The sequence below is a fragment of the Choloepus didactylus genome, chromosome 16, assembly GCF_015220235.1.
Source record: "Choloepus didactylus isolate mChoDid1 chromosome 16, mChoDid1.pri, whole genome shotgun sequence".
NCBI classification, from domain to species: domain Eukaryota; kingdom Metazoa; phylum Chordata; class Mammalia; order Pilosa; family Megalonychidae; genus Choloepus; species Choloepus didactylus.
In genome coordinates this window covers 29,420,516-29,551,569 of record NC_051322.1, presented here as the reverse complement: position 1 = coordinate 29,551,569, position 131,054 = coordinate 29,420,516, and the positions used below count along the sequence as shown (strand labels likewise).

At 38.6% G+C, this 131,054-nt stretch overlaps 2 protein-coding genes and 1 long non-coding RNA gene across 5 annotated transcripts; 1 reads left to right on the top strand and 2 right to left on the bottom strand.

Annotated features, from left to right (window-relative positions):
* Nucleotides 1-24,999: 24,999 nt before the first annotated feature.
* On the top strand, nt 25,000-92,854 carry SMAD4 (SMAD family member 4). 3 transcript variants are annotated; one of them, XR_005212171.1, is made up of 13 exons: nt 25,000-25,402; nt 41,336-41,710; nt 42,336-42,510; nt 42,957-42,986; nt 57,797-58,009; nt 61,086-61,205; nt 61,299-61,415; nt 62,870-62,920; nt 71,005-71,188; nt 72,368-72,536; nt 89,663-89,801; nt 90,327-90,439; nt 91,307-91,445. XR_005212171.1 is itself a non-coding variant. In XM_037805650.1 (12 exons), exons 2-12 carry the CDS (start codon nt 41,462-41,464, stop codon nt 91,516-91,518), a joined length of 1,659 nt encoding a protein of 552 aa, XP_037661578.1. In that variant the 5' UTR covers nt 25,000-25,402; nt 41,336-41,461; the 3' UTR covers nt 91,519-92,854. The 3 variants fall into 3 exon arrangements, 2 of the variants coding, with proteins under 2 accessions (XP_037661578.1, XP_037661579.1); XM_037805650.1 differs by lacking the exon at nt 90,327-90,439 and having other exon boundaries at nt 91,307-92,854; XM_037805651.1 differs by lacking the exon at nt 91,307-91,445 and having other exon boundaries at nt 90,272-90,411.
* Nucleotides 86,144-97,617, bottom strand: LOC119511169. Its single transcript, XR_005212172.1, has 4 exons — nt 96,469-97,617; nt 95,700-95,832; nt 94,124-94,274; nt 86,144-86,359 (listed from the first exon to the last, which is right to left on the bottom strand). It is a non-coding gene; the product is annotated as an uncharacterized LOC119511169 (long non-coding RNA).
* Nucleotides 97,618-123,219: 25,602 nt separating this feature from the next.
* LOC119511733 (zinc finger CCHC domain-containing protein 10) lies at nt 123,220-123,902 on the bottom strand. Its single transcript, XM_037806253.1, has 2 exons — nt 123,860-123,902; nt 123,220-123,699 (listed from the first exon to the last, which is right to left on the bottom strand). Exons 1-2 carry the CDS (start codon nt 123,898-123,900, stop codon nt 123,228-123,230), a joined length of 513 nt encoding a protein of 170 aa, XP_037662181.1. The 5' UTR covers nt 123,901-123,902; the 3' UTR covers nt 123,220-123,227.
* Nucleotides 123,903-131,054: the final 7,152 nt, after the last annotated feature.

The following is a 131,054-nucleotide window of genomic DNA, read 5'->3' as shown; positions in this document are numbered from 1 at the left end:
GATACAGACCTGTAGAGCATCCTAACTGGGGTTGGTAAATTTCTAAAAAATAATAAAGAATATATGTTAAGTATGAATTGAAGCCATAGAGTGTTCTATTCCTTCATTTCTGTCTCTTTTTGGAGTAGCTGTATAGCATGTTGGTAAGGGGTGTGGGCATTGGAATCCTAGCTTTGTCACTAGCCATGTGACCTTGAGCAAAATCACTTAATCTCTGTGAGACTCAGTGTCCTCCTCTGTAAACTGGATAATATCACAATATCTATTTCACAGGATTGTTGTGAAGATTAAATGAATTGATATGAATAAAGCACTTAGACTAGTGCCCAGCACATACTAAGTCCTCAAAAAGTATTAGCAAACAATATTATGTTGAATGTATATAAATTATGGGGCTTGAAAGCAGGAGCCCTTGCATTCTTTGTAGTTTAGCTAACATGTAGAGACCACTCCATATTTTTCTATTTACTTGGCTCTGCAGTATTAATTCATTAGCACATTCAGGCATTGTCTCTCTTGATGGTTTCTCTATCTGCTCTAAATTTAGTACTAAATAAAGTCATTTGTGGGAGTGGAGAAGGTTTTAATGATCTCTGGTCCAAATCCATTGTGTTTTGTTTCATCCAAAAGCTATAATCTAGAGAGAGTTTGGACACATCTGCTGAAGACCATTTATAGTCATGTTTGCAGCAATTTCTAGCAGCTATTTGCAATGTGCACCCATACTTTGAATCTTCAGCAATTTGCATATACAGTAGTAGTACCATAACTAATGTTTCAAATTTGGTGCTACTTTATATTTGGGCCTGTGTAATTCCTACCTAATTATAATATATGAATATTAAATAAATGGATTTATGAGAAGCGAATCACTTTTTCAGTCATGGTAAATAGAATAGTCACAATCCCATAGTCTCAGGTTTGATTAAAGATATCTAGGAATAGGGCATCATAATTATACCTTACATTTGCATAGTAAATTTGTAGTATAGTGTAATAATAATATATCTTCCATTTATATACCTGTTTAATTCTTACAAACACTCTGAGGTAGGCAGGGGAGTATCATGCATTCCATTTTACAGATGAAGAAACTAGAACTAAGAGGTGTTAACTGACTTGCCTAAGTTTAGTAAATGGTAATAAATAGCAGAGCAAAGACTATACTCAGGTTTCCTGACTTCTAGTCCAGTGCTCTCTCCACTCTACTGGCAGAAGGAATTGTTAGGAATTCCCATTTTCTTTCACCAAATTTTACATCCCCAGTGTACTAAGCATCTGATGATACTTGCCAACAGCAGTCTATGTGTGAGCCCTCACCAGAGCATGGTCCTTCTTTGGGGAGTCCCACTTTGTAAATGCTATAGATCAGTTGCCTGACAATATGCAGGTATGAAGCCGATAACAGTGTTTAACTGAAGCTGCTGGAGCTGGGAAACTTTGGAAATGAAAAACAAGGTTATCTGAATAATGGGGAAGAATTTTTTAGTCAACACTCAGCCTCCTCTTTACTCCTCGCTTCAAGCTAATGGTGCCCATAAAACCCCAATAATGTGGCAGCAGAAGATATTTTATAGACAGTACTTTGAAAAAAATCAAGCATAGGCATTTTGCAGTTTGTTTTCACTGGAAGAGAGTCACCCTACCATTGCAGAATTTCTTGACATTAAATAGATGGAGGCAGGAGGAGCAGGAATTAGAAGTATAATGAGTATTAGCTTAAACAGTTGATGGAGACTGATTCTATAGGGTTATGGCAAAAAAAATTTTTTTCTGTAAAGGAGTTAACATGAGCAGTATAGACAGAATGACTAAACTCTATGCAATTAGTACATAAACTCTGATCAGATTAGTATAAACTGGCATAGACAAGTATTATGTATCTGATACTGGACATAGATTTGGGTGACGAGAAAGCCAAACAATATAAAGGATCCATTCCCTAGACCTTCCAGATAGCTCCCCAGTATATTATTTGGGAGTCTTTCTATTCCAAGGGAATGAAAACCAGTTCAATGACTTTGAGCAGTAACAGAATTTATTGATTTCTTATAAGTCAGAAGAACAGGGGTAGCACAAGCATCAAATGCAAGTGGATTTAGAGGATCAAAAGATATCCCCTTCTTCCCCTCTCTCTCTCAACTTTGTTTCCCTCTGCGTATTCTTTATTATCCTCTTTCCTACTGCAGACGGGCTTCCTCCCTGTAGTCAGAGAAGATGACTGCCAGAAATGACAGGCCCATGCCCAATCGTAGCATAGCAATCCCAGAACAAAGAGAGAACACTTTTTTCTTACAGCTTCCATGTATAAATTCCCAGAGAAGTATTCTGATTGGCCAATTTGGGCCACACATTCACCCCCACCCCACACCCCCACCCTGGACCAATCTTAATCCCGAGGGCAATGGAGTACCAACATTGGCCAATCCTTGGTCATTTCCCATACTTTTAGCCAAAGCTGATGGAGTTTGTTACCAGAAAGGTAGTGGTGAAGTTAGCTCAACTTCTACAGTCCACTGCAATGTTTCCCAAATGTACATGAAGATAAAAATCACCTGGCCTAGGTATCATATTAAAACATGATACCTGGGCTCACAACCCCAACCTATGGAATCAGAACTTAAAGGGGAAAGGGCTGGTAATTTGTATATTTAACAAGTGCCTCCGGTGTATTAGTTTTCTATTGCCGTTACAACAAATCATCACAAACTTAGTGGCTTAAAACAATGTGAATTTATTCTTATGGTTTGGGAGCTCAGAAGTCCAAAATCAGTTTCACTGGATTAAAGTCAGTGTATTGGCAGGGCTGGTTCCTTCTGGAGGCTCTGAGGGGAGAATCCGTTGCCTTGCAGTTCAGTCTTTAATGGCTCCCTATATTCCTTGGTTTTGGCCCCTTCCTCTTCAAGCACATCACTCCAGTATCTGCTTCTGTCATCGCACTGACTCTTCCCATGTTCCTCTTTTTTAATTTTTTTTAATTTTTTTGTAGTTATAAATATATAAACTAAAATTTCCCATTTTAACCACTTCCATGTGTACAATTCAATGACATTTATTACATTTACAGTGCTGTGCTACCATTACCATCATCCATTACCAAAACTTTTTCATCACCACAAACAGAAACTCTGTACCCATTAGGTAATAATGCCCCGTTCCCCTCCCTCCAGCCCCTGGTAACGTCTAAGTTACTTTCTGTCTTTATGAATTTGCTTGTGCTCTAGATATTTCATAAAAGTGGAATCATATAATATTTGTCCTTTAGCATCTGGCGTATATTGCTTAGATAAATTTTTCAAAGTTCATCTATGTTGTAAACCAACTTCTTAATTCCATGTGAAAAATTCTGAGAGCCACTTAGAAGTAAGAATTTGCCAAAAAAAGGGGTTGGGGCAAAATAATTAATATTATTTGACTGGTTCTTGAGTGTAACACATTTGATCCTCATGACAACCTTCTGCTTTTTCTGAATATAAACCCAGGAGTAGAATTACTGGGTCTTAGGGATACTTTCCTTTTCACAAAATAGTTCCGTCCACCCTTCTGAAGGGCTTCCCCAGTTCACACTGCCTCTAAGAGTATGTTAAGCTTCCTGTTGCTCCACTCATTGCCATCAGTTAATAGTATCTGATTTTCTTTTTTCCAATCTGGGAGGTGTAAAATGCTATTTAGTTTAAATCTCTATTTCACTGATTACTAATGAGGTTCAACATTGTTAGTCATTCTGGCTTCCCCTTATGTGAATTGCCTCATCATATACTGTGCTCATTTTGTTTTCTGTTCAATTTCCTGTCTTTTTAAAGTTGTCTTGAAGGAGTTTTTGAATATTATAAATCTTTATTCCATGTTGATTTTGAATATTACAAATAACTTTTCCCATTAGATCACCTGTTGATTAGTTCTCTTTATCATGGCCACCACAGGACAGAAATATTTACTTTTGATTTCATCAAATCTATCATTTTTTTTTTCCTTTACAATCTGTATATTTGCAGTCTTTCTAAACAAAATTCGCTCACTCGCAGAGTTCTGGCAATATTTCTACATTTCCTTCTATTTGCTTTACAGTTTTGCTTTTCAAATTTAGTGCTTTAATCCATTTGGAGTTTATTTTTGCATTATGTTGTAAGTATCCAATTTAATTTTTCACATTTCTTTTACATTTCAGAGATTGGTTTTTATTTCAGTTTAATTTTGTTTTATACTCATGTGAAATATTAACATGGTTCTAAAGTAAAATATATAAAACAAGGTATATTTAGAGAATTCTAGCTTCTTTCTCCTTGTCCCTTTCCTTCCTCAAAAGCAATATTTAAAAGTTTTTTATGGTTGCTCTTCCCTTTTTTTCCATCCTTTTTAATATAGGCAAATATGTGTATATGTTCATGTCTGATGACTGACATTTTCTCATTGCCATTTCAAATTATTTAATGGTTATTATTGTATTCAAATTTTGTTTTTCCTTGTACCATTTAGGTATTCCACATTTTTCCATCTATGTATTCCTTTCATCTAGTTGTTCACTTTTATTAGCATTTAGTAGTTCATAATCTTTTTTAAAAGATGCCCATTTTATCTGTAAATTATTTCCTCCTTTTATTCTGTATTCTATTGACTTGTAATCCTCCTGTTTTTTCTTGATCTGTCTTACCAAAGGTTAGTCAATTTCATTAGTCTTTTCAATAAACCATCTTTTGATTTTGTTATTCACATTTATTGCTTTTCTTCCCCCTTCCCCACCAACTCACATCATTAATATTTGCCCTTGTCTTTATTTTTTCTTCCCTACTTATTTCTTTGGGTTATTTTTTGCCCTGGACACTTAGCTCATTTGGTTTTAATATGTCTTGCTTGTTAAAAAAAAACATGTATTTAACACTAAAAAACCCCTCTTAGTCCTTCTTTACACACACTTTGACATATGGTACTTTCATTGCCATCCAGCTGAAAGTATTTTATAATTTCCCTTATCACAATTTATTTATTCCAATAAGTAGTAGAATTTTTTATGCTCCCAGACTTTTAGGAATTTTTTTTAGCTATCCCTTTGTTATTGATTTCTCCAAATTTATTGCATTGTGGTCGGAGAATATGGGATGTGTGATGTTGACACATGGAATTTATTGAGGTACAAGACGGGTACATGACTGATTTTTATGGCTATCCAATGTTTTCTTGAGAATAATGTATATTCTTTATTTGTTGGATATAAAGCTCTTTATAAGACTGAGCTTATTAATTGAGTCATCCAAATCTAATTTATCTCCTCTCTCTGTTTTCTTTCTTTCTTTCTTCTTTTTTTTTTTTTTTAATTGTTTGGTCTATCAGTTTCTAAGGGAATATATTAAAATTTCCAGCTACAGTTGTAGATTTTTCTTTTGGTGTTGCTTTATATATTTGGAAACTATATTGTTAGGTATATATGGTTTATAATCCTATAGCTTCTTGATCTGTACTGTTTATTATGTTGTGTTTTTTTTATCTTCATTTTATTGAGATATATTCACATACCATGCAGTCATACAAAACAAATCGTACTTTCGATTGTTTACAGTACCATTACATAGTTGTACATTCATCACCTAAATCAATCCCTGACACCTTCATTAGCACACACACAAAAATAACAAGAATAATAATTAGAGTGAAAAAGAGCAGTTGAAGTAAAAAAGAACACTGGGTACCTTTGTCTGTTTGTTTCCTTCCCCTATTTTTCTACTCATCCATCCATAAACTAGACAAAGTGGAGTGTGGTCCTTATGGCTTTCCCAATCCCATTGTCACCCCTCATAAGCTACATTTTTATACAACTGTCTTTGAGATTCATGGGTTCTGGGTTGTAGTTTGATAGTTTCAGGTATCCACCACCAGCTACCCCAATTCTTTAGAACCTAAAAAGGGTTGTCTAAAGTGTGTGTAAGAGTGCCCGCCAGAGTGACCTCTCGGCTCCTTTTGGAATCTCTCTGCCACTGAAGCTTATTTCATTTCCTTTCACATCCCCCTTTTGGTCAAGAAGATGTTCTCCGTCCCACGATGCCGGGTCTACATTCCTCCCCGGGAGTCATGTTCCACGTTGCCAGGGAGATTCACTCCCCTGGGTGTCTGATCCCACGTAGGGGGGAGGGCATGTACTGTTTATTATGAAGTCCTCTTTGACTGTTATGATGTTTTTCACCTTAAACACTATTTTGAGTGATATTAAAAATTGGTGAGCTGAGGTTCTTTTGATTCATATTTACCCTGTATATATTTTTCATCTCTTAATATTCAAATAATGATTCACTGAGAACTTTTCTAGGCAATATTTTACAATAGAATGGCATACAACAGAAGGCAGTCAGGTTGCCTGAGTCCAGCTCCTAAGATTGCAATGGAGAGCCTCAGCTGTCTCTGTGATCCTGTCACTGCTCCTTGTCCACTTGCTTATTGTCTTCCTCTCCCACATCTCTCTTGATCATTATTATATCCCTATCTTATAGCACAGTGCCTGATACCTGGTAGATACCCAATAAACATCTGTTCAATGAATGAATGCACTTAAAAAGCCTGCTACTTGTTAGGAAAATAAAAGTAGTTATCATTTACAGAGCACTTACTACATGGTATATTACTTCTCTAAACTCATCTCCTATTTCACTCTCTCTTACCCAGCCCTAAGTATACTGATCTTACTGTTGTTAAATAAATGCACCAAGCTCATTTCTGCTTTAGGATGTTTACACCTGCTGTGCCCCAGATTTTTGCATAGCTCATTCTTTTACACCACTCAGGTTTCTTCTGCTCAAATGTCATCTCAGAGAACCTTTCTTTACCACCCTATCTAACATAGTACTCCATCCCTCCTCACATCTAATTACTCCCTATGTTCTTTTTAAAATAGCAGTTATCACTATTTAATATGCTATTTGTTTGGTTACATGTTTATTGTCTGCATCACCCACTAGAATGGAAGCTCTGTAAGGGCAAGGAAATTGTCTCCTACACTACTGTATCCCCTTCTAGATCATTGCCTCGCAAATAGCAGACAATCAATTTCTGTTGGATAAGAGAATTATCTCATTTAACCCTCAGGGAGAAAACTTTTTTAAAATGAGTATTTTATAGAACCCACTTTTACAGATGAAGAAACTGAAGCTCAGAGAAGTTTGGTAACTTGCCCAGGAACACACAGTATTAGAACTAGTTGAATGCTTGTCTGTTTTGACTCCAAAATGTGTCCATAATCTTATCCTCTACTCCACTGTCTCCTAATGAAGAAGAATGTAAATATACAAGACAGTATAAAATCAAGTGCTGTCAGGGCAGATTACGGTTGTTCAAATGAGGGGATCCAGAGGGATGGAGTCACTGACAGGAGGAAAGCTGCCCTCCTGGGTGAATGAGATTTGGAAGATGAAGGGAGGGGCAAACTTCCTGCGGGGGCCTGTGATTGATTGCCCAAGATGGCTTTTCCTTGGCCAAAGAATCTCAGTTCTGATTTTCCCCTCGGGTGATCCGTGCCGTGGAGGGCCCACATTCCTGGCCTTCGTGTCAAACACTCCAACAAAGGACCTTTTGCAAGAGCTTTTGTGGACTGTGGTTAGGCAGGGAGTCAGGACCAGCATTCTAAGTAACCGGTATGGCCTCAGTCAAGTTCAGACGAACTTCACAGCTCTCGGGCAGTAATCTCTGCCAATTTTCCGTGTCCAGGAGAAAGCAGCAGTGGGCGCCCAGGCTGGAGAGGGGTTTTGCGCCAAGGCGTCTTTCTTAAAGGATGGGGTTATCGTTGAACAAGGTGGGAGCTGACGTGGGAACCAGCCTCCCTGCCAAGGAGGAGGGACGGGAACAGCCACACCGGTGGCCTCGGGGGACTGGGAGTCTGTGGGCGTTGTGTTCTCATTTCCTTCCTGATTAAAGACGTTGTGTGAATGCCCAGGTACAGAGCACCGGCGGCTCTCCTTGATCGTGCGGTGCTCCTTTGCAGGGGCAAGGCGGCAGAACAGACAGGGCGAGCCAGAGCCAGGGCACAGGCGGGGGAGGCAGCGCCGAGCGAAGGAAGTGCGGGACAGCGGGCAGGGGCCCGCCCGGGAGAGCCAAAGGCAGCAGCTGGGTGAAGCTGGTCAGAAGGGCCAGGGAAGTGAAAGTCAGCCGGGGAAAAGGAAAGGGGAAGAAGCAAATGCAGAGAGCAGCAGCGGCCACAGGGAGAAAGGGAAAGAAAATCTCAGCGGTTAAACGTGCAGCCTCAGAGAGGGAGGGTTCCTTTTGTGGAATGTTGGCGGTGGGTGGGAGAGGGTGGGACTGAAAGCCTAGGTTGAGTTTTCTAATTTGCACTTATAATGTCTTGCCTTCAAACCACATCCTGTCCTTCACAGAGCTCAGTCCTGAGGAGTAGATGTGAGGTGTGTGGTGTTCAAATGCTCACATCATTCTCTCTTCAAACACCTGTTTCCTAGGCCTAATTTCCACCTCTAAAGGTGACCCTTGATTATTCCCAAATCTTTAAAATACAATTGTAACTATGATTTGGTCCAAGATAGTGTTAATTTTTTTCCTTAAGGTTTTCTGCCCATCAGCATTAAAAAAGTGCATTAAAAGAAAAGAATTTGGTGTTGCTTAGGTAGGATACTTTCCCCCTCAGAGCTGAAAGCTTAAAAAGCCTTAATGCAAATATTCATTATAAGATTATTTTGTCATTAAAATGATGCAACAGCACAGGTGCCAACTTTTTTTAAGTTGTTTTTTTGCTTTTGATGAAATCATCATCTCCAGCATTCCCTGCCTGCAATGTTCTCTCTTATGACTGTGACACTTAGTGAGACTGTGAGATGCCACGTGCACTTGTTGAACTAAAAACTGTCTAGTTTTTAGGCTGATTTGGAGTCTTCTGGGGGAAGGGAAAGAGTGGGTAAACTATAACTGTTTCAGGTAATATGTGTATCACCATCCAATTATGCACTCTGAAATATGGCCTCCAGTGGGCTTGGCATGCGTGTTTATTGAATGAAAGGATTTTTGAAAAAAGAAAGCTCAGCTTGTCATCGAAAAACATTTTTTTAGTGCACAAAATTATGAGCATGGACTATTTCCTAAATCATTTACTGTGCCTTTCCATTATTCCCCTCCCTGATGAATTTTGAATTTCAGGCCCTAAGGGTATAGTCCCTGGGGCTTTACCTCTGGAATTCTGGTCCCGGGACCAGCAACATTGGTCTCACCAGGGAGCTGGTTAGAAAAGCCTACTCTCAGGTCCTGCCTGGATCCAGAATCAGAATATGCGTTTTTAACAAGATCCCCAGTGATTTGGGTGCCTGTTCCAGTTTAAGAAGCACTGCTCTGAGGCACCCAGTCAACAGGCCTTCCCAGGCCCTGTGGAGTGACACATGGAGCACATTGTGTCAGGGCTGGAGGCTACAGAGGGTTCATATTCCAGTCTTCCTACGAAAGGAACTTCGCTACATGGACAAGTGATTTAAATTTTAAAAACTGAAAAGAATTTCAAACTTACAGGAAAGTTGCAAGAATAGTACAAAGAGTTTTTGTGTACCCTTTACCCATATTCACCATCTATTAACATTTTGCCACATATGCTTTTCTCTTTCCTCCGATATTATTATTATTACTTCTGAACTTTTGGAGAGTTAGTTGCATACATCAGTACTCCTTTTATCTTAATACTTGAATGTGTACTTCCCTTATATATAAATAACCACAATACAAGGGTCAGAACCAGGGAGAAGCAAGGCCTGACAGTACCTCTTTAAATCTTGCACAGTTGGAGCCTTGCTTGCTTCACCCTGTTCCTGGGCCTGCACACTACAGTTAACCAAGATCAGGAAATCTAACACTGATTCAATACTTATCCAATCTATAGTCCAAATTCCAATTTTCTCAATTGTCCCAGTCATGTCCTTTATAACAATTGTTGTCTTCTAGATCCAATTTGGGATCATTCATGGCATTTAGTTGTCATGCCTCTTTAGTCTCCTTTAATCTGGCTTTTCTTTGTCTTTCATAACATTGACATTTTTTAAAAATATAGACTTTTTTTTTATAGAATGACCCTCAATATGGGGACAGGTTAGTCTCTTGGTGGATCAGTTTCCTCACCTGCAGATTGAGAATAGTCCCTGTTTTATGCTGATTCAAATAAATTAAGGACTGGCAATAGGTTTGACAAATGGTAGGTGTTGGTGGATTGAACACATAACTAATATTGATTAGGTACTTTTCAGGACCATGCTAAGGGTCTTACATGCTTTATCTCATTTAGTCCTCACTACTAGCCCTATGAGGCAGTCTCTCTTTTTAACCCCATTTCACAGATAAGGAAACAGACTTAGAAGGAATAACTTGCCCAAGGTCTCACAGCTACTTAGGGGTGAAGTGGAGATCTGAACCCAAGCATTTTGATTCCAAAGACTATTTGCTTAGTAACTATGGTAGTGAGGCTTATTTAAAATGTAATTTCTTAGATAAAATTTGCATATCATAAACTTCACCATTTTAAACATTTTAAACTGTACAATTCAGTGGTTTTTAGTATATTCACAATGTTGTGCAACCACCACCACTATCTAATACCCGAACCTTTCCATCACCCCCAAAAGAAAGTTCATATTTCCCAATTCCCCACCTTCCTCATCCTCTGGCACTCACTAACACACTTTTCTGTTTCTATGAATTTGCTTATTCTGGACAATTCACATAAATGGAATCATACAATATATTGTCTTTTGTGACTGGCTTCTTTTACTTAGCAAGGTGTTTTCAAGGATCTTCTGTGTTATAACATGTATCAGTACTTCGTTGTTTGTGGCTGAATAATATTCCATTGTATGTATATAGCAGTATTTTGTTTATCCATTAATCAGTTGATGGACATTTGGGTTGCTTCTACTTTTTGGCTATTATGAATAATGCTGCTATGAATTTTCATGCACATGTTTTTGTGTGAACATATGTCTTCAATTCAATTCTCTTGGGTATATACCTAGGAGTAGAATTACAGGATCATATGGTAACTCTATGTTTAACTTCTTGAGGAACTACCAAACTATTTTTCTCAGTGGCTGCACCATTTTACATTCCCACCAACTATGTATGAAGTTTCAAATTTCTCCATATCCTTGACAACACTTATTTCCCTTTTTTAAAAATTATGGCCGTCGTAGAGGGTGTAACGTGGTATCTCACTGTGGTTTTGATTTGATTTGCATTTCCCTAATGACTAATGAAGTTGAGCATCTTTTCATGTGCTTATTGGCCATTTGTCTAAATTCTTTGGAGAAATGTCAATGCAAATCCTTTGTCCATTTTTAAATTGGTTGTTTGTCATTTTATTGTTGAATTTGTAACAGTTCTTTATATATTCAGGATAGTAGACCTTTATCAGATACATGATTCAAAAATATTTTTCCCACTCTATATGAATTGTCTTTTCACTTTCTTGATAATGTCCTTTGACACAAGGGAGGTTTTACTTTTGATGTTTAACTTATCTATTTTTTGTTGTTTGTGCTTTGGTTGTCATGTTTCAGAAACTGTTGCTTAAACCAAAGTCATGAAGATTTATACCTCTGTTTCCTCCCAAGAGTTGTATAGTTTTAGCTGTCATATTTAGGTCTTTGATCCATTTTGAGTTAGTTTTTATATATGGTATGAGGGGGAATTCCATATCCATTCTGTTGCATGTGGATATGCGGTTGTCCCAGCCTCATTTGTTGAAAAGACTGTTCTTTTGCCATTGAATGGTCTTGACACCCTTGCCAAAAATCACTTGACTATAAATGTATGGATTTATTTCTGGAGTCTTAATTTTATTCCATTGATCTATATATGTCTTTCCTTAGGCCAATACCACACTGTCTTGATTACTGTAAGTTTTGAAATAGCAAGTGTGAGTCCTCCAACTTTGTTCTTTTTCAAGATGGTTTTGGCTAATCAAGAGTCCCTTGCATTTCCATATGAATTTTAGGGTTATCTTGTGCGTTTATGCCAAAAAAGGCTGTTGGAATTTTATAGGGATTGCATTGAATTTGTAGATTGATTTGGGGAATATTGCCATCTTAATAATATTAAGTCTTCCAATCTATGAATGTTTTCCCATTTATTTAGATTTTCTTTAATTTCTTTCAAAAATATTTTGTAGATTTCACTGTATACAAGTCTTGTACTTCCTTGTTTAAATTTATTCTTAAGTATTTTATTCTTTTTGATGCTATTATAAATGAAATTGTTTTCCTAATTTCATTTTTGGATTGTAAATTGCTAGTGTATAGAAATACAACTGATTTTTCTGTTTTGATCTTATACTTGCAACATTGCTGAACTCATTAATTAGTTCAAGTTTCTGTGAATTGTTTAGGGCTTTCTATATATGAAATCTTGTCATCGATGAATATAAGTAGTTTTACTTCTTCCTTTCCAACCTGGATGCCTTTTATTTCTTTTTCTTATCTAATTGCTATGGCTAGAACTTCTATTACAGTGCTGAATAGAAGTGGCAACAGCAGACATCCTTGTCTTGTTCCTGATCAATGGGGAAAAGTTTTCAGTCTTTTCCGTTAAGTATGATGGTAGCTGTGCATTTTCACAAATGTGTTTTATCAGTTTGAGGAACTTTCCTTTTATTCCTAGTTTATTGAATGTGTTTTGTCATGAGAATGTATTGGATTTTGTCAAATGCCTTTTCTGTATCTATTGAGTTGATCATGTGGTTGAAAAATGTAAATGTTAATTACCTTTTCCCTATCTTATTTGTAAACTGCATCACTGCAATATTGTTAATAACTTCAGGCTGTGAGGTAGACCAAGCTTATTGTTCTTGTTTAATAAAGATGTTTGCCTTATTTGTTTGTTTTAATGACAAAATATATCAGGAGTCAGAAGGATAGAACTCGCAATGTACAGATCTGTAATTTGACCTCAATACTGGCTGAATGGGCTTTCTGTTTTAGGCTCTATGGGCAACTCTTCTTTCTTCCAGCTTTATTCTTCATTCTTGATTTATAAAAATGGACAGTCACAAAACACATGAACTCTGTCTGAAAACAGAACAGGAAGCATTACTTTCCAACTCGTGTTATGAGACCCATAATACCTTGATTCCAAAGCCAGACACAAAGACATCTCAAGAAAATAAAAATACAAACCAATCTCCCTCCTGAAAATAGAAGTAAAATTCTTAACAAAATATTAGCCAATCAAACTCAATAATATATATAAAGGATAATATACCACGACCAAGTGAGGTTTATAATAGGAATGCATAGATGGCTTGATATTTGAAAAACAATCAATTCACCAAAGTATCAGAAAGTACTTAGGGATAAATTTAACAAAAGATATGCAAGGCCTGAAAACTGAAAACTACAAAACATTGCTGAGAGAAATTAAAGAAGACCTAAATAAATATAGAGGTATACCATGTTCATCGATTGGAAGACTCAGTATGTTAATATGTCAACTTTCCTCAAATTGATTTATAGATTAAATGCAATTCCAATAAAATTCCTATAGGTTTTAAAAATAGAAATTAGCAAGCTGATTTTAAAGTTTAAATAGAAATGCAAAGAATCTGGAATAGTCAAGATAAATTTTAAAAAGAACAAAGTCAGAGAACTTATACTTCCTGATTTTAAGACTCATTATAAAGCTATGATGATCAAACAGTATGGTATTGGGATAAGGATGGACACTTACATCACCAGAATAGAGAGTCCAGAAATATACCCACACTTATATGGTTAACTGCCAAGGCAATTCAATGCAGATTGAATAGATTTTATTTCATTAAATGATGCTGGAAATCTTTTCTTTTTTTATATTTTTTTCCCAATTCAGTTTTATTGAGATATATTCAGATACCCTACAATCACCCACGGTGTAAAATTAATTGTTCACAGTATGATCATATAGTTGTGCACTCATCACCAAAATCAATTTTTAAACATTTCCATTACTCCAGAAATAAATAAAAATAAGAATAAAAATACAAGTAAAGAACACCCAAATCATCCCATTCCCCCAACCCCCTATTATTCATTTAATTTTTGTTCCCATTTTTCTACTCTTCTATCCATACACTGGATAAAGGGAGTGTGAGCCACAAGGTTTTCACAATCATACAGTCTCACCATGTAAGCTACATAGTTACACAATTGTCTTCAGGAATCAAGGCTGCTGGGTTGCAGTTCAACAGTTTGAAGTATTTCCTTCTCACTATTCCAAGTCGCTAAAAACTAAAAATGGATATCTATATAAACGCATAAGAATAACTCCAGAATAACCTCTCGACTCCATTTGAAATTTCTCAGACACTGAAACTTCATTTTGTTTCATTTTGCTTCCCATTTTTGGTCAATCCCATGATGCCAGGTCCAGGCTCATTCCTGGGAGTCATGTCCCATGTTGCCAGGAAGATTTACACCCCTGGGAGTCATGTTCCATGTAGGGGATAGGGCAGTGAGTTTACCTGCCAAATGGGCTTAGAGAGAGAAAGAGGCCACACCTGAGCAAAAGAGAGGTTCTCTGGGGGTGACTCTTAGGCACAATCATAAGTAAGGTTAGGCTCTCCTTTGCAGTAACAAGCTTCAAAAGGGCAAGCCCCAAGATCAAGGGCTTGGCCTTCTAAATTCGTAGTCCCCAGTGCTTGTGAGAATATCAGTAATTCCCCAGGTGGGGAAGTTTAATATTTCCACATTTTTCCCCAGTCCCTCAGGTGTGCTTTGCAAATACATTTTTATTCTCTGCCCAAATTACTTTGGGATGTATGTGGGTTTCACACTAGCCTGTAAAAACCAACTAGATCTCAATCCCTATTCAAGTGCAATGTAATTATGATGTTTGAATAAACTGACTGTACAAGTTAAATTATTTAGTGTGCTACAGAAAATATAGATTTTGCACCAAATAAACATCTCTTCCTTTGGTCTCACAAAGAAGTTGAAGTTTTAAAACAGTCAATAGGATCCTTTACCCTTTAGTCTGATTTGCCTTAGTCCTAACCAGATCTGCTTCATTCATATCTCTAATTGAAGTTTAAACTCTTTTTCAGCTTTTTCAATATTTGCTGTATGGGGTAATACTGACATTCATAGCTGCTGAACTCTAGCCCTGAGTCTTAGGTGTCACACAGGTACTTGAAGTTCCAGAGACCGACCAGGTTATACATGAGCTCAGCATCTCAGAATTAGAGATAACCATTACAACTCAGGAATAGATGGGACTACTGTAAGAGCTTATGAGCTAGGGACCTTTACAACAAAACTTCTCCTGATAACCTGTGCTCTAAGATTCAATTCTCAGAGTTTTCACATTATAGTTAGTCCATATTAGTGAGGTGTTATAATGTTAGTCTTTTTGTTTCTGGCTTATTTCACTCAAAATGCTGTCTTCAAGATCCATTCACCTAGTTGCATGCCTCATGATGCTGGAAATCTTGATATCCATATGGAATAAAGTGAATTTTAACTCTTTCCTCACACCACATACACAAAACAATTCAAAGTGGATCATATACCTAAATGTTAGGAATAAAATTACAAAAACTTCTAACAGAAATCATAGGAGAAAATCTTTGTGACCTTGAGTTAAGGAAAGATGTCTTAGATAGGTCACATAAAGCATAAATTATAAACAACAAAAAAAGATTAATTGGAGTTCATAAAAATAAAAATCTTTGTTTTTCAAAAGACATTGTTAACAAAATAAATAGGCAAGCCACAGATTAGGAAGAAAATATATTTGAAAAATATGTATATGACAAAGCACTTGTATATAAAGAACTCTTACAATACAATAATATGGCAGCAAAAGATTTGAAAAGACACTTCATCAAAGAAGATACACAAATGGCCAACACGTCATTAAGGAAATGCAAATTAAAACCACAATGAGATATCACTACAAACCTACTAGAACAGCTAAAATTCAAAAGACTATCATTACCAAGAGTTGGAGGGATGTGGAGCAATAGGAACTCTCACACACTGTTAGTGGGAAATGGAAATGGTAAAACCAGTTTGAAAAACAGTTTGGAGTTTCTTAAAAAGTTAAATACACACTTACCAAACCATTCAGTGATTCCACAACTCGATATCTACCTAATAGAAAGGTGAACATATATCCACACAAAGACTTGTTCATTTATGGTCATATCAGCAGTGTTCATAACCAAAAAATAGAAACAACTCAGATATCCATCATCGGGTGAATGGATTAAATAAAATGTGATACATATACATACAATGGAATACTACTTAGAATTAAAAGGAACTAACTACTGATAAACACAAAATCATTTTGGATCTCAAAAACATCATGCTGAACGAAAGAAGCCAGATACAAAAGACTGCATGTGTTTGTTCCATTTAAATGAAATTCTAGAAAACCCAAACCTTAGCAAAAGGAACAAATAAGAGTGGTTCCTGCAATGTGGCACAAAGGAACTTTTTGGAATTATGGAAGGTGTGCCAGTTTGAATGTATTATGTCCCCCAAAATGCTATTATCTTTGATGCAATCTTGTGTGGGCAGATGCATTAGTGTTGATTAGATTGTAATTCTTTTGAGTGTTTCCATGGAGATGCGACCCACACAACTGTGGGTGATGACTTTGACTGGATAGTTTCCATAGAGGTGTGGCTCTGCCCATTCAGCATGGGACCTGATTAGTTTACTAGAGCACTGTATAAGCTCAGACAGAAGGAGTGAGCTTGCTACAGTCAAGAGGGACACTTTGAAGAATGCACAGGAGCTGAGAAAGGAGCTGCAGATGAGAGACAGTTTGAAGATGGCTGTTTAAAGCAGACTTTTGTTCCAGAGAAACTAAGAGAGGAAAAGAACACCCTAAGAGCAACATTTTGGAGAACGCCATTTTGAATCGCAACCTGGGAGCAAGCAGATGCCAACCACGTGCCTTCCCAGCTAACAGAGGTTTTCCAGATGCCATTGGCCATCTTCCAGTGAAGGTACCTGATTGTTGATGCATTACCTTGGACACTTTATGGCCTTAAGACTGTAACCGGGTAACCAAATAAACCCCCTTTTATAAAAGCCAAACCATTTCTGGTGTTTTGCATCCCAGCAGCATTAGCAAACTGGAATAGAATGGTTCTAAACTTTTATTTTGGTGATGGTTGCATGATTGCATATATTTACCCAAACTCATCAAGCTGCATATTTAAAAGTGTGAAGTTTATAATATGTAAATTATACCTCAATAAAATTGTAAAGAACAAAACAAAACAAAAAACTATGCCTGGCCCCAAATGGAGTTCAATTCATCTGCATGTCTTCCTTCATAGTCTGGCCCCGAATCTATCTTTCCAGCCTCATCTCCTGCCCGTCTCCTCCATACATTCATTCAACATTCTCGGACACTTGCGGTGTACAAGGCCCAAGTGTTAAGTGTTCGGAGAAAGTGAGGAAAGAGAACCTCTATCCTCAAGGATCTCACAGCCTAGTCTGGGAGCAGAAAGAAAGGTACCCAAATCTGACAATCATTGGGGAATGTTCCTGGAGGAGAACCATGGTTCTTAAAGGAGAATGAGGGTATGTGTTCCACACAGAGCCTAAGTTTCAGTCACTTGGAATTTCAGGTTTTAATTAAGTTGCAGCTTAATTTTTTGAGTAGATAATACATTAACATGGTTCAAAAGTAAAAGAAATCACACAACAAAAAATTTCCTTCCACTCCTATCCCCTACCTGCTCAGTTTCCACTCCTCACCAATGTAGCTGTAGTTGTAAGTGTCTGGTACATTCTTACAGAGTTTCCTTATGCATATACAAGCAATTATAAATATATTATTTTCCTCCTTTTAAACACAAAAGATAGCATAATATACACACTGAGTCTTTTATAACCTTTTATAAGTGATGTTTTTGTTTTATTTTGTTTTTGTTTTGTTTGTTCATGGACAAGTATACCTATGGCTACATATTGAACTGTTTTTTTAACCATTCCACAAGACACCAACCATCTTCATATCTCTAGGACATTTCCTCTGCCTCAATCCTACTTAGTTCTTTTTTTTTTTCATTTATATATTTAATAATTTCTTTGTAAGCACTCCAATTGGCCCACTTAAACAAAACCTTTCCAAGTTTTAAAATAACATTAGTAAACATTATAAATCAAATGTATAAATATAGTTAGTCTTAAGGTCACTAAATGTTTTAATACCATTTACAAACTTAGTAATATTTCAGCGTTAAATCACAAATATATACCATTTATTCAATTACATATTTTAACTTGAATTACAAAGCTAACCTGTAGATACCCTAACATGATAGCTCCAACCTTAAAACTTACCAAGTATGCACAGATAATTCCTTAACATGGTGATATTGAGAATATGCTACTCAATCCTTTTTGCTGCCAAACTCCTTTTTTCCTCAGGATCCAGCTGAAATATCACCTCCTCTCTGAAGCCTTCTGAACTCCCTTAGGCAAGATTTAACTGCTCCTTCTCTTTCTCTCCCAGAATTCCATTCTCACATTGTCAGAATTGTCTATTAACACTTCACTCTTCCCTCACTGGACTGGGAGTTATTCAAGGGCATGTGCTGTAATAAATGTATCTCTGAATCTCTTAGTACTTGGCACCTGTTAACTATTCAATAAAACATTCATTGCATGAATGAGGTGGTCAGGACTGATAAAGGGGTGTTGTACAGCTGCCTCCCAAGCTCTGTTAATACTTAGAGAATGGCTGCCAGACATAGGTGGGCTGTGATTTCCCTTTCCCTCCCACCTAATTCCTTCCTTCCTGCCTCCACCCCTTTCCCCGCTTGGGATTTTCTGGAATGGATAGCAGATACTACAGCTTTTGGGGGTGGGTAGGGGTTGGAAGGGAGAAGGAGGAGCATTAGTTCCACCCATTTTGTCTCTTCCTCAACAAGCCTTTGCCCTCCTCTAAAACTAAGGGAACAAATAAATACCTTGATAGTCATATGCCCATCAAGGTCACCTTCAAGCATAACATCCTATACTTTAAAGCCAAAGGAGATGACGGAGTTTTCTATAGTGCTTTTAGGAATGTGGAAAACATTTATAGTTTTCAGGTTAATCAATGTTAAGTGACTTTCAAGGCAACTTGGTTTATATTTCTAAATATTAGGTTAACTCTAAAATGTCACGATGCTCACATGTGCCTGGAGCTGTCAATTGCTAGGTCATTTCCAACTTAATGTTATATTCCTTTCTGGGTGGGCAATGATGGAGAGCTATCTGTCTTCACCCCGGGGATGAAATGGTTAAAGGTCTGTATTCTCCCCTGTGGGAAGCTCATAATCTTAGGAGATGGAACCATTAAAGTAAACAAAAGAATTAGAAAGTGCTCAAGAATTTGCCTCTGTAAGGTTAGAGAAAGATGTGGGAATTGAGATATTTCACCTGGAGAAGTTTCAGGGAAAGGTGATAGCTTAGTTCCCTTTGAGTGCTTTGGGGCTGTGGTCTTCAAAATTTCTTCCTAGCTTACCTTCCAAAAGGATTTGACAGACTATGTTTCTTCTTGTACTTTTTAAGGTCATATCTAAAATGTTTCACAAGAAGTTTAAATAATGACAAGCTTTGTTATTTCTGGCATATTATAAGTATTGGCATTTTAAAATGAGATTGTTACAACCTTCTTTAAGTGTATCCAAGGGAATCTAAATATCATAATGCACACATCATCTATTTTAAAAATACATGAACAAGCTTTTCTGTAAAAGAAATGTTACATCACTCTTTTTCTCCTTATCTTGTATTTCCATTCAATTTGCCCTGAGCATTTTAATATAATATTTTATGCTAGGGAGTCTTTTATTGATCAACCTATCATATTTCCCTAAAACAAAATTAAAAAAAATTGTGACCAGGAATATCCAAGTTAAAAAAATCATGATTGTATTATTAATATAATTTTTTAAAACAAATTGTTCTAAACATCACAAATTTTAATAAACAAAATTAAAGGGTAAAACTTATTGCTGAAATAAAATAGGGTTCAGCACCAACTCTATTCCTAGTTTTCATTTTTATGGATAAAAGCAAGAGACATCTTGTTCATTCATTTAACAAATATTTATTTGAGCAGTCTCTATGTACCAATAGCTATTCTAGGCACTTTGGATACATGAGAAAAATCCCTGCCCTCATGGAGTTTACATTCTATGGGGGAGAGGGGAAGAGAGACAATTAATAATAAACATAACACATAAATAAATAATAAGATGTTAGAAGATAAATGCTATTGGGAAAAAATAGAGGAAGGTAAGAGTGATCTGGAGCACAGAGTGAGGAAAAAAGTGGGTTGCAATTTTAAATAGGTTGGGATGGGAATCAATGAGAAGGTACTATTTGACCAAATGAGGTGAGGGAGGTAGCCATACAGATACTTGGGAGAAATGTGTACCAGGCAGAGGGAACAGCCAGTGCAAAGGTTCTAAGTTGGGAATATGGCTAGCATCTTTAGGACCAACAAAGGAAGTCAGTAAGGCTGGACAGAGCAATCCTGGAGAATAACAGATGAATGAGAGAGGTAATAACATCTATGGGGGAGCAGATCTTCTAGGACTTTGTTGACTATTGTAAGGACTGAGTGAAATGAGGAGCCATTGCAGGGATTTAAGCAGAGGAATGACATGGCTTGACTTATGTTTTAAAGAGGATCACTGTGGCTGTTCTGTTGAAAATAGTTTCTAAGGAGCAAGCTTGAGTGCAGGGAGAGCTTTTAGTCGACTATTTGCTCTAATCCCAGTCCGAGATGATGGTGGCTCAGCTCAGGAGTAGCAGTGGAGGTGGTGAGAGATGCTCTGACTCTGGACTGGACATGAGGTTGAAGAGTCCAGCATGGCCCCAGCGCTTTTGGACTGAGAAACTACAAGGAGGAGTTGCCAGGTATGGGAACAGGTTTGAGGGAGAATATTATTCAGGTTGTGGCATAAGTCTGAGATGTCCAGTAGTCTGCAGATATCAGTTCAAGTGTGAGGTCAGGCTGGAGATAGAAATTTGGAAGTTGTCATCATCTACAATGATATCATATATCTTACATGGTGTTGAAAGCCAGGAGACTGGATGAGATCACCAATAATGAGCCCTGGGCCACTGTAAGGTTAAGAGATGTAGGAGAAGAGATGGAACCAGCAAAGAAGACAGAGATGGGAGGGACTAGTGATGGAGGAAAACCTAGAGTGTGGTTTAAAAAAAGTGAATCAAGTGATTAGCTGTATCAGTTGTTATAGACAGGTCTATTAAGATGAAAAGTGAGACTAGATCATTGAATATAGCTACATGAAGTTCATTGCTGATCTTGGCAAGAGTCGTTTTGGTAGAGGGGTGTGGGTGAAAGCCCAAATGGAGAGGGCTTAAGAGAGGTAGGAGACCTACCACTCTGCTGAAGACCTAACACATGCCACACATATAACCCCATGTGTGTGGTTATGATTTTACTACATATGCATGCAGTTTTAACATACATATAGTGCTTGGCATTGTTTTGAACCTTATATAAATGCTATCATATGGTATGTGTCCTCTGGAAGAAGAAAAAGAGAAGAGGAGAAGGACTGGAGACAGAAAGTATAGAAAACTCTTTTAGAAGTTTTGTTACAAAGAAAGCAGAGAAATGGGGAGGTACCTGACAGTGAAAGCAGGTCAAAGAGAAGACTTTTTAGGATTGGAGAAATACAGTTGCTTGTGTGCTTACAGCAATGATCCAGTAGGGAGGGAAACATTGATAATATGGAAGAGGGAGGATAATTGCTGGAGCGATGGTGATGGTCTTGTTTAGGCAAGAGAGGATTGGGATCTATTGCCTAAGTGAAGGGACTGACTTTAGTTAGGATCATGGAAAATTCAACTATGGTGATGGAGGGCAAGGCAGGGAAGAAGGCACAGATGCTGGTATATGGGTAGATGTGATGGTGGAAGTTTTCTTCTGATTGCTTCAATTATTTCAGTGAAAGAGAAAGCAAGTTTACTAACTGAGAATGCTGATGGGTGGGGAGGAGGTGTAAGTTAGAGGACAGAGATGTATGGAATAGTCATCCAGAAGAATGGAGAAGGGAAGTTGGATTGCTAGGCAGCACTAAAGGCCCACTGGTTCCTGGTGATGAAATTAAAGTGAAATTAGTTAATGTAACTGTGTTTTATTTCCTAGCCACTTTTAGATGTGTGAGTGCCAGCGTGGAGGTGGGAGCTGGCTTTTATCAAGGTGGTAGGAGGGGCAAATAGGTTGAGGATGTGCACAAGGGAGTGATTATAACGATTGGCCAGGGGTTTAAGCTGAGTAAGGATGGGAGATAGGATATGAGAGTTAAAGAACAGGAGTTAGGAGTACTACAGGGAGTGACCTGGAAATATGAGGTGTTTCTCTGAGTGTGAGAAATTTGAAATTTTGATATGTGAATAGGAAGGCATTGTGGAGTTTGATAATAAAGGCTAGTGTATGACCATGGGAGTGAGTGGTTGAATTAGGATGGGGGACAAGATCCTTGAAGGAGGAGAATTCAAAGAACTGAGAGGCCAGGGTTATTGGGAAGATCATCTAAGTATATATTATAACCATCTATGATTAAGACAGATGTGACATGGGAGAAACTGACAGGAGCAAATCCGGAAAAAAAAAAGAAGGGGAACGAGAGTAATAACAAGGGACCCTGGTTGACAAGATTTAATGCTGGAGTGAGGTTTATAGAGAGCATGGTCTGGGAGCAATGACAAGGAGCAAGGACACCTACTCGGGGTCCAGGCCCACTCTATGAGGTTTATGGTTGAAAATACAGTCACCAAGACTTGTGAGAGGAAAGAGGAAGCAGTGCCCTCAGGGGAAAGTTGGGTTGCCCTTGAGCAAGAAAGTGAAGGGAACTTTAGGAGAAATAAGAGGCTGAGTTTAGAGGAAACCTTATTTGCATAAATAGATGGTGGAGTAGACAGACTCTAAGATGGCCCCTAGGATCCCTGTCTCCTGGTGTTCATGCCCTGGTATTCCCCTCCATTCGGATATAGTTGGGTCCTGTGATTTGCTTCCGACCAATAGAGATGCCAAAGGTGACAGGATGTTTGTGATAATGTTTACGTAATTATGTTACATAAAACTGTAAACTCTTTCCTTTGCTGGCTTTAAACAAGCAAGCTGGGAGCCTCCCTATGGAGAGGGCCACATGGTAAGGAACTGAGGGGGCCTCCAGCAGACAGCCAGCAAGGGACTGAGGTCCTCTATCCTGCAGCCCTTAAGGGACTGAATACTGTCAACATGTCTGTAACCTTGGAAGTGCATCCTTTCCCTGTGGAGCCTCAGATAAACACACAGTCCTGGTTGACACCTTGACCACCTTGCAAAGGACCTGGCTATGCTGTTCCTGGTCTCCTGACCCACAGAATCTGTGAGACAATAAATGTGTGCTGTTTTAAGTTGTTAAATTTGTGGTAATATTGTTATACAGCAAAAGATAACTAATATAGATGGGAATGAAAGAAATTCAGTTATAGAAATGTTTCTCAATTCTCTGATCTCCTTCTGAAGTGTATGTCTAAGAATCACATATTGATCTATTACCAAATCATTTTTAATGATCGATCAGCTGACAATTTAGTTAGGTGTTCCTTCAATTTTGCCAACAGCAAAGAATTGGAAACCACCTGACTTGCAAAGGCATTTAATACCAAGTCATTAGGGTCATTCACTTTCTCAGCATAGACACTAATTTTTGAATCTCCCTTTGAATTACTCTGGAAACTTTTACATCTTGGGTCAAACACCTCAGTAATGGGTGAGAGATTTGACTTTCTTTTGTAAGGTGGGAGCAGTTTTGAAAGGGAATGCTATGTCCTCAGGTGCCTTCTAGGGCTGAACAATTTTAGAAAAGAGTACGTATGGTATTGGGAGATCTGGAAGTGAATTCCCTTAAAACTAGCCTTGGGAAATCTTCATGAACCCCCAGGGGTATGAGAATGCCAGTTTGAAGAAGTCTGTTTTAGGGGCTTTCTAGTAGAAGAGGGAAGAACCTGCATTTTGATGAAGAGGAGGACAGAATGGGGCCAGGAGTGGTGTGAATGTTAGGTGGAGGAGTGAAGCTTCTGAGAGCCAAGGCTCAAGAAAAGACTTCAGAAATTTATAATTATTAGTTTTGGTGGGACCTCCAATGGGAAGTGTTTCCAGGTTGGTGAAAAAAAATGTATATGCATATAGTGTGCTGAAACTTTTTAAATTACAAAAGAAATATATGCCTCTTGTAAAAATTCAAATAAAAGTATAGAGTCAAGAGCAGAGTTTGTCTTTCCCCACCCAACAGGTAACCCAGTTAGGTATGTTGTATGACATCGAAGGTCCCTTCCAACTCTGAGATTCCGCCAAAACTCTTCCAATAAAAATCGCTCACATTTCACAACTCCTGGCAAGACTCTCAAATGCGATTCCTTGATTAATGTTATGTGCGTGTCCTTAACCCAAGGGTGTGTCTCAGGAATTTAAATATCTTTGGATCTCGTGATCCAAGGCGAGAAGGAAGGTGCGGTCACCGTCAGTCTCTTCCTAAAGTAAATCACTATGACCACTTTTTCCCCTGAGCTGGCATTTGGATTTTAAAGTCTAATTTTTGTATCCATATGGGTCCTAAAAAACCAAAACAAAACACACAAACAAAACAAAACAAAACCTTCACTGACTGCTATTCATAAACACCTATTAGAATTAGTCGCCAACTATTAAGCCGATTCTGTAGGAGTGCAGCCCCTTCTTCCCGGTTGCTTGGGTACTTTTTGGAAAGGGATGCCAACTTCTTTCATGACCACCCTCTCCAGGCAGCCTTTCCTCCTACGATGGTGGAGAAGCGCTCTCCACCGGGACCCATACCCAGGCCGGGACTCCCAGCGGTCTGTCGACCGCGCTGCACCGTAGGCGCCTGCGCAGAGCGATCCTCCCCGTCACACGGGGCAGGAGGCGGGGGCAGCGGGGAGAAAAGAAAGCTGAGGGGGAAAAGGGCCAAACCCTGAAATTACCCGGATGTGGTCTCAGCGCGCGCATGCTCAGTGTCCGTTCGACAAGTTGGCAGCAACAACACGGCCCTGGTCGTCGTCGCCGCTGCGGTAACGGAGCGGCTTGGGTGGAGGAGCCCACGTTCGTGCCTGCCAGCTCTCCTCGGAAGGCTCTTCTCGCCCTCCCCTCGGTTTCCCGGCCGTCCGGAGGGCGGGAGTGGGTGAGGGGAGCTGGGAGCCCTGCGATAGAGGCCCCCAGCCGCGGGGCGGCCCGGGAGCTCGAGCCAGCCCGGCCCGCGCGGGCAGCGGTGCGGTGTGGAGAAGGGGGCGACCTGGCCGGGACGCCTGGAGGCGGGGGTTGAGGAGTGGTCTGTACCGCCGGGGTAGCTACGAGCCCCGAGCTTCCGCGGAGGAGCAGCGGTGGAGAGCGGACTTCCCTCGCCACCACCCGAGCCCAGGTAACCGCGCCATGTCCCCTCCCCTTCCCCCGGCCAGGCCCGCGCGCCCCGCCCGCGGCTTCTCCGCCCCGCGGCGGTCTCCCGGCGGCAGTGGCTGCGCGGAGCGCGCGGGAGGTTGTCGGGTCCGCTGGGAGAGCGAGCGCGGCCGCCTGAGGAGCTCGGTCGGGTTGGCGGCTCCTCCTGGGTCGGGCTGGGCGCGGTGCCTCCAGTCCCTCGAGCGCCCGCCGGAGTCGGTCCTCCGGTCCCGTACTCTCCTCGCAGTTTGGACGGGAATCAAGTTAAACTCGGATGGGGAGGACTCCTGCTGCGGCCGCTCTTCCTCTTTGTTGTTCTTGAGTAGTTTCACTGTGTGCCCCGGCAGAGCGCGTTGGGTAGGTTGGAGTGTGGACGGGGAGGAACCTTCTCTCGAAATAAAAGTTGTAGATAGCTTTTATTTTTTGTCAAGCATATTTTATTTTTCTCCTCACTCCTTTCTCTTCCGTATTGTGTCATTCTAGTTTACGTTTCTAGTTTTGCTTTGTTTACTTTTTGAGTACTGTGGGTGATGGCAGTATGCAGGAAACATTTTTAGCACCTCATTGAATCGCCACCCCCTCTCTCGCACCCAATAAAAAATGTTTCCCAAAAGTTGTAAATAGTTTTTCTTTGTTTTTTGTTAAGCACACTTTAATTTTCTCCTCACCCCTTTCTCGTCCTTATTGTGTCATTCTGGTTCACGTTTCTGGCTTTGCTTTGTTTACTTTTTGCGTACTGTGGGTGATAGCAGTATGCAGGAAACATTTTTAGCACCCAGTTGAACCGCCATTCCCTCTCCCGCCCCCAATAAAAAATGTTTCCGATAAAAGACATAGTTTATCTTATTGCTAGGACTAAGTGTACTGAGGGTGACATTGGTGTAGCGTGGAGGGCTTTGACTTCATCACAGGCCCCAAACTGCTGTTCTGAGTTTCCAAGCTAGAATTTTGAAAGAAACTGATGTATTTAGTTAATTTGAAGGCTTCTTTGCGAATATAGAGAGATTTTTAAAAAATCCTGTTGAAAATTGGTAGCTTTTTTCCCTCTAAAAACCCTAGTAAACTTTTTTTTTAAATAATATGAAAACATTTATCTTTACCGTATTTTCGAATTAGTTTCTTAATTCTTTTAGGTTTTGCACTATAGTTTAAGCTGAAATTGCCAGTTATTTAGTGATTATAATACAAGATATGGGTAATCATAGCCTGTATTGACTCTAAAGGCATGTGGTGTTGGCTGATTTTTGTCAACCTTTGACTTTTTTGAGAGTTAGCATCCTTTTAGTCTCAGCAGCTTGAATATTCAGTTAAGAAGTAGTTTCAGTATTTTTTGCAGACAGAATCCATTTAGAGTCTTAATAGGAAAGGCAGAAATGCATACTTTTATAAAGTAATTAAATTTAGAACATTGCATTTGAGTAAATTACCTTTGCCATACCGGGACTAAATATATTTTAGTTGAAATATAGCATATGAAGTTCTAAAGTGTAATTTTTTTTTTTTTACTAATGATTTATTTTCTCTATATTGAAAAGTTCTTTTATGATTAGTACATGGCATTCTAAGTTGTAACTGATGGACATAATTAACATTTTAAAATATGGTTTCTCATTAATGTTTCTTCCATAATGTGTCATGATTTTATTTCCTTAAATGGGTTTGTTACAGAACAAATGTTACAGAGGGAGGTCAAGCATTTATGACTTGAAGCAACTAGAAGTGGCTTTTTTGTTGCTTTCTAGGTTTTTGGGTGAATTTGCTTTCAAGAGATACTGCATTTTAATTTTTTATTTTTGAATTGGGAATGTCTAAATAGAAACTTGGTTTAGCTAAGTGATTTCAGTGTAAATTCTTGAACTTAGAGAAAAACTGCAAATCTGTTTCAGACTGAACGAAAATTTGTGCTGAGAGAGTCTGAATAAGTTTTATGTGGATCATTGACCTTTTATGATGGCTTTCCTCCTTCAAGCAAGTCTACTTATGTACTAAGAAGCAGCAGATCTCAAAATCTATGCTTTAGTTACTTAAGCTAGGTTGCTAGTTGAGCTAGTTCTCCATTTGAGTGTGAATTTTTTTCTCTGCATTCCCTTTCAGATTCCCCCCCCCCCCCCAAATTAAAGAGCAAGTATTAAACTAATTTATGCTAGCAGTTACATTTCAGCTCTTTGGCTCTGAAGCTACTTTTTCTCATTGAGCCAGTGCAGAGGTTAATTAACATCATTAGACACCATTGTCATTGGGTTGTGAATTGCCCAGGCCTCTACTAACACAGTTAACCCTACAGGATCTGCCTAGTCCATTAAATTTAAAATGCATGTTTAGTCTTGCGTAATATTTTGCCTGTATTGGTGATAACATGAATTATTTTTCTTGTGTTTAAACTTTATTTCAGTTCTATTTTGTCTCCCTCCTAGCTACCTTTTTTTCCCCGTTTCTCGTTCAGAAGACGATGGTTTTTTAAGCATCTTATATTACCCATTTCATTGCTCATTGTACAGCATGTTTGGGATTTCCTTCTTGTTCTAGTAGATTGTATAGTTAGGCAGAATTTTTTGTTTAAACAGTGGTAATAGGTGATTCTGAGGTGATGCATGTATAAAACTAACTTGACTAAATAGATTTCATGGTTTTCTGCACTAACTGAAAGTTAGAAACTGGGCTAGAATAATACACCATTTAATATAAATAAATATAATTATTAAATTTTAGACTTTTTGCTGAACAGTTTAAGACTTGATTGTTTTAAAAAGAGAAATTCAAGCAATTGACACATATGCTCAGATATTTGTTTTAGCCACTTTCAGTATGATGCTGTTCGTATCATCATATTTAAGCATGTGCTTGATAATGAGTCAGATTTAGATTTTTTGGATTGTTTTTCTCAGTGTAAAATGTGTAATGTTGGTGATGAGAAATTTGGCCAAATTCCATTTACTCCGGTACAAGGTATTTCAGGTTTTGTCACCTTGACACTATTACATGGTGTGATTCTTATAGAGGAAAGTTTGTTTTAGCTATGAGAGAATGAAAACCAGGGTAGTACTAAATATGTAAAACTAAAATGATAAGTGGTCAGATTCTTACAAGAATTTAAATCTTGATTACTTGCTACTGCAAATTAGATCAGGTAGATAGCTGAGAGACCATTAAAAGTGTCTGTTGATACATCTTAATTTAAAATTGGTGATAATTATAAATACCTTCCAGCTCAAGGACTATATTTCATTATTTAAATTTTAAATGAGATATTTTTGCATTTTTGGGAAACTTGCATCTGTGTGGGGTCATCATATTAATGGTTTTTTACTTAAGGTTTAGGGCAGTCGTTCTCAATCTTGGCTGATGACTGGATCCCACCCCGCAGAAAGTATAATTCAGTTAGCCTGGGGTTTAAGTACCCAGGTCAGAGCTCTGAGGTAGTTGAGCCATTAAGGTCCCCTAACTTTTTCTTTTGAACTGTTTCATGTGTTAGTTTTACATTTTTAGCACAGTGATATATACATGCTGCACAATATGATCATCTCTTATCTAACTTAATGGGTCTTTTGAAGGTACTGCTACATTTGTTTTGCTTCCAAGTTTGTAGGGCATTCTTTCTCTTTCTTCATTTCCAGTTCATTTGAACTGTCTAGTAGCAAGTTGTAGGAAGCTGTGTTTCCCATGGTGAGAAGTTGGTCTGTCATCACTATTCTAAATTGGAAGTTGGTTTTCTTTTAAAGTATTCTATAATGCTTACTTGTGCTCCTTTTAGGGACTAAGGATTTTGCCTAAATTAGCCTCTAAACTCCCAGTGGAATTTGGTTTTAGGAGGGTAATCTGCTTGGAAACCATAAAATGTTCCAGCCAGCAATTAACTGGTCAGTTCACTGGTTCCTGATAGGGCAGGTTGTCTTGATTTAGCTTTTGCTTTCTGGGGTTAATTTACATGCTGAGACAGTTGCTCAACAAGTTAAACTAGTTAGCAGTTCTGTTAGATCTAATAGATCATGTAGGAGGAATGTTCAGTTCTCCATTTATATCATCTGAAGTGATTCCCAAATGCTGGTCTGCAGATACAGTTGATTCTTAGTAAGAGCTTGTTAAAACACATGCGCACACACACACACACACCCACCCACCCACACACACACACACACACACACACACCCACCCACACACACACACACACACACAAAATATTCTTTGCCACCCACCCTCCTCCCCAGCACACTAATTCAGAATGGGAATGGAGTGGGAGGAGGCATGGAAATCTGTTTTATTAAAAAAAAATACTTCTTGATTTTTAAAGGCTTTGGTTAATTTAGCTTTGTTGTCCTTATTGCTTCATTTGTTTTTAAAATAGTACAGGCTTTACTTTGTGATCGTTTGGGCACTGGAGTAATTCAGGATTTTACTTAAAATTTATCAAACTTGACTGTACATGTTTTAAATGCACTTCCTAGTTATGATTTAAAGTGTATTCCCGGGTATGAGCCTGGCCCTGGCATCGTGGGATTGAGAATGCCATCTTGACCAAAAGGGGAAAAGAAATGAAACAAAGCTTCAGTGGCTGAGAGATCTCAAATCGAGTTGAGAGGTCAATCTGGAGGTTATTCTTATGCATTATATAGGTATTCCTTTTTAGTTTGTAGTTTATTAGAATAACTACAAGGAAATACCTGAATCCGTTGAATGGTAATCCAGTAGACTTCATTCTTGATGATAATTGTATCACTATATAGCTTTTATTGTTGACCACGTGGTAGTGAAAATCTGGTGACTGACACTCCCTTTAACCAGTGTATGGGCAGATGAGTAAGAAAGTAATGATAAAAAATATGTAAATAATAGGGAGGGATAAGGGGTGTGGGATGTATGGGATGGTTTGGATATTCTTTTTTACTTTTTTAATTTTTTTTAAATTTTTTTTTATTTTGGAGTAATGAAAATGTTTGTAAATTGTGGCAATGAATGCACTACTATATGATGATACTGTGAGCCATTGATTGTATACTTTGGATAGATTATATGGTGTTTAAGTATATCTCAATAAACTTGCATTTAAAAAAATTAGTGTTAATGAGTCAACCCTGAAATTATTTTCCCCAGAAACCTTTTTCGTTTTAATTAAATATATGTAACTCCTATGTTTTTGATAGATTAAGCTTAAAAATAATTTATTTTTAATCAGGCATTTAATTTACTTCATCTTGAAGGTCAGAAAACTTTGCATTGAAAATTTCACATCAAAATGTTTGTGACTTTTTAGGTGACGTTCTAGTTTGCTAATGCTGCCAGAATGCAAAACACCAGAAATGGATTGGCTTTTATAAAAGGGGGTTTATTTGGTTACACAGGTACAGTCTTAAGGCCATAAAGTGTCCAAGGTAACACATCAGCAACTGGGTACCTTCAGTGGAGGATGGCCAGTGGTGTCCAGAAAACCTCTGTTAGCTGGGAAGGCACGTGGCTGGCGTCTGCTCCAAAATTCTGTTCATAATGGCTTTCTCCCAGGACGTTCCTCTCTAGGCTGCAGTTCCTCAAAAATGTCACTCTTAGTTGCACTTGGGGTATTTGTCCTCTCTTAGCTTCTCCGGAGCAAGAGTCTGCTTTCAACAACTGTCTTCAAAATGTCTCTCATCTGCAGCTCCTGTGCTTTCTTCAAAGTGTCTCTCTTGGCTGTAGCAGCTTGCTCCTTCTGTCAGCCCATTTATATGGCTCCACTGATCAAGGCCCATCCTGAATGGGTGGGGCCACACCTCCATGGAAATTATCTCATCAGAGTCATCACCCACAGCTGAGTGGGGCACATTCCATGGAAACACTCAAAGAATTACAATCTAATCAACACCGATAGGTCCACCCACACAAGATTACATCAAAGAAAATGATAGGTCCACCCACACAAGATTACATCAAAGAAAATGGCGTTTGGGGGACATAATACATTCAAACCGGCACAGGTGATAAATTCAACCTGAAAACTATAGAGAAATTTAAAGGGGATTTTTAAACTTTTAGTAATATCAAAGGAAATGAAATGATTACCAACATTATGTTTTGTTATGTTTTCATAAAAAGTTGATTTTTAAAAATTTCTATCATGCCACATCCTCCCAAATTACTGGCAAGTCAACAAATAAAGCAAGTTTCTTAGTCAAAAAAAAAAGGACTGTTACTGAATGTTTGTCTTTGTAGTAAGTTATGATTTCTGTGTTTTAATGTGAATGGATGTATGCAATATAGGTCTTCAAGTCATTTCTTCAAGTATTTCTAAATGTAAAACTCAATTAAGGATATATTTCCTTCGTATTCATTAATGAGTTCTAGAGCATTTGATATCAATCATAATAATTGAGTCATCTGTTGAACAGTTAGAAGTTAATACTTTATGGGGCAAGATAAGCCAGGAATTATTGTAATTAGATACACTAGCTGCATCTATGTCATAGATGTCCCCTACTTTTCTGTTTAAATGTTGAAATAAAGTGACTTGCTAATTGTAAAGAAAATGACACAATTTCTGTGTAATTAGTCTTTTAATCAGTTGCCTGTGTTCATGATATTATAATTTGTTTCACTGCTTTTTTTGGTAAATAATAAAGTACGTAGACTAAATTAGTGCTTTGTAACCTGGTAGCACCTGCTAGAGTTCTTTTTAAAGGTAGGGCCCCTTCCTTGATATCTATTAATAGGAATGGGCTAATCTACAGGGGCTTTTGATAACAGCCTTTTTTGAAAGAATAAGCTAAATGATTTGATAGTCTCCTCCATTTAAAGTTTTATGAAATCTGTTTTTCAGTTGTCAGTTCTTAAAATTCAACTTAGTTTCCAATCTTTTAAAACAGCGGCTCTCAAAGTATAGTCCACAGATTCCTGGTGATCACCAAGACCCTTTTCTTTTAGGGGATTTATGAGGTCAAAATTATTTTAATAAAACTGAGACATTATTTGCCCTTTAACCATGTTGACATTTGCACTGATGGTGAAGAAGCAGTGGTGAGTAAACTGTTGGCACCTTAGCGTGAATCAAGGCAGTGACACCAAACTGTGTGAGTTAACTGTTCTTCACAGCCAAACACTTGTGTTAAGCATTTGAGAAAATGTCAGTTTCACTTAATGTCCTTTGTAAAGCAGTAAAAAGTTTTAATTTTAAAAATCTGTTCTTGAGTGCATGTCTTTTTTATGTTCATTGCAATTAAATAGGAAGTGTACATAAAGCACATTGAAGTATAATGTTCATCTTTAGGAAAACCACTTGTGTGGTTGAACTAAGAGCTAAGCTAAATTAGCTGCTTTTTTAATGGAACACTATTTTTATTTTTACTTAAAAGAATGACTGATAGATAAACTATAGTTATTCAGAGTTGGGTGTTTGGCAGGCATTTTTTTTTTGAAAATGAATAAAGTGAGCCTGCAACTTCAAGGAAATCAACTGTTTTTTGCCAATGATAAAATCTGAGCTTTCAAGTGAAAATCAGATTTTTAGAAACATATCTCTGCCGCAGTAAGCTTGCCAGCTTCTAAATACTTAACAACTTTTCTGAGGAGATTGGTGGAAATATTAAGTAATGTGATATTTTAGTATATTTTATAAGGAAATGTTTCACTATTTGGAAGATCTACATAAACAGAGCGAAAGGTTCATTGATGTTTCAGATTGCACATTGCAACTAACCTTTAAGAATTGTCACTTGTTGAGTTTTGGTGTTGAATCAAGAAATATCACAACAGATTGAATGCAGAAGCAGCTATGAGACTCAGACTATCTTCTATTAAGCTAGACATTAAAGAAATTTGCAAAAATGTTAAACAGTGCTGTTACACTAAATTTTTTGCTTGTTTTGGGAAACAATTTTTCATAAAATGTATTGTTAACACATGGGTGTATTAATATTTTAAATGCATTAATAAAAATATTTGAAACTTTCTTAGCTTTAATATTTAATATGATAAATATCAATAGATATAACCCACATAAAAGTTATTTGGGATCCTCAATAATTAAGAGTGTAAGGGGGTCCTGAGACCAGAGAGTTTGACAACTGCTATTTTAAAGAAACTAGTTCTCTGTATTATTGACTACATTATTGATTGATTCTATTGTTTATGTGGTTTATATTATATCACAGCTGTTTCTGAGAATGTTATTAGTTTAATTTTTGTCCAATTATTAATTAGGAAACGCTTAGCAGTCAAACTTGAGTGAAAAGGGGAGTTTCTTGGTTTGGTCTAGAGATAAAGTTGGCCTCAGACTGCTGGATCTTTGGTCTCAATTTGTATCATCAAGGCTATCTTGTTCCTTTCTCTTATTTTACATCTTAGGTATGCTCCAGGTTAACCACTCCCAGCTTCAAGTTCAGCAGAAAGAGAACTTTTTTTCTCTGCTCTTCCAAGAAGTCCTTACATTGGCCTGGCTTGGGTTCTCTCCCATGTCTTAACCTGTGTGACCAGGGGTGACTCTGATCAATCAGGCTGGGAATTGCCCATCCACTCAGATAGGGAGAGTCTCTGGAAAATCAGCATTACCCTAGTTTATGCTGGCAGACAAAACATGTCAACTCTAGTACTTTGTGGATTCTTTTTTAAATAAGCCTAATTTATTAATTCAGAAAATGTTAATTTTTAACTAAGATTATTTTAAGTGAAGCTGGTATACCAATATGTGAAATACATTCAAATCTAAGACCCATGGGTAAACAAGAAGTATACCTACAAATTTGTCCTTTGTGGTGCATCTTAAAAGTCAGCTCAAAAATATTTTTTGTTTCTTTGATTGTATTACTCTCTCACATTTCCGTAATCATTTATACCTGTGCTTTGTGGTCTTGAAAATTCCTCTCTAACTGCCCTCAGTTTGACAAAGTTCAACTCTCAGAGGTTTCTCCATTTAGAATTTTGGCTATACCATGTGCTGCAGGCAGTTGAAGTAAGCCTGGACATCTTTTTTTCTTGCTTGCAAACTTGTGCTGAGTATCTCTTCCTAGTGATATTTCATCAGCCCTGCCTTTTTTCCTCCTCGTTAAACTTATGAGAGTATTTGAGAACTTATTTTTATTGATCATGATCAAAACGTCTTTATAACTTCAAGAAAATATGTTTGACATATATAATGCAGTGAATAATTCAAAAGTAAGCAAACATCTTCAAAATAAAAAGTCAACATTCATTACCTAAAATTTATGAACTTACATGGAGAGCCTCTCAGGCCAGCCATCAGCTTGTTTAATTTTCAAGAGTATCTTAATTAGCTTGGTTATCTGACTTTGTAGTCCATAGATTTGCTATTGTCATCAACATCAGTTTATAGGTTGTGATTAGTAGCAGGACAAAACACACAATAGGACACAAGAACAAATAGGATACAAATAGGAAACAATAGGATACAAGCACAAAGAGTATCTTTCACTTCTCTGCCTCTTTTCCTGACTTTCCTACCTCTGTATCATCCCTATCACCTTGAGGTGGTTGGTTCTGTTACCTTGACTTCACCTAATACCTTTTTCTGTTAGTGACCTTCAAATAGCTCTAACTTCTCTCATAAGCTCTTCAAACTCAGTATATCTAAATTTGAATTTGTTACTTACCCTCATTTAATTTTTATTCTTCATTATTTAGTTTAGCTTAACTAAATGGAATGGAAGTGGACAGTTTTTTTGAATATCCCTTTCTTTTTCAGCCCTCATATCCAGTTGGTTAAGAAGGCCAGTCTGTTCTATCTAAAAATATCTCATTGGCTCCCTCCTTTGTTTCCATTGCCCATTCCCCTGATTTAGGCCCATATTATTTTTCTGATCATTGTCTTCTAACTGGCTTCTATTTATCTCTAAAGCTATCGTCCATGTTCTTACTGCTGTTTTTTTTCTAATACAAATCAAATGCTGCTATTCCTCCCCTCTTTCCTACCATGAACGTACTCTAGATAAAACATCTGCACTCTTTTGCTTCTCTGCTTTTTTCTAGGATTTTCCTTCAGCCTGGCAAATTCTTAACTACATGTGGTACTATTTCCCCAATATTCTTACGACTCTCCACTGGCACATGGTAGTATTGTACTTCCCTGTCTCTCCCATTCTTTTGAAATTAGGCGTGGCTGACAGTGGCTCAACCTTGGCAGTATTGATGTTTTAGGATCGATAATTCTTTGTTGTGGAGGGCTGTCCTGTGCATCACAGGATGTTTAACAGCATCTCTGTCTGGCCTCTACCCTCTAGATGCCCAGTAGTATTCTCTCCCGCCCCACATTGTGACAGTCTGAAGTGTTCCCTACAGGACAAAATTAATCCCAGGCTTGAGAACCACTGGAATGGCCATATAACTTTGGCCAATCAAATGTGAGCAGAAGTGATAGTCAGCCTTTAAGAGAGTGCATGAATTGCCCTCTCCCTTACTTTGCCATTTAAGGGCATATGTAGAGAATAGTGCTTTTATCATTCTAATCTCTGAAACATGACAGTTAGCGGTGCCCCCAGTTGATCTGCAGTGGACATGTAGCGTAAGGAGAAAATAAATCTTTGTTTTAAGCTAGTGAGCATTTTGAGTTTGTCATCACAACATAGCCTATCCTATCTTGTATGATACATCATGTCAGGGCTTAGTTTATCTGTGGATTTTCCATGCTCCTTCATTTACAGTTACAGGTCACGTTAATATCTACCTCTTTTAGTGTTTCTTACTTAGCATAATAATATGTCTGGGTCTTTTAGATCAGTGGTTCTCAATGGAGTAAGTATGGCTCCTTGAGGGTGTTGTGGAAACTTGTGGGAAGAGGTTTAGAGGGTAGGGCCCAGGAATGCTATTCTGCAATGTGATGTACAATGAAGAATTATCTTACATCCCACAAGACTTCAAATGCCACAGAAATTCATGTAGGAGGATAACCTATAATTAGCCTAGAACCTAACTCCTTAATATATACTCAATTTTCCAGGAATTCACTTTCTCTGTCAATTGAAGTTGTTTTGTTTGGAACTTTATCAAGAGTTCACCGTTTCGAAAAATCTTTGTCACCAACTGCAATGCCATTGTGATACTTGAGTAGTCAATACAACACACCTTTCTTAGAAGATCTGAATTTTTAGATGTCATATTTATGGTGGTTCTACATATAATGCAAGCATCTAACTTTTTTATTTGGTATGCTGAGCTTTTACATATAGAAATACACAATTTATTTTCTGTTACTCTTTTTCTCCTTTATGTTACAATTAGGACATTGTTAAATTTTTGAAAATATTTGTACCCAGGTTAGATTTTTATTTTGGAATAATTTAAGGGGTGATAGAAATTTTGTTATAAAAATGGGCTGTTGGTCTGGATAAAATTGAGAACCACTTTCAGATTATGTGCTACTTGTCTGTATCTAGTGCTTTGCATGTGGTAGATACAGTGTTTGCCGACTTGGTCAGTTTCTGGTTCTCATTGCTTTTATGTACATTGTTGCATTTGGTAACTGTAGTTAAGTCTGTAAAGTTGACAAGGCAGATACTGTTTCCATTTTATGGATAAGAGAATTGAAAGAGCTGTTAACTTTCCCAATCATGCTGCTAGAGCTTCAATTAGAATGTAAAATTTTATGAATACCGGCCTAGCACCCTTAACTACTATATTTCCATATCACTCTTTAGTGTAGGATTAAATCTGTATATTCCTGCTGGTGTTATTTTTTATACAGGGAACTTTTGATTATGTTTCAAGCACTTTTGGTCATAGGAATAGAACAAATCAAAAATAAAAATGTGAAAAAGCAGAGTTTAAGAATCAAGGTTGTTTTCATTAATGTTCAGTTAACCTTTGAGATACCATTGGGGCCACAAAAATAGCTTAAACTTTAGAAATAACATCTAATGGTAAGATTGTGGTTACCCCCAAACCCTTTAATTACATTATGATTTCTATAAATCTTTTGGAATGCAATATTGGAAAATGAATTCAACAACAAAAATATTTGCATTTCTCAAGATTTATGTAAGGAAATTCCACAGCATAAAAGAGCTAATAGTCAGAAGTGAAAGCAGGGATTTGAACAGATACCTGTATACTGAATGTTCATAGCAGCATTATTCAAAATATCGAAAAGGTGGAAACAACCCAAGTCTATCAACAGATAAATGGATAAACAAAAGGTGGTATATCCGTACAATGGAATGTTACTCAGCCATAAACAGGAATGAAATTCTGATATATTCTACCAAATGGATGAGCCTTGCAAACATTATGTTAAGTGAAATAAACCAGATGTGGAATAACAACTATTGTATGTTGCTACTTATGCAAAACATCTAGAACAAGCAAGTTCGTAGACACAGAAAATAGAGTAGAATTTACCAGGGTCTGGGGGAGAGGAGAAAGGGGAGTTAATGCTCAGTGGGTACAGAGTTTCTGTTTGTGGTGATGAAAAAATTTTGGAAAATGGATGCTGGTGATGGTAGCACAACATTGTAAATATAATTAATGCCACTGAATTTTACACTTAAAAATGGTTAAAATGGCAAATTTTATGTTATATATAAGTTGCCACAATAAAAAATAATTTAATTCTTAAAGTATAATCAGTTTACAAACACTTGCCTAGTATATGCCAGGAACTGTGCGTGATGTGGAAATTTCTGAGATGAGAGAGCATTGCTGTTTTTTTGAACTTTCAAATTTATGGCAAGAGAGTGTGAGACACATACATAATCAAATAACTATAATATAATGTGTTTAGTTATTCCAGGGGTATGTTTTAAATTTGGGAGAGTGAGTCAAAAAACACACCAGGGAACACACAGGAAACATACCAAGGAAGTAATTCTCTTCCAGAATTGAGGGGAGAGGAGACAGTGTGTTAGGGAAAACTCGTGGAGAAATTGAGACATTTAAGCTGCACTTAGAGGAATTGCAAGGATTTTGCCATGTGGGTAAGATGGGACTGGATGGTTTAGGCAAAAAGAGAAAGTGTGGGCATGAATCTGAAAGCACAGGCAGAAATTTGTTCATTTGACAACCTGGAATACTAACATGTCCTAGGGATTGGGCATATGATAATGAATAAGACTTGTACACCCTTGTCTCTGAGAGTTTTCACTCTAGAAATTAAAATTGTGAGATTGGCATTCAGAGAATTCAAACTAGTAGTTCTCTTGGGCCACATTTCGGTTCAAGATGTTCTTACTCTCTGGTCTTCCTAGTGATTTCTCTCTCTCTCTCTCTCTCTCTCTCTCTCTCTCTGCTTTCCCCATGAATAAGTTGCTAATATTTAAAAATGAGATTTCACATACAAATGGACATTTTGTAGCTTCTCTTTAAATTGAAGATCTGGCAACAGCCAGCTAGCATTCTCAAATGCCAGTAATAAACTGGAAGAGAATAGTGGCTGCCTGCTTTTGATGGGCATGTACTTATTTTTCTTTACCTCTGGCATACTGTATTCATTTATATAATTTGCTTGGCTCTTTTTTTTTTAAACGCATTTTCTGTTGTGAACTTTAACATATGTACATAACAGTGATAACTTTTAAAATACAATTTAACAAGTAGAGAGCAAATTTCAAAACATTTTATGGGTTGCAGTTCCACAATTTCATTTACTTCCATTATTGTAAAATACATACAGAAAGATGTTAACTTTCAAGATACAGCTCAAAAAGAAGTTACATAGGTAATTTCAAAAAATGTTATGGGTTACAGTTCCACAGTTGTACAATTTCAGTTATTTCCTTATTGTGAAATATAGGATACATACAGAAAGGTGCTAGCCTTTCAAAGCACAATTCAGCAAATAGCTATAGAACAAATTTCAAAGAATGTTATAGGTTACTGTTCCATCATTTCAGTTATTTCCTTCTAGCTATTCTGATACCCTAGCATCAACATATGTATATATATTTATAAAGTTTAAGTATTCTTAATCCTTTATTATAACCTATCTTTTCCTCTTGTTTAATCACTTTCTTGATCTTTAGGGGTTTCTAGGCAGTGCCCACCCTAACTTGTTCATATTGAAAGGGGGTGTCAACACTAGGGGAAGGGAGCTGCAACTAATTGTTGTTCTTAAAGAGGCTGTTGCCTCTGGGTTTTGGGACCTGTCTGGCATAGGAATGCTCTGGTGGGTTTAAGTTTCTGAGAGATAAAACTTAGTGAGGGAATCTTTTATAGAATCTCAAATAGGGACCTAAGTATTAGGGTAGAACTACTAGCTAGAGCTTGCATGAAAGAAACCTCCAGGATTGCCTCTCGAGTCTATTTGAGATCTCTTAGCCACTGTAACCTTACTTTGTTACCTTTCTTTTCCCCCTTTTAGTCAAGTGGGAATTTTCAATCCCTCCACGCCAGGGCCAGGGTCATTCCTGGGAGTTGTGTCCCATGTCGCCAGGGAGATTCATTCCTCTGGGAGTCATGTCCCATGTGGGAGGGGAGGTTATTGAATTTATTTGCTGAGTTGGGCTTAGAGAGAGAAAGGCCACATCTGAGAAACAAAAGAGGTTGCTCTGGAGGTGACTCTTAGGCATAAATATAGGAAGGTTTATGCCTCCCATTTACAACCCTAAGTTCCATAAGAGCACGTACATGTTGAATGGATTTTCCATTTATCATTTTCTGTTATTTTTATTTCTTTTGAAAATAATTTACCCTGTTGCTTTTACAGGTAAAAACCTTTTGAGGAATTCAGCAGCCTCTTTTTTATAACAGCTTTATTAAAATATAATTCATATACCATAAAATTGACCCTTTTAAAGCATATAAAATGCAGCCATCACCACTATCAATTGTAGGACATTTTCATCACCCCCAAAAGAAACCTGAATGCCTCTTAACAGCATCCCCATTCTCTCTTTTCCCTAGCCTCTAGAAACCACTACTAATCTTCCTGTTTCTATAGATTTGCCTATTCTGGACATTTCATGTAAATGGACTCATATAATATGTAATCTTTTGTGACTAGCTTTTTTCACTTAGCATAATGTTTTCAAAGTTCAGCTAGTCGTCGTATCAATATGTATTCCTTTTTATGTCTGAATAATATTTCATTGTATGAATATTCCCATTTTATTTATACATTGGTGAGTTGGACTTTTTGGCTGTTTCTAGTTTTGACTTTTATAAATAATGCTGCCTATAAAATAAACTGCTATTGGACATAGGTTTTCAGTTCTTTTAGGTATTTATCTAAGTGTGGATTTGCTGGGTCATATGGTAACTACTCTGTATTTAACATTTTGAGGAACTCTCAGACCGTTTTCCACACAGCTGCGCCATTTTGCAATCCCCTCAGCAATGTATGAGGGTTCCACTTTCCCCACATACTCGCCAATACTTGTTACTGGTTTTTTTTTTTTTTTTTTTTTTAGTTCTCCTATTAGGTTGAAGTATTAAATTGTGAATTTTGAATTACGTTTCCCTAATTACTAATGATAATCACCATCTTTTCATATGCTTATTGGCTATTCTTCTTTGGAGAAATGTCTGTTAAAATCCTTTGTCCAGTTTTAAATTGGGTTATTTATCTTATTGTTAATCTCAGGTCTCTTAACAAAGATGGTGTTGTTAACCAGTAAACAGCTTTTGGTACTTAGTGATGTTGAGTTTTTTATATGTATTATTAGTGATAGGTTTTTAGGTTTAACAACTAGTTGTTGGTAAAGTAAGTTTTTAAAAAGGCTAGTCTTCCTAAGTAAACCTTTAAAAAAATGTTATTTAGATTTTACCTTAGTGTGACTATAGCAGTCAACAAGATTTGATTGAGTATGCCTCTGCAATAATGAGAAGGCCTAACTTTAAACTTTTTGAAATAGCAAAAACAGCAGCATCTTAATTAAGTCATTTTAAACTCCAAGCACCAAATTTTAATGATGTTCATTAAGTCTTTGATTCAATTAGAGCAATTCATTTTTTCTCAAGTAATTGAATCTATTTTGTGAAATATGTTCTAAAATTTGTGTCTCTTTATTTTTTTTAGGTTATCCTGAATATCACATGTTTATTTTCCTTTCAACATTAGCCATTGTTTTTCACTGCCTCCAAACGATCCAAATTGCTCTGGAAATTGGAGACACATTTGATTTTAAAGAAATAACTTTAACAAATGGACAATATGTCTATTACAAATACACCAACAAGTAACGATGCCTGTCTGAGCATTGTACATAGTTTGATGTGCCATAGACAAGGTGGAGAGAGTGAAACATTTGCAAAAAGAGCAATTGAAAGTTTGGTAAAGAAGCTGAAGGAGAAAAAGGATGAATTGGATTCTTTAATAACAGCTATAACTACAAATGGAGCTCATCCCAGCAAATGTGTTACCATACAGAGAACACTGGATGGAAGGCTTCAGGTTTGTCTTATGCTGCAGTTTTTCTATGTCTTCTGTGGTGACAGATTTTTTAAGTTAATATAGGATAATTTAATGCTTGCTCCATGTCTTCAGATGCTGTGCATCCTGTACCAATAGGCCTTTTGGGACTATATGGAAGAAAATGTCTTCCATATACTAAAAATTTATCTTGAAATATATCTTAAAGGTTTAATGTTCTGTCACCCCCTGCCCCCCAAATGTTTAATGTAGAAAATTTAGAAAATAAAAATACAAAGCAGAAGAAAATCCATACTCTGAGAGACCTACTTAACACATTCGTATTTGTCCTTGTAGCTTTTTTCTTTTTGATACTTTATGCATGTTAAAAAAAAAACCATAATTATGCTAAATATGCAGTGTCTGTCTGATTATCTCAACTACTTGGTTCTTTTATAATTTAGAAATCTGATGTCATATGTTTGGTACTTATAATATTATTATATGAAAAACAATCTAGAAGAGCTCAAGCATATCTTCAAAACTCAAGGAGTAAAGAGCCTGCATGTTACAATTTTTCTCTGGTGTCATTTTTAATGTAAAGTGCCTTGTATAATGCTGACACATAACTGATACTCAGTAAATGGTTTATTTTTTTTTTTAATAGGTGGCTGGTCGGAAAGGATTTCCTCATGTAATCTACGCCCGTCTCTGGAGGTGGCCTGATCTTCACAAAAATGAATTAAAACATGTTAAATATTGTCAGTATGCGTTTGACTTAAAATGTGATAGTGTCTGTGTGAATCCATATCACTATGAACGTGTTGTATCACCTGGAATTGGTAAGTAGAATTTTATCTTATCCTTAGAAATATAAAGAGAAGAAAAGCTCCCAATAATGTTTCAAGTTTTCTGAGATAAATTACGATTTGGAGATAGCCTGGGACTTAAAATATGGTTAAAGTGTTAGACATTTTAAATAAAATATATTTAAATTTGAACTTGGAAACCAACTTGTATTTTGACTGCTAAAACTAGTGTGTATATTTATATAGAGAGTTGGTATTTTGCCCATTTATAGCATTGTTTTTGGAAAATAAGATGAAAAGCATTATAGAATTGAATACTTAATTTAAGTATTTAATGTTTATTGTTAGATGGCATTCGTACTACTCTTGAATTTTTGTAATCTTGGTTTAATTTTACCTTCTATAACTTTAAAAACAATAGAAAAATATTTTCATGATAATGATTAACTTCTCATTTTTCCCCCCTTTAAAAATTTAAGATCTCTCAGGATTAACACTGCAGAGTAATGGTAAGTAATCGGTTTTTGCAACATTCTGTTTTCTTTTATCCCCTGCCTTCCATTTTTTGGTTGACCTAGAATTAGTTTCTGTGCTAGTAATATTAACAAGAAAAAAACTTACCTGCTTTGGAAATGTAAATTTTGGGGGAGGTCGGGGACATTTTTCAACATCTAAAACTGGATTTAAATTGGCTTTTGGCTGTTTGGATTTGAACTGCTATCTAAGCACTAAAAATATGATAGAGCCATGTACCAAAAACAAAGGAGGCATAGTTTTTTTTTCCCCCTATTTAATCTTTTTTTTTTTATTGTGAAATGTAACATATACATAGAAGTGACAGTTTTTTCAAGTGCAATTTAACAAATAATTATAGAGCAAATTTCAAAGAATGTTATGGGTTGCAGTTCCACAGTTTCAGTTATTTCCTTATTGTGAAATATAACATATATACAAAAAGGTGATAACTTTCAGATGACGATTTAACAAGTAGCTATAGAGCAGATTTCAAAGAATTCTATGCGTTGCAGTTCCACCATTTCATTTCTTTCCTTCTAGCTATTCAAATACCACAGCAGCTAAGAAAAAGAAAATTATATAGGGATTCAGTATTCATAATCCTTTGTTAAATTCCATCTTGTTTGTTGCTACCCCTTCTTCTAGTTTAATTACTTTCCCAATCTTCAGGGATGTCTAGGCAGTGACCACTCTCACTAGTTGATGTTGAAAAGGGGTGTCGACTTTATGGGAAAAGGGTGTACATCTGGTTGATGTTCTTGAAGAGGCTATTGCCTTTGGGTTTTAGTACTTAGCTGGCATAGGAGCTCTCTGGAGGATTTAAGTTTCTGAAGAATAAACTTAGTCAGTGAAACTTACAGAGTCTTAGATAGGGATCTGGTTATTCTTTAGGGTTTTCTGGAACACTGTTGACTTGGTCATATCATACTGTGGCCATTTGGCATATGTAGCTGAAGCTTGCATAAGAGTAACCTCCAGGACAGCCTCTTGACTCTATTTGAAATCTTTTAGCCTCTGAAACCTTATTTTGTTGCCTTTCTTTTCCCGCTTTTGGTCAAAAAGGCATTTTTAACCCCTCAATACCAGGGTCAGGCTCATTCCTGGAATCCGTGTCCCATGTTGTTGCCAGGGAGACTCATTCACCTGGGCGGTTCCTGCCCCACACTGGGGGGAAGGGTGATGAATTTGTTTACAGAGTTGGCCTTGGAGAGAGAAGGTCCATATTTGAGCAACAAAATTTTGACTTTCTCTGAAGGTGATTCCTAGACATAATTATAGGTGGGCTTACCCTCCCCTTTACAACCGTAAATTTCATAAGATTAAGCTTCAATATCTTGGGCTTGACTTATAAAGGTAGGGGGTTCCTAAGTTCACAGAGTTTATGTTCTGTCCATGATAATCCATCCCTATCTCACATTGTCATCATTTAGGTATACATTCCTCATCACTTATTTGTCCCTAGTATTGGTGTGGTACTAGTAACGTATTCCTATTAATTATAGCCCCTAGTATGCAATAGGTAGATTTTTCCCATATGCCATTCTGTTATCAACTCTCTGTACCCGTGTCATACCGTAGAAGTGTATCATGCAAGCAGGAGGCATAGTTTTTGAATTGATTAAAAACTGATTATTTTGAAAGAAAATCTCACAGGGCCAGTTTGAGAGGGCTAAGGACCCATATGGTTTTGTAATTTGGAATCATATATAACATTCGTTAAAAATACCAATATTCTAGTTTTTCTTTATTTCAGCATAACTTCTTTTTATGAATGATAGATAATGTTGAGAATGATTTAAAATATGTGTTTATATTTCTCAGTCTTGTTACATTTTGAGTGTATAAAACCGTTAATAAAACAAGACTGCTTTAATGTAATGCTGAGCTAATCTTTTTTTAAGTGTTTTGAAGTGAGGAAATGAAACACAAATGTGCGAGAGTATGTGTGTGTGTGTTATGTTTTTCAGTGTAATATTTGAGCAAAAAGTTCTTTTAAATTTTTATTCCATTACTGAGAAGCTATTATTGAAATAAAATTGCTGTAAGAATTAGTTAATTTGCAGAGAAACTTTGTAAAGAGCCATTACCATCTTAGAAAGTTGTGCCTTTGTTCTGGAGGGAAATTAATGACTTGGCACCTGTTGTAGTAGAATCTTAGAGATGGTTATGAAGGCAGGTCAGAAATACCATCTGACCTTAACAAATTTTAGGAAGGGCATGCAAATCTGCTTGTTTTTATTTTCCACTTTTCTTCCACTTCACTAATAATAGAAGAGATTCTAGTGGTTTTTGGTTAGTAGATTTCTGAGAAATGTGGGTGGGTGATATGAGCTATTACAGTGGTCTGGAAAAGGTAGCTCTAAGATGAGTTAAAGTCTTGCCTCTTTACCACATAGACACTGATATCATGTCATGCTTTGTTTCTTTGAAAGTAAAACTGTTCAGATCTTTGCTGTTCTCTATCCCTATTTTTGGAGAATTGAAGCATTTAGCTCAGTGGCTGTTAGGGGTAGGGGGACCACAGTGATGACTATCAGAATCTCCCTGAGGTGAATGGATATGAGGAGTTCCGTATTATGAAGGCTCATCACTCTCTTCCGCTACACTAAAACGACTGCTGTTGGATCTATTATGGGATTGTGTGGATTGTGATAGCCTTTTAGTGATTCTAGGGCTGTATTCTGCTTTGTGATTCCCCCTGCATATGGTGAAGCCCGTCTTCAATGGCTTATTTCCTCAGAAAACATATTTCTCACAGCTCCTTTTCGATTTGGACAAAGAAATAATACAAGGCCAGGCTACTAAGAGTTAAGAAATTGGGATAAGTCCTTCACTTTTGAGTTGGGGTCTTGGTGATAATCATTTCCATGAAAACTTCATCTTTCATGAAACTTTTCCTGACCATATCAACCTGTGTATTCATTTTATAAATATTTAACAAGTATATATTTTCTGGTACTGTTAGGTTCCAGGGATTCTAAGATAAAAAAGGTATGTTTTCTCCACTCTTGGGGGCTCATAGTTGAGTGGAGGAAAAAAACAAGTAAATAGGACAGTGACAGTACCATCTGAGAAGTGCTATGGCCTAACTGCTGGTGGAGAGAAAGAGCACAGACCTAGGGTGACCTAGTGACTTCAGCTTTATTGTAGCCTAAAGAAAGTGTGTTCTTTACCCCTCAGAATATTTTATAGCATGATATATATGTCTCACAGTGGTTAAATAATAATAGCTGATACTTAACTAAATACTCATTTTGTGTCAGGTACTGAGCTACATGATTTAAAAATCCTGTGTCATCATTCTCATAATACCCCTGCATGATAGGTAGGATTATCCACATTTTACCAGGTGAACAGACTGATGCCTGGAGAAATCAAGGCGTTTGCCTGAAAGCAGGCAGCTAGGAGGAGTTGGGGTAATGTGTCCTGGCTATTAAATCTTTAAACAATAGAAAAATTTTACAAAAGAATGTAAGGTCCATGAGGGCAGGGATCTTTTTTTTATTTATTTACGTATCCCAAGTGCTAGAACAGTCCTGGAACATAGGTGCTCAAGTGTTTTTTTTTTTTCAATGAATGAATTTGTTAATGGTCCATTGAGAGAAATACTTAACAGTTTGGTGTCTGTTCTTCTGGACTTTAAAAATATATACTACATGTTTTGTTTTGTTTTTTGTTTTTTATTTTTTATTTTTTTTGAATAGGCAATACATGGTCCATAAATCAAAATACTGTAAAAGGTATACAGTAAAAAGAAGTGCTTCCACCCCTGTCCCCATTCCCCCCTGCCTCAGGTAATCACTTTTATTAGTTTCTGGTGTTTCCTTCCAGGGTTTCTTTATGCAAAAATACATCCATTACTTTCCTCTTTTTTTTACACAAAAAGCATACTGTACACCCAGTTCCGGACCTTCTTTTTTACCTATGGTATATGATTTTTAAAACATGTATGTGATTACAGTGCACAATAGCATTTTGTAACTTGCTTTTTTTCTCTTGGCAAAAATATATTGCAGGCATCAATCCTTGTCAATACTTTTGGTTCTACCTAAGAGCATACATTTTAGTTTATTTGATTAGAGAAATAATCAATGTTCTAAGGCAAGAAAAAAGATAAGAGGCATATCTAAAAGCAGCTTGCAGTTGGAATTTGGAGATACGATGATTGCCCATTAAATCCAAGTGTCAGCTGAGAAGCAGAAACAATGAATATCAAATTGACCGGTTATATTGTCAGGTGAATAGCTTTCTTCTTACATACTAGTAATAGCAATACATTGGGGATAAAAAGATCCCGATCATTGTAACAGCAGAAAAGCTGGAATGTCCAAGAATTAAATAGAGATGTTAGGATCTATATGAAGGAAATCACAGAACTTTGTTGAAGAGTGTGATAGAAGACTGAACAAATATACACTTGCCCACTTAATGCCAAAAATGATTTTTTCTTTGTTTTATTTTTATGATTTGGTCAAGAATAGTAATGAATGGTTGGGTCCAGTTTTGGACATATGTGTATGTATATGTGTGTGGTGTGTATAACATGATGTGGTAAATATCCTTTTGGCTATTTTTGTTGCCATAGCATTTTCTAAAGACAAACACTTTGGAGTAGAATTTATGGGTCTTGAAAGTAACAGTAGCTTCATGACTTTTGATGCCTGCCATTATAATGCTCTTTTTAAGAGGTTGTATATAGAATTTGAAGAGTGAATTATTCTTGCAGTTTTGAAAATTCTCAATTTAATAAAAAATTGCCATGAAACTAATTGGTGTTTACATGTAACAGATATTTTTCAGATTGACATAGGGAGAATTAAGGAGAGCCATAGAGTTGGTTCTTAAGGAAAATGAAAATGACTGCTCTAAGAAGGGAACCTTTACCACCAGTGGATTTTAAAATTCTGGAGTAGGGTTAGCACAGCATACCTATTTGAAGCAGTAAAGGATTGTTTATTAAAGATAAAAAGCAAACCTCAAACAATAGCTGAGGAACAAATGGGGAGGTTCTGGGCAGAGAATAGTTGACTATAAGAATGCAGTTCATTTGTGTCCGGCGCCGCCCCGCTCGACCCCTGGCTGGAAGTCACGACTCGAGCCACACGGTGGTTGCGAGAGCAAATCTTTTACTGAAGCTAGACAAGCATTCTCTGTTACAGATTTCCACGCGCGGCAGAGTGCCTCGCGGGAGAGCAGCCTCGATGCGGCCGTCAGGTACGGCTCCTAGTGGGCTGTCTCCCCGAGGCTAACCCGGGTGTTCTCTTATATACAATGATCACAACCAACAAATTGGCACCACGTAAGCGTGTACAATAGGCTAGCAGCAACCGCTGCCTCTTGCGCCATAATGCGGAAGCAGGATGCGAGCGCCATCTTGGCTCACTCGATGGGAGGGGTGTACTCTAGGAGCAGGCTGCAGAGTGTCCACTAGGCCTTAACCCGGAAAAACGGCTAAAACGGCTCTCCACATCTCCCCCTTTTTTATTTACTTCAACCCAGTGTCTCCATTGATGAGTGTACTCCCGTGGGCCTGAATGACCCACTACATGTTTTGGTGCTTTGGGGATTCTGGACTAGGCCCCAGCCATTTTTTGGCGGAACCTCTGGCACCGACCAGAATGCTTACCTCATATAGAGACCGGAGAGCCCGTAAGCTGGAAGCAACGTGACTCCCCCTACAGAGCTTTGCCTTGTAACTGGGGAAAGACAGTTGGGGCAGGAGAGTGGCAACCAGCGTCAAAAGCGTCACTAGGCGTCTCTGTGCAATGGCCAGAGTCCAGTCCGGCCGTAACTGGGACTCCGCCCGAGAGACTCACCTGAGACAAAAATTCTGGTTGCAGGAGCATAATTTATATCCGGGAAACGGCCATGGACCTTGCCGCGAACCCGGCCCCAGAGTGTCCCACCCTGAGTGGCCGGGACGGGGACCGATCAGTGTAGAAGCTACTATCGGGGAGTATTACAGATTAGAAAACATAGCCCTCATAATGGCAACGCGCAGTTGCTGTTGTGCTCGAAACAGGCGTTCAAACAGGCATATGATAGTCACTAGACCCCAGAGTCAAAGAGGCTGGAGCGTGATGCTGGTGTGGCGCCCAGGCGCTCGAGAAGGGCCTCGCTGCTTGCGGGATGGACGGGAATGGCGGCGTTGTGGACGGTCAACTTCTTCAGTGGTGGCGAGTGGCTGGTACTGGACTTGCACGTACGAGGCAAAAATAGCATCCGTTTGTTTCCTTACAAGCTGGACAATTCTGCGGATAATGCAGGGCCCTAAAGTGAAAGCTAAAATAATTATTAGTAGGGGGCCGAGGAGAGGGAGGAGGTAAGGAAGGATGGAGGTAAAGATGCGGGACCAATAGTTGGTGGCTTCACGGTCTCTTTTGCGTTGTTCCAGTCCCTCTCGGACCTTCTTTAGGCTGTCCTCGACGAGACCTGTGGAATTGGCATATACACAGCACTCTTCTCCTAGGGCGGCGCAAAGGCCTCCTTCCTTGAGGAGGAGAAGGTCAAGACCTCGGCGGTTTTGGAGCACGACTTCAGAGAGGGAATTGACAGAATTTTTAAGATGGGAAATAGCATTTTGTAGGTGTTGGATGTCCTCATCAACAGCCGCCCGAAGGTGAGCTAGGGTGGAACCTTGACTGGCCAAAGCGGCGATTCCGGTACCCGCACCTGCAAGGCCTAAGATGGAGGCAATTGTGAGGGCGGTGATGGGTTCTCGCTTTTGCAGAGTGGCAGGAGCTGCAGTTCTTTCTAGGCGGAGGAAGAAGTCTTCCTCACTGTGGTATAGGACCCTAGGGATAAGGACAATTAGGAGGCAAGTTTCATGAGTTGTATTGAGGGTCTGCACGTTAAGGCAGGGGGTAAGTCCTGTAGAGGAGCAGAGCCATTGGGAGGAGTTGTGGGGAATAAGAAACTTGGCAGAGCTGCTGGGAGATGAGTAGTTGGCACAAGTTGTGAGGTTGGGAGAGTTGTATGAGAGAGGGCGGATGCACTTTCCTGTGGAGGAAACCGAATGAAAGGTTAGGGGGACGGCAGAAGTATTCCAATTGCATTCCGAGGGGCTATTCTCTGTACTTTCCGAAAAAGAGAGGTTGGAGGCGACGGGCTCATACAGTGAGGAAGAGGTGGAGAGGCAAAGCCAACAAGAGGAGGTAAGATTGGGGTAGGAGACATTTAGTGAGGTGAAGGTTGCTTGGATAAGGCTGAAGAGGGGAGAGGAGTAATGAGAGGGGGGTGGAAAAGGTTGGGGTGGCGGGGTTGGTGATGCGTTGTTTGCAGCTGAGGTGCGGCTGGTTGAAGCTAAGGTGCGGCTGGAGGGCTGTGGAAAAAGGGGGTTAATGACTTTATTGGGGCCAATGCCCGAAGATGAATGTTGAGCTGCTTCCTTTTTTATGAGAATGAGGGATCCCGGATCGGACCCCGCTAGATGAATTCGGAAGCCCCAGGTTCGACCCAGGAGCCAAGACGTATCGGTAGGGTTTTGTACGGTGAGCATTAGCCTTTTAGGACAAAGGTACCTGTCGAAATAGCGATTGCCTGGGTTTAGGCAAGTATAGGGGATTACTGTAAGATTTAGAAATTTGTCAGGGACAGAAGGCTTCCAGCCAGTGGCTAATGTTTCACACCCCCAGTATGCACAGTAGTACTCATAGGGGGAATTGCAGTATGATTTTCCAGGATTTGAAGATGGACACATATAATAATTTTGTATATTTAGGCTGCCTGGATAACCAATAGGTTTTGGATTAGGAGGGGGGAACAGATCAATGGCATTAAAAACAAAGGAGGGGGGTCCTGCTGTGGTATTGTAAAGAATTATTTTGGAGTCTTCCCAACGCGCAAGGGTCCACTTCCAAGGCTGGTGGGGGTTGGCCTGGGTAGAAGAGGCGAGGGCCAACATGGCTATTAGAAGAAAAGCTATGCTTGGGTGAGGGTTTGGATTACCGATCCTCCCCCTGGGTGACGGGGAGGCGGGCAAGATCATTCTCATCATCTTGCTGGTCATCTTGCTGATCATCACCAGCGTTGGGGGTTGGATCTTCTGCGTCATGTTGGGGGTTCCCCAATTGGTCAGGCTGCAACTTCTCAGCGCTCTCGTGCGTTGATACGGTTCTCACCAATCTCTCCGGAACCCACACCGGTTGACGTCCTGGTTCCTGTGGGAAAACACAAACAGAGCCTCTGGCCCAGCTGAGCACAGGGTCAGGGCCTTGCCACTGTCCTGTCAGGACATCCTTCCATCGGACCAGACCTCTATGTGGAGGACTCGGGGTGGTGTGCTGAAGGGCAGGTGTCATGCCCTGTGAATTTTCATTTAAGAAATTATACGTGAATAAGGCTACAGACAGTCGAGCCTTTGGGGATAGGCCGTGACCTATCCCCTCTTTCTGTTTTCCGAGCAAATCTTTCAGAGATCTATGTGCTCTCTCAATGATACCTTGTCCTTGAGGGTTGTAAGGGATTCCATGCTTCAGTTGTACTCCCATATCATCACAAAATTTTTGGAAAGTTTTACTGGTATAAGCAGGTCCGTTATCGGTCTTTAACATTTTTGGCTTGCCCCACGCTGCCCAAGCGGCAAGGCAGTGTGCGATAACTTGGTGGACCTTTTCTCCCGTCTCCGCAGAGGCAAATAATATTTGAGAACATGTGTCTACTGACACGTGCAGGTATTTGATTTTCCCGTACTCCGAATGATGAGTGACATCCATCTGCCAAATGTCTCCTGGGATGAGACCTCTAGGGTTAACTCCCACAGATGGGATATGCTGCTGAGTAACACAATTTCCACAAGCTCGGACTATGTCTCTAGCGGCCGCTCGCGGTATACCAAACCGCTTTGCCAGGGTACCTGCATTGATATGAAATTTTGCGTGGAACTCCCGGGCTTGCTGATATGGTGTCAGCACAGGGAAAACGTGTGGCTGTCGAGTGGCCACATCTACTATGTGATTTCCTTGGGCCATGGGGCCAGGCAAACCTGTGTGGGCCCTGATATGAGTTATGTAAAAGGGGTGTCGCCTGGCCCATATAACTTCCTGCAACTTAATAAAGAATGTCCTTACTGTAGATGAATGCCTAATAGTGCCCACTGCCTCTAGTATCCGTACAGAGTTTACAACATAAGCAGAGTCCGAGACAATATTCAAAGGTTCAGAGAGGCTTTTCAGAACAGTGATGATAACCTGTAGCTCTACCCATTGAGGCCTTTGAGGATGGAAGAGTACTGTTTTTGGAGTGTCCCCCTCGACACAATACGCCCCTGTGCCGGAGCTGGAGCCGTCTGTGTACACAGTGGGGGCATCCGCTAGCGGCTTAGGCGAGGTCACCTTAGGAAAAATCACTGGGTGCCGAGCGACAAACTGCAAGAGGGGAGCTTTAGGGAATTGATTGTTAATGCTTCCGAGAAATGTACACCGGAGGACGGCCCACTGATCGATACATCCAGTAAGTATCTCAAGCTGTTGGGAGGAATAAGGCACTCGGAGATTTCTGGGTTGCTGGCTAAAATGCTGTACCGCTCTTTTAATACACTCCAGGGCTAACTCTGCAACCGCTGTAGGATAATGCTCTAGGACCTTCCGGGGGGAAACCCCAGGGTGGATCCAGAGCAGCGGTCCTTGCTGCCACAGCACTGCAGTGGGCTGTGATTCTGTTGGCAACACGCACGCCTCAAAAGGCTCATTGGGGTTTATTCTTTTCAGAGCGGCGCGACTGAGCGCTTGCTCTACCCGGTACAATGCTTGCCTCGCCTCGGGGGTAAGGTGTCGGGGCGAAGTTATGTTTGAATCTCCTCTCAACAAATCAAATAGGGGCACCAACTCAGCGTTGGGTAATTTCAAATACGGGCGGATCCAATTTATATCTCCCAAGAGCCTTTGCAGATCATTCAGAGTACGTATATTGTCTAATCTGAGAGATACCTTCTGGGGGGAGACATGGGTAGGCGTGAGTTTTGCTCCCAGGAAAGTGGAAATGTCAGTCATTTGGATTTTCTCAGGGGCTACTTCCAGGTTAGCTTTTCTGAGGTCACAGACCAAGTGTGACAATACAGTCTCAAGGATTGCAGCATCCTTATGGGCCAGCAGAATGTCATCCATATAATGAATAATTTTCACATGAGGGAACTGTTGCCGGGCGCCAACTAACTTGGTGGCAACATACAGCTGACACATGGTAGGACTATTAGCCATACCCTGGGGCAGGACCGTCCATTCAAAGCGATAGCAGGGCTCCTCTTGGTTACGAGAGGGCACAGTGAAGGCAAACTTAGGGGTGTCTTCGGGGTGGAGTGGAATAGAAAAGAAGCAATCCCTAAGATCTAGGATGACAACCGACCAGTGCTCTGGCAACGCTGAGAGGAGGGGCAGTCCCACCTGAACTGGTCCTAAAGGCTCCATGCAATTATTGATAGCCCTTAAATCGTGCAGCAGTCTCCATTTTCCAGATTTCTTTTTGATTACGAATATAGGGGTGTTCCACGGCGACGTGGAGGGGGCGATGTGGCCCTTTTCCAATTGTTCTGATACTAAGACGTGTAACGCTGCAAGTTTTTCCTGTGGCAAGGGCCACTGAGGCACCCACACCGGAGCCTCGGTTTTCCATTTTAGTTTTATAGGTGTGGGTGGGAATCTCTCCTCAGTGGCCCCTATGAAAAACCCAAGCCTCGTCTGTCAGACTTGGGGGCAGCTTGTATAGGCTCCGCACGTCCGTGCAGTGAAACTCCCAAACCCCTGCCGGGGGTATACCCCATTTCTTTTAGCAGTCGCTTAGAGGTTGGGGAGTAGCCGCTAATCAAAGTAACGTCCATTTGGGTCAGGATGTCTCTTCCCCACAAAGACACAGGCAGGGCTAATACATAGGGCTGGAAACTGCCTTGGTGTCCTTCCTCATCGGCCCACTGAAGGGCAGCTGCACTGAGCATGGGCGCTGAAATTTGGCCTATTCCTCTAATGATATCTTCCGCCTTGCACGTCGGCCAGGTGGGGGGCCATTCTTGTTGTCTTATGATAGACCGATCGGCCCCTGTATCAAGCAGGCCCAAGAAAGATCTGCCTTGCACCTTAATGGTTAGCATAGGCCGAGATTCCAGGGACATATGGAGTCCCTCAAAAATCGCTCCACTGGATCCGATCCCTTTTTTCCCTCTCTGTCTGATTCTGCTTGGAAAGCCTGCATGTAAGCTGGGTAAGAGCAGGAGCTGCGCCAACTTATCACCTTCTGCAATGACTAAGGTGCCCCGCTGAGATTGAACCATAACTCGGGCACAGCCTGTGAAATCTGAATCTACAAGTCCTGGTATAACTGTTAATCCTCTCAGGGCCGTGGATGCTCTCCCCAATATGAGCCCTACAGTACCAGCCGGTAAGGGCCCCTTGAAGGAGGTCCCTACTAACTGGACACCCATGGAGGGGGTTAGTACGAGTCTGGAGGTGGCACAGAGGTCCAGTCCTGCTGAGCCAGGGGACGCACGAATTTGATCGGATCCTGTGTTGTCGAATGGCATGCAAGGGGGTCCGTCGAAAGGGCGGACCCCCTCTTCCCGTTTTTTGGAATCTGCTCGGGGCGGCCAGAGAGGCGTCTACCCTGCGCATCGAAAACCGATTTACAATCTTCTGCGCGGTGGGGGCCTTTGTGGCAACGGCCACACGGCCTGGTTACTGCACCTGGCTCGCCAAACCGTTGAGTGGCAGGGGGCTGACGTCTATTGGGACAATCTCTCTTAAAGTGCCCTGACTGGCCACAGCCATAGCACCCGTTAGACTTTGCCCCTAAGGCTCTCGGGCTTTTTGTAGCCACCTGTAGGGAGCTAGCTAGCATGGTAGCTAGACCTGCATTAGTTAACGGGCTGCCAGCATCTCTGCAAAGCCGAACCCAGTCCGTCAGCTGTTTTCCTTTATTTTGTGCTAAAATAACTTTACACTCTTTATTACACTGCTCAAATATCATTTGTTTAACTACAGTCTCTGCCACCCCTGGATCTGAGAAAATTCTCTCGGCTGCAGTTTGCATTTTGGCTACAAAATCCACAAAAGGTTCTGTGGGGCCCTGATGAATATTACTGAGCGAGGCTTGAGCCTCTCCCTCACCTGTCAGCTTTTTCCAAGCTCCCACGAAACAACGGAAGATTTGGGCATAGACCTCTTGAGGGAACCGCGTTTGATTTTGGGCATGGGCTCCCCTCCCCAACAGCATGTCTGTATTCCACGCGCCATGTCTTCCCGCTGCGTTCCTAGCCGCTTGTTCCTCAGCTAACTCTTCAAACCACGCTTTCCAATCTATAAATCGGCCTGGTGGCAAACAAGCACGGGCTAACTGAACGATATCTGCGGGCGTATGATTTAGGGCGGAGAGGTTTTCAACCATGTTCAGGGTATAAGGGGCATTGGGGCCGTACTGATGGACGGCCTGCCTTAGCTCTTTCAAAAGTTTGTAATCATATGCTTCATGTTGGTTGTTGCCTTGGTGGTTAATAATAACCGGGAACATCTCTGGGGATGGTTCTGACTTAAGTGGTTGGTACCCACCTAGTACACCAAAAGGCCTAAAGGAGAAGGAAGGGACCCATTTCCAGAAGTGCCTCTTTCCGCATTCTGATGAAATGGGGTCTAGGGGACTTGAGTACTCAGGTGGGGGAAACGGCTGTGGAAACCCCTCCCCCGGCCCGCCCATCAGGGTTTCCGGGTCTGGCAACAAAGGATAATTACATCTACTGGGCATGGCCACTAGAGGGAGCTCTCGGCGAGGTCCCTTGGTGGGACCGCCCAAGGCGTCAGTTGGGGGCAGGGGTGCAGCGGTAGACATGGGCGGGGCGGAAGGCCTCACGGGTGTGGCGGGAGGCTCCTCCCAATCAATCAGCGGACGCTCTTCCGCTTTCTCGTCGGTATCGCTATCCGACTCTGAGTCAGAGTCACCGGACTCCGGCGGCTTGCCCTTATAGGAGCCGTCCGCTGATGAAACTGACTGGGTCTCTTGGAGCGCGCACCGCGCTTCTTGCAAGGCGGAGGACGGGCTTAGGCCGGCAGCCGATTCTAGTTCAAGGACCGCACGGACGGTCTCCCATATGGGTACTAGAATCGGGTCCACACACACGCCCGTCTGGCGCGCTCGATCTATGTCGCGACCGAGCTTCTTCCAAGAAGGCAGAGTGATGCTGCCGGTGGAGGGAAACCAAGGGGCAAAAGTCTCAACATCATCGAGAAACTTCTGTAGGGAACTTTTCTTAACTGAGATACCCCTCTGTTTCAAAAGGTTCTTTAAAGGAGCTAAGAGAGGCGAACTTCCGGACTGCCCCATGATTGCAGTCGGCACTGTACTTCAGTCACTCGGAGAGCTCTTCCGAGTCCCCCGGGGTCACCTGAAAACCCACGGGCCCTAACTCTCAAGTAATAAGACGCACTCACCTTCTCGCGTTGATCAGGCGCGGGAAGTCCGCCGTAAGCTCGATGCGCAGCGCTGCTCTCCTCACGGAGGGACCGTCGAGAGCGAGGCAGGAGGAGGAGCGTGTTCCCCGTACGGTTAGCTCAGTTGGTTAGAGCTTGGTGCTGATAACGCCAAGGTCGCGGGTTCGATTCCCCGTACGGGCCACCACTTGTCCGGCGCCGCCCCGCTCGACCCCTGGCTGGAAGTCACGACTCGAGCCACACGGTGGTTGCGAGAGCAAATCTTTTACTGAAGCTAGACAAGCATTCTCTGTTACAGATTTCCACGCGCGGCAGAGTGCCTCGCGGGAGAGCAGCCTCGATGCGGCCGTCAGGTACGGCTCCTAGTGGGCTGTCTCCCCGAGGCTAACCCGGGTGTTCTCTTATATACAATGATCACAACCAACAAATTGGCACCACGTAAGCGTGTACAATAGGCTAGCAGCAACCGCTGCCTCTTGCGCCATAATGCGGAAGCAGGATGCGAGCGCCATCTTGGCTCACTCGATGGGAGGGGTGTACTCTAGGAGCAGGCTGCAGAGTGTCCACTAGGCCTTAACCCGGAAAAACGGCTAAAACGGCTCTCCACACATTTGCATCTTATTAACTGGTTTTCTCTTTTTTTCCTTCTCACAACAAAGCAATCTATTCTTTAGTTTGTTCAAGAAAAGGTGTTATGCTGTATCAGCTAGAGTCTAGCTTTGCTAATTAAGGTATGACCACTTAGGTGAAAGAGGTTGATTATTGAGTTTTTTCACACCACATATTAAGCATTAATGTGTGGTTGGGCTTCTAGAAGGAAATTTCAGTTTGACATTTAGGATTTTTCTGTCTGCTTCTAACCCTTTGGGTGACCTTCAGTGCATTTCACTTTCAAAGAAAATGTTGCGTAACAGTAATTCTAGATCCTGGAATTGGATAGCTGTCAGATCCCACTCATATCTTTACAGTGTGAAATTAGCAAAAAGAGGTAGTTAAGGACTTAATCTCAGTTTGGATTGGATAATTGGTCATCTTAGCTAGATAAACATTTTACCCAATCATTTGGTTTTTGCCTAGCTTTTATTATGTATTTAAGGTGATGATTATTTCTAGGCTGATCAAGAAACTGAAGAATACCTCTTCAGGTCCTTTGCTGGTGGCTGTTGGAATATGGTCTAGCTTCAGACTTCAAGGATTGGTTGATAAAATATATCTGTTGCCACCACCTCTGCACAAATGACTGATGAAATCATATGCTTTTAAAATTATTTTTTAAAATTCTGAATTAGAATTATTTTCACTATAGTTGATTTTAGGTTTTATTGCTTGTCTGTGATTTTTTTTTTCTGAGAATAGACGCTTATAAGATTTTAAAATATATTTAATTTTCTATACAGCTCCACCAAGTATGTTGGTGAAGGACGAATATGTTCATGACTTTGAGGGACAGCCATCGTTATCCACTGAAGGACATTCAATTCAAACCATCCAGCATCCACCAAGTAATCGTGCCTCAACAGAGACATACAGCACCCCAACTTTGTTAGCCCCATCTGATTCTAATGCTACCAGCACCACCAACTTTCCCAACATTCCCGTGGCTTCCACAAGTGAGTTGTAGAATATGATGTAGTCAGCAAGTTGAATATTCCTAACCATTGAATACTTAAATATAGTCACTTTGGAGAAAAACTCCAAATAAGTAAAAATTAAAAGTGCTGTTGTATCCTTCATATGCAAGCAAGTATTAAATAGGTGTTTGGGTTGGTCCTGGGAAAAGTGGTGTTTGTAATTTACTTACTTGAAGAATCTCATATTGACATATAGACATTTGGAACTTAAGTTAAAAAGTAGTTTTGAACCAAGATGTTTATAAAGATATGTATTAATGGAATTGCAAGTATTCCTTTAATCCAGTGTTCTTCTTTTACTTTATCTGGGAGAATATCACTTTATAATAGTTATCTCAGTTTCTCATTTTGCAGACTTAGAAAAAGGGATCTTGACAAACTTGTTTACAACTTACATCCCTCAAGTTAGACATTAAGTATTTAAGTGAATTTGGATATAAAGCTAAATTCATCTACTCTGTTTTTTACTTTTCTTTTTATTTTAATGGGAAGTGTTTCTGGAGGTTACAGGGACTAAGAGGAAGGGAAAATGGGGAGTTACTGCTTAATGGGTAAAGTGTTTCTATTTTGGTAATGAAAAGTTTATGTAATGGAAGGTGGTGATGGTAGCACAACATTGTAGATGTGGTAATGCCACTGAATTGCACACTTAAAATGACAACTTTTATGTATGCATTATTACAATTAAAAAAAGGGGGCAGTTCTTCTCATGATAGAAGAATCGCCGCCTCTGCCATGTCATAGAAGGTAGAGAGCTATTAGGTTCAACTTTTGATGGGGACGGATCAAGGCAACAGTGAACTGGTTCTGTTAGTAATGCTGTTTATTTTCAGTCACCAAAGATTGGACTAGTGGTAAAAAGCAGTCTGCTGGTCAACAAGTGGAGAAGGTTTTTTTGATCGCAGAGCAATGTCTTAGCCTGTATATAGTGTTATTTGTACTTGGTCACTAAGGGCATTGTGTCTAAACCCATGTAAGTAATAGATTGTTGATAAATGTGGACGGATTTGTTAGCTAATACCAAAGGTAGCATCATTCTATTTATTTTAATATCAGATCAGATTGAACATAGAAATTTTGTTCTTTGGAATTAGTTCTTTGGGCCATTGATTTCTGTAATTGTGAATTTTCAAGTGAAGTACACCAAATTTTCCCCTTTGTAAGTCATTCCACCACTTCAAAGTGTTGTATTTTTGGTTTGCTATGTAAGAGATGACAAATTACCATGGACAGCCAATTATAAATGGACAATATAGGTTAAGCACATAGTTTAGAACCTGGCAGAACTTTATTTATTTACCAGTTTGGGAGTATAGTGGACAGTGTGGGTAGTGATGGAGGATAAAAGAAGGTAGTATACAGCAATGTGACTGTAGACTAGTGCTACAGAAGAGCCACATACCTCTGTTTATATATCTGGTGATTATTCAGTTTTGCTGTGCCTTTGTTGATGCTTCCTAAAGTGACTTTATTTTGGATTTTCTGTTCCCTGGGGCTGAATCCTATTTGAAGATAGGACTGAAATACAGCTAATTTTGTCTTGGTATTTTTTGGGTAGATATTCACATTGAATAGTAAATACATAGGTTTTAGAACTTGTGGTGCAATGTCCTCTTAGACGTTAAAAAGTATATTGATGGAATTAAAAGAAAGAAAAGAAGTTGTACTAAAATTTGGGTATTGAAGGCTATTTTTCCATATGCTGATTTAGTTGTATTGTGTAACTTCATCTTATATACTTGAAATTGTGTGTTGGAAACATTGAGTACAGATAACTGAGCAGTGGGCTAATTTTTAAAGTTTGTGTTCCTTTGGCAGCTAAATATTTTTAATGTTTCTCTATAAATATCTAAAATCATGTAATTTCTCCTGTGTAAGTTTTTAACTTAGCTAATAGTATGTAGCATGTACAATTGTTAAAAACAAAAGTGTAGCTAAGTTTTAAAGACCACTTGTAAAATTTGGGGAGATAAGTTGGAAGGGAGGTTGCTAAAAACATCTTTAGAAGTAAATAATTTGGGCATATTGAAATATTCTATAGCTTTTGATTTTACAGTCTTAGCCTTAAGGAACTGTCATCTGTAGAGAGGAGAAAAATGCTCCTTCTCCTTGAACTTTGAGCAGTGGTGTTACTTACTCTTTCATCTGATTACCCTCCCATTTAGATGGGAAAAGAATGAGGTGATGCCAGTGACAAATAACAGTTATGAAATTTCAGTGCTTTCCAAGTGAGAGGAACAATTGACTTAAATGCCTGCTGTAAGAAATCAGGCCTTTTCCATTAAAAAAAAAAAAAAAAAGCCTTAAATAAATGTAGGTCAGTAAGAAATAGCATAGATGGTTTTGGAATAGAATAGAAAGAAGCCAGAGGAAGGTGTTAGTCCTTCTGGCATTGTTACATCTGGAGAGGGCAACTAATCTGTAAATCCATGAATATGAAGGTATTCTTGAAAAGAGGTGATTCTTTTGGTTTTTAAAAGTATATGAAAAAAATTTTTTAATAGATTGATGATTTTTTTTTTTTACTAGCAGATGATGTATTGATAGAATAGTGGAGCTAGACCTTGAATTTCTCTTGCCTTCTACATCACATCCTGTTTAAAATATTTGCCTGCTCTGCTTTTCTTTTCCCAAACGTTACCATTATCATTGCTGATTATTATTAACTTTCCAGCTTTGAACATTTTCTTGAGCCTGGACTTTCGGAGTCCTAATTGAAAGATCCAGAGAGAGCTGATTCAGTGGCCAGGGTTGAGTAGATGTGCTTCTGGTGAAGTAGGATTTTGTTGGCATTTAAAGAATATTTGTGTAGAAATTGGCCACTAAAATTAGCTGGACATTACTTAAAAGATAGAGTAATTTTGAACTTCTTCAAGTTAGAGTTTGACTTTGTAGATGACTTTAGGTTTTTTTATTCTGTAAGCAATGGATGAGTTCTTATTATTGCCCATATTTATAGTTGTGATTATCAGATATATTGGTCCTTCATTTACTATATAAAACCATAGGATTGCATCTATAAATGTGCCATCTTAATGTTTTCTTGTTCCTCTAGGTCAGCCAGCCAGTATACTGGCAGGCAGCCATAGTGAAGGACTGTTGCAGATAGCTTCAGGGCCTCAACCAGGACAGCAGCAGAATGGATTTGCTGGTCAGCCAGCTACTTACCACCATAGTATGTATATGTTTTTTAAAATCTTTTAAATAGATGAGAAGAATAGGCAGCTTTTGTAAAAGCAAATTAATCCATGTGGGCCTTAATTTTTAGACAGCACTACCACCTGGACTGGAAGTAGAACTGCACCATACACACCTAATTTGCCTCACCACCAAAACGGCCATCTTCAGCACCACCCGCCTATGCAGCCCCATCCCGGACATTACTGTAAGCTCTTGTTTTTGTTGTAAGGGCTTTTTCTTTTTGAGGACATTATTTTCTTTCTTTTTTTAAAAAATATTTTTACATTTTTTGTTCATTCTATAATTTAGTTTCACCAAATGATTGGTGCTTTCCATTATTTTTTACAAATAGTATTATTTATTTTTCATAGTTATGCCTTGTTTTAGAGGAGTAATATTTATTAAATACATATTTCTCTGTTGCTAATGTTTCATTAACATCACATTGATTTCCATTCATTTGTTTGTTTTGTATATGTTCTTGTATCTCATGTGTATCTTGTGTATCCATCCTTGGTGGATTGAAACCCCTTGAGGGCCAACATCTCAAGATTTCCTTCATCATAGCATTCAGCATATAGTAGACACGCAGGTGTTGAATCTATCAGTAGCCTGTGCAGGCCCAGTAGGGAAGAATACCCTGCTGATACCACATCCTGTAGTTTCAGGTAAAATAGGAATACTATTCATTTGGCTTAGAAAATCAAGAGTATAAATTTTTCATGTATATTAAATCCCTTTCCCTCATTATAAGACTAATATTATCAAAGAAAACTTGGAAAGTACCGAAAGGTGTAAATAATAAAAGTTACCCTGAATCTTACCACCCAGAGACAACAACTGTTAATGTTTTGGCATATTTTCCTTCCAGTCATATAAATGGATATACATAAATTGGGAGTGGGAGGGATCATATTGTGTGTGTGTATGTGTGTGTGTGTGTGTGTATATATATATATATATATATAGTTGTAACTTCCTTTTTTTTCCATTATGTTACTATTATTCCATGTCTTAAGAGAATAGAATTTTTAATGGTTGGGCCAGCATAGTGGTCAAGGATGCTGGATTTGGACCCATAAATAGCTGGGTGATAGCCTTCTAAGCCTTAAGGGTAATAGTAGTATCTACCTCAAGGGATAATGTGAGAAATAAATGTAATAATTCACATGCAGTGTTCAGCACAATGTCTTAACACATAGTAAGCTCTCATATGTTAGTTACTATTCAGTTATGTTCGTTACTGTTCAATTACGTAAGTGTCCTTAATTTAATAGAACATAAACACTTGTTTTTAGATGGGCCTAACAGTTTGAATTATTATACATTGCATTATAAATTGCACGGTACTATATGTTACATGTAATCCGCATTAAATCTTGGGTGTAAAACTGTTTGTCAGTTTTACCAGTGTCTGGTACACAGGACTCAAATGTTAGCTTTTTTAAATTAAGTATCTACAAAAGTAATACAAGAGTATTTGCTTATTATACTAATCATAAAATAATCTAAACTAAGCTTTAAATTCTTAGGCATTTCATAAGCTTGATCTAACAACTCCTAAGTTAGGATAGTTATATTTTAATAAGGTTTATTAAAAGTTTTGGCATTGGAAACTTTTAATAAATAAAAATGGGATTTTTATTGTCTTTTCTTTAGGGCCAGTTCACAATGAGCTTGCATTCCAGCCTCCCATTTCCAATCATCCTGGTAAGTGTATTTCTAAAATTGATTCCCTGAGTTTAGGTTTTCTTTATGGTAATTGAAACAGGCATATATACACAGGTATTAATGTAATACAGGGTAACATAACTTTTCAAATAAGTACATGACATGAGTTTATCAACAGTTTAAGAGTAGCCGACGTCATATATAAACTGTTTATATTTAATTCATTTTAACAGCCTGAAAAAAAAAAAAAGACAAGAATTGTGTTTTTGAGCTAAAATATAAAGTATTAAAATTGTAGTTTCAGAATTGAATGCATAAATGTGTGCAGCAAAAGAAAATTAGTTTTCAAAATAGAATAGCTGTTAAAATTGTAGCTTATAAAACAAAGGAAGAAACTTAAGATGATAAAAAGAAAAATAATTCTCTGTATATGTCTTAGAAGATAGATTCAGGAATCCTGCAGGTTAACTGGAATTTAGAAACTTTGATTAAATAATGTTTGAAAGAGTAAATAGCGAAGTAGCTTTCCTTAATTCAAAGTTTGTGTATAATTTTTTTAATTATAAAAGTAATAAAACAGAAAGTTTGGAAATAGGAAAAAAAATAACGTATATAACACTGAGAATTTTTTTTCTTCCCTCTACTTCTTCATATGTTTTTCTCAGCTGAAAAAGATGCAAATATATTGTTTCAGCTAATCACCTTGATTTTTCTGTAACCGCAAACTCATTTTCCCTCTCATTAAAAAAAGCACTTTATTATGAAGAATTTCAAACATATACCAATACCAGAATAGTATAAGAAATCGCCTGTGCACTCATCTTGCAATTTCAGCTATTTCCAACCTATGGCCAATTTCATTTCATTTATACTGTCACCTACTTTCCTTCTGCTGTATTATTTTGAAGCAAATCCAATACACATTGTTTTATATGTAAATATTTCCATATATGTTCCTAATATATATTTAAAAATATAACTACAGGACCCAACGTGATTAATTTAAAGAATAACCTACAGCTCCTCAAATAGAGCTCACAGTTTCTTAACCATTTGAGAAAATTTCTTAAGCAAGTTTTCTTCTGTTGTTGGTTCCAGTTTTTCTTCTGGCTGTTTAAAAAAAAAACCTTGAGGGGAAGTTCTTTGTGCTTATATCCTTTTTCATACTTCAGTTTGGGATTTACAGAATTTCTGGATCAGAAGACCAAATTGCTTTACAGTGACAACATCAGGATATGAGAACCACTTTTACCACACTCATTAGTAGTAGATTTGATAGTTCAGTACATTTTTTGCCAATTCAGGAGGCAAGATAATAGGTTTTGTTTAGGAGAAAAATGTACTGTTGAGGCAGAAACATTTACTTAACCATATATATTTGCCAGTAATATGTATTATTTGCGTATTTATTGTGATTTTAAACATTTTTCTTGGGTCGAGGGCTTGCCTTTTTGTAAACATTTTTATTGAGAAATGTAAATATAGAAAAGTACATAAATCAAGTATGTAGTCTAATGAATAACTTTGAAGTCAACACTGGTATGACCGCCACCCAGATTGAGAACTAAAACATTTCTGCACCCCTGAAACCTTCCTACTGCATGTATTTTGTCTCAAAACCTTTTCCTCTCCTTTCTCCCAGAGGTTATCATTATCCCTCATTTTATGGATATAATTTCTTTACTCTTTTAAAGTGATGAATGCATCCCCAAACAATCTAGTTTAGTAGTTTGGTTTTGCTTGTTTTTGAAATCATATGAGTAGGATAATTATATCAGGATCTTTATGTATATGTGAATAAATATATTGTGGTAAGTGGAGAAAATCTAGAGAGGCGAGAATGACAATTTTCGCTTGCACTAAGGCAGCATCAACGAGTGTCTGTAGGGGCGCCTGGTAACTTGGAGGTCTTAGAGTTCCTACGGCGTAGTTGGAGATGGTCTACAGGAGGAAGGGTAATCAGGACTTAAGAAGGACCTGCCCTTGATGGAGTGGTGGTGGTGGCATTTAGCTAGTCAGTTGGTCTCCATTTTGGTTTATTGATAGCTTTATTTCATTCTTTTCATGGTAGAACTGATGTTGAGGTCTACTAGCTTCTCATGGTTAGAGAATAGCATTAATTAGTTATGAGGATATGCATTTGTGGCAGCCTGCATTGGCATTAAACCCTCTGTCTTTGAATAGGAGAATAGGAAGTGACTTTTAGTGATGAGAATGATCCTTTTCAGGAAGGTCTCTATCTAAATAGTTGCTGGAGGGGATTAGCTCTTTGTGAATAGCTTTAATTCATTCAGCCGTTTAGAACTGAGATGGTCTTTGTTGTGAAGGCTAAGGGGCCCCAGAGGAGTTTTGCCACAAAACTGTTCTTCATTTCTCCTCTTGTACTGTTGCAAGACTATTAGAATTGGTCTTCCTATTAGGAGAGCTTCCATTCCCAGTACCTTTCTCTTCCCTTCCTCATTAACTAATCTCTTCTGCTACCCAAGAGTATTTCATCTAAAATTTAAATCTGGTTATGTTATTTCTCTGCTCAAGATCTTGAGACGATTCCCCCCACCCCCCACTTCCATTGCTTGGCCATAGGATAAAATGCCAATTCAGGGCAAATTCTGATCTTGGTCCCCACCTACTTCTCTAGCCTCATATCTTCTTCTTTCTTTCTTTTCTTTTCTTTCTTTTTTTTTTCTTCCTTTCTTTTCTTTTTGGCACATGCTGTTCTTTGCCAGATATATCTTATAACCTATTAGTTATCAGTTGCTGGGCAATAGATAACCATACAACTTAGTGAGTGGGTTACCACAACAATAATGATATATTATCTCAGTTTCTGTGGGTCAGGGATCGGGAAGTGGCTTGGCAGGGTGGTTTTTGTTGAGGATCCCTCAAGAGGTTGCATGTCAGCTTGGGGTGCCATCTTCTGAAGGCTTTACTGGGGCTGGAGGATTCACTTTAAGAGTAGTTCACATACATATCTGGCAAGTTAGTGTTAATACTGGCAGGAAGCTTTAGTTTCTCTCAGCATGGACCTCTTCGTAGTGCTGCTTTTGAGTGTCTTCACAGTGTGGCAGCTAGCTTCCCCTAGAGTGTGTTATCTAGGAGAGAGCAGGACAGAAGCCTCAGTGTCTTTTTTTTTAATCATATTTTTTATTGTAGAATATAACTATATATACATAGAAGTGATAACTTTCCAAGTGCAGTTTAACAAGTAGTTAGCAAATTTTAAAGAATGTTATGGGTTACACTTCCATAGTTTCAGTTATTTCCTTATTGTGAAATGTAACATATATAAAAAAAGATAGTCTTTCAAAGTATGATTTAACAAGTAGTTATATAGGAAATTTCCAAAAATGTTGAGTTACAGCACCATAGTTGCAGTTATTTCCTCATTGTGAGATATACCATATATAGAAAAAGGTGGTAACTTTCAACTTACAATTTAACAAGTAGCTATAGAAAAAATTTCAAAGGATGCTTTGGGTTATAGTTCCACCATTTCCATTCTTTCCTGCTACCTATTCTAATACCCTAGCAACTAAGAAAAAGAAAATTATATAAATATTCAATATTCATAATCCTTTGTTAAATTCCATCTTGTCTGTTGCTACCATTCCTCTAGTTTAATCACTTTCCTGATCTTCAGGGATGTCTAGGCAGTGACCACCCTAACCCATGTTGAAAAGGGGTGTCAACTTTATGAGCAAAGGTAACACATCTGGTTGATGTTCTTGAAGAGGCTATTGCCTCTGGGTTTGGGGACTTAGCTGACATAGGAGCACTCTGAAGGATTTAAGTTTCTGAAGAATAAACTTAGTGAATGAAATTTTTATGGAGTCTCAGATAGGGATCTGGGTATTCTTTACAGTTTTTGGAACTGTTGACTTGGGCTTATCATACTGTGGTCATTTGGCATATCTGGGTGAAGCTTGCATAGGAGTAACCTCCAGGACAACCTCTTGACTATTTGAAATCCCTTAGCCACTGAAACCTTCTTTTGTTGCCTTTCTTTCTGCCCTTTTGGTCAAAAAGGCATTTTCAGTCCCTCAATGCCAGGGTCCAGCTCATTCCCTGAGTTTGTGTCTCACATTTGCCTGGGGTTGGGGGGGGGGGTCCTGCCCCACGTCAGGGGGAGGGTAATAAATTTATTTGCAGAGTAAGGCCTTGGTGCCTTTTAAGACCTAATTATAGCATCATTTCTGCAGTGTCTTATTCTGTGTGGGAGGGACTACACAAGGACATGACTATTAGGAGGAGAACTTCTGGATTCTGGCTACCATGCACCCTACCCTCCTAAATGTGGCAAATTCTTTGAGGATTCCACCACTGTTGGGAAGTCTTTCTTAACCTCTTTTGTCACCCACTGTCTCTTTCTAGTTACACTCAGTTACAATTACTGCTTTACATGTCTGTTTTCCTATGTAATGAACGAATAAAAAAGAAATCAAAGTGGCAAAAAAATTGGATTAGGTATACAGTTAATTTAGCCATTTAAGGATTAATTTAAAAATTCTAAAATATTCTACAGAGACATGGAGCCATTTAGACAGGAAATAAGCATATATGCCTCTGATATATAAAAATCATCAGTAATATGTAGTGAAATAGATTTTGAGAAAAATTTTGAAGATAGTTGAAAAAATGTTTTAGGAAATAGAGGTAGTATAAATTGTAGAACAGGAAAATAATTAGTATTGGTCATTACCTTGGTGTTAAATATTCTAGACATGCACTAGGTGATTTCCTAGTTCATATTGTGTTCTAGCACTTTGGAGCTATCCAGCAGTCAAGAGAGTATTTTCATGTGTTCAAAAACAGTTCTCTCAGGGCATCTCATTCAGGTCTGAAAAATAAAAGTAATAATTTATACTGATTCTTTTATATGCTTTAACCAAAATTTTAACTTTTCCAAGTATGACTTTTTATTTCAGAAATTGAAGATGATGCTTTGGAGACATTTTCCATTATAATTGGATGACATTTATTTGATAGAAATGTGCCTTATAATACGTTTTCCCGCTATAAAAATATTTAGTCATATTCTTATATTGTAAAAATAAATTCATATTATTAACTCAGTTAACAATTGACCAGTGATGAGCAGCCCATAGGCTTTATGAGATTTCACTAATTTTAGGAACAGGAAGCTAAAAATGTCAAAGTCAGCAGTTTGCTCCCTCTCAAATGAGTTTGGACATTCAGAAACCCTCTCTGAACTGAGTTAAGTTCAGCCTGCTGCTTTTGATGCTAGTTTTGAGAAGCTGCAGGATTGTCACTTCCATGGCATTTGGTCCTTGGCACAAAAGAGCAGAGAGATCCAGAAAGGCTTAATGGGTGTCTCCTATTAGCTTCTCCTGATGTTAAAATAAGAATGTTCCCCTCTTACTGTTCAGCAAATTGAAAGTAGAGTTGGAAAGTTTTTCATATAGTATTTTGTGTCCCAACATCACCAAATTCTCTGGGACCCACTTAGATTACCTCTAGCTCTTTCTGTCTCCTCAGATAGTAACCCTTTCTCCTGTTTTCTTAGACCTTAAAAATCTCTTAATGGAGAGTCTTTTTTTTTCATCCCTGGTCTGTGTTGCAATTCTCATGCCAGTTCTTTTTATCCTCAAGCCTCTTAAAAATTTTCTTCCCAATACTAGCTGGTCAACTCATATAAAATATATTCAGAGATGCAGCTTTATCTAACTGTGCTTGTTGTATGGCTTCTGAGATATTAGGCAAACAACAAATCCCTTTGGTGACTGGGAAATAATAAAATAAAGTTTAAGTACAGTTACAGATGTTGTAATTTGTGATGATAAAGTATAATTTTCTTGTTTAAACAGGGAGTTTATAAAACTTCTTTCCCCACCTTGAGTCACATGGAAAAAAGATTGTTCACTATTGAACTTTAATTCTGGATAGTATCCTTCAGTGTGAACTAGGAAAGGCCTGCATTTTGGATCGCATCTTTTTTACCAGGATTGTAAACATTCGTGATTTCAGTGCATTCATTGTTTGTAATGAAATTTACCATTTGGACAAACTATTTAAAGAAGTCCTTTAAATACCATTGTATTACTTTTTGCTTCCAAAACACTGAGTAATTCTTTGTCTGAGACAGTCTCCTTAGTTTTATCTTCAAGCCAGTATACCCACCAGTTATGTTTGCTGAAGTTTCTTACATATGTGATATCTTTTATAAAGAATTTTATTATTAAAAATTAACTTTATAAATATTTCAAAACTGGCTTTTTAAGGCATTTGAGTATAACACCAGTTTTTTTGTGTTCTAATTATAATCAAATATATTTAGAGGACTGTATGTATTTGGGATTAGTTGGTTTGACCTGCATGGGAAGCATTTGGATTTTTAAGATTTTGAATCATCCAATCCATATGAAAATTTCTATTTTTATAGAAAAATAAAACTTTTATTTCAAAATAATTTCAAATTTGCAGGACAGTTAACCAAAATAATATAAAACCCATATAGAAAACTCTGACATACCCCTCCATCCAGATACCAGCTCCCCACCAGCTTTTAACATTTGCTAAATTTGTTGTATCATTCTATCTGTCCATCTATTTTTCCTGTTTTATTAGTTCTTCATTGGAAAGTACTTTCTTCATTGAAATTTTGAAAAGCAATTAGGTGTATTATTTTCATGCTATGCTTTTTTTAAAATACATTTTAAACTTTAATCATACTTCATTTTAAGATTTTTTGGTTTGACGAGATCTATTTTTTTTAATTTTGTCATTCTGAGAATCTTTTCATATTTTGAAAGTTTTATTGCTTCACATTTTAGTTAAAAGTTCATCAAGAGCACATTGAGATGTGCAGATAAAGTGTTGGTTTATCTGCAGCCAAAACTATGCCACTACTAAACAAAACTATACCATTCACTTCTGAATAAATGGCACTGGCCTTTTTTCTTTTTCTTAAATATATCAAACCCATTTCCACCCTAGGGCTTTGGCATTTCTTTCCTCTCCGAAATGTTCTTTCCATAGTACTCACATAGAGCAAGATGATGCTTTGAATCTATCCTTCAGTTCTCACCTTTTCAGAGACTGTCTTCTCAATCCAGTCTGAAGTATCCTTCCAGTCAACTTCTGTCCCATACCGTTTTAGTTTCCTTGTTGTGCTTATTACCTGCATTTGTCTTGTTCGTTTGCTTATTTGTCTGCCCCCCCACATCCATGAGAATAGAAACCATAGCTGTCTTGTTTACTGCTGTGTTTGTAGTGCCTAGAATGATTTCTAGATACTCTGTAAATATCTGCTAAATGAGTTAATGACTGAAAACTATAAATATTTCCTTTTTCACGCCTAAGGGTTCTATGTAATAATTGTTATATCCAAGAAAAAAATAGAAATATTTGATTATCTTTGCAAACCAAATCAAGAAGTGCCTTCTTTTCCCCCAATCTTTTAAAATTATCTCAAGTCATTTATTGTTGTTCAAATGAGTACACTAAATACATCTTCAGAATTAAAATTCTGGTAAACTTGAATAGACTTTACTAAAAATATCTCTTGCTATGGCACATATACAGATGGGAAAAATGACCTTTCACCCAAGAGAATAGTTTGAGAGTCCCTGTGTATACCAGCTGTGTAGTTAGAGTGTAATTAACTTTGACTCAGGGCTGGATTTACTTACTTGTGGTGTCCTTTCTCTCAAAATATGCCATGGATTGGTGTTATTCAAGAATACTTCCTTGGAATATGTCTGAAGGGTCAGTGTGTTTATTAGAAAAAAAAGTTGAGACTACATAGAAAATGTTGCATGCGGACAAATGAAACATCATGGTAAAATAAACTATTTTAGATTCTGATTACTTCTGGTTCTTTAAATTCTCAGTTTGACCTGGTCCTTTAAGGTAAGAAACAAATTCCAGATTCTTTTTATTGACTTTAGTGTTTCAAAAGCAGGGCTAGGTACTAAGCTAGAAAATAGATGACATGGAAATTCTTACTTTTTTAATGCATTGCATCATTTTAATCCAATTCCTTTGAGTGTTTTTGAATATTCCCTTTACTTCCCTTTACCTTTTCTTTTAGGAAAAGATTTGTCTTGTGGAAAGAAATGTCTTTCTCACACTGGTGGATGTTCTCTCCCATATATCTCCTATAGCTCCTGAGTATTGGTGTTCCATTGCTTACTTTGAAATGGATGTTCAGGTAGGAGAGACATTCAAGGTTCCTTCAAGCTGCCCTATTGTTACTGTTGATGGATATGTGGACCCTTCTGGAGGAGATCGTTTTTGCTTGGGTCAACTCTCCAATGTCCACAGAACAGAAGCCATAGAGAGAGCAAGGTATTGATTGTATAATTAGATGGTTATTTTAAGAATTAAGCATAGTATATTGTCTTTAATTCAAGGCATATTTTTCAAAATAGGTAAAAGACTTCTTGAATATAAATAGAGGACTAAAGGTCATCCCCAAAATTCTGAATTTATGAGCATTCCATTTTTTAATTAGAGGTGTTTGTTATTTAAAATATAGTGTTAAAAAAATGGCTTTTTTTCCCTGAGGTTTCTATGTTTTGAAAAGTAGCTAGATTTTTTGGAATCCAGTTTGGAAACTTAATTATTATTTCCTTTGATCATATATTATGTCTACCAATCTATTGAAAGGAAATAATATAAAATGAGGATAGATGTATGTACAAACATGTTTCTGAGAGTGTTCTTTGGAATGTTGAAAAATCAGTAATAAAAGGAAAATGGTTATGTAAATTATAGTAGGCTAAATGTAAAGAACATAAGCTCTTTAAGAAATGTGGATAGTGGCTCTTGCACTAGCCGTTGAGTTAGGCAAATTACTTAATCTCTCAACTGTTCTAAATAACTTTTATGTGATGTACAAAATAGTTTATATCTATGTTGTCCAGTACGGTAGCCACTAGCCACATGTAGCTACTGAGCAGTTGAAATATGGCTCATATAATTGAGGAACTGTAATTTTAATTTACTTTTAGTTAATTTAAAGTAGCCATATGTGGCTAATAGTCACCCACTTGTACAGCATAGCTTTAAGCCTTAGTTTCCTCATCTGTAAAAAGGGAATGATATTATTTACGTTATTGAATTGTTGTGAAAGCTATGTAAGAATTCATGTTATATGCTCCTGGTACATAGAAAGCACTACTGTATGCTCATCATTATTATATATGAATAGAAAACAAGAGAAAGAGGTGTATCAAAATGTTAACAATGCCTATCTTTTGATTTTGGTATTGTGTGATGTACTTTCTTTAGTCTTTTTAATTTTAGGGGCATGTTATATAATCTGAACTAAACTTTATTTCTGATACTTATAAAATTGAAATGTGGTACCATGCTAATTCAAGGGTTTAATAATAGGGTGTATATGGGAACTCTGTATTTTATGCATGATTTTTCTGTAAACCTACAACTTCTCTAATTTAAAAAAAAAAAATCACAGAAAAAACAAAACAAAAAATTGAAATGTAATTCCTTTTTCCTCCTAAGGTTGCACATAGGCAAAGGTGTGCAGTTGGAATGTAAAGGTGAAGGTGATGTTTGGGTCAGGTGCCTTAGCGACCATGCAGTCTTTGTTCAGAGTTACTACCTAGACAGAGAAGCTGGGCGTGCACCTGGAGATGCTGTTCATAAGATCTACCCAAGTGCATATATAAAGGTTAGTTGCAATTTTACTTGAATATTTTATACTTTGAAAGCTCTATCTGCTGTTTAAAGAATTAGAGTGGAGGTGGGAGGAGTAGAAAAATGTTCATTATTTATTATATAATCAGAAATTGAGTACAGAACACCATTCCTGGGGAAATTTATTGATTTCATCAGTTATCTAGTTTTGTAGTTGCATTAATTCCCTAGTATTTTATTAACAAATTAAAATTTTTAAGAGTAATACATAGACCCTTGAAGAAAATATTTATTCAGTGAAGCCTCCAAACTTGGATTCCTTTGATATGAAATTTGCAAAAATCAGACTCAAGAATTTCATTGGAGCCAGTGTTTAGGATTTTATGGATCAGAATTAGAAAATTAATAACTTTTCAAATTAAGGACTCAAGTGAAAAATTCTTCAACACTAGGTTGTTTTTTTAAATTCAGTTTTATTGAGATATATTCACATACCATGCAGTTATCCAGTGTTCAATCAGTTGTTCACAGTACCATCGTATGGTTGTTCATTCATCACCACAATCAATTTCTAAACATTTTAATTGCACCAAGAAAAAGGATAAAAATAAGAATAAAAATAAAAGTGTAAAAGAACACCCAAAACATTCCATCCCAGTCTGTTTTTCATTTAATTTTTCTCCCCATTTTTCTACTCATCTGTCTTTACATTGGATAAAGGGAATGTGAGCCACAAGATTTTCAAAATCACACAGTCATACCATGTAAGATACATAGTTATACAATCATATTCAAGAATCAAGGCTACTGGGTTACAGTTCGACAGTTTCAGGTATTTCGTTCTAGCTATTCCAATATGCTGAAAACTACAAAGGAGTATCTATATAGTGCATAAGAATACCCTCCAGAATGACTTCCCGACTCCATTTGAAATCTCTCAGCCACTGAAATTTGTTTCATTTCTCTTCTCCCTTTCGGTCAAGAAAACGTTCTCATTCCCATGGTGTCGGGTCCAGGCTCATCCCCAGGAGTCATGTCCTGCGTTGCCAGGGAGATTTACACTCCTGGGAGTTGTGTCCCACATAGTAGGGAGGACAGTGAGTTTACCTGCCACGTGGGCTTAGGGAGAGAGAGGCTACATATGAGCAACAAAAGTTGTTCTCTGGGGGAGACTTCTAGGCACAATTATAAGTAGGCTTGGCCTCTCCTTTGCAGTATCAAGCTTCATAAGGGCAAGCCCCATGATTGAGGGCTTGGCCTACTGAATTGGTAGAGTGAGAATATCAGTAATTCCCCAGGTGGAGAAGTTTAATATTTCCACATTCTTCCCCAGTTCCTCAGGGGGGCTCCACAAATACATTTTTATTTCTTGCCCAAATTACTTTGGGATGTATTAGGGTTTTGCACTAACCTGTACAAACCTGCCAGATCTTACTTACTATTCTAAGTTCCATGTAATTATGGTGTTTAAATAACCTGACCGTTCAAGTGAAATTATTTAGTGTGCCACAGAAAATTTAGATCCTGCACCAAATAAACATCTCTTCCTTTGGTCTCACACAGAAGTTGAGGTCTTAAAACACAGTCAGTGTTGTCTTTTACCCTTTGGCCTGATTTGCCTTAGTCCTATCACGTCTGCTTTATTCATCTCTGTAATTGAAGTCTGAACTTTTCAGCTTTTTTAACAGTTGCTGTATGAGGTAATACTGACATTCATAGCTGCCAAACTCTAACTCTGAGTCTCAGGTGTCACACAAATATCAAAGTTCCAGAGACAACCAGTTTATACACAAAGAGCTCAGCATCTCAGAATTTAGAGATAACCATTACAACTGAGGAATCGATGTGACTGCTCCAAGAGCTTACAATCTAGGGATCTTTACAATAAGCGTTCCCCTGATAACCTGTGCTCTAAGATTCAGTTCTCAGGGTTTACATATTATGGTTAGTCCATTTTAGTGAGGCACTAATAATGTTTGCCTTTTCATTTCTGGTGCATTTCACTAAAAATGCTGTCCTCAAGATCCATTCACCTAGTTGCATATCTTGCAACTTCATTCCTTCTTCAGCCACTCAACATTCTATTCTATGTATACACCACGGTTCACCATTCTGTTCATGGATGATGTACCCTTAGGCCACCTCTGTCCATTGCAAATGGTGACTCCTGCCGCCATAAACACCAGTGTGCAAATGTGCATTCATGTCCCTGCTCTCAATTCTTCCAAGTATATACCCAGTAATGAGGTTGCAGGACCTTATGGCACCTACATACTTAGCTTCTTGTGGAACCAACACACTGCCTTCCAGATGGGCTGCACCATTCTATTTCTCCACCAACGATGAATAGGTACATCCCTCTCTCCACATTTTCTCCAACACTTGTATCCTTCTGTTTATTTTCCCCCCTGCAACCTTATAGAGATACATTCACACACCATATAGTCTTCCATGATGTGTAATCAGTTTTTCATAGTATCATCATATAGTTGTGCATTCATCACCACAGTCAGCACTTGAACATATTCATTACTCCAAAAAAATTTTTTAATTAATAAAAAAGATAAAAGAAAAAATAAAAATAAAATAAAATACAATAATATGATCTGACAAACTACTGCCACCAAGAATCCCATACCCCTCCTTTATATCCCCCTCCTGTAGACATTTTAGCTTTGGTATATTGACTTTGTTACATTTAATGGATGCATATTACAGTGTTACTATTAACTGTAGACTGTAGTTTGCATTGATTGTATTTTTTTCCCCAATACCATCCCTTTTTCATTTCTTCTCCTACATATAAAAACATTTTTATATTTGAACATTTAGTCACCATCATTCACAACTCTAGGTTTCACTAAGTTATGCAGTCTCAGTCTTTAACGATTATCTTTCCTACTGGTGTCATACATGCCCCTAGCCTTCCTCTCCTAAATGTTTTGTTTTGTTTTGGTTTGTTTTTTCTGCACTGTTTTGTAAAGTTTATTTCAAGGATAGGATTTGTTGCATTTCTTATTTTATCTTATTCAAAGACCACTGCCCCACCTCCTCTCCTTCCCAATTAAAATAAATCTCGAGCAGGGGTGTTGGGCTTCTTCACCCGGATGATTGCTGATGTTCTCACAAACATTGAGGACTGGCGGTTTGATGTGCCTAACCCTCTGTCACGGGGCTTGCCCTTAAGAAGCCTGTTACTGCAGAGGAGAGGCTAGGCCTGCTTGTAATTGTGCCTAAGAGTCTCCACCTGAATCCCTCTTCGTTGCTCAGATGTGGCTCCCTCTCTCTAGCTAACCCAACTTGGCGGATGAAATCACTGCCCTCCCCCCTGGATCTGACACCCAAGGGTGAAAATATCCCAGGCAATGTGAAATATGACTCCTGGAGAGGAATCTGGACCCAGCATCATGGGATGGAGAACATTTTCTTGAACAAAAGGGGGACGTGAAATGAAATGAAAAAATTTCAGTGGCTGAGAAATTCCAAATGGAGTCGAGAGGTCACTCTGGTGTGCACTCTTATGCACAATCTAGATAACTCTTTTTAGGTTTTAATGAATTGGAATAGCTAGTAGTAAATACCTGGAACTATCAGGCTACAACCCAGTAGCCTTGAAGCTTGGGGATGATTGTGTAGCAGTGTAGCTTACAAGGGGTGACAGTGTGATTGTGAAAGCCTTGTGGATCGCACCCCCCTTTGTTCAGTGTATGGATGGATGAGTGGAAAAATGAGGGCAAAAAACTAAAGGAATAATAAGGCGGGGGGGGATGATCTGGGTATACTATTTTACTCTTGTATTTTTATTCTTATTTTCACTTTTTCTGGTATGAGGAAGATGTTCAAAGAATAGATAGGGGTGATGAAAGAACAACTGTATGATGGTAATGTGAACAGTTGTATACTTTGGATGATTGTATGATGTGTAAATAAATCTTAATAAAAAAATACAAATGGCTCTAAGATGTATGAGATGTTCAGTATCATGTACAAATTAAAAATATACTGAGAAATCAATATTTACTTATAAGTTTAGCAAGGATGAAGATGCTTTAGAGCTTAATGATTTCTGTAGGTAGGGGGTGGAAGACACACATTCTTACACATTATTGAGATGTAAATTTGTATAACATCTAGGGTGAACAATTTTACCATTTTTTTAATTGCATTTTTTTAAATTCAGTTTTATTGAGATACATTCACATACCATACAATCATCCATGGTATACAATCAACTGTTCACAGTATGATCATATACTGAACATTTTCCTTACATCAGAAAGAATCAGAATAAGAATAAGAGAAAATAAAAGTAAAAAAAGAACACCCAAACCATCCCCCCATCCCACCCTATTTGTCATTTAGTTTTTGTCCCCACTTTTCTACCCATCCATCCACACACTAGACAAAGGGAGTGTGATCCACAAGGCCTTCACAATCACACTGTCACCCCTTGTAATCTACATTATTATACAGTCGTCTTCAGGATCTACTGGGTTGGAGTTTGGTAGTTTCAGGTATTTACTTCTAGCTATTCCAATACATTAAAACCTAAGAGGTGTTACCTATATAGTGCGTAAGAATGTCCACCAGAGTGACCTCTTGACTCCACTTGAAATCTCTCAGCCACTAAAAGTATTTCGTCTCATTTTGCATCCCCCTTTTGGTCAAGAAGATATTCTCAATCCCACAATGCTGGGTCCAGATTCATCCCCAGGAGTCATATCCTGCGTTGCCAGGGAGATTTACACCCCTGGGAGTCAGGTCCCATGCAGGGGGGGAGGGCAGTGAGTTTACCTGCCGAGGTGGCTCAGTTAGAGAGAGAGGGTCACATCTGAGCAACAAAGAGGTACTGGGGGGGGGGGGGGACTCTTTAGGCACAATTATATGCAAGTTTAGCTTCTCCTTTGCCGTAACGAGCCCCACAAGGGCAAGTCCCATGATAGAGGGCTCGGCACATCAAACCACCAGTCCCAATGTTTGTGACAACATCAACACCAGTTCAGGTGAGGAAGTCCAACACTTCTGTACCTTCCCCCAGCTCCTTGGGGTGGGGGTGGGGAGGCTGTAAATATACTTTTTATTCTCTGCCCAATTACTTTGGGATGTGTCACTATTTCACTCTAACCTATACCAACCCACCGTATCTCACTTCCTATTCAAAGCTCCATGCAATCGTGGTGTTTGAACAAACCGACTGTAGAGTTATGCTGTTTAGAAAACATAGATCCTGTACCAAACAGACATCTCTTCCCTTGGTCTCACATGAAAGTTGAAGTTTTAAAACACAGTCAGTTTTGACCTTTACCCTGTGGCCCGGTTTGCCCTAGTCTTGACCAGATCTGCTTCATTCATATCACTAATTGAAGTCTGGGCTCTTTTTCAGCTTTTTTTTTTAAATAGTTGCTGTATGCACTAATACTGACATTCATATCTGCCGAGCTTTAGCTCTGAGTTACAGGTGTCTCAGAGATATGCATTGTTCCAGAGACTAATCAGGTCATACACTAAGGGATCAGCATCTCAAAATTTAGAGATAAACATTATGATTCAGGAATAGAGTTGACTGCTGTAAGAGCTTACAATCTAGGGATCATTACAATAATCAAGTCCATGTTAGGCTATGTTCTAAGATTCAATTCTGAGTTTACACATTGTAGTTAGTCCATATTGGTGAGGCGTACTTCACTCAAATACTGTGTACGGGATCCATTCACCTCGTTTTGTGTCTCACAGCTTCACTCCTTCTCCTAGTTGCTCAATATTCCATTGTATGCATACGCCACAGTTCACCATTCTATTCCTCAGTCTGTGTACCCTTAGGTCACCTCCACCTACTGCAAATCATGATTGCTGCTTCCATGAACACCAGTTTGCAAATGTCCATTCATGTCTCTGCTCTCAGATCTTCAAATGATTTTTTAAAAATTCTCCTTTGGCCTAGTGATAAAACTTCTGGAGATGTCATTACAGATATATTTACTGTAATATATGAAATCTCTATATAAACTAATATTTATTGCAATGTGCATTGTTGTCCAAAGCAATCATTTTGAAACAAGCAAACCGTATATCCATGGAAAATTTAGTAAGGAAATCATAATGCATGTTTCTGATGGAATAGTGTATATTAGTGAGATAAATGCAATCAGCTCTATATGTATTATATGGAGCAACTTTAAGATACATTATTAAATAAAAGGGAAAGATGGGGACTTATATTTCTAAGGATTGAAAATTAGTTAATTCCTATTGACATTTAATCTGAAGGCAAAGGGAAAATTAGATGAAACATAATGTAATCTGCATAGAAGTTTTACAGCTTAATATGCTGAGTAATTACCAACCCAGTATCTTGGAGAAGAAGATGGAAATCAAAAAAAAAAGATAATTTGTGACTAGCCAGAAAGAGGGCACTGAGAAGCAAGCTGAGAGTTATTTTTGAAATCCTTTTGGGAAGTCTCAGAAGGAGAGGAAAGAACACAGTGTTGCAGAAGCAGTATTTGAAGAGATAATTTCTGATAATCTTTCAGAATTGATGAAAAACATTTATAATACATTAACAAATTTCAGTGCACAACAGAAAGGATTTAATAAATTTTACCCCCAAAATACATAGAAAGTGAGGAGGAATATGATGGTTACTGCAAGACAAGAGGCAATGTTGGCTGCAGCTATATGAATAAATAAAGTGATCTGCATTTCACTTCTCACAAGTCACAGAAGCATTTCCTGAGTGAATATAGGTCTGAATATAAAAATAAATTCATAATAGTTCTAGGATAAAACTTAGGCAAGCATCTTCATTACACAAGGATATATATATCCAAGTAATTTTCTTTGAAAAAATTGAGGAAAAGGATGCTCCTGCAAACTCTTCCAGAAATCATCTATTTCTCATCCATCCCCAAGTGAAATGTGAAAAAGCCACCTTCCAGGTGCTTCACATATTATTTTTAATTTTATTATGATTTGAAGCATTGTATATAACACACTTAACTTCTAATAAATTCTGCTTTTATTTTTCCAAAAAAAAAAAAAAATCTCAAGAGTTAAGGGAATAGTTCCTTTTTTACTGTTGAACAATGCCAGCGATGTAACCCACATCTTCTTTTTTTTTAAATTAAATCCAGTTTTATTGAGATATATTCACATATCATACAGTAATCCATGGTGTATAATTGGCTGTTCACAGTACCATCTTATAGTTATACATTCATGACCCCAGTCTATTTTTGAACATTTTCCTTACACCAGAAAGAATCAGAATCAGAATGAAAAATAAAAATAAAACGGAACACCCAAATCATCCCCCCCATCCCACCCTATTTTTCGTTTAGTTTTTGTCTCCATTTTTCTGCCCATCCATCCATACACTGGATAAAAGGAGTGGGATCCATAAGATTTTCACAATCACACTGTCAACCCTTGTACGCTACATTGTTATACAGTCGTCTTCAAGAGTCAGGGCTACTGGGTTGGAGTTTGATAGTTTCAGGTATTTACTTCTAGCTATTCCAATACATTAAAACGTAAAAAGCGTTATCTACATAGTGCGTAAGAATGTCCACCAGAGTGACCTCTAGACTCCATTTGAAATCTCTCAGCCACTGAATCTTTATTTCATTTCATTTCACATCCCCCTTTTGGTCAAGAAGATGTTCTCAATCCCATGATGCTGGGTCCAGATTCATCCCCGGGAGTCATATCCTGCATTGCTAGGGAGATTTACACCCCTGGGAGTCAGGCCCCATGTAGAGGGGAGGGCAGTGAGATCACTTGCCAAGTTGGCTTAGTTAGAGAGAGCGAGCCACATCTGAGCAACAGAGGAGCTCAGGAGGAGACTCTTAGGCACAAGTGTAAGCAGGTTTAGCCTCTCCTTTGAAGTAACGTGCGTCATAAGGGCAAGCCCCAAGATAGAGGGCCTGGCATAGCAAGCCTTCAGTCCTCAATGTTTGTGAAAAATCAGCAACAGTCCAGGTGAGGAAGTCCAACATTCCACATTTCCTCCCAGCTCCTCAGGGGTCCCTGCATATGTATTTTTATTCTCCGCCCAGATTACTTTGGGATGTGTCACTATTTCACTCTAACGTATACAAACCTACCATATCTTACTTCCTATTCAAAGTTCCATGTAAGTGTGGTGTTTGAACAAACTGTAGAAGTTATATTGTTCAGAAAATATAGATCCTGCACCAAATAAACATCTCTTCCCTTGGTCTCACATGGAAGTTGAAGTTTTAACACACAGTTGTTTCAGCCTTTACCCTTTGGCCCTATTTGCCCTAGTCTTAACCAGATCGGCTCCATTCTTATCTCTTATTGAAGTCTGGGCTTTTTTTTCAGCTTTTTTTTTAAACAGTTGCTGTATGCACTAATACTGACATTCATATCTGCCAAGCTTTAGCTCTGAGTTTCAGGTGTTATACAGATATCCAATGTTCCAGAGACCAATCAGGTTATACACAAACGGATCAGCATCTGAGTTTGGAGACAGCCATTACAATTCAGGAATATATTTGACCGCTGTAAGAGCTTATAATCTAGGGACCATTGCAATCATCATTCCCTGTTAGGCTGTGCCCTAAGATGTAATTCTCAGTTTACACATTGTAGTTAGTCCAAATTGGTGAGGCCTTATAGTGTTTGCCTTTGTTTCTGGCGTACTTCACTCAAAATGCTGTCTGAAGCATCCATTCACCTCACTGCCTGTCTCACAGCTTCACTCCTCTTAGTTGCTCAGTATTCCATTGTATGCATACACCACAGTTCACCATTCTGTTCCTCAGTCGATACACCCTTAGGCCACCTCCACCCATTGCAAATCATGAATACTGCCTCCGTAAACACCAGTGTGCAAATGTCCATTCATGTCTCTGCTCTCAGATTTTCCAAGTACAAACCCCATAATGAGGTTACAGGACCTTGTGGCTCCCACATACTTAGCTTCTTGTGGAACCAACACACTGACCTCCAGAAAGGCTATACCATTCTGCTTCCTCATCAACAGTAAATAGGTACATCCCTCTCCTTGTTTCCTCTAGCACTTTTACCCCTATTTATATTTTTTCCTATAATTTTATAGAGATATATTCAAATACCATACAGTTATCCACAGTGTATAGTCAGTTGTTCACAGTATCATCATATAGTTGTACATTTATCACCACAGTCAGCACTTGAACATATTGATTACTACGAAGAAAAAAAAAATTTTAGCAAATAATAACAAAGATAATAAAAAGAAAAATAAAATGTCATACAATAGTAAGGACAGAAAACACCGTCACTACCAAGAATCCCCTATCCCTCCCTTATATTTCCCTCTCATACACATTTAACTTTGGTATATTGCCTTTGTTACGTTTAATGGAAGCATATTACAATGTTACTGTTGACCATAGACTCCAGTTTGCTTTGATTATGTTTTTTCCCAAATACCATCTCTTTTTCAACACTCTGCATGGTTGACATTCATTTGTTCTCCCACACATAAAAACATTTTTGTGTGTTTACATTCAGTAACAGTCACTGGCCACTCCAGTTTTTGCCAAGTTATACAGTCCTAGTCTTTATCATCTATCTTTACCTCTGGTGTCATACCTTCCCTTGTCCCACCTCCTTCAGCTTTACTCACAGACATCTTTGTTCAGTGTACTTAAAATATTGTGCTTCCATCACACAGTATTATGCTATCTGTTTCTGGACCTATACAATCAATCCTGTTGAACATTCTTTAGTCCTTCAGCATCAAATGCCAGATCTCTACCCTCTTTCTATTTCCTGATAGCCTGTGTTATCAACTTTTAACTCTCAAAGTTTGCTCATTAGTGTTGGTTCATATTAATGAGACCATACAGTATTTGTTTATCCACTCATCTGTTGAAGGATATTTCAGCTGTTGCTATCTCTTGGCAATTGTGAATAATGCTGCAGTAAACATCAGTTTACAAATGTCCGCTTGTGTCTTAACTTTCAGTTCCTCTTAGTATATACCTAGCAGTGGAATAGCTGGGTCATATGGCAGATTTATACTTAGCTTCCTGAGGAACCTCCACACTGTCTTCCAGACTGGTTGCACCATTCTGCATTCCCACCAGCAATGAATAAGTGTGCCTCTTTTTCCACATCCTCTCCAGCACTTGTAATGTTCTGTTTTTTTTTGGCTAATGGCCATTCTGGTAGGTGGGAGATGATATCTCATTGTGGTTTTGATTTGCATTTCCCTAATAGCCAATGAAGTTGAGCATTTTTTCATATGTTTTTGAGCCATTTGTATTTCCTCTTCAGAAAAGTGTCTGTCCGTGTCTTTTGCCCATTTTTTAATTGGATAGTTTGTCTTTCTGTTGTTGAGTTGTAGGATCCCTTTATATATTTGGGGTATTAAACCCTTATCTGATAATGTGGTTTCCAAATATCTCCCATTGTGTAGGCTACCTTTTAACTTTTCTGACAAAGTCCTTTGATGTACAAAAGTGTTTAATTTTGAGGAGATCCCATTTGTTTATTTGTTCTTTGGTTGCTCGCACCTTGGATGTGAGGTCTTGAAACCACCTCTTACCACAATGTCTTTAAGATATTGCCCTCATTTTCTTCTAAGAGTCTTATGGTCTTAGTGTTAATGTTTAAGTCTGTGATCCCTTTCGAGTTAATTTTTGTATAAGGTGTGAGATAGGAGTCCCCTTCATTCTTTTGGAAATGGATATCCAGTTCTCCAAACACCATTTATTGAAGAGGCTGCTCTGTCCTAGTTGATTTGGCTTGACTGCCTTATCAAAGATCAGTTGTCTGTAGATGCGAGGGTCTATTTCTGAACACTCAGTTCGATTCCATTGGTCGGTATATCTGTCCTTATGCCAGTACCATGTAATATGTTTCAAAGTCAGGTAGTGTGAGACCTCCCACTTCTTTCCTCTTTCTCAAGATATTTTTGGCTATTCAGGGCACCTTGCCCTTCCAAATAAATTTTGTTATTGGTTTTTCTATTGCTGCAAAGTAAGTTGTTGGGATTTTAATTGGTATTGCATTGAATTTATAAATCAGTTTAGGTAAAATTGCTGTCTTAACTACATTTAGTCTTCCAATCCATGAACATGGTATGTTCTTCCATTTTTTAAAGTCCTGTTCAATTTCTTTTAGCAGTTTCTTGTAGTTTTCTGTGTAAAGGTCTTTTGTGGCGTTGGTTAAGTTTATTCCTAAGAACTTGATTCTTTTGGGTGCTATTGTAAATGGAATTTTGTTCTTGATTTCCTCCTCTTGTTGCACATTACTTGTGTATAGGAACACTACAAATTTTGCATGTTGATCTTACAACCTGCCACTTTGCTGTATTCATTGACTAGTTCTAGTAGCTTTGCTATAGATTTTCTACATGTAGAATCATGTCATTTGCAAACAGTAGAAGTTTTACTTCCTCTCCAAGTTGGTTGCCTTTTATTTCTTTTTCTTGCCTAATTGCTCTAGCTGGAACTTCCAGCACAATGTTGAATAACAGTGGTGATAGTGGGGTGGGCATCCCTATCTCGTTCCTGATCTTAGTGGGAAAGCTTTCAGTCTTTCCCCACCAAGTATGATGTTAGCTGTGGGTTTTTCATAATATTGCCTTTATCATATTGAGAAAGTTCCCTTCTGTTCCTATCCTTTGAAGTGTTTTCATCAAGAAAGGATGTTGAATTTTGTCAAATGCCTTTTCTGCATTGATTGAGTTGATTATGTGGTTCTTCCACTTTGATTTATTAATGTGGTATATTACATTAATTGATTTTCTTTTGTTAACCAGCCTTGCTTACGTGGAATAAACCCCACTTGGTCGTAGTGTATAATTCTTTTAATGTGCTTCTGGATTCGATTTGTGAGTATTTTGTTGAGATTTTTGCATCTTTATTCATTAAAGAGATTTGGTCTATAATTTTCTTTTTTTGTAGTATCTTTATCTGATTTGCTATTAGGGTGATGCTGGCTTCATAGAATGAATTAGATAGCTTTCCTTCAATTTTTTTGAAGAGTTTGAGCAGGATTGATGCTAATTCTTTCTTCCTAAATGTATTTTTAATTTCAATTTTTTTTACAGTCATCTTAAATATCTTCATTGTCAGGTGCCTCATCATCACTTATTCCCAGGAAATTTCTTTAGATACAAGTAGTGGAGTCAAGTGGTGTCTAGAAAAATGGAATTATTTGATAACTTCAGAGCAGCAAACCCAATATCTCATTTTCAGTCACTGCAGTTCAATTAAAGGATTTGGGGATCTTTTTATTAATGGAAACTTTCAAATATACCAACTCTAGAGAAAATAACCCCCATGTCCCCATTGTCCAGCTTCAGCAATTATCAGCATTTTACCAATCCTGCTTAACATGCTTCTCCCCCTGCCTTTTTTTCCCTGGAGTAATTTAAGTGAATTCCAAACATTGTATTAGTTTACTCATAAAATACTCCAGTATTAATCAATAATCAATAAAGACTTCTAAAAAACACGACCACAATGCTTTTATCACACTGAAAAATATCAGTAATTTCTTTAAAAGTTTTTATAATAGATGGTGAGTTTTAGTATTGGTTTGTTAGAACAATAGAAGGGAAAATTAAATTATATTTATTGATAGGATATTCATTGTATAGAAAAGTTGGTTAATAAACAATACATGTAGTATGTTTCCATTTTTCTTAAATAATGTCACTGATATTATATTTGTTTATATATACACAGAAGTCTAGAATGGTCTGTACACTGTATAGTGTCTTACCAGAAATTGACTCTGGTGTAGGGAGGGTATCTTTATTTGTATTTCCCAATTTTTTGTGAGGAATTTTTCTATTTGGTTATTCGTGCTTTGTAATTTTCATTATTTTTAATGGCATCGGGTTTCCTCATATACTTTTAATACATTTTATATTTGTTGGCAAGCTTATCTTGAGAGTTTTAATATGTTTTACTTTCATTTTCTCCTCCCTGTCATCACTTACCCTGTAGGGCAGTTTTGTTTTAGCTTGGCACCCTGGAATCTACATCTCAAAAACAATTTTTATTTTTAGATGGTGGGAGGACTTCATTCTTTGAGAGAATTGAGTTCTAATGCCCCAGTATGCCTAGGGCCTATTTCCTTAGTCGTAGGTTTCTCTTACTTCTTCCATGAGTAAGCGTTTTGTTCCGAGATGCACTTCTGAATTCTCTGTCAAAATATTTTAGTAGCACTTGAATCATGAATAAGCGCACAGTTGTAGCCCCCAGAAAGCCTTGGCAGTTAGACCCTGCCCTCCTCTGTGAGTTTTTGTTCAGTAGTTTTTCCTCTCTGTTTTTTTGATGTAGAAATTTACCTTGTTTTTTGAGGGTATCTATTTTTTAAACATCTTTTTTGAGATATAATTAATATGCCACAAAATTCATCAAGTATATAATTAAGTAGTTTTAATATATTTTCAGTGTTTTGTAACCATCACCACCATCAATTTTAGAACATTTTCATTGCCCCCCAAAACAAACTCTATACCCTTTAGCTATCATCCCCCAGGCTCCCCATTTCCCCTAGCCCTAGGTACAAATCTACTTTTTGTCTCTATAAATTTGCCTTTTCTGGACATTTCATATAAATGAAATCTTACAATTGTGGTCTTTTGTGACTGAATTTATTTTAACTTAGCATAGTATTTTCAGGGTTCATCCATGTTGTAGCTTGTATTAGCATTTTCCGTTCTTTTTTATGGCTTACTGATACTCCATTGTATAGATATACTCCATTCATCAGGTGATGGTCATTTGGGATGTTTTCACTTTTTGGCCATTATGAATAACGGTGCTGTGAACATTCATGTACAAATATTTGTGTGAACATATGTTTTCAGGTCTCTTGAGGATATACCTAGGAATGGAATTGGATCATAAGGTAACTCTGTGTTTAACTTTTTGAGGGACTGCCACACTATTTTCCAAAGTGGTTTGTACCATTTTGCATCCCCACCAGCAGTGTAGAGGGTTCTGATTTCTCTACATCCTCATCAACATTTGTTATCTGTCTTTTTGATTCTAGCCATCCTAATGGGTATGAAGTGATATCTCATTGTGGTTTTGATCCGCATTTCCCTTATGACTAGGGTTGAATCAGGATTGTTTTTGAACAGATACATGTTAGAGAAGTGGGCATGGGGTGATTGTAAATCTTAGCCAGGTAGGCTATGTTAAAAGTTATGATCTCCACTTAAATTTATTTTAGATCACCACATATATTGCAATTATTGTGTCTAGTTCAGGTAACTTTGGAAGTCCTTGATGCAATCTTATTTCCAGGTGCTTCATATACTGTCAACACTATCAGCTTCTCTTTCTGGATTACTGTTTCCCGGTGTTTATTCTGACTGATCTAGTTTTGCATTTAAGCCTTGTGAAAGAAAAATGCCAAAATTTGACTCCTGATTTGAAAGACTATCTTGAAGTTGTTGACAGTGGTGGTTTTAAGACACTCACCTGTGTTAAATAATAGGCTTGTAATAGATTTGTAATAAGCTTATGTGAAAGTAACCACAGGAAACATGGTTAAATAAATGAAAGCAGAATTAAATTGTTGAGTTATTTGTTCAGGTATGGTGGGCAGAAATATTTGTTGGACCTGAGCCAAAAAGCATATTTAACACATTTGGTTATGTTGAATTGCTTCAGTCAGATTCTGAAAGGAACCCAGTGGCATTTCAGTGATATCCTTAATTTTACCATCCAGTATAACAGATGAAATCTATATAGATACCATGGATCTGTCATAGTGTGAAAGTTTCAGTTAGCCAATAATTATGTCTTCTGGTTTGGTACTATAATTATATAAATTATCCACTGTGGAAGGAAGGTTTGCTGAGGTGCTTAATGAATCATTTTTACTATACTGGCAGATAAAAGTCATGATGTTTCTGTTTCATCTTTGTGATTACCTATAATATGTGCTGTATCTGTTAACATAATTGCAATTGTTTCCAACATTGTGGAGAAGTCATGTGAGAGGACCTCTTGGTTATTTTTAATATTGGGGGTGGTGGTGGTGGAGAATCTTAATGTTGAATGCATATTCGAAGGGATTTATAAGTAAGTTTTAATCAGGTATTAAAATTACATATGTACAATACTTTTGTTAGTGGTGGGTTAAAAAAAAAGTGGTTTAAGAGTTGTTCAGCTTTTTAAATATTTTTGAGTACCTGCTTTGTGTTTTGTGAGGTAATGCCTTTAAGAGCTCTCAGCCCTGTGGAAAAGTTCAGAATCTAATGGACTGTTTGGAAATCACGAGAAAGTGTGGTTGCTATTCTGGGCATTGTGGGATCTCTGATTTCTAAAACCTGCCTTTGTCATACTATCTGTCCTGAAGTCTTTTCATACTCAATAGTTTGGCCAGATCAGACATACATGCATATATATTTGACATTCATACCTCTTCAGAGAATGAGTTAGTCTAAGTTTTATCTTTAATTGATACCAATCAGGAAAGACTTTGAGGATATAGGTATTGAGTAGAGAAGTAAGTAAGTAGGAATGTGATTTGTTTGCTATTTGGAAAGTTTTGTTTTTTTGTTGTTTGTATGCCCTTAATGGTTCATGTAAATACCATGATAAACACAGTTTTTACAAGGATCTGAAAGTTAACACTTTAGATTCTAAACCTGTTGTTTATCTGACAAAGTAGTAAGTTACATATTCTTTGATTTATATTCAAGAATAATTATGCTTACTTACATTAATTTACTTTCTGAATAGGGTATATAGTCACATGGTTCAGAAATTTTAAAAAAATATTTACATTGAGCAGCCTTGCTTCTACACTATCCTTGTTCTCCTTTCCCACAATATGTATAGGTGACCACTGACCACTCTTTTTGTGTAATCTTGCATTGCTTTTATTAAAATGCATATATAAGCAGATATATTATTTTTAGGATGATGGTTTTAGAAATTTTTCTGAGGTATTTATTTTAGATTTGACAATGGCTATTAATGTTCCCTCTTATTTTTCTAGTGTTATCTTGTGGAAAGATAATATGATTTAACAGGAAAAATCTTAATTTGTTGCTTATTGAAAAAACATTTTAATACTTTTATGAAGATAAGTGTAGAAGTAGCAATCCCTTCCTTACTATTCCAGTCCTTGACTTGGTTGATAAAGAACACTGAAATTAATTACGAGCTCCACCTTATCTCCAGTAAACGTAAATGGCTACAGGGGAGCCAAAAACAAAATAGTGACATTTATTACAGTTTATTGTATACTTTTCTAAGGTTACAGCAGCCCTATAAAAGTATGTACACTTAACATTTTATAGATAAGAAATTTGAGGCACCAGAGAAGTTAAGAAACTCCACACAATTAGCAAGTATCAGTGATGGGGTTCAAAGCTAGGCTTTTCTTTTTCTTTTTCTTTTTCTTTTTTTTTTTTTCTTTTTTTTTTTTGTGGGGGGAGGTTGAATTTTGAACATTTTCAAACATACAGAATGAAAAAAGAGAAAATAGTTCAATGAATCCTATATACCCATCTAGATTCAGTAGTTATGATTTCACATTTGCTTTATCTCTTTTTTCTTTGTTTGTTCTCTTAAGTATTTTTTCAACAAACCCTAAATATGTTGTTTTGGTACATGTACTTTAGTATGTATCTCTGAAAAATGTAGACGTTTTCTTACATACTGATAATGTCATTTATCATTATTTCTTACCTGTCATTATTTAGTGATGATGTCATTTATCACTCCTGCAAATAGCGAGAATGATACAGGATGATAAAGAAAAGAAGTTGGTCATGTGACCAAAGCCATTAACTCCAGCATGAAGAAAACTCAATAATTTACTTTATTAAAGGCTGGGGGTGATTTCTTAACCATTCATTGTGCACAGATGGGTGGCTTTTCACAAGTAGAATAAAACTGACCTGTACTTAACTAGATAATGGATACAGAGTCATATGGACCAATACCACCCTGAGAGTGATGTCTCGTGGTGAGCTCCAAGCCACCTTTCCTACCTAATTTTATACCAATTATAATCTGCATAAAAATTTAAAAATTTTAATTAATTATTTTCTTGTGATAGCTAAATGAAGCTATGAGTTTTAAATAAATTATGCATTGATTTTGATGTATAGGGTCTTTTGTGATGGACTCATAACACTAAATTTATACTTTATTTCTTTTAAAGGTCTTTGATTTGCGCCAGTGTCATCGTCAGATGCAACAGCAAGCAGCCACTGCACAAGCCGCAGCTGCCGCCCAGGCAGCAGCCGTTGCAGGAAACATCCCTGGCCCAGGATCAGTAGGTGGAATAGCTCCAGCTATCAGTAAGTATGCTTCTGATTTTTTTAAAAAGTGTAATAGTTGGTGTTTTATCTTGAGTCATTCAGTTGATCAGTTACTTTAAGCAATAGTAGAAATTGAACTGCTTTTAACTGGGATGATGTTAATTTTGAATTTGTAAAATCTGTTCTTCTGCAATAGTTCCCTTTTGTCCCTAAGCCCTGTTTTCATTCTTTTGGAATGAAAGGTAGTATGGGATAAAGAAGAAAGGGGGTTATTGTTATTACATTGATCCACCTCCCCTTTTTTGTTGATGCTTATGATTCCTACCTCACCAGCCAGGGTGGGTTGTAATCACTGAAGTGCTTGGCTTTATTCTAGTAAGGATAGCATATTTCAATTTCAGAATTGGGCACCTCTCCACTTAAAAAAAAGTATTTGGCTAACTAAGCATGGAGAAAAAACTAAGTGAGGGTGGTATTTTGATAACTTGTAGACTTTTTTTTAATTTTAGGGTAAAATTGAACTGTGTGCCAGGTTTCACACTGATGGGGAATTTTTTACTGCAGAGTTAAACTCCTGACTATAGACTTTTATGATGGAAACACGTGGCACCCATCTTCCACGTCTGAAGGCATAACTAGTGATTCATTCAACCCCTGTTCTTAACCTCTTCAGTGTGGTAAGCAAATCACACTGGCTAAGAAAACTGCAGTGGCCCTGCAGGTTTCTCTACAGTACATGCAAATTCCTCCCATTAGTTTCATTGTAATATTGATGAATGCACATTGACTATATGACTGTATGTTCTGACTGGAAAATTAGATGCAGAGTCTCCATTGTAATTATGTTCAGGAGTTTACAATTTAGAGGTAGATAAGACATATTTGTTTAGAGAATTTGGTTTTTAAAACTCTGGGTATTTAAACCATTAATTCCTAGTTTTGATGTTATGAATAGCTTTTACTAAAGAATCCAGAAGTATTATTAAGTTTCTCATTTTCATCTACTACCCCCATTGAATAATATGAATGCATTATTTCTGTTACACTGCAAAATTTAGAGACATCACCTGTGTCATCCAAGAAGTTTTAGTGGAACTGGGAATATTAACTATCTTATTGACAGTCGTGTCTCACAGAACTAGGCTACTTTGATAGTATGGTTCTTATAACCAACTTCCAGACATGCATTACCTCTTTAAAACAAATTGTTTCTTAACCCTTCACCTCTTACTTCTAAAGAGAGAAATAGGTGGGGTGTTTGTGGATTGTGGTAATTTGTGTTGTAATTGGTGGTAGCTAGAAAACACATGTGAAATGTAAACTGCCTTAACCAAAAGTTTTCAGTCCCTGTTGATAAAGTTTAGATCTGCAGTTACTTCTTGACACTTTTACAGAGAAGTTGTATGCTGAGGAGAATGAATTAAAGAAAGCTGGTCACTTTATTAATATAAGAATGTAGGGAGAAAAAAAAAAAAAAAGAATGTAGGGAGGATGGGGAGGAGATCAGCCTATCTATCTGATGTCTTCCAAATCTTTTCTGTTAGGTTTGTCAGCTGCTGCTGGAATTGGTGTTGATGACCTTCGTCGCTTATGCATACTCAGGATGAGTTTTGTGAAAGGCTGGGGACCGGATTACCCAAGACAGAGTATCAAAGAAACACCTTGCTGGATTGAGATTCACTTACACCGGGCCCTCCAACTCCTAGATGAAGTACTTCACACCATGCCTATTGCAGACCCACAGCCTTTAGACTGAGGTCTTTTCCTGTTGGGCCCTTAACATATCAGGATGGTGGACTATAAAATACAATCCTGTTTATAATCTGAAGATATACTTCACTTTTGTTCTGCTTTATCTTTTCATAAAGGGTTGAAAAATGTGTTTGCTGCCTTGCTCCTAGCAGACAGAAACTGGATTAAAACAAATTTTTTTTTTCTATTTAGAACTTTTCAGGCATGGCTCCAGAGCTTTGAAGATTAGGAAAAACACATTCTTATTACTTCTTCACCAGTTATATATGAAGGAATCATTCCAATGCTGGAAAATTTAGCCCTTTAAAATGTCTTAGAACTTTTTATATGCAGAACATAGATATGTGTGTTATTCTACAGAATAAGTTCAATATTTCTGATTTTAAAGGCAGAGAAGTTCTCAAAGTTAATTCACCTATATTACTGTGTGTACAAGTTGTTATTGTTAACATACTTTATTCCAAATTATTGTGCCATGTGGGTGAGTTAATTTTACCAAGAGCAACTTTACTCTGTTTAAAAAGTAAGATAGTAATGTATTATAACCTTTTATCCAAAATACTTTTTTTTGCAAGTTAAAACTAGTGAAGATTATTTTAATTCAGATTGTCCTGCACTTCAGTTTTATTTTTGCCAAGGCAAAACACTAATCTGTTTGTTTATTGAAAATTCCTTACAATTACCTGGCAAAGAAGTATCATTTAAAATTTGTTATCCCCATTGGATAACTGTTTTATCAAGAAGTGTACTTTTCCCCTGTTAAACAGTAGATGTATTCTATATTTGTAGTCATAAGTTTGGTTACTAAGAAGCCTAGAAGACAAGTTTCTTTCCTTCGTTAATTCATAGGGAAAAGTTTTGTATTTAAAAAAAAAAAAAAAACACTAAAAGCAGTGTCACTCTACCTAATATCTTACTGTTCTGCAAAGGTGGCAATGCTTAAACTAAATAATGAGTATTTTGGAAACTGCTAAATTCTACATTAAATATTGTGCAGAATAATGGAACATTGCAGTTCATAATAGGTAGTTTGGATATTTTTGTACTTGATTTGATGTGTGATTTTTTTTCATATACTGTTTAAATCATGTATGTTAAACATTGTTTAAAATTCAGTTTTTTTTTTGTTTGTTTTTTATCTTGGGGCAAGACTGCAAACTTTTTTATACCTTTTGGTTATTCTAAGCCCTGTGCCATCAATGACCATATCAATTGGCAGTGACTTTGTATAGAGAATTTAAGTAGAAAAGTTGCAGATGTATTGACTGTATACCGCAGACACAGTATGTATGCTTTTTACCTACCTAGTAGCATAAATAAAACTGAATCTCAACATACAAGGTTGAATTCTAGGTTTGATTTTTAAGTTGTTGTTTTTTTTTTTCTTTTTGCACTTTTGAGTCCAATCTCAGTGGTGAGACACCTTCTACTAAATGACAGGTAACAAACAGCCAGTACTATTGGGCAGCTTTGGTTTTTTTCCTCACACTCTACCAGGATTTCCCCATGGATGTTATGTATCATGTGTAGAGTTGATTATTTTTTTTTAATTTATTTTTTACTATAGCAAAAATAGGACATTATCTACAAGATAAATAGGTTGTCTGCAGGATAAATAGTGTGACATAAAATCAAGAATTATCTTTCAGAAGCTTCTACTTTTTACTTGGAGGGCCTTTGTAAACTTAAGATTTTTAAAGGTGTATTATATGTTTGAGATATAACACTTATGCATGATAGCCATCCTTATATCAGCTTAAATGAACAAGTCTTCTACTTCCTTGCTCAGAAGACTTTAAGACCATCTTAGAACCCACTGAATTTGCTTATTGCAGTGATTAAAACTTAGATCTTAATTCAAGCTACATGTATTTTGTTTAGTAAATAACTTCTTTACCAATTCATTTGTACTCTAAAGAATACTTACAGATACTTTGGCTAAAGACAGTTTTAACCCATGAAAATTTGATGATTTAAGTTTTATTGGCAAATTTTTTAAAAAAGTCTTTGTTCTCTAGGAATTACTGACTTTAGGTTTGTTTTACTATGAATGAAGAATAAAAGTGAGGGGAGAGAGTTTTAGAATAGCAGATTATTTTTTTAATTGAGATTATTTGATTAGAACCTTAAGTATGCTGTGGTGTAATCTGTTGCCTCTTTTTCTACTTTAAGGAAGATTTTTATATTTAGTCACCTGGAGAAAGTTATGTGGAGACTATTTGCTAACAAGTCTCTTTTCAGGGCCAAGTCACCTGTCTTGTTCCTACCAACAGCCATAGTTATTAATTGCTTTGTATTTGTAGATTCAGTTACATCCTTTGAGAACACATCTAGTATGCTACAGTCAGTTATTCCAGGAAGCTTTGTCATTAAACTGTATTTCTATTTCTTAGAGGTGATCATCTTTGATGAGTAAGACTGGGGAATACTAGTTTTTAAATTTTATGTCTATTTTAAGGGTAAAATAATTTCTGCTTTTCTCAGAATTTGGTTATTTTGAGGACATGGTTCTGGGTGGTTTTCTCTAGCTAATTCATATCTCAAAGACTTTCAAAATGTTGGGTTTCAGTGAAAACTGACAGTGAGGGATGAACCAAGCAAGTACTTACCTTTAAAATCCAGTATGAGGCCCATTCAACTTTTGTCCAGTGCCTTTCAGTGCATTATCAAAGGGAATCCTTAATGATGTTGCCTTCATTTTCCAAGAAGTAGATGACTTTCTTTTGTGGGATATAGTGTGTGTTTTTTAGTGCACTGCCCCTGGGTACACAAAGTTAATGATAATAAATCACTGCCATATAACTTTGTTTTTCAGAAAACATGGCTCAGTTTGTATTTGGCTTAATCACTAAATAGTTTGTTTAACACATTCCTGATGTAAACAGTATAGGTTTACTGTTTGGACAGTATGGCTTAGGGATAACTATACTTGAAACATCCAAGTAAAGTGAACACGTATCAATTAGCTGTGTTGTATATCAAGGTTAGGAGTCAATTTTTGTGGAGATGAGTTTGGTGCAAAGGAGGGTATTTTTAATAGATACTTTGAGGGCAAAATAAAATGTCCCAATCTCCAGATGATAAATATCTTATTATTCAAAAATTTTATTGCTAATTATAGGAAGATGAGTTGCAGCCATCTTTTTGGCAAAACCCTTCTGGGGAAGGGAGAATTTACCTTTTCTCATACTGTTCCGTAAGGATCTGTGGAAGTTGAAGAATTTAAGTTTCTACTCATGGTTTGGTGTGGTAATTGGTTAATAGTTACTAGCTGTTACATGCAAAGTCAAATTAGTTCAGATCCTTTTTGAGAGCCTTTGGAAGAAGTAGTTTTATTCTCTGAGTAGGGCAGAATCCTTTTTGTTGATAGTTTCTATAGTTTGCTCCCTTCATGAAGTTACTTTACTTAATGATAGCAAATGGGGAAAATGGAGAATTTAGATTACTGGGGTAAATGATTATGTGAAAGCAATTACTGTAAAGTCAGTTAAAAACTTTTGTTGGTGGGGCTTGGATGAAAAGTAATAGATAAAACTCAGCTTGAAAAAAGGCTTTTTGTTGTTGTTGTCCTAAAGGCAGAATCCATCTTGTTGCAGATAGCTAGGTATCTATAAATAATCTCCTAAACCTATCCTTGCAAGATTATAGAGAATAGGCTATGAGAGTCTTTTGTGTAAGCCTTTCCATCTTTTTCTGACAACTAGGTAGTTTCTTCCCTCTTAAGATACCAGGAAGGACATAAAAAATTAGTGGCCCAATCTTGTCCCTCATTCTTGTCCCAGCACTGCTAGGTTGTTTATGTTGTTTATCTGGTGCCACTGTGGAATGAGATTTTCCACACAACCCAAACTTGCCCAATTTAAGCACAAAGTCTTATTTATTTTAGCCAATTTTGATGGAGTTATTTAATATGTGTATCGGAGGATATACCAGAAATAAGTTCCTTTTTGTAATTAGCTGTCTTTGTGGACCTCAAGAGATGCTAGAACAGGCAGCACTATTTCATCTTTACTAAATGGTCCCAGACTACTATGGTTTTGGATATCTAGTTTCTTTGTCCCCCTTCCTAGTCTTTTCCCTTTGTGACAGCTACCTCTTAGGTGTGACTATTAATGTTCCTCCCCTTAGTATTTTCCCATTCCATTTCAGTCTGCTTGGGCAAAGAAACCAGATAACCAAACTTACTAGAATTTTCTTTGAAACCGAAGTGTAAACTCTGGCATTGGACCCAAGAAACTTTGCTGTAAACTGTTGAAAAGGACTCAGCACATTGGCATTTGACATCAGTTTGACTGCTGAGAGTGCTTCCTGGTTGTGGCTGGGTTTTAGGTAGGTAAGATAGAGAGAAGTGAGTCATAGTCATATTTTCTGTTTTGAAAGGTTTCATTGCTTCCACTTGAAGCTGCTCATACAAAAACTGGGGTATCAGAGTTACCAAATTAGTGTCTTTTAAACCCTTTCTCTGCCTTCCTCACCTCTGCAGATATTTTTGACCTATCGGTGCCTTTTTGAGAATTGAGAATCTGATATTCCACCCCAAGGAGTAGCTAAAATAATTGCTGATGCTTTCAGGGATTAAAACATCAGACTTGAATAATGAGTGGTGTTTTTTTTTTTGTTTTTTTTTTTTTTTAAGATATAGAAAAGACTGAGGAGAAAAGTCTGGTGAAGACAATCATTTCTCTCTATTGATGTAGATACTTCACACACATTTTATTGAAGATAATAGGTCTCAGTAGGTTTTAGAGCCAGTGTTCTTGTACAGCCTGAAACTAATGGCTCTGAGCTAGGGCTAGATGGTTACACGCTCTACTTTAAGCTCTGCCGTTAATTTGCTGTGTGACCTTGGGCAAGTCATTTACTTTCTCTTTGCCTCAGTTGCCTCATCTGTAAAATGAGGGAGTTGGACTAGCTTAGTTCTTCCAGCTCTGAGATTCCAAGTGACCTTGCCTACCTTGCAGCAGTATTTGATTTCTTCCTTTTCTTTGCTCTGCTGTTTGAGGAGGCTTTTTACTTATTTCCATGTTGTTCCAGTGAGACTAGGCTTGATTTTATTAGTATTCCCCTATGGACAGAAGTTACATAGAATGTCCTTAAGACTTAATTTTAACTAAAGGCCTAGCACCACCTTGGAGGCTGCAATAAATTCTTTTTTTTAAAAAAGTAGGGGAGGGGAGCCTTCATTTTAATTTTTCCATCGTCTCTCTTAGATGATTAAGGCTTTGTTTGAGCCATCACATTCTGGCTTTTGGGTTGGTATTTATGTGACACAATCCTAAGTGCTACGTGCTGGTAAATTTTTTCCAACTAAAATGGATTGAAAACCTCTTGTTCATGCCCACTGATATTATAGGTCATTACTTTGCGTCTTAGTTTTTTAACTCTCCTATGCTCAAAACAGGGAAATTTTTCTGAGTTGCATCAGTTAAAAAGGTTTATATGACTCAAGAAAACAATAACAGAGGATAATTACTTTATTCTTGGCTCTTTTTAGGTCCATTTTGATTAGAAGACTTTTGGCTAGAGCATTTGTTTCAGAGTTCTTGTCCAGCCTAGCATGGCCTGGACAAGCAAAATTAATGAAACTTTGCTTTTTTGAGGACCTGGGGAGCCTTTCTTGGGGAGTGGGTAGGTTTAGAGGGTTGGGGAGTCCTGGTAGAGGCCAGCTCTGTGGTAGCAGTAGAGGAAGGGATGAAATCAGCTGCTCTTGCCCTGGCTGCTGTCATTGATAGAAGGTCTCATGGATTTGGATTGGTTAAAAGGCTAAACATGGAGGTGGCAAACTTCCTCCAAGTATTAGGCTCTGTCAATGCCTTAGACGTGTGATTTAAGGGAAGAGTATGAATCTGGTGGGCTGCAGAGCCCAGTTTGAAAGAGGTGACTTCGGGTTTGGAGACAGCATTTGTGGCAGTATTTCCCAACCCTGTCTCCTCCCCCAGCGTCAGAGGAATTCAGCTATGCTAAAGCCCAAAGAAGAGCCCCACTTAGCTTCTGCTTTTGGGAAGACTGGTCAGCTGAAGCGTCGGTAGTTCCTTTATGGCTTTCCATATACTTTTGCCTGGTTGAAGTCTGTGGCTAAAAAAGAGTTGAACCTCTGTTGAGAACTCTGTAACAAAATATGTTTTTGATTAAAAGAGAAAGGCAAATTAAATCATTATGTGCTCATTCTTTTTCTTAAGCTTGTGGATGTCCTGGCTCTGGAGTTTCTAATCACTTAGAATAGTCTCAAACTTGAGGTCAGTGTTCTATTTCATTCCTTTGTGGCCATTGAAATGGAAATACGGCATTTCAAGTATGACCCTGGAGGAACAGTACCCATTCTTTGCTCATTTCCAAAAGGAGAGGGTGAGTGGGGGGGGTAGTTGGAGAAGAGGTAGATGCTAGGGCATTAGGAGAACCAGTTCACTTAAAGGGGAGGCAGAAATAGGAAATTGGATACACTGCCATTACCCATCTAAGGATTAAGGAAAATATTTTCCTCTCAGCTGCCTCCTCTGTGAAATGGGAGGAGGAGTGGGGGGAGGGGACAGGTGAGGTTCTTCTATGGCAATGGCTTTTAAATGGCACGACCAAATCAATATTTTCTTTTTGATCTTGCTGACAGTAGTGCCACAGACATTTGTCAAGCCGAGAGACTTGCTAAAAGTTTCCATTATTCTAGGCTGGAACTTGGAGGGAGTAGTAGATTGACATTCAATTTGGGGAAAAAACATTAGTTTGTGGAGCACTTCAAGAGATTGGGCAGTTGTGTGTATTCTTCATCTCTTGCTGCCCTCTGCTCTTTACCTTTGATTTTTAAATGCCAGCTTCAAAAGTTAGGGAGTCCCCAACTCCTCTTCAAGCTTTTCCTATCTCTATCTTCTCACTCTGATAAATTGCAATGCCCTTTCCCCTCAGGCCTTTCTGTTTTTTGTTTTTTGTTTTTTGTTTTTTGTTTTTTTCCATTTTTGTTGAGATTGTTCAGATACCATACAATTATCCAAAGATCCAAAGTGTACAATCACTTGCCCCTGGGTACCCTCATACAGCTGTGCATCCATCACACTTAATTTTTGTTCAATTTTTAGAAACTTTTCATTACTCCAGACAAGAAACAAAGTGAAAGATGAAAAAAGAAAAAAAGAAAAGGAAACTCTAAACCTCCCCTATCCCTAACCAACCCCCCTCAATTGTTGACACCTAGTATTGATACAGTACGTTTGTTACTGTTTATGAAAAAATGTTGAAATACTACTAACTGTAGTATATAGTTTGTAATAGGTATATAGTTCTTCCCTATATGCCCCTCTATTATTAACTTCTAATTGTATTGTCATACATTTGTTCTGGTTCATGAAGTGATTTCTAGTATTTGTACAGTTGATCATGGACATTGCCCACCATAGGATTCAGTTTTATACATTTCCATCTTTTGACCTCCAACTTTCCTTCTGGTGACATATATGACTCTGAGCTTCCCCTTTCCACCTCATTCACACACCATTCGGCGCTGTTAGTTATTCTCACATCTTGCTGCCAACACCCCTGTTCATTTCCAAACATTTAAGTTCATCCTAATTGAACATTCTGCTCATACTAAGCAAGAGCATCTACATTTCTTCCACAAGGCAGGAGGGAGAGTCAAAGAAGGTAGAGAGGCAAAAGAAAGAGGAAACAAAAAAAATGACAGCTAGGAAGCAGCAAAAGGAGAAATAACCTTAAATCAAAGTAGAATAAAGAATCAGACAATACCACCAATGTCAAGTGTCTAACATGCCTCCCCTATCCCCCCCTCTTATCTGCATTCACCTTGGTATATCACCTTTGTTACATTAAAGGAAGCATAATACAATGATTCTATTAGTTACAGTCTCTAGTTTATGGTGATTGCATCCCTCCCCCAATGCCTCCCCATTTTTAACACCTTGCAAGGTTGACATTTGCTTGTTCTCCCTTGTAAAAGAACATATTTGTACATTTTATCACAATTGTTGAATACTCTAGATTTCACCAAGTTACACAGTCCCAGTCGTTATCTTTCCTCCTTTCTTGTGGTGTCTCACATGCTCCCCATCTTTCTCTCTCAACCGTATTCATAGTTACCTTTGTTCAGTGTACTTACATTGTTGTGCTACCATCTCCCAAAATTATGTTCCAAACCACACACTCCTGTCTTCTATCACCCTGTAGTGCTCCCTTTAGTATTTCCTGTAGGGCAGGTGTCTTGTTCACAAAGTCTCTCATTGTCTGTTTGTCAGAAAATATTTTGAGCTCTCCCTCATATTTGAAGGACAGCTTTGCTGGATACAGGATTCTTGGTTGGTGGTTTTTCTCTTTCAGTATCTGAAATATATCACACCACTTCCCTGTTGCCTCCATGGTTTCTGCTGAGAGATCCGCACATAGTCTTATTAAGCTTCCTTTGTATGTAATGGATTGCTTTTCTCTTGCTGCTTTCAGGATTCTCTCTTTGTCTTTGACATTTGATAATCTGATTATTAAGTGTCTTGGCGTAGGCCTATTCATATCTCTTCTGTTTGGAGTACGCTGCACTTCTTGGATCTGTAATTTTATGTCTTTCATAAGAGATGGGAAATTTTCATTAATTATTTCCTCTATTATTGCTTCTGCCCCCTTTCCCTTCTCTTCTCCTTCTGGGACACCAATGATACATACATTATTGTACTTTGTTTCATCCTTGAGTTCCCGGAGACGTTGCTCATATTTTTTCATTCTTTTCTCCATCTGCTCCTTTGCGTGTAGGCTTTCAGGTGTTTTGTTCTCCAGTTCCTGAGTGTTTTCTTCTGCCTCTTGAGATCTGCTGTTGTATGTTTCCATTGTGTCTTTCATCTCTTGTGTTGTGCCTTTCATTTCCATAGATTCTACTAGTAGGTTTTTTTGAACTTTTGATTTCTGCCGTATACATGTCCAGTTCTTCCTTTACAGCCTCTATCTCTTTTGCAATATCTTCTCTAAACTCTTTGAATTGATTTAGCATTAGTTGTTTAAATTCCTGTATCTCAGTTGAAGTGTACGTTTGTTCCTTTGACTGGGCCATAACTTTGTTTTTCTTAGTGTAGGTTGTAATTTTCTGTTGTCTAGGCATGGTTTCCTTGGTTATCCAAATCGAGTTTTCTCAGACCAGAACAGGCTCAGGTCCCAGAGGGAAGAAATATTCAGTATCTGGTTTCCCTGAGGGTGTGTCTTAGAAAATTGCTCCACCCTTTGATGCCTCGGGTCACTGTGTTTTTCTGCCCAGCAGGTGACGCCTGTTAGCCTATAATTCTTGACTGGTGTGAGGAGGTATGGCCATGTTCCCCCAGGCTCTGGGGTCTGGTTCTCAATGGAAAGGGCCCCACCCCTTTCCTCCTAGAGAAGACAGACCCCTCAGGTGGAGGTCATTAGCATTTCAGTGGTCTCGCTCTCTGCTTGTGCTGTCTCCACCCTTCCCAGAGTCACAGCCCTGGAAACTGGAAATGACTGGGGCTTTCTCCACTGAGCCGAAAAAGAAACAGATAGTCCCCTTCAGACCCAGTCCAAGGCAACCCTCTGGCTCTCCCAGGTCAGTCGTCACCCAAAGCCTCTGTCTGTTTTTTGGGGCTGCGTACCTGTAGTGAGCAGTTCACACTCGCTACTTAAAACCCCAGTTGGAGCTCAGCTGAGCTGTATTCGCTTGCTGGGAGGGAGCTTCTCTGTGGCACCACGTGGCTCCGCAGCTTGGGCTATGGGGGAGGGGGTCTCCTGACCTGGTTCCGCAGGTTTTACTTACAGATTTTATGCTGTGTTCTCGGGCATTCCTCCCAATTCAGGTTGGTGTATGATGAGTGGGTGGTCTCGTTTGTCCCCCCACAGTTATTCTGGATTATTTACTAGTTGTTTCTGGTTTTTTGTAGTTGTTCCAGGGGGACTACTTAGCTTCCACTCCTCTCTATGCTGCCATCTTGCCCAACTCAGGCCTTTCTGTTTTAAAAGAGTAATTCTATTAGTTCTGGCCCTACTTTTGGGGGTAGCATCAGCCTTTGTATTTTTAGCCAACACCTGGTTTCAGACAGATGGACAGGATGGATTCAGGGATACTTTCTGAAATGGCAGTTCCATAGATAGTAAGCTCCAATGTGCTGGGTGCTATGGAGCCTAGTTAGGTACTTTAAATTGCACTGTATTTTACTTGGGAAGGAAGGGAGCAGGGATCTCGGCTCATCCTTAGATGGCAGATAAGCTAACGTATCAGACATCTGATCCGGGCCTAAGAGTGGGTAATTCCTTAGTATGGCAGAAAGATAGCTTTGGAGGAGGGCAGGGAGCTGCCTTAGCATTGCTGTCCCAAAATTCCTTCTAGCTATAGCAGGAAACATGGTTCAGGTCCTAGCTTCATAGCTGACGCTGAATGCAGGTCTGATGAACTTTGGTGGGCCAAATGGGTCCTTGTTTAACCATCAAACCAATGCTTGTTGGTTGCTCTGTGAATATCCCAGTCCCTCCTGCATATAGGCCATCAACCAAATGATATTGGAAGATCCATTTATCATTTCATTATCTGGCTCAAACTTCTCATATCCTACCTGTTAGCTTACAAATTTCACTACTTCTCAGCCTTTTACAGTCTGGTTCTGTTCTGAAAGACTGTTTTTCTTTTTTTGCCATTTATTATTTTGGTATACATATATATTAAACTGCCATAATGGAAGTCTGCTTTTAATATTTATCGAGTAAAATTATGTATGCACTTGTATTTTTTATCAAGCAAAACATTTTATACATACACACACAAACAAGTATACACACATACTTTTAAAATTCACTACTGTGGACTTTTGCTTCTGGAAGGATGGAGTAGATGTACTTACCTCTATTATTCCCCCTAAGTACATCTGAAAATCCTGGGCGTTATATATATAAAACTCACATAAGAAGACTGAAATGTGGGGAGAAGTAGGCAGACTGGCTAAGACCTCATGACCTGAGGAATGTCACGCTGATGAATTCACTTGAGTATTTTTTCCCTCTCATATATCTTGATTTGTAGCTGAAGAAGCCTGCAACTTGGAAATGCTGACGGGTGCAGGCAAAGAAAGCCCCAACAAAAGCCTGCTGTCTTTAACCAAAATACATGAAATGGGCAGCCTACGAAAACAGAAATTAAAAGTTTTGACAACAGCCCTACACCAGCCAGACACCACAGAAAAACCTGTGCCCCTACCTCCTCCCACACCAACAATGACTGAGTGGGGAACCCCAATTTCCAACTGGGGTGGTGTTAGAGGGAGCCAGGACTTTCATCCCCATAGGGCAGTAACAAGCCACTCTGTCCTTGGGTGTCGGTAAAGGGTTGGTGGAGAACCTGGACTACTTCCCCTACCTGGCAGTGGGAGATGGCACCACCACCCCCACTTGCTCTGCCAGAGTGGTGTCAGAGGAAGCCAGGTAAAACAAGGTTTAAATAAGATGCAGAGTCTCAGCCACATAAATAGGCACAGGTTTCAATTGAATGTGACTCATCATACCAAGAACCTGGGCAATCGCAAAGTAGATGAAAAAAGAATAAATGTCAATACCATGATGAAATAGGTGTTAGAATTACCTGACAAATATTTTAAAGCAGCCGTAATAAAATTGTTTCAATGAGAAATTACAAAATTGCTTGAAGCAAATGAAAAATATAGAAAATATCAGCAAAGAAATAGAAAGCCTCATCAAAGAAATAGAAGATATACAGATCCAAATGGAAATTTTTTGAACTGAAGAAAACACAACTGAAATGAACTCAATGGATTGGCTAACAGCAGAATGAAGGGAACAAAGGAAAGAATCAGTGAACTTGGGGATAGAACAGAACTTACCCAATCTCAACAATAGAAAATAGACCTATCGGGAGAAGAAAACAAAGCCTGAGAAACCTCTGGGACGATAATAAAAGGTCTAATGTTTGTGTCACTGAAATTTTCAAAGGGAGAAAGGTGGGCTGAAAGAGTGCTTGAAATAATGGCTAAAAACTTCCTGAATTGCAGAGACAAACCGACAGAATTTAAATGTCGAGTCAACTCCAAACAGGATAAATACAAATCCACACTAAGATATATAATGAAACTTCTGGAAACTAAAAGAAAAATTTGAAATGGTGAGAGAGAAATGAGACTTTATATATAGGGGGAAAACAATTCAAGTGACAGCAGATATCAAAATCTACAGAAGCCAAAGGGAGGTGGTACAATGTTTTTCAAGTGCTGAAAAAGAACTGTCCATCCAGACAGCTCAGGAATGAACGGGAAACCAAGACATTTCTCAGGCGAAGAACTAAGAGAATTTTTGCCAGCACCTACCCAAAAAGAATGGCTAAAGAAAGTCCTCTAAACAGAAAGGAAATGATAAAAGAAGGAAACTTGAAACATCAGGAAGAAAAAAGTTGGTGTGCTGGTTTGGATGTATTGTGTCCCCCAAAACGCCATGTTCTTTGATGCAATCTTCTGGGGACAGTTGTATTTAGTGTTGATTAGATTGGAATCGTTTGATTGAGTGTTTCCATGAAAATGTGACTCAAGCAACTGCGAGTGAAACATTTGATTGGGTAATTTCCATGGAGGTGTTACCCCTCCCATTCAGGGTGGGTGTTAATTGGATCACTGGCATACTTTAAAAAGAGCCACACAGGCCCACACTCTTGCTACAGCGAAGAGGGACACTTTGAAGAATGCATAGGAGCTGAGAGAGGAGTTGCATCTTACAGAGACATTTTGAAGACAGCCGTTGAAAGCAGAGTTTTACTGATGTTTTGGAGGTACTAGCCCAGAATTTGCCCTGAGAAGCTGACAAAGAGACATTCTTGGAGAATGCCATTTTGAAATGCAACCTGGGAGCAAGCAGACGCCAGCCACATGCCTTCCCAGCTAACAAAGGTTTTCCAGATGCCAATGGCCTTTCTTCAGTGAAGGTACCTTACTGTTGATGGACACTTGATGGCCTTAGGACTGTAACTGTGTAACCAAACAAACCCCCTTTATAAAAGCCAATCCATTTCTGGTGTTTTGCAAAATGGCAGCATTAGCAAATCGGAACAGGTGGTAAGCAAAAATATGGGTAAATACAATTGGCTTTCTTTCTCTTGAGTATTCTGAATTATGTTTGAAGCAAAAATTATAACCCTGTCTAATGTGGTTTTTTTATGTACAGAGAAAATATTTGCGACAATTATAAACAGGGAAGGATAAAGAGATGTATAGGGAGATAAGATTTCTGTACTCCACTCATACTGGTAAAATGATGGCAAGTAGAATGATGAGTTATGTATATAGAACAACTATATACATACATTTATTGAATAGGACAGCTATTGAAGAGGCTACATTAGGAGATACATTAAAAAAACACTATAATTAAGTCAAAATGGAATTCTAAAAAATGTTCAAGTAACCTACAAAAAGGAAAACAAGAACAGAGAAACAACAGAAAACTCAAAAAAGCAGACCTATGACTAACATACAAATGAGTATATTAAATGTAAATGGTCTAAATACACCAAAGTAAAGACATATTGGCAGAGTGGATTAAAAAAAATGCAACCCACCACAAAGTAGATTTCAGAGCAAAAAATTACCAGAGAGAGGGCCATTACATAATGAAGGTCAATCCACCAAGAAGACATAGCAATCCTAAATGTTTGCATCAAATAACAGCTATAAAATATGTGAAGCAAAAACTTATAGGAGACAAACCACAGTTATATGATTATATTTGGAGAGACTGTAACACCCCTCTCTCCATAGTTAGTAGAGCAACTGTACAGAAAACTAACAAAGATGTAGAAGAACTCAACACCATCAATCAACAAGGATTAATTGACGTAGAACAAGCCATCCAACAACAGCAAAATACACATTTTTCAAATGTTATCATAACATATACCAAGATAAACCATATCCTGGACCATAAAACAAATCAGATAACAGGAAAATTTCCAAACACTTGGAAACTAAATAACACACTTCTAAATAATCCATGGGTCAAAAGAGGAAGTCTCAAGGGAAATAAGAAAATACATTGAACTGAGTAAAAATGAAAATGAAACATCAAAATGTGTGGGCTATAAAAGTGCTGAAAAGGAAATTTATAGCACTACATGCATATATATCAGGAAAGAGGAAAAGTCGTAATAATCTAAGCTCCCATCTCAAGAATCTAGAAAAAGGAGCAAAATAAACCCAAAGCAAGCAGAAGGAAGGAAATAAAAAGACGAGCAGAAGTCAATGAAATTGAAAACATAAAAGAAATAGAGAAAATCGATGAAATAAAGAATTGCTGCTTTGGAAAGATAAAATAATTGACAAACTACTAGCAAGACTAGTTAAAAAAAAAAATAGAAGACACAAATTACCAGTATGAGAAATGTAATGGGATATCATTACAGACCCTGCAGACATCCAAAGAATAATAAAGAAGTTCTACGAACAACTCTACACACACAAATTTGACAACTTTGATGAAATGGACCAATTTCTTGAAAAACACAATTCACTGCAACTCCTCCAATATGAAATAGATCATTTGAATAGCCCTATAACTCAGAAGGAAATTAAAACCATAATTTTAAAACTCCCAAAAAAGAAATCTCCAGACCCGGATGGTTTCATTGGAGAATTCTACCAATGTGAGTAAAGAAGTAACACCAATTCTACATAATCATTTCCAGAAAGTAGAAGAGAAGGGAACACTCCAATTCATTTTATGAAGCTAGTATTACCTTGATACCCAAACTAGACAAATACACACAAAAAACTACAGAACAATGTCCCTCATGAATATAGATGCAAAAATCCATAACAGAATATTAGCAAATAGTAGTTAGCAATATATAGAAAGAATTATATACTGTACCAAGTGAGGTTTATTTCAGGAATTTCAGGCTGATTCAATATTTGAAAAATAGTCAATGAAACCCATTGCATTAACAAGAAGAAAAATCTCATGAGCATATCAATTGATAAAGGCAAAATATGTGACAAAATTTAAACTCCATTCATGATAAAAACTCAAAAAAGTAGGAATAGAGGAAACTTCTTCAGCTTGATAAAGAGCATCTGCAAAAAATCTTCAACTAACATACTTAATTGTGAAATAGCGGTTTCCAACTGAAATCAGGAACAAGGCAAGAATGTCTATTCTCACCATTTTTATTCACAGTGTTGAAAGACATAGCTGATACAGTAAGACAAGAAAAGGAAATAAAAGGCATACAGATTGAAAAGGAAGAAATAAAGTGGTCCCTATTTGCAGACAATATGATTGCCTACACAGAAAATTCCAATAAATGTATTTTTAAAACTCCTAGAACTAATAAGCAATGTCAGTAAGGTTGCAGGAAACAAGATCAATATACAAAAACCTGTTATAGTTCTTTATACTAGTAGGAACATATGAACACAAATTAAAAAAATACAATACCATTTACAATCACTAAAAAAGAAAAATAAACAAGCAAAAAAAGTACTTAGGTATAAATATAACCAGACATGTATAGGGCTTTTATGTTGAGAACTACACAATGCTGATGAAACAAATCAAAGATGTAAGTAAATGGAGAGACATAGTGTGTTCATGGATTGGAACACTCAATGTAGTAAAGATGTCAATTTTCCCTAAATAGACATATAGGTTTAATATAATTCCTGTAAAATATCTCAGCAAGATTTTGTTTTTGTAGATATAGACAAGATTATTCTAACATGTATGTAGAAAGGCAAAGAAACTAGAATAGCTAAAATAACTTTGAAAAATCAGTCTATCTGATTTCAAGACTTATTACATAACTACAGTATACATGATTGTGTGGTATTGGAGAGGGATAGACACATAGATCAATAGAACAGAATAAAAAAACCAGAAATGGACTCACAAGTATGCCCAACTGATTTTTTACAGAGGAGCAAAAGCAGTTCAGTGGAGGAAAGAATAGCCTTTTAAACAAGTGGTGATGGAGTAAGTGGATATATATAGGCCATAAATAAATAAATAAATAAATAAATAATGACAATGCCAGATCCTGGCAAGATGTGAAGGAACTGAATCACTCATACATTTCTGGTGGGATGTAAAATGGTGCAGCCACTCTGGAAATCAATTTAGCAGTTTCTTTTTTAAAATGTAACATATAACTACCATATGATCCACCAGTTGCACTCCTGGACATTTATATCAGAGAAGTGAAAACTTGTGTTCACACAGAAAAACCTGTGCCAAATGTTTATAGCAGATTTATTCATAATAGTTAAAAACTGGAAATGACCCAGATTTGCTTCAACAGATGAATGGTTAAATACACTCTTAGTTTGCCAAGCTGCTATGACAAATACCACACACTGGTTGGCTTAACAACAGGAATTTATTGTTTTACGGTTTCCTCCAGAGGCTAGAAGTACAAATCAAGGTGTTGGCAAGACCATGCTTTCTCCCTGAAGTCTGTAGCATTCTGGTGCTAACTTGCTACAATCCTTGAGGTTCTTTGGCTTGCATTTCTGCCCCCTACCACGTGGCAATGTCTCTCTCCTTGTGTCTGCTCTTTAGTTTCCTCTGATTTCTGAGTTCTTGCTGTGGCCTCCTCTGATTCACTGCATCCAAATTTCTTCTGCTTATAAAGGACTCCAGTTACATGGGTTAAGGCCCATGCTGATGCAGTTGGACTGCACCTTAATACTAATACATCTTCACTGGGCCCTGTTGGCAAGAGTTCACGTCCACAGGAATGTGGATTAAGACTAAGAACATGTCTTTGTTGGGGTACATAATTCATTCTACTACACTGTGATATATCCATATCATGGAATACTACCCAGCAATAAAAAGGAACGAATTGTTGATACATGCAGAAAACTTGATGGAGTTCAGAGAATTATGCTGAGTGAAAAAAGCCAACCTCCAAAGATTATATAACTGTATGATTCCATTCATATAACGTTCTTGGAATGACAAAATTACAGAAATGAACAGATTAGTGGTTGCCAGGGGTTAAGGAGGTGGTAGTAGAGAAGGGAAATGTGTGTGAATATAAAAGGGCAACATGAATGATCTTTTTGGTAATAGAAATGTTCTGTGTCTTAACTGTATCAGTGTAAATAGCCAGTTGTGATACTGTTTTTAGCATGATGTTACTTTTGAAGGACACTGAATTAAGAAAGGGTTCTTGAAATTTCTCTGTATCATTTCTTAAACTGTGTGTGAATCTATAATTATCTCAAAATTTAAAGTTTAATTTTTTAAAAAGTCATTACTATGAGGTTTATAATGAAAGTAGTCTCTTATCTCATCCCTCTCTACGCCTATTTGTTTCTTACCTCGTATCTTCTAGATTTACCTTTCTTTCTAAATAACCTACTCATTATCATTCCTTGATTATTATTATTAGATTTAGACATCCATTTATTTCCTACTCTGGAAAATGAGCGTTTAGCTCTCTCACAGCACCATACCACCATTATTCCCCATTCCTCAATGGGGATAAATCATAACTTTGGATTAAGTCAGTATTCACATCTGAGCCACTTGGTGTACATTTTCTTTCTAGTATAACTTTTTTCCTGCCTTTCTTCTGAAGTTAATTACCTCAACATTTCCATGTGCCTATTTTTCTATGTACTTCTTATTAATCCCAAACTTTGCAACAGAATAATAAAATTCTTTTCATTGTGGTCAGTCACAGCAGGTTAACTTTTCAGTTCCATTAATTTATTTTTATGGAGGTGGCCCTCTATTTTGGCTCCAGTTTGAACTAGCAGTTCTCTGGGCTTGCCTCAAAGTTGTCATCTATGAACATCTCTTCACCAGCAGAGATAGGATTATCCAGAGTTATTTCTTTGGGGAACAGAAGGTGAAGGTGAGAGTTGGAGGATATCACACTTTAGTGAGTTGCTAGTGAAAACCTAGAGAAATGGGCAAAGCAAAACATCCCTGAGACAGAAACTTACAGATGGTACAGTAGAGGATTTAAAATAAGACAGGCAAGTTCCTCCACAAGTAGTTAGCTCATGCAAACAGGAAACAGTGGTTCCGGCATGGGACAGAATCCAATCTCCCTCATTTGAAATATTTAAATCCTCTATATTTAATGTAATTATTGATATGGTTGGAGTCAAAATTACCATCCTGCTATTTGTTTCCTATTTATACCACCTATTCTTTGTTCCCTTTCCCCTCTATTTCTGTCTTCTTTGTGATTGTTTCAGTATTTTGAATGATACCGTTTTTTTTTCTCCACTATTGATGTATTCGTTCTACTTCTTTTTTTTTACTGGTTTTTCTAGGATTTGCCATATACATCTTTAGCATAACAGTCTACCTTTAAATAAGATTATAACACTTTTACAATCATAATATTCTTTTATCAATTGTAACAAATGTACCACACTAACACAAGCTCTTAATAATGGGGGCTGGGGGATAGTATAAGGGAACTCTGTATTTTCTGCATGATTTTTCTGTAAACTTACAATCTTCTCTAATGCAAAATTTATATTTAAAAAAAAGATGATACCACTTCACTCATAATGTAAGAAACTGACTTATATTTTCTCCTTCCCATACCATGCTATTGTGGTCATACATTTCATTTCTGTGTCATACATCCCATTGTCATACATTACATTACATTGTTATTTTTTACTTAAATGGTCAATCATCTTAAGAAATTATAAAACTAAAAATTGCTTTAATTCAACACATTCCATTTCTGGTGTTTTTCATTCTTTTGTGTAGTTTTAAGTTTCCATCTGGCATATTTCCCTTTTGCCTGAAGAATTTCCTTAATAATTGTTGTAGTACAGGTCTGCTGGTGAAGCTTTCTTCCAGGTTTATTTGTGTGAAAAAGTTTCACCTTCAGTTTTGAATATTCCACTGGATAAAGAATTCTAGGGTGGCAGTATTTTTCTTTCAGGACTTTAAAGATTTTATTCCCTTGTTTTCTAGATTGCATAGTTCCTGATGAGAAAGCTGCAGTAATTTTAACTTTGTTCCTCTGCGCATTATATGCCTTTTTTTCCCCAGGCTACTTTTAAGAGTTTCTCTTCCATCACTGGTTTATGGCCATGTGATTATGATGTGCCTTGATGTGTGTGTGTGTGTGTGTCCCCGTCCTGCTTGAGGCTTTTTGAGAGTCTTAGAACTGTGGGTTTGTAGTATTAATAAAACTTGGAAGAGTTTTTGCCGTTGTTTCTTAAAATATTTTTTTCTGCTACTCCTCTGTTTCTGGTACTCCAGTTATACATGTTAGACTGCTTGATATTTCCCCCCTCCCCCCCATTCAGTATTTTTTTCTCTGTGCTTCATTTTGAGTAGTTTCTACTGGTATGTCTTCAAGTTCATTGATCTTTTCTTCTGCAGGGTCTAATCTGTTGTTACTAACGTAGTGAACTTCATTTCTAGAAGTTCATTTGATTATTTTTATAGGCTTCCATTTCTCTCCTCATTGGGTTCCTGTTTTGCTTTATATCCTTGGTCTATTGCATGTATTTATAAAAGCTGCTTTAATGTCCTCTGCCAATTCTATCACCTCTGTCATTTCTGATTTCCCTTCAGGTTATAAGTTACATTTTCCAGTTTCTTTCCATGACTACTAATTTTTTATTGGATGCCAGATATTGTGATTTAACATTAAAATATTTATTAGAGAAGTTGTAGATTTACAGGAAAATCATGCAGGAAATAGAGTTCCTATATATCCACCCATCCCCACTATTAACACCTTGCATTAATGTGGTACGTTTGTTACAATTAATAAAAGAATATTGTTATAATTGTACTATTAACTATAGTCCATGGTTTACATTAGGGTTACTTGTTTGTGTTGTACAGATGTGTGGATTTTTTTCTTAATTTTTATTCTAGTAACATATACAACCTAAAACTGTCCCTTTTAACCATATTCAAATATATAATTCAGTGTTGTTAATTATATTCACAATGTTCTGCTACCATCACCACCATCCATTACCAAACCTTCCATCTTTTGGCAATTGTAAATAATGCCGCTATGAACTTCAGTGTGCAAATATCTGTTTGAGTCCCTGCTTTAAATTCTTTTGGATATATACTTAGAAGTGGGAATGTCAGGACATATGGTAATTCTATACTTAACTTTCTAAGAAACTGTCAAACTATCTTCCAAATGGCTGCACCATTTTATATTCCCACTGACAATGACGAGTGTCTCTATTTTTCCACATCCTCTCCAACACTTGTAATTTTCCATTTTTTAATAGCAGCCATTCTAGTGGGTGTGAAATGGTAACTTACTGTGGTTTTGATTTGCATTTCCCTTAGGGCTAATGGTGTTGAGCTTCTCTTCATGTGTTTTTTGGCCATTTGTTTATCTTCTTTGAAGTAATTTCTATTTGTCTTTAGTCCGTTTTTAAAATTGGGTTGCCTTTTGTTGTTGAGTTGTAGAATTTCTCTCTATATTCTGGATATTAAACCCTTATCAGATATGTGGTTTCCAAATATTTTTTGCCATTCTGTAGGTTTTTTACTTTCATGATGAAGTCCTTTGATGCATAAAAATTTTTAATTTCTGGACTTTCTATTCTATTACACTGTTTTGTCCACATATTCATATGATAGTACCACAGGTTTTCATTGTTCTAGTTTTTGATACTCTATATATAATGCGATTTAATAATTGGTACAGTTAATTCTTCCTGTATTGTTCTTTTTTAGAGTTTTCCTGGCTACTCTTATTTACTAATCCATAAGAACTTTAGAATTGGATGATTTAATTCCAGGGGAAAATGGCTATTTTTGTTAGAAGTACATTAAATTTTATGAGTTAGGATGTGTAATCTTCCCATCTAAGAATATGGTATGATTGTACATCTCCATTTGTTCACAATTTTTCCATGTGTGTCATTTAGTCCCTTTCTTATAGATTTTGCTTATTTATTGTTAGGTTTGATATCTTTATCTTTTTATTGTTGCTATTTTTTTCTCTTGAAATTGGCTATTGTTTAAAAACAGTGATTTTACTGATTTCTAGAAATTAACTGAATAATCTGTTAGCTTACTGAATTTATCTTAGGTTTTGTGGTAGTTTTCATAGTTTTTTTCCTTTATTGATACTCTATGGTTTTCCAGGTATACAGAAATAACATCTGCAAAAAAGATAATTCTATCTTCTTTTGGCTACATTCCATGTACCAGAACTCAGTCAAATAATCTTACCTGGCTGCAGGGGAAGCTGGGAAATGTAGACTAACTGTATGCCCAGGAGAAAAAGGATATAGTTTCAGAGAACAGCTGATCAGCCTGCCCCAGTCCACAGCAGTCTCTGCACAACGGGCTGGATCTTGTCCTGATCCAGCTTTACTGAGGCTGAATTGCTCCCTAGCAAGTGTTTTCTTTGGTGTGAACTGAAGTAACCTGCTACTAAGAGATTTTAGGTCTACTGAGCATGGAATCACCTCCCCTAAAAAAATTTAAATTTAAATTTAAAAAAGCTAGGACTGGAAAAGTAACTGTAGTGACTGGAGCAGGAAATTTAGCCTTCATTGGCAAGCTCAGAACATGACCTTTAGAAAGTTTTTCTCCCAAGCCAGGGTTCCTCCTACAAACAGCCCATAAATCCCAACCTAGTGACTCAGAATCCCTGGGGGCTTAATGGAGATATCCAGAGGCCATGAGGAGGATCAACTGGAGTTCTTGCCACTGCTAGCATGTGGTGGTTCAAGCACCACACTCTGAAGTCTTAATGTAGCATGTGATTTGCACTTCCCCCAATAATCGGGGTTATCCTTCTGAATTACCACTTATACTTGGGCTATTTCTGAGCATTTCATTCAGCTCCATTGATCTGTGTGCCTATTCCTGTACTATTACACTATTTAAAATCTTATAGCTTTATAATTTGATATGTATTAATAATACAGTTTAATTCTCAGAGGGCAAGTGCATTATCATTAAAATGCACATAATACAGACACATGTAGAGTACAATGTTAAACCTCTTTTTACTGCCCATCTCCTATCTGCCACCCCATTCTCCTTCCCAAAGATAACAACTCTTCACAGATGTTGTACATCCTTTTATCTTTCTATTCTTTACTCAATGCATTTAAACTAATATGTATAGAATTATACACTTTAATACAGTTTGTTTTTTGCTAATATTGACGGAATCATAATACAGCATTTTATCAAATAATGATAACATGCACTACATAGTACCAAAAAGAGGAAATACTGCCTAGTAAACGATGACACAATGATTTCTTTTCATTTAAAATTTTTATTTTATATTTATTTATTGAAAGTGTTTGTTTAGACCTATATCTTGGGTCCATATATTAAAGAGAAAATATAAATAAAATAAATTGGTTCAGCTTGCTAAAACTTCTTACTGGTCAGAACCGGATTCTTCTGAATCACCTTTGACCCAGGATGACTCAAACTGCTTCACTACTATTTCAGGGATTTTCTTTCAAATTGCTAATACCCATCTGTAATTTTTGTTGCTGGCACTTTCTTGATTTTGCCAGATATTATCAGAAAGTTTCCAGAAAACAGACAAGATTCATGTTCCTTCTTTGTATGGTCCTTAAATTGTTTGTTAATGAAATTTTGAGGGCTCACATGCTTAGGCAATATAGCTACATCTTGACTGGCACTGGGACAACAGCAGGCAAAAGATGCTGTTGATTGTAAGGTACATTCTGATTTTCAGAGATGTTGGAATGTGATAGTGTCTCACAATTAATTGATAAAATATGGCGTGTAAATTTTGTTCTGCAATTTTTGTTTCTCACCTAATGACATGTGCAAGACATCTTTTCATGTTAGTCTGCCTCACTTTTAAATATAAATGTGCAATATTCCACAGTATGGATACATCATAATTTTTCTAATCAATGTTTTACTGATGGCTATCTCTTGTTTTGAAATATAAAAATGCTACAATAAATATATCTCCATATGCCTCTTGTATATTTTTTTGGTACAGATAGTTAGAAGTGGAATTGTTGGTTTGAAGGGTATGCCTATTTAAAATTTTAATTGTCCCCACCAAAGGCTTATCAATTTGTACCAAATGTGTATTAGAATGCCTATATTCCCTCAGCCTTGCCCACACTGGATATTATCAATTTATAAATTTGTGCCAATCACATTTAGTTAAAAGTGATGTCTTATTGTTATTTTAGTTTGTGTTTCCCAGATTACCAGGAAGGTAAATAAGCTTTTCATATGTTCACTGACAATTTACTTTGTTTTTTTTTTTTTTTCTGTTTTGGTGAATAGCCTGTTCACCTCAGTTGTCTATAATATAAAAATTTATCAGTACAAGCTTTTATATATTCTGGTTATTCATCCTTTGCAGTTACATAATTTCTGCAAGCCTGATGCTTGCTTTAAGTTTTGTTATTGGTAGTTATGTCTAAATGATGTTTTGAATTGATATAGGTCTCCGACATTTCCTTTATGTCTTCTGAATTTTATGTTTTGCTTTGGAAAGCCTTCCCCACTCCAAGATTATAAAAATATTCTTCAGTAGTTTTGTAATATTGTAAATTTTAAGGTTACATTAGTTATTTAGTTATCTAATTTTAGCCATTTAATCTAGCTGTAATTTATATATGATAAAAGGTGTGAGATCTAACTTTAATGTTTCCAAATGGATAGCTAAGTGATCTGGTGCCATTTATTAAATGGACCATCATTTATTCACTGATTTATTTCTTGATATGTGTGCTGGTTTGAATGTATTATGTTCCCCAAAACGCCATTATCTTTGATGTAGTCGTGTGGGCAGACATATCAGTGCTGATTAGATTGTAATTCTTTGAGTGTTTCAGTGGAGACGTGCCCCACCCACCTGTGGGTGATGACTCTAATTGGATAATTTCCATGGAGGTGTTACCCCACCCATTCAGGGTGAGTCTAAATTAAATCACCGGAGCCATATAAATGAGCTGACAAACAGAAGGAACTCAGTGCAGCTGAGAGTGACATTTTGAAGAGGAGCTACAGCCAAGAGGGACACTTTGAAGAATGCACAGAAGCTGAGAGAGTAGCTGCAGATGAGAGACAGTTTTAAAAGACAGCTTTTGAAAGCAGACTTTTGCTCCGGAGAAGCTAAGAGAGGACAAAAGCACCAACAGCAACTGAGAGTGACATTTTTGAGGAACTGCAGGCTAGAGAGGAACGTCCTGGGAGAAAGCCATTTTGAACCTAGAACTTTGGAGCAGATGCCAGCCACGTGCTTTCCCAGCTAACAGAGGTTTTCCGGACACCATTGGCCATCCTCCAGTGAAGGTACCTGATTGCTGATGCGTCACCTTGGATACTTTATGGCCTTAAGACTATAACTGTGTAATCAAATAAACTCCCTTTTATAAAAGCCAATCCATCTCTGGTGTTTTGCATTCTGGCAGCATTAGCAAACTAGAACAATATGCTTCCTGTGTCATGAACAAAAGTTTCATGTATGTATATATTTTTTCTGGGCTTATTATTTTATTCCACTAATCTGATTAATCTAACTGTATCCCTGAGCCAATACCAGGCAATTTAAATTCTTTTCTTAAAAACGTACTTGAATGTCTCCTCCGAGGGTAAATTTCTCCTCTTTGCTTTACTTTTTCAATTTTGTGGGGGGTGGAGGTGGGTGGAAGGTGTTTCTATTAGAGCTACCTTGTGGACTTGAAGGAGCTCTCTGTCCTGGGGAGTTGACTACATGTATTAGTTTTCTGCTGCTGAGTAATAAATTATGACATAAATAGCAACTTAAGATTTATTAAAATTTATTAGTCCAATTTTCATGGGTCAGGAGACCAGCACATTTTAGCTTAGTCCTCTGCTCAGAGTATTCTAAGGCTGAAATAAGGTGTTAGCTAGCTGTGTCCTCATCTGGAGGCTCGACTAGAGAAAGATCTGTTTCCAAGTTCCCTCAGGTTGTTGCAGAATTCATTTCCTTACGGTTATAGGACTGGGGTTCCCATTATCTTGCTAGCTGGGGACTACTCTCAGCAACTAGAGGCTGCTCTCAGGCCTTGTCCTCATAATCCCTTCCATCTCAGCAGTGGAGAATCCCCCTCATGTCAAATCTTTCTCATGCTTTAAAGATCTCTGACTTCCCCTTCTCTGACCAGCCAGGGAAAATTCTATGCATTTAAAGGGCTCACAGGATTAGGTCAGGCCCATCCAGATTCTCTTCCTATCTTAAGGTCAACTATGCCATACAACATAAACTAATCATGAGCCTAAGAGCCATCATATTCCCAATCCTGAGGATTATGCAAGGTATGTGCACCTGAGGATGAGGAAAATTGGGGGCCATCTTAGAGTTCTGCCTACCACATCACCTGAAAGGGATGCAAGAGAGACCTTTTACATTGGATAGGAGGTTGTATTTGATGACTGTTCTGTGCCAGTCACAGGTGTTACAGGTGTGTGTGTGTGTGTGTGTGTGTGTAAAGACCTCCAAAGAAGCCCAGGTAGAGTTTCCATATGAAGCTTGATTGATGGAATCTTGGCAGTTGAAGGAAGCTTGTGGCACATGACTCAGGAGATCTTCTCTTTTCCAGGTAAACATCCCTAGCAACTTCAACTATTTCTTTTATGAAATGGTCTCTAGACTTCTCTCCATTATTGCTTACTAGGAGTTGGGAGAGTAGAAACAACAGAAATCTGCTTCAGGCCAAAGCAGCATCTGGTCGGAGCCTTAAATGAGAGCCAACCAGAGTTGCCAGCCTCCTGAGGAGGAAGCCAGCATTTCTGACTCAGAGTCAAGAAAGGCTTCCTGGAGGAAGTGGCCTTGGAACTGGTTCTTGAAGGTCAGGGAGGATTTTAACAGGAGGAACTGGAACCGAGAAGGGGTTACCAGGAATGACACAGCAAATGAATGGATGTAGACACACCTGGGGCATTTCCAGGAAGCTGGCAAGCAGCCAGTGTGGCTGGGGTCCCAGGGGTGTGGGAAGGAAGGGAGCAGCAACAGGAAGGGAGGGTTGGGGCTAGACTCTGATGAAGCTTAAGAACCAGCCAGAGGGGTTTGGATTTCAAGAAGAACGTGAGGCTCTTGACTTATTTTGACATTAGAATGCTTCTTATCACTGCCCAGGAGGGAGAGGCTATATTCTAAGTTAATTTTCCATTTTAACATCTAACATGAAAGAGGTGGGAGGAAAACACAGGCACTTTAACCTGGAGTAAACACAGCCTGTACTGTGACCACAAAAGCATCAGTGATGGGCAGATACAAAGGGAAAGAAGTCACAGGGTAAAGCGAGGACATCTCTGCACTGTGCGAAGCCAGCACCACTTCACAAATACTGCTGATCTTTCTCTCCAACAAACCAAGCCCTGGAGAGCTTTTAGTTGTCGTTGAAAACCAGGCCACCAGCAAGCTGCCTGGAACATATATTCATTCATTACTTTGTTCCTTTGCTCTCCAACTGTGTGACATGTGCCTACTCCAACCAGGGTCTGGGTTGAGGGCTTCAGTCTGATTCCCTGCCGGGTTAAATGGCAGTGGCCCCTGGAGGTGAAGGTGGTTGACTTCAGGCCCCATGAGGCTGGTCTCTGAGACATTAGTAGTGGGCAGGGCATGGATGTGTTACAATGTTCTTAAGGGAACCTACTGCTATCACCATGTCTTCATCTGGAAAGATGAAGGTGGAGGGGGAATGGGGTGGCGTCAGAGTTAGCATAAGAGGATTCGCTTATCACCTCCTGGTGTCTTGGAGATGCTTTTCCTTGGTATATTTAGGACCAGAAAAAAGGACTTCATACAGGAGGGGGAGTCCACTGAGGATGAACATGCGACCTAATAGTAACTTTTAAAGGTTCATATGTATGGGTACTAGGCAGACACATGGAGTCGTATGTGTCATAATTTGAGGGTCTTGGCATCTGTCAGACCCAAGTTCAAATCTCAGCTCTGTTATTCATTGTCTGACCTTTGGCTTATTCAACTTCTTTAAACTCAGTTTCTCCATCCGGGAAACACTGACAGGAATACTTAATATCTCAGGTGTGATGTGATGATAGATTGAGAACATAGCAGTGTGCCTGACACGCAGAAAACATAGACATCAGTATCAGTAGAAGATCCTTAATGGAAAACCAGTATGTTTAGGGTTTGTCCCTTTGCAGTGGATGGGCCTGACCATAAACTTGACCAGGAGAGACTGTTTTTGGGTCCTCATTTGAGGAGCAGAAGACTTCCCCCACTTGCATGCATGCTCACCCCATGTCAGGTGCTTCCATGCTTTGGGGGCTGAACCTCTGAGATTCACTGAGCACAGGCAGCCAGATTGTAGGTTCCAGGCAAGCCCTTTACTAGGTGACAGCATGCGGCAGAGGACACCTCAGTCCCCTGGAAGGCTCTTCTTCAGCACTGGCTCAGAACCAGTCCCCGGAGAACTGCCAAAAGGAGCCAGGGAGAAAGAGCAGGCAGGAGCAGCATCTGCTGGGAGGCAAACCAGGGAACCAGCACAGGTATCCGGTGGAGAGTCTGGAGTCAAAGATGTGTGTCGAATCTTTGGAGTCAGGGCCATAGAAAACGCCCCTGGGCGGTGGGACCCTGGTAAGCAGACAGGGGTGGTGCCCACACTGGGTAAGTTTCCCCTGGGCCTGCCTCTGAGGATGGGCGAAGGGAGCCCCGAGGCGGGGGCGGAGGGGGAGCAGACAGTGCCGAGGGTGATCTCGGGCTGGGAAAGAAGACACAGTATCCACCCCAGGGGAAAGGGGAAAGCTGAGGCCCAAGGCCTGAGGGTGGGAGAGAGGAGCACAAAACGAGGGAGGAGGCAGAAGAGGGAAGACGAGAGGAGGACAAGGAGTGCCTGCTCTGTACTTGGAAACCTAGCTACGCGCATCCCGGCCACCGCCACTAGATGTCCCCATTGCCCCGCGAAGGAAGCCTGAGCGCGCGTCCTCCGAGACGCCTCCCTCCGCCAGCACCTCCCAGGTGTCAGACGCTGTCCTGGGAATAAGGTTACAAAATCGAGACCTACCCGGCCCTGGCCTCACCTCTAGTCGCTCACCTCGAGTCGTAGTAACGCGAGTGCCGGCCCCGGCAAAGCGCGGTGGGGGGACCTGCGCTGAGCGCTCCAGGGAGGCCGCCCGCGGACGCGCCGGCCGGGCCCACCGGCTTGCTCCCAAGGGGGACCAAGATGAATACGGATGCTTGTGGTACATATATTTCCGCATAGTAATTATCTTTAAGTAAGTGGGACAAGAACTTCCGGAAGATCTCCTATGACAACTGTCGTTTTAGGTCTATAGGTGCCCTCGGAGTAACCAAGCCAGGCCCTCACTTGCCCAGAGTTTGAGCGTGGCAGAGTTGGGCCTCCTCAGGGCGAGGCTCTGCTCAGGACAGAGGCGCAGCTCTCGGGAGACTGTCCGACTTTGGAGATCTGCGGGGCATCCTTCCAGGGGACCAAGTGGGCACCTGAGGGGTCAGGGCATCTCTCTCTAATGAGTGTCCAAGGGAAAGTTCCTACCCACCCCCCACCCAGCCTCACCTCTCCATAGCACCCCTGTTACCAAAAGGCTGAGGAGGACCCACCCAGCAGTGAGAGCTATAGACCACAGAGCAATTCTAGAACCAGACACAGGAGGCATGAATATATAGCCCTATGAACCACAGGTAACATGTAGTAAGCACTTACTAGGTGTCGGGCACATTAAATGCAATTACTCATTTAATCCTCACCAAAACTTTATGAGGGATTATTACCATCACTTTTTTTGCAGATAAAACTGAGGCACAGAGCTCCTACATCTCTCCAGGTTTCCTGAAAATTAAACAGATTTGAAGGAAAGTGTCACCAAAGTGCCCATGTGAAGCGGCTCAGAGGACCTGTTAATCAGGAGGGGAATCCCCACCTGCCACCGTGTTCAATAAATTTCAAGTGATTTCACTGCCAGTAAGTGACTAAGTGTGGGGATGAGACTGGAAGAATGTAGTTTTTTGGATATATTGCACTGGGGCAAGACATTAGGAAAATTGCTGGAGAACCCTTCTAATGAGCTTCCCATTAATTTATTTCTCTTAAAGGGCCCTGTTGGGGGTGGCAGAGCTTGCTAAGAGCTGTGAGGGCAATGCAGCTACCTTAGCAAAGTTCCTCAGCTGGTTGGCTCTGGAAGGAGTCCCTTCATGACCCTGCAGATAGAAATGCCAGGCTCACCTTAGAGTGTGTGAGCCTAGGGTAGGCAAGGGGCAGCTTGGCCACTAGGCACAAAGCTGGAGGGGGCACCGTTTACATTAGCATCCTGCTGGGGGCCCAGGAGAGGCCCATGGAAGACTGTGTGCGAATCTGTGGTTTGTGACCATGTGGTTGTGGGACCTTGTGTAGGGGCAGAACTGTAAGGGGCTGGCATGGAGTGGTTTGAATTCCCACAACACTCCCAGAAGCACTAACAATGTCTGAAATTCCATCACCAGAGTTCTGGCTGGGTCCATTTGGCCCCCTGCCTCTCCGCCTGAATTTAGAAAATTCTTCCCTGTGCTCAGATAAGTCCTGCCACCCAGGAACTCACCTCCAGGCTCAGAGCGCTGATCTCCTGTGAGTACCCTCATGCCTTGGGATGAATGAGCTACTCTGTTTAAGAGTTGTCTCGGCATTACAACTCAAAGCCTGCAGGTCTTGGAGGCAGATCAGACACGCCGCCATTGCCACCACCTGGTGGGGAGTGGGAGGGCATGGGGGCACTTCTCGGAGTGCTTGGCACTCCCCATTCTTGTCGGCTTGCCATGGGGTATGTTTCTCCTTGAGGATGACATACCCCTAAGGGCAGGGTGGTGGAGACCTTCAAGGCCCTTGTTACCTAAGGGCCTCCCTCCCTTCTCATTGGCAGGGGCCAAATACCCTGTTGCTGCCTTTTGCTGCTGCTGTAGCCACTCAGGTCTCCACACTCAGTACCTGGCCCGGGCCTCACTCACCACATGGTGACTTCAGCTTCTTTCCAAAGGCCCATGCTCATGTTAGGGGCCAGCCCACACCAGGCATAAACAACTACAGTGTCAGGCACAGGACTGTTTAAAAAGTATTTATTGCATGATGTGGTAGCAAGAACTATACATAGGAAGCCCTGAAGTCAGAGATGGCTGTAAATCCCAGAAACACCACTTACCTGCTAAAATTATATGGGCAAATTTCCTCCTCTATAAAGTGGTGGTGGTGGTGGTGGTGGTGTGAGTGTGAGTGTGTGTGGCAGGGGGGAGGATGAAATCTACTTTACTGGGACTTTGGGAAGATTAGAAGAGAGCATCTGTGACATGAATTTTCAAAACAGGAGATGGGGAAGATCCAGCTACCTGAATCTTCAATAGCCCCCAGAGATACTCCAGATTCTGGTCCCACCCTCTCTTCCCTGTGTCATTTCATCCCTGGACCTTGCTTTTTTTTTTTTTTTAAACTCACAATATACATTTATTTCAAGGTTAAACAGAAGCCCATTTTCTTCAAAAGTAATTTTCTACTACTTTTTTCATAAAAATATAAAAGACTTAGCATTCATAGTTTTTATAACATTGAACCCAAACCAAGATTTTTCTACAAATGATACCACTTTCCAAAAAGTTTAAGACATCATCGAATAATGTGATGTTAAACCAAATGGTCTCATCACCACAAAGTATTTTACTTTTAAGAAACATTGTGCAGTATTTCCTTTTAAACCTGATTTTTATGTAAGATTTCAATTGTGTATATGCTATGTAACCACACAAGATTTAATCCAAGTCATTCATATTTATGCAGTAGACTGTCATGTGACCAGTTACCATATACACTGTCATACAGTAATTGCAGAAATGGCAAAAGGCGATCTTTATGAAAGACAAAAAAAAAAAAACCTTTTTAATAAAAGACAACCAACACTGCCATAATCTTCTGCAAAAATCACCTCTTTCTCCTACCTCTTTTCTCCTTCAAATGGTTCCATTTATAGCATGCCATTACTCAAAGATATTTATATCACTTTTACTTAAGATAGCTTTATACATGGTTGCTTTCTTTTCTGATATGGGGAATTTATCAAAAGGCACCAAGATTAGACTCCTAAGTAGTTTCCAATTTTTTGCCCCTTTTGAGGTTCCTCTAGAATGATTTCCCTCAGACAAGTGTAACTCTGAGAATATAAGGAACCACAAGATAATGAATGATGCAACAAGCAATGTAAAACTTGTACCATTCGAAAGGTGTAAATATATAATAAGTTCCTTGAACTTTTCATTTAGGACAAGAAGTCAGAAAAACTTTCTGAATGTAAACATAAAAATAGAGCACATTTATCAACTGTAGGAAAACTCATAACCTTACAATAGCAAGGTATTAAATCTTATAGAATAACACATAGCCAAAAGCATTAGAAATTCATTGTCTGATATTCTGATGCATTATTCTGAAAACATGTCTGATAAATACATACCATTAACATATAACAAAATATGGCCTTTACTTCACAGGGGAAAAAAAGGTAAGTTTCATCACAAAAACAGATTTACTGGATTTCAGTTTTGATTTTAGAGAGATATTTTAAAGACAAAAAAGCAAAACAAATTCCCCTTAAAATAAAAGTCTTTATATATGTAATCCATTATTAATATTTTTTATGATGCTCTTACAATGTAAAACATTTAGAAACTTTTAAACTCTAGAAAGTTTGACCAGTTACCCTTCTTGGCCTTAACATATTTTAAATCCCCTTTAGAGAATCACTTTAATGCTTTCAGTCCACAAGTCCAATATGGATGGAGCAGTTCTATTTCTTTTTCTTCTTCTTTGGTGGTTCATCCTCAGAGCTGCTATCTGTGCTGGTGGTACTGCTACTGGAGGAGCTGGAATCTGAGTCTGAATCAGAGGAGGAGGAAGAGCTTGTGGAGGAAGCTGAAGATGATGGACTAGAAGAGCTTTCGTCAGTGTCACTATCCTCTGAGGAGGATGAGGTAGATGTTCCTTCACTTTCTGATGAAGAATCACTGGCTGAACTGTCACTGCTATTGGTACTGGAACTGGTTACACTCTTAGACCTTTTTTTCTTGTTCTTTTTTTCTACATTAGTTTCTCCAATGCTTTGCTGTAATAATAATCTGTTTTCTTTTTCTTTTAAAGCTTTCTTTAGTTCTGCTGTTCTTGAAGGCCTGTGTAGGTATTTCCTTTTTCCTGTGCATTCGTAAGTCCAGTGTCCAAATTCTAAGCATTTCTGACATCTTACATGTTGCTTATTTGCTTCCCTCACTGGCCCGAGCTCCTTGGGGCAGGCGCCGTGTTAGAGAAACGGCTACACTACCCCGCTTCCTACTGGGGATCCAAGTCTGGCCTCGCGTCCCAGCGTCCGCTCACCCTCTCCCCGCTCCCAGCCCGCCCCATCGCCCGACTCGGGCCCTCACTTACGCCTGTCTCCGCGCTATGAGACGGTGCATGGGAGTCGCCATCTTAGCGCCGCTCCTGCTCATTTTAATCGAGAAATAAGAAGATGTTCAACTTCACTGTCTGAACTTGAATGGCTCAGTGATGACCTCATGCATTACTTACAGACATCATATGTTAACTCTGGGCCACAGCTTGTCCTTACTAAGGTGGGAAGAATGTTCCTTTGGGCTACCATGATGGTCTTGGATTTCTCCTAGTTCCTTTTGCCTCATGATTGATTTTATCCCTGAGTGCAAAAGCTGTTGGATCCACGTGGTCACGTTTCCGGGAGCGGAGCCTCTGATTTGCTCGCCCCGGCCATCTGCGCGGCGCCTGCCCGCTGTTTCCGTCCCGCCGGTCTCCAGCTCTGGTTCCACCGCACACACGCACGCCCCCACCGCCGGCCGAGGACCGGTCAGAGGGAGGCCACGCGGGGCTCCATGCCGGCCGGCGCTCCGCCGTCCTGGGGGCGCTTGGCTCAGGCGGGCGGCCCGCGGGGGGCGCACACCTCCCGGCCGGGCGCGGGGCTCCCAGCTCCACCAAGGGCGACCATGAAAAGCTGGACCTTGCTTTTTAAGGCAATTTTATTGTGGTAACACATATATAACAGAAAAATTTGCCTTTTTAACCAGTTTTAAATGTATAATTTAATGGCATTAATTATATTTAAATGTTGTGATACCATCACTACCATCCATTACCAAAACTTTTTCATCACCCGAAACAGAACTCTGTACCCACTAAACAGTAACTCCCCATTTCCCCCTCCCTTTGGCCCCTGGTGACTTGTAATCTACTTTCTGTCTCTATGAATTTGCTTGACCTTGATATTTCATGTACATAGACTCATACACTAGTTGCCTTTTCATGTATGGCTTTTTTCACTCAGCATAATGCTCCCAAGGTTCATCTATGTTGCAGCATGTATCAGAACTTCATTCCTTTTTATGGCTGAATCATATTCCATTGTATGAATAGACCACATTTTATTTATCCAGTCATCTGTTGATGGATCCCAGTTCCTTTGCTTGGGTTCCAGGCACACTGTTCCTTGGGGCTGTGTCATGTGCAGCTCCCTGCCTTGCCGCAGGTCTTTGCCTCGCTTGGTCCCCAGCATGAAGGACCCCCACTGTGGGCCCATTTTAGAATTACATGAGGGGAAACGTGGGAGGAATAAAAATGTTTAAATAATAGAACCTAATACTTTTGAAGAAAGTAAACAAAAAAGACTTGATTATTAAGTCTGAGCAAAAAAGACTGAAGAAAATGAGGATCTGAGTGAGACCACGGGAGAAATTCCTTCATTAGCAATTCCTGCAGAGGGAAGCTGAGGGAGACCAGCAGTGGTCACAAGCAAGAACTCCAAAGCCAGATGGCTTGATTCTGATCCCAGCTCTCTTGCATTTGAGTTGGCCCTTTGCTGTGCTTCGGGTTCCTCCTCTGTAGGATGGGGACGGTAAGAAACCTCACAGGGTTGTTATAAGGATGAAATGAATTCATGTATATGTCACTCAGCACAGTGCCTGCATGTAGCAAGTTCTCTGTAAGTGCTTGCTAGTGTAATTTTTCCTTTAAAATGGAAACAGAGTATTAGGGAATCTGAGCAGGAGGGGCCCATTGGGACATCCGACCTAACTGCTTCCTTTTACAGGTGAGTCGGGAGAGCTGGTCTTCCTCACTAGCACCTGAGTGGCTGTTCTGGCCTGGGCCTTCTGACCACCACCTGCAAATCTTTCCTCTGCTAAGTTCTAGCTAATTAAAGGATTATTTCCATGGTGCTCCTGGGAGTCTGAGTCTACCGTAGTGCAGCAGCTGGAAGGGTTACCACAGATTGTCTGTGCATCAGGCAGGATGTAGTGATGGACAACCCAATGCAAAATACTTTAAGCAGGAAAAAAAAAAGTAGTTGGTAATTGCTCATGTAATGAAGAGGTCTGGGATACTTTTCAGGAATTGCTGGATCCAAGGCCTGAAATGATTCCATCAGGACACTCTCCTTTGGGTTTCTTCAGGTTGGCTTCATTCTCGGGTAGGCAGTCCTCACATGGGGCAAGAGCGGCCACCAGCAGCTATAAGCTTACATCACCCTCATAATTAGTGATCTCAGTGAAGAATTTTACCTCTCTTGAAATCACCAGCTAATTTCTAGGAGAGGGAGGTGCTGATTGGCCTACTTGTGTCAGAAGCTCAATACCAAACGCTGGTGAAGATGCCAAGAAACTGGGTCTCACATATGTTGCTGGTGGGAGTGTAAAATGGTACAGACACTCTGGAAAATGGTTTGACAGTTTCTTAAAACACTAAGTACACACTTACCATATGACCCAGCCATCACACTCCTGGGCATTTATCCCAGTAAAATAAAAACTTACGTTCACAAAAAAAACTGTATGTGAATGTTCACAATGGCCTTACTTATAATAGTCCCAAACTGGAAATAACCAAGATGTCCTTCATAGAGGAATGCTTAAACAAGCTATAGAACACCCATACTATGTACGGAATGGAATACTACTCAGTAAAAAAAAAAAAAAAAAAAAGGAAAAAAAGGGAAAAAACTACTACTACATGAAACAATTTTTGAATGGATCTCAAAGGTATTATGCTGGGTGGAAACAACCAATCTCAAAAAGTCATGTATTAGATGATTCCATTTATAAAACATTTTTGAAATGACAAAATTATGGAGATGGAGAAGAGATCAGTGGTTAACAGGGTATGGGGATGGGATGGGAGGGTAGCATGTGGGAGATCTTTGTGGTGGTGGAATAGTTCTTTAACTTGATTGAGGTGGTAGTTACATGAATCTACATCTATGATAAAATGGCAGAGAACTAGACACAAGCATTTTATAAATGGCAATTTCCTGGCTTTGCTACCATATTATAGTTACGTCAGATGCAATCAATGGGGAGGACAGGGTAAATGGTATGTGGGACTTCTCTGTATTATTTTTGCAACTTCCTGTGAATCTATTATTATTTCAAAATAAAAAGTAGACAAATATTAAAGAACTCTTAGCTCTGGGGGAGGGGGAACCCTTCTATGGGGGTTCAGACATGCAAAGTTAATGAACATATCACAGTTGCCTTGGCAGAAAGGCTATTTCTCCACTTTGTGTACACTTTGTTTTCCCATCAACCCCAATAGCAGCTCTAAAGCTCACCAGCCAGAGTCCCCTTTCTTGCCCTGAGATGGGCAAGGGAAGTGCAGCTCACCAGTGCTTGCTCTCATATCCCACTTCTAGGGAAAAGGTCTCAAAATGAATGTGATGGAATTTTATGCAATCAACCAAAATGAATCCTCTGTAGCGACTTGGGAAATGCTCTGATGTTCAGTGAAATAATTAGGAGACAAGTTTATGTGCCCTTTGATTGTATCCATATATGAAATATAAAAGCATATGAATAAAAACAGGGAGACAATAAGCAAAAATGAACATATCTAAGCTTTTATGGTAGTAGGATTAAGGGTGGGTTTTCCTTCTCTGCTTTTCAAACTATTTATGAAGTTGTTTGTGGGATTTTATTTATTTTAAATTTCATTCTGTTTTTGAAATGAATACCTTGAGACATAGTCTTTCTACCTTCTTGTTCTAATCTATCTTGTCTCCCAATAATGGATTTTATTAGCTTCTTGCATATCCTCCCACTTTTTTTTGATGCAAATCCAGGGAGGCCTGAATAAAATTGTTTCTCCTGATTCTAACATAAAAGTAGCATACTAACTACACTGCCCCTTTTTTCATTTACAATCTTTCTATATCAGTGTATGATTTTTTTAAAAACAAAACAAAACAAAAAACAAGCAAAAAAGGGGAAAAGCAAGCAAACAGAAGTGTGAATGCTGTGATTGCTAAAGAAGCAAGCAAAGGAGAATCCTGCATTTAGCATCTCCCCTGGTTGATCAAATCAGTCCAGTCACCTGCCTCCGCCATCTTTCTCTCTACTCATTTCCTATTGCAAGGAAGGACCCACATCCTTTGCCCTTTACCCAGCAGGCCTTGCTCCCCAGCTCAGGCAATTAGGCAACTATCTTCCTCCATGGTAGTTCATCAGCTCCGGGGACAGTTCTGAATGTGCTTCTGCCAGCTGCTGGGGTATTCTGCCTCCTCTGTACTTGTGACTTTCTGTCTTGTCTCTCTTCCCCCATTAGATTAGACTGTAAATTTAAAACATAAGTCTTAGTTATATAGCTAAAGTCTAGCCCTCTCCCCTTCTCTCTCCTTCAGAGGCAGCCTGCTGCCTGCTCATTAGGGCAGAATTAATTGCTCCTAAGTCCTTCAGTGGGTGAGCTGAGAGGAGCCCATGGTCAACCCCAGTGCAGGTCTTGTCTGGGACTCAGCTTTACCTGTTCTGAAAGCTGGAAGTGTCTGGGTGTGGCTGACCCCACATCCCCTGGGACACAGGACTGAGCTCCAGTGAGTGCCAAGCAAGGACAGAAGATGAGCTGATAACAGAAAAAGTAATAGAAATACCAAGCTGAAAATCTTGCCAGAGGTGACTGCTCTTTCTCGGTTGCTTCCTGCCCTTGGTTTGGCCCACTCTGTGCCTTGTTCCTTTCTGTGCCTAGGTTGGGGAAGCTGACCATACTGGATTCTGCTCCCCTAGAGGTACATTACCTACCTTTGGGGCAGAAGCACCTCAAGCCCTGGCTGGACCAATTCTGATGTCATGGCCCTGGAATGTTAGAGAGCTGGAAAGAAGCCCAAACTTGAGGATACCTGGGTCTCAGGCGATGGACATCTCTCAGCACATCAGTTTCCTCATGGAAAATGAGTCAAATGGGTCACCTTCCCTCTTATCCTGGGAAGCAGCAGAAAGAAATTAGACCAGGATAGTAAACTCAAACGCCTGTGGTGAGTAGGAAGGTGATGCAAATTGTTGAAGTAGTTGGGTAAAAAAAAAACACAAAAGAAAACATGAAGCCCTTTTGTCCTAGCTTTCATTTCTCAGTCTTTTGGTAGCGAAAGAAAAAGTCACTTCACTTTCCTCTTAGCTCTGCCCTAAAAAAAACTGTATGATAGCTGTCAACTGCTGCTGGGCCTCTGTTGGGGAGAGGATGGGGGAGGCTGAGGACCGCAAGGAGTGGAGAGGGTGTGACGCCACACACAAGGAGCAGCAGCTACAGAGCACCAGCATGCTACTGCCAGGCAGGAAAACAAGCCCAGCATTTCCAGATCTAATTTTTCAAGAGAAGTCAGAAACCCATGATTTTTATTGATGTTTCCTGATGTTGGCAAAGAATTCAAAAATTTTAAAACACTGCAGGCCAATAAAAAACAGGTTTGAGAGCCAGATTTAGGCCACAGGGTGCCTATTCATTGATCTTAGACCCAGACCTTTGCAGGGTCATGTGCTGTCTGTCTGCTGGCTCACAACTGCAGGCAACAGGGAAAGTCTGCAACCTGCCCTCCTTGCTTCCCTGATGTTATTCAGCTATGAGACACTAGAATATTTCATTTTGAGGACTTTCTGGAAGCATGGTAGCTCTCAGGCACCCATCTTTGCCACTGTTTCACAGAAGCAGCTCAAAATAGTATAAGGGCTCTGCAGTGGTATGTCATTGACCTCAACCGGTAATGTAAGCCAACCAGAAATGTAAAATGAAGGGGCTGAACTAGATGCTCATCCAGATTAAAACTTCCTTGGCTCTAAGACTAATTCTTTTTTGGGTGGGGGCAGAGTTTTTGTATTGTGTTAGAATATAGTAATTTCACTCACAGTTTTAGCTGAGTCTCTAAGGCCACACTGTTCAACAGTAATATGAATGAGCCTCATATGGAATTAAAAATGTTTTAGTAGCCACATTAAAATAATTTTTAAAAAGACAGAGAGGAAGATGCCAGTGTAAAGAGGAGTGGATGTTAGTTAGTCCCCCTGTAGCAGCTAATAAAGAACCAGGAACACCTAGTTAACAATCTGGAATAACTGCTGGGGACAAATGTGACTGTCTACACATTGCACACCAACCTGGATTAGGAGGAATGCCTGAGATCGCAGTGTGGAATCCATGAGTAGAAACTGCAGACCTGAGCCGGGATCCCCCTCAACCCCACAGCAAAGCCTTGCTGTGATAGAGAGCAGCACTCTCTGAAAAAGCAGATATACCTCAGTCCAGCTCAACTGGGGTTTTAATTGGCAAATGTGGAGTGCTCAATGCAAGCTACAAATCCCCAAGAAGCAGACAGAGGCTTTTAGTGAAGACTGACCTTGAAGAGCCAGGGGAATTCTCTGTTCTGGCACGGGGAGCCCAGAGGACTGGGTGCTATCTCTGGCTGACAGGTGAAACTGGGGGCTGTGGACTGGCCCTGAAAGGGGGCTTTCTGTCCCTTTTTCTCTTTCTCAACCTGAATGACTCAGTGGAGAAAGCCTCGGCCATTTTCACTTTGCAGGGCTCTGACCCAGGAGATGACAGAGTCAGAGAGACAAAGAACCTATTTAAATGCAGATGATAACTCTCTAGGGGGTGTATCTTCCCTAAGAGGAAGGAGGTGGTACCCAGCTCTACTACCCACCTTCCATTCAGAAGCAGACCCCAGAGCCTGGGGGAAAACAGCCAAAACAGCAACTAAGTGGGTCACACCTCTTTATACTAGTCAAAAGCTACAGGCTGGGCAGGTTAGGAAAAACACAGCAGCTTGAGGTCTCACAGGGTGTGTCAATCTTCTAAGACACACCCTCAGGGAAACCTGATACTGAATATTGCCCACTTCTGGGACCTGAGACCATTCTGGTCTGGAAAAACCTGATTGGGGTAACCAAGGAAACCAGATGCCTAGACAACAGAAAACTACAACCTACACTAAGAAAAACAAAGTTATGGCCCAGTCAAAGGAACAAACTTACATTTCAACTGAGACACAGGAATTGAAACAACTAATACTAAATCAATTCAAAAAGTTTAGGGAAGATATGGCAAAAGAGATGAAGCATATAATGAAAACACTGGGCGTACATAGGGTAGAAACCAAAAGTTTGAAAAAACAACTGGCAGAGTCTATGGAAATGAAAGGCACAACACAAGAGATGAAAGACACAATGGAGATATACAATAGCAGATCTCAAGAGGCAGAAGAAAATACTCAGAAACTGGAGAACATGACACCTGAAATTCTACATACAAAAGAACAGACAGGGAAATAAATGGAAAAATATGAGCAACATCGCAGGGAATT

Bases quoted from the DNA above. Each gene is read 5' to 3' on its own strand.
- LOC119511733 (XM_037806253.1), bottom strand. From the start codon at position 123,900: ATGGCGACTCCCATGCACCGTCTCATAGCGCGGAGACAGGC. The intron at 123,700-123,859 runs GTAAGTGAGGGC...CGGGCCAGTGAG, and splicing joins CTCATAGCGCGGAGACAGGC to GGAAGCAAATAAGCAACATG.
- SMAD4 (XM_037805650.1), top strand. From the start codon at position 41,462: ATGGACAATATGTCTATTACAAATACACCAACAAGTAACGATGCCTGT. The intron at 72,537-89,662 runs GTTAGTTGCAAT...TTTCTTTTAAAG, and splicing joins ACCCAAGTGCATATATAAAG to GTCTTTGATTTGCGCCAGTG. The intron at 89,802-91,306 runs GTAAGTATGCTT...CTTTTCTGTTAG, and splicing joins TGGAATAGCTCCAGCTATCA to GTTTGTCAGCTGCTGCTGGA.